This window comes from Dermacentor silvarum, chromosome 9, assembly GCF_013339745.2.
Source record: "Dermacentor silvarum isolate Dsil-2018 chromosome 9, BIME_Dsil_1.4, whole genome shotgun sequence".
NCBI lineage: Eukaryota > Metazoa > Arthropoda > Arachnida > Ixodida > Ixodidae > Dermacentor > Dermacentor silvarum.
In genome coordinates, this window is record NC_051162.1 from 117,973,702 (window position 1) to 118,102,516 (window position 128,815).

Sequence of the window (128,815 nt, forward strand, 5' to 3'; positions counted from 1 at the left end):
GGCCCTTTCCAACTCCCGTTTACCCTCCCATATAACTCCATGTGTACGCATACCGCTTACAGTGCAGCCGCGCGAGACGAAATACCGGTTGTAATGCGGCTTCTGCAGGAAAATCTCGCCAACAAGCGCGGCAGCGTGCATGCTTCTCAACAAGGTGCATGCTGCCGGCCGGCGTATGCATTATTCAATGCAATCAAACTCTGGTTAATTCGGACTTATTTGGCCGCACATTGGTTAATTTGGACTACTTTCGGAGCTCGGTGAGCGAGGAACGCCGCAAATGTGCGACGTAAAAGAGCAAGAACGGCGCTAGCGTCCAACCGAAACGAAGCGGCGAAGGCCGCATCACCACAGCCATCAGTTGAAATCGTACGTTAATGACAGCAACGCCGGAATGCTTGGAGCCTATTTGTGTCTTTAAAGCCTGTATTCTTGCATTTACCGCCGAGCATAACACCGCGTTTGCCACGGGCTTTCGTAACTGCGTAGTCGTCATCCACGATCGCGTCGATAGCGGCCGTGGTTTTCTCCGCAGCGGTTGCGGCGAACAGTAGTTTCGTTTTTACTCGGTATTCGCGTCGGCCGCGTGCCTAAAAAACTGCGTAGTCGCCATCGATGATCACATAGATAGCGACCGTGGTTTCGACTGCAGTTCTTGCAGCGAATGGTAGTTAATTCATCCAGACTCGGTGCGTGCGTCGGGTGCGTGCCTTCAGCACCGCAAAGTCTTCATTCATAATCGCGTCGATAGCGGTCACGGTTTTTTACACAGCGGTCGCGGCAAACAGTTGTTTCGTTTTGACTGCAAAGCTGTCAAGCTTGAAGAGCACCAGCTACATCGCGATTACGTTTTCGCCTGCTCACTGGCGAAAACGTAATCGTGATGTGCACGCGATAGTACAAAGCGTGTCTACATGCTTGGTCTACATGTTTTGCATACGTGCAGGGCTTGAAAATCGTTGTTTTGGTTAGTGCGCTACCGCTTATAGTGCAGATATTCGCGATTCCAGCGACTTACGTTATAAGCGGTCTACACTGTACTTGGCTTTAACGTTTTACAGGGGCATTTGAAAATAGTTTTCTTAATATGTATGATTATATCAAATCAAAAACAGTTCCCTGTGTATCATGAAAACATGTTTCCAGTGCTGCCAACTTAAGGGAAACGTCCCGAGATCTAGGTATTTTACCCATTTTAGGAAACAGGGAAATGTGTTCAAGTCTATAGAAATTTTGCGCCATGATGTCGAAACAGCGAAACTGCTAACTTGACGGCATGTTTTCATCTCAGTCACTTGCAAATTGCCTTTGTGTTAACATGTAAACTGACTTTTAATCATACAGCAGTGCAGTGAATGCATCTCGTCCATTATAACACTGTGTCTAGATGCCCTTGACCTGTAAACTATGCCTGTAAACTGTAAACTATGCCTATTGAAACATCTAAAGCAGAAAAAAAATTTATGCATCATGCGCAGCTCTGAAATTTACAACTAATTTGTGAGTAAGGTTTTTTTCCCTAAACCCTTGTAAACATTATAACAAATGTGTGCAAGCTGTAAATTTATAAATCACATTTATCCGCTGCAGGTACTCTAACTGATGCAGTTTGCAAGACTGGAATACTACCAGTATTTTGTGGCAGTTATATTTGTAAACTTAGTGCTTGTTATCTTTTTCTTAGATTTTTGTGAATTCTTATAAAAACTGAGGCTGTAGATCAAAATTCTGCTGGCTACAGACGGTTGAATTCAGCTCTCTCTCTTAAATGAGATAAATTTCATTAAAATCAGTTAAGGGATTGTTAAAGCCTCTTCTGAAAAAAAAGTGTACGCATACTGTCAAACTGCAGTAGTCTGTTTCCACCCGTCGGCATTTCCTAAAATACAGAGAAAGCATGCCTGCCAACCTTTTACAATGTTATTGTAAAATGCTGTATTTTTAGCACTCGTTTATCATTGTCGTTCTGAGAAATATTTTACGATTTTTCATTTGCATATAGCTAGGGCAAAAACAACTTTAAAAAAAAGACAAATACAGTCGCTGAATAATGTTTTAAAGTGAAATTTTTCAAAACTGCTGATTATATGGGCTATGCCCATATAATCAGTAGTGACAGTGACATCAACTGATAGGACCAATGTATAACAGCAACCGAATCTTTGGCACCTGTTACGTGAATATTGCATTAATAAACTTCATGAACATATTTGCTTGTCTGGGGCACAAATCAGTGTTGCTGCAGCTATATAGACCAGAGTACCTGTTCATAGTATTCCTACAGAACAAACAGTATGTGAATCTTCAAGAAACAGTAAACATATTGAATAATCAAGTCATTTTTAGTATTGTTGAACAAATTTTATATTTCTTGCCTTCCACTGTAGCGATTTTCGAATTGTGAGGTTGGCAGGTCTGCATTGGTACATTTTATTTCTGTGGCTCTTCAGATGAAAAAAAGAAGCACTACAAGCAATAACTTTTCGGGTGACCTTAGAGTCATATCTTTTCAAGGCCAGGGGGCCAAACAATGTTAAGATGCATTGTTCATATGTGCAGAAGGAAAAATATGTCCACCCAGGCATCGAGCTAAGCAGCTTCGCTTGCTGAAACAAACAGGAACACGCCCAGTATATCAGCTGCTTGTCACATCAATCCGTGAAGCTTAGAAATCCCTCTAAAGGCAATGTATTTATTACCGTCTCAAGATTCGTTCACGTTTGTGCAGGACGGTCTTCCACCTGATGTCGCTGGCTGTGCCGCATCTGATCTTCAGCAAAGGAAGCATTGTCAACGTGTCTAGTGTCACTGGTATCAGATCGGTATGGGCCAACTCTTTCCTTCATTATAATACTGACTTTCAAGCCGTCATTAAAAAGATCATTCAACAATCTATAAATGTAGAGATTTTTAGAGGGATTGAGTCAGTCTGTAACTTTGGATAGCCTTGTACAGACTTTCAAATGTTCGTTTGATGCCGTGAGGTGATTTGCAGAAAAAATATGCGTGGCTCTGCTATTGCAAACACCAGCGGAGCTGGGGAAAGCCTAGTAAAGTAGTGGCAAACCACACACTTAGTTTCCTGGTGCTCAGGATTTCTTCGCAATGTTCTGCGTGGTATCGCAATGAATTCAACCGGCCACGTTCACGAGCCTCCGGATCTTCATTTCTTCGCCTGTGTGAACTCTCGGCTTCCCTCACTCTAAACTTGGGATGTTCTCTTCTGCGACGCTTGGTTTCAGCTTCCCTAGCTCTTGCTTCAGTCTTTTGGAAGCGACGAGTGTCCACTTCTCTGGTTGAAACCTGCTGAGCAGCCGCCAGACACATCGGCTGCAGTCATGAACATCGGGCGTGTTTGGGCCAAACGCGGGGAAACGCAGTCGGCGTTGGCAGCAGCTCTACACATCCGCTACCACTTGCCTCGCTCCTCCTCTCCACCTCGCATCCGCTATGCTGCGCGATGCTATTTTTATACTTTGCTTTCACTCTCTCTCAGCTCTCTCTCCCCCAGCTTGGCAGAGCTTCGGACAATGGAATGATCATTATAGCGAGGTTCTAAGAGCTCTGCTGTAAAAATTGCAGCTGGAAAGGCCATGCAATTATGCACTTCTAATCACCCTTGACATGTAGGGTGATTTGTCAGAATCGTAATCTGCCTCTGCAGTCTTGTAAGTTATGCTCTTTCCTTCTCTATTGCTTCAGTGTAAGCACTGAGGGGACAATACAAAAATAAATTCCATAAAAAATTGGCCACCATTATTGTTCAGCAGGCACGAGTACTATTGTTCAGTGCACAGTCACTTTTGCCAATCCTTATAAAGATTATAATCATCCGTGCTCATCCACCTCAACTTAGTTTCACCGTCATAATCTCATGTGAATGATGTATATTTTTACCATTTTCAAGGACATAACACCGACTATGCGAAGCCAAAATGATCTGTCAAGTGATTAGGGAGTACCACAAATGTCTGCTTACAATAAGAACTTGCCTTCTAACATACTACTTCGTTGCAGCACGAAAAGACAGACTGAGATTAGAACACAAGATGAGCACTATCCAGCTTTCCTCTTAATTTTGCTTCAGGATCACTTTTTTTTTTTGCTGCACAATCTTACTTGTCCTGCAACAACTGAAGTATACAGTCAAACCCGGTTATACCAAACTTATGCGGTAAAAATAGTTCGATATGTCAAGTAATTTGATGTACTCAAACTTGCCTGTAGTGAACTTGAAGGAATGTTTGTCATGCATTTATTATACAGTCAACTTCAGATTTTTCGGGCCATAAAAACATCCGAAAAGTCGGGCATTCTGAAAAAACAAATGCGTGCCTTTAATTGCTCTCAAGGGCTTTAATTGCCACAGCCATGTTCCTAACAGCTTTAAAGGCCTGCCAGCACAATTACTAGGTGTCTCAGTGCTTGTACTGCAACAGGAGATGGTGGGTGCGCACATTTATAATTAAACACATTTTGTGTCTCGTGACAGTGGCCCCTTTTCACTCTTGGTATGCTTCACTGTAATACATTGTGTATGCTTGGCCGTGTAACATTGCTGTATTGCAGTGGAGCTGACTTTCGAGAACCGGCATTATGCAACGCTTTAGAAGCTTGCCATGCTTTCCACACTTCGACACCATCGACAAGAATGACAAAGGCAGAGTCTGTGCCATTACTGACAGGGGTGAATCGTTTAAATGAAAAACATTGCACCGAGCAGCTGTAAGCTTGATAGCGAACGTTGAAGCAGTAGGTCTGACGACAGCACAAGACGACAACTGTGGCTGCCAGTAAATCAGCGTGCTCTGGTTCGAAGCTGTGAGATAAATGGCAGTGGTGGAGACTTCAATTAAGGCCGATTTGGACCTGTGGTCACGGCAAAAAGTCTGAAAAACTGCACGGTGATATCTTCTCCTGTGTAAAAAAGAAGCTAGGACGGAATTCATTTATTGAAAACAAAACTATGCATAGTGGGCAGTAATTTCTAACAATGCCTTGAACTTTTTCGCAGCATCATTAGAAACATTGTTCTTGATGCGCGAGATTCTGTAGGGCCTGCTCCAGTTAACTCGAAAACAAAAACATACCCTGAACACAGCCTTTCGCAACATGAAAACGGCTTTATAGCGATGGCAGCCGACGGCCCGAGGTCAATATGTCCAATGTCTACTTTGTTATGAAGGAATTATTTTACGTCGGTATCAGTCAGTAAATTTTGCACCTTTGATGTAGAGCATGACTCACTTTATTAGAGTTTGTGATATTTCGGTTCGACTGTATGTATCTGCAGGCAAACATTGTGTTGCAGTAAATTATGCATTGACTGAAGCCCGAACATCAGACCAAGGCGCACATGCATCTGGCTACTCTATGTCTGCTTATGCGTTTCAAAATTTGTGTGCACCTGAGGGTGGAACGGGCGACTAACCTTACAAGGTGCGCACAATTTTACGATTCTTCCATGTAACACCGTGGCCTGTTGTCCAGCCATGGTTGAAAAAGCTATGCTCATGTGATCGTCATCAATTATAGTTTGAATGTGCCACAGTGTCGCTTACACTTCCACAGGAAATTTGCATGAACCAGTTTCAGCTACCTTTGATCCATGAACCTGTTGATCCATGATATATGTTGGGGCACACAGCCAGTCGCCTCAACTTGTGTGCCGATATCTGACATGAATAAATTGGTGTGGACGATGTTCCAGTGCAGTGTCCAATATTGGGACTGACTTTCCTCTCTGCATTTTGTCTCTTTTTCTTTGTTTTGTGAGGCACTAAGTCACTCTTATTTTTGTTATGACAGGCATATAAGTACTGGTTTTGAGAGACTTGAGTGTAAGGTCAGGTGCATGTGCAATGCTTCCTGTGAATTGAGCATAAGACAGAGATAGCAGTGTTCTTGTGCTATATCTGCATAACTATGCAAAACGTTGAAGTTTGCTGCGACAAGGGGCTTGCCAGTGCTTGCTTTGATGGGATGAAAAGTGAGCCTGAGCCTACTTATCATCTATGTCAGCTTATGCGTTTCAAAATCTGTATGCACCTAAGGGTGGAACGAGCGACTAACCTTACAAGGTTCACTGAACTTTAGGGCCTTTACAGAGGGGTGGCCCCACAAACTTTTATGGTAGGCAGAGGAGCTCCTGTCCAAAATTTGAGTACAACATTGAGTACAAATTAAGTCTTCCGCAAACACCCACAGAGTCATGCAATGTCTATTACAGTGTGCTTGGTTTTCTTTTTCCAGTTTCAAAACGTGTTGGCCTACTGCATGACCAAAAGTGCTGTTGATCAGCTAACCCATTGTTCGGCCCTAGGTAAGGTCCCATTGCTTTTCCCTACTAGGTTGAGCATTCCAACCGTATGATCACACAACCTCTTCACCTCGTACTGTCTGTTGTACTGAATGTTACGTCAATAGGAACGCCCAGTATGGCTGGCTCACCCAACCAAGCCGACAGCTCAGTTTTGCTCAGGTTGTGTACAGGGTAGCTCAAAGGTAATGTACAAAGTTAAAATTAAATCATTAGGCTGCAGCGCGATGCTGCCTTCACGGAAATGTACCAGAAAACATGGAATTTTAAATAAGAAAAAAAAAACGGAAGTCTAGCAGTTGCATGCTGTAACCGCCGCGTTTCGGACGCCGCTCCTGTCTGGAGGCACAGACTACTCTAGCTATAAGATGCTTGGTTTATCAAGAAAAAATGGATTTGCCTTCATCTGCACCCCTTAGGGTTACCACATCCTGCAACCCCCCCTCCTCCTGTCTCCCAGCAAGTAAATGAAACCATTCTCGAATGCCGTGCTTTGCCGTACTGCAGAAGCCAGAAGTGACCAGGCGATGCCATAGGAACCATGTTTCAGACACCACTTGTGCCAGGGTGTGCCAGAGTAGGCAAATTCTCATTAGTATTTTATTTCTTTGCAAACCGGGCTAGTGACAGTGGCAAGTGTTGCACTGAAAGATCAGGACCATAAAATGCAATCTGCGAAATATAAGCAAATGCAAAGCAGCAGCAAGTGCAAAATTTTTTGAAAGTTTATAAGATAAAAACTCGAGTTACTGTACTTTTCGAATGATTGAATCTTTACTTTTTATGGTTACCTGTGGATCACCCTGTATTTCTTGGCGCATTGCATCGAACGCTATGTCTGCATGCAGTAGTATACTTGCCTGTTTTGTCTGGAAGAAATTTAAAATGCTGCATGTTATTTGGGATGACGCCAGACAAACAAAAGTAATGTTCTCATCCATCGGAATTGCTGCTAAGCCCGAGGGCACGGGATCATATTCCGGCCACGGCAGCCGCATTTCAGTGGGGGCAAAATGTAAAAACACCTGTGTGCTGTGCATTGGTTGCTCGTTAAAAAGCCTCAGTGTGTCTGAACTGCGGAAGTGTCTCATAATCATATCATGGTTTTCGCACATAACACCGAAGAAATTAATTTTAATCTATCAGAATGGGGCTGGCCATCTAGTTTAAAAGGGCAAAGCATTCACTGTGGATAAAGTGCAATGAATGGCAGTAGTTCTGCCTTTCTTACAACAGTTTCTAGTGGCACTGAAATCTTCTCAAAGCTTTCCAGATGTACAGTCGCTCAACGATTATTTAAAAATGCTTGATTATTCATACAGCTTCACGGCACTGTCACACACCTAGCCAGTCATGTGTAGACAGCCATGCCAAAATCATAGGGCAAGTCAAGCCAATCTGCTAATTTTTCAATGCTGCATTCGCATTTGTCAGTGCGTGGTCAGCTTTGTCCCACTCCTGCTAAACCATTGTTTGTTCCTTTATGTGTTAAACAGGAACACTATCTCAGGCGACTTCGTCTTCTGCTGTTATGAATTTTTGTCTCAAAATCGTCAAGCAGGTTCAAATGGCACTAATTCCATTCTTGCTTTCTCGCCGACTAGAGCAGCAATAAAGCCAGGGCAGTGCCGGGTAGTGACTGTTGCCAAGGGACCCACAATCATTCGACTTTTGAAGTGGGGTCGACCTCTGTTAAGTTACCAGGGAATAGAGATTTGGTGCGTGCATCGACAGTCTGTTGCAGCAGAATGGCAATGGTTGAAATAGACTGACTAGTTTGCATGGAAGCTTATGGGTGTGAAGCAACACGTTGACAAACTTTTGCAGCAAATGGTGAATAAGTGCCTATTTTTTGAGCGAATCTGTTATTTTCGGGCTCCCTGTTATTCATACTTTTAGGCAATCCTCGCAGAGTCCAAATTATTGGCCAGAAATTGCATTTGGGGACGTTATTCTTAAGATCATGCGTGTCCTGAATGTATCATGGAATCGGGTGCATAGTAATTAAATTGAGGAAATCGGTCACTGAAGTCGGGCATGATTTTTCTTTAGTGAAGGCATACACAGAAGATGAAATGCAGTAAAACAGCTCGAGTCTCAACTTGAATGCCTTTGCAGAAAGCAGACAAAATAAAATAGAATTTCACTTGCACATTCTGGAAGGGCTAGAATATATCAAATGTGAAAGGTGTTCCGTCCTTCCACTGCACACTAAATGCCTGGCAACATTGGGATGCGGTGCTGCAGTACGTATACATTTAACAATGGCCTTCTTCGTTTCACAGAGCTGGCGAGCAAGCAAGTGAGGGTCAATGCCGTCAAGTGAGTTTTCCTGCGCTTTAGTCATTGTCGCATTTTATGTTGTTGCACATGGCTTTGCTATTGCCGTGAAAGGTGTGTGTGTATGCATGCACACGTGTGTTTGTGTGTATGGTTGTGATGCAGTCTAACAATGCCAGCAAATGCAAACGACTTATTCCTGTGATGCTCACGGCCCAGCTTAACTTTGCCTTGTATAATCTTCATTCCAGCCCCGGCGTAGTGGTCACCGAGCTGCAGAAGCGTGGAGGCATGTCGGACGAGTCCTATGCAACAGTGAGTTGAAGTTCGAGTTACCAGTTGCTGTACTATGGGACACATGCAACCATGGAATCGATTAGATTAGACGGAGGGATGATATGTGAAAATTTGCATGTGGTTGATGCAACACCAGGAATTTGAAGTGTTTTTGAGAGACCTTCATCCTGGAGTTTGCCAAAAATAGGCTGGCGGTACTGGTGATGATGATATTTTCAAGCACGACAGACAACCGATCTGACTGAAAAATATCCTTCTCATTGCCTTGTCATCATCGTCACCTCCTCTGTAGCTGTGCAAGTGCAGGAATAAAGCACATTTGCTTTTTTTTTCTTCGTTATTAGTTCCTGGAACACTCCAAGACAACTCATCCCCTGGGCCGAGTTGGGAACCCAGATGACGTGGCCAAAGCCATTGCGTTTCTGGCCTCAGACGCCGCTTCCTTCATCACTGGAGTCACACTACCAGTAGACGGCGGGCGGCACGCAACCTGTGCTCGATAACACTCAGCATTGTCAGCATGTTAGAGGCGGGTTTTCCCTCCCGGTGATTACTGTGGGAAACCCGCTGCAATTCCTATAAGGAGCTTCTGCAGACACATTTCCAAATCATTTGTTCTAGTTTGTTTTGCTGTTACGCTTATTTAAGTGCGCTGTTTAAATAAAAGGTATATGTGTACTTCACAAATGTTTGCTTTCAGTTCTTTGCTCGACAACTTGGACATTTTTGCGCATATAACCCGCACCAAAGTTTTAAAATTTGACAGTAAAGTCAGCGGGTTGCGGGCTATATGCAAATTTAGTTTTGAGGTGTGGCTTCACGGCAGTGTGCGCCATGCTGCCGTGAAGCCACATCACAAGGCAAGGTGCTCCGCTATGCAAAGTTTTGTTATCACCTAGGGAACACCGCCCTCTCCCGTCTCTTTCTTCATGGTCTCACATTCTTCTCCTATTTATGTGTCACCATTTTGCGTTTGGTAACTGAATAGTGCATGTGGCGCCAATGAATTCGTACGTCATTTGTTCCCTTGGTGCTGCCTCGGTCCGTGCGAAGCGCTCCACGATATGGAGGAGAGCCATTTCATCATTGGTATTTTCGGCTCGGTCACTGGCTGAAGATACGATGTGGAAAAGTCATTCATCCGCAAATGGAGACCGTTTTTGCAAAAATATTAGCTTTGTTGTACGCACTTGTTTTTGCGGGTTATACATGCGGAGTTGACTTTTATTTTTTCTCTCTCTCTCTCCCTTCAGTGTTGTAATTGGGGGTTTAGGTTATATGCGGAAATATGCTGTCTACTGTTTGTCAAAACTGTGCAGGCTTAGTTGCCTGTGAGTGCCAGGCTGACTGCAGGCAGCAGTAGGGAGCTCCTGTGGTTTGCCGGAAGTCGCAACTACCCTGGGGAGTGAAATGAATTTTCGCACTTGCCATCCGAAGATCTTAAGTGTCAAACGCCGTAAGAACTGCACCACACAGCTGAACGACCAGTGCTACCAAACCTAGACAAATTCCCCTAGATTGATGGATTTTGGGCCTTGTTTAGGAAAGACTTTTCATATCTTGGGAAAACTTGTGCCAACAAGTGGAGGAAAGAAAAGCTGACCGATACGTGGAACTGTTGACGTGGTGGGTGTGTTTTGATTTTAGTTGGGACAGATAACCTTCGCATTAGCATGCAAAGTATGACATGTGGTCGCATTGCGGTTCAATGAATGCCTCTCAAGTAAACGAGAAGGTGTGGATGTGCTGGGCTCGTTAATGGAGCACAGCTATGCTGTTGATTTATGCACCCTTTGAATGAAATATTCTTCCGTTACCGGCAAAACAAACATATGCTATAATACCAAACAAAGCATCAGATGCAAATCTCTGCATAAGTGGACTCGTATGCCTACTGCCAAACATGAGAAGGCATTTGCCGGGGCTCTGCATAGCTGACTATGCATGCAAATTTGCCTGTAACTCAATAGGCACAGAAACTTTCTAGTCGCATTGTAGATTCCTGGTGGTCACATGTATGGGTGAATTTTAGTATGAAGGAAGAAATAATTGGACGCCTATCTGCAAGCTCTACTGCTAGTGACTTGTAATTGCGTAAGCGTAGTGGTGCAACATCTGTACATCACGGCATGCAACAAAAATTTATTTCGCATACTTAATATTGGTGTTGTGAAGTCACGCACTGCTTTGACACTGCTACATTCTGCTATTTGTCACCCGGTGCAAGCTTCCTTACAATTCAAATAAGGTACCATGTCAATCTTGGCATTTTGCTGTTGTCCAGCTTTGTTTTGTATCTAGAGCAAAGTATAAACATGCAGACGTCTTCTTCTGTGAATATAGTTTCACGCAGGAGGCTGTGTTGTTAGCACAAAGAAGTGTGGTTAGCACAGCTTGCACTGCAACATTATTTCAGCTTGAGTCCAGTGGCCTCATTATTTAAATTTATAAATACGAGCTAGGAAATAAATTTAAACTATAAATTTGCTGTTTACTTGCATAACAAAGCAGGCTTATATTTACAAAAATGATCATATCATCAAACTGAACAACTGTATCTTACAAAATCTAGGGAATACCTTTGTATGATTTAGGGGAAAACTGGCTTTGGAGGTTGGCAGCACTGCGAACGACATAATGGTGAAGGATCAGAGTAGCCTTGTATACACAGTTGACAAAGGCTGTACGCTATAGGCCAAACTTGTGGCGGACATCGAGGTTAGCCTTTAAAGAAGACTGACTTCCACATTTCACCTGATTTATTTAGACAAAAAAAAAAGGTGGCCGGTACTGCAAGTTTAGGGTCTCCTATCAAAGTCCAATCTGTATACGCTGTGTGTAGGCACAGCGCATACAAAGGTAAGAGCCGTGTGGAGATCGCTTTCAAGATACGGTGAGTGCGACAGCCTGTAGCGGCGCGAAGTACGCAGTTGATGGCAGAGTAGAAGCCGCACCCCCTCCCTTCAGCGCTGCCTTCCCGCTTTCCTCCTTTCACGTAGGAGATTGAGTCGCCATGTTCCCCTTGCGACCGGCTGCAAGATACGCATTTGGTGCCGCAGCTGAACGTCTCCCTCCCATCCCCCCACGGTCTTTCGCACGACAGAAAGCATAGTGTTCGCTCTCCGCCGTGCGTCCACTCTCCGTGAAAGCACGCGTCTTTGGACTTTATACGGAACCTCACGGCAACGGCGAGGCCAACGGCAGAAGTTTGTTTGGAGTGTCCATATAATTGCTATCGCAATAAAATACCTGGAGCCCTCCACTACGCTGGAAAATAATCTGGAGCACTTCGTCATAATGTTCAGTTTTGGAACATTACACACCAGTTTTATTTAAATTTGTCAGCTGGAAAAGCCGTGCTTCTTTCCACTATTTTCGGTGCACATTACTCAAAACTGGGTCTAGACAGGGGAAACTTATAAATGAGCAATGCATGTACACTGATTAGCTTCGATTCTGCAATTACTATATGTGCCACTAAAGTTAATCGCGTTATTTCATTATTTCATCAATTACAGTTATGTGGTCCTTGGTGTCTACTCCACAAATGCTGTGCTGCCAAAAAAAAATGTGCTCTCACAGTCTCTACTGTGCTGTATTTGATGGTCACTCACCTCCCCCAATATCCCGTATACAGCCAATACAAACATCTCAGTATATCCTTGATTTACACTTCTAAATAAAACATGCAATGCTATTTGAGTTCATTGGGGCTTGCACACAGTTCTATTTTTTTTTATTTTTTTGCTTTACCCAACCATCCCTACGATCAGAAACGGTGCTTCTTTCTCAAATTTGCATGGTCGAGGCTGTCATATGCACCCGCTCTGTTGTCTTTCTTCATCGTCGTCACCATTGTCAGTCTCAGCAGCTTCTGCCCAGGACTGATGTAGCTGATGGCGTAGTGGTCGATCTCCGAGCTGCTCGCATCACATACATGGTGCCGGGCACAGATCATTGCACATTCCTTGGTGGTCATGTGGACGTGGCACACATAGCTAAAGGCTTCTGCGGACATTGCAGTCAGTCAAAGAACCTTATTTAAAGGCCCTGCGAGTTTGTGGGACGGGCAAATGGTCCCGCCTAGGTGACGGCCAGGAGCTCTTGAGTCCTGGTGGCTTTCTCGGCCCGCTGGACAGCCCAAAGTTGATCGTCAAGGGCAGAGCTGAGCAACACAGTTTCCCAGCGCATGCGGAGGCAATTGCAAGTCTAAATCTTTATTCACACACCAAATTGTGCCGTATTTATTAGCAATAACTGTTGAACAACTGACAAGTTCTTTTTTTTATTTTTGTGCATTAAGAGGACGCATATTGCTGATTATGAGGTAGGAAACACGTGACTTGAGAAGTTCGCTTGGGCACACACACACACCATGTCTCTCTAAACAGTTATGCTCAACCGTCCAACACCCAGAACATGCTTCTTTTTCGTAGGCTCTCGATTTGCTATCGGCGGCACCGGCTGTTCTCCCCATCTTCATCGTCGTCATCGTCAATCAGTCCCAGCAGCCTTTGCAAGTGCCTGATGTAGCTGATGGCATAGCGCAGAGTCTCCACCTTGCTCAGCCGACGGTCTTTGTCTCGTGGGGGAAGAGGCAGTCGACTACGCAGTCGCTCAAAGCCATCGTTCACGTGTCGAACCTGAAATTACACGCGCGGTCAGAAAAGTGTAGAGTGAAAAGTGGTTAGAAGGAGCTTGGTTACAGCCAACTATGACTTATGCCATACTGCCAGAATTGTATGAATGTCCGCTCGTGAAGCCACTAGAAGTCACCGATAACCCGTTGCGCATTTTCGGCACCCACTTGCGCATATTCTCACCTTGCTGCGTTTGTGCCAATGGCGATAGATTGCCTGAGGCACGGTCAGGGCACGGTAGCGCAGTCACCCAATCGTGACTACAACTGGGCGACCATGTTTCATTGGGCCCCAACATTAGGTAACAAGCTCGCGTATGATGAATTAAACCATCATAAAATCTTTTATTGTTGTACTCGTATAGAAATTACTTAGGTCGAATTATTTTTAGCGCATGAAGCAGTTCGTTAAAATTTGATTTAATTACAGTCTATATCCACTTCGTTATAAATCGACTGTTACCGTCCATGCACTTAACACCTTGGCGACTCTTCAGTTCTTACCCTCTGTCGCTCCCGCTCATTCCGGCGTCGGATGAAGGTGGGCTCGAGCCAGTAGTCGTACGGGGAGTACGGAACCGGTAGCGGGATCTTGCACTCGGGGGCGAACGGATCGGCCGCGCCTCCCTGCAGATGGATGCACACCGGTCGCCATACCGCAGTGGCAGACATGCAACTCCGAAAGAACACTCAAGGTAAACGAGCACTAAGATAAAGTGATGATGAGGTAAAATATGAAGTTAGAAGGACGCTAAAGAATTACAATAAATCGGTTTGTAACGGAGAAGTATTTTTGAGCGTCTGTTCCCGTTTTCTTAGCCTAAATGTGTTGGTTACTAGCTGAGAAAATGAAGGCTGTTTTCCCCTATTGAATTTCGCGCGCAAACGGCGTCACTGGTACGTCACGGACTTTAATGTGTTTCCGCGTGGTTGGGGTGTTTCTGCGCTGAGAAGGTTCTGAAGACTCGCTAGGTTTAGTCTACCTTTTGCATGCCATATGTAAACACTTTCGGTTACAAAAATGTTGATTAGTCCTTCACATGCAGACGCTGTCCATATCCGTGACGTCATGGGCAGATAGTGCGGGATCCGTCTTTTTGTTTTTGCCTTTCAACGCATTTATAAGACTGATGTTCCTGATGTCCGAGGAACGTTACTGAGTGAAACGGTGCATAATCTTGTTTGGGAAATTTGAAAATTGTGTGCAGTCGAACCTGGATATATCGAATCTGAAGGGGATCACAAGAAAGTTCGCTATATAAAATGAAGATTTTATACAATAATTTTCAAGGGCATTTTACTTCTGTTCGTTATATGTGGGTTTGATATATCCGGGTTCGACTGTAGCTATTGAGGAAGATTGTCAAAGCAAAGCTTATACAGTTTCGGGGCATAGTGTGATTGTATTTTCCCCCCTTGTATTGTTGAAGTATCGTCGTCTTAATTGTGCGGCTGTTTCACGGCTGCACGCCGCAGTTCAACACGGGCATGACAGCTAGACGCGCGGCTGTGCCGGAACTTCGTCGCGAACGTCTGTACCGCTATGTTATGTTATGTAAAACGCAGTACCGGGAGCGTCCTTTCTGCCGCCGACCTGAGCCGATCCCGAAGGTGGTGCATGCGCAGTGTCCCATAGCGTATCAAAGCGCTAGCTACCACAGGGAAGGATGGCGGAAACTGGCGCTCTCATAAGTAAAAAATTTGGAGGACGCTTAAGCTTCGCCTTTAAGAGTACAACGCGATAGCATTCAAAGATCCCTGACTGCTTCTCACACTTCCCGGCAACTGCGGCTTATCTAACCGTAATGTTTACCGGCAAACGCTGGCGGCGAACGCTATGCATGAAGACGAACGTTCGGATTCTTTTTTTTATTTTATTTTATTTTTTTTTTTCACGTGGATGCGCGGAGGCGAGTGCCATCTGGTGGTATTCAAGGAACCAAGCGCCGGTCTGCACGTGCGCTCTGTGCGCACGTGCCGGCTGGTCTGCCGGTGCGCGCAAACTTGGGACGCCATGGTTCAATTTTTGCCCATAAAGGGCGGACTGCGTTGCATTCTAGAGAACCTATATACTGAATTCAGGAAGTTTCGACCACATGTAACGGCTTAAATACGAGACAATTATTTGAAGTTCGTAACGTCACGCTGACATGCCGGCGCTTTGATTTTGCCGCGAAATTTAAAAAAAATGGAAGTTTGGCCCTCATTTGCTCTTCTATATATATATATATATATATATATATATATATATATATATATATATATAGCATTCAACCTCTTATCCCGAAATTGACGAACATTGAGTTCCGAAAGAATACTTGAGCTCGACGTCGCGGTTTCGATCCCGGCCTCATTCCGATAGGGGCTGAGTGCAAAAACACTGTACTGTGCGTTGGGTGCACGCTGAAGAACCACAGGTGGTCTAAATTAGTCCGGACCCCCCCCCTCCCCCACTATGGCGTGCATATCGTGGTTTCGGTGCCTAAAACACTAAAATTTAAAGAATGCTTTATCAGTCTGAAGTGATCGCGTTTCTCTGATAGCTCACGATGGCTCCGAGGTCCTTCTTCAATGGTCCTTTATGAATTTCATGTTCATATGTTGTTATTGAAGCTCGTCCTTCGATTCATGCCAAGGAACAATGGGAGAAGGGATTTACCTTCTCCGACGAAGAGTCGTCCGAGTCCGAGTTGACCGAGAAGTCGGGAGACGGAACGCCGCCCACGGCGGGTGGCAAGTCTTGTAGCTCGATCGACGTCGTCGACGTCGCCGTCATGTCCGGGACCGTGCCGCCGCAGAAGAAGGTCGGGAACACGGCCACAGTCGCCGGTTGCTGGTGGTGCGGGTACAGCGTCGGCTGCTCCAGGTGTTGATGTACGTGGTGCCCACCGGTGTAGGACATCGGTACCACCGGGGTCAGCGTGGCGTACTCGCTGACCATCGAGAGCTTGCCCGGGACGGGGCTCGGTGAAGCCGCGTCGTCCATGCTGCGTGACAAAAGAGTCAATTGCCAAATTGCCATATTAGAATTAATTTTAGAAGAGATAAAGAAAGCTCTTTATTGAAAAGCAGAGTGATAAGCCAGCGTGTTCTCGCCTACATGCTATTCTGCAGGGATTGGGACGAAGAAGAAGCAAGGCTCTAGGAGAAGGTGGGCAGAAAAGAAGAAGAAAAAAATGAAAGAAAGACTTGCGATTTTAGCGGCAGCAGAATAAATATCCAAGGTTAAGTCCCTATACTCGCGGACAACTTTCTGAGGCAATGAAGGGAAAGCTACGGGCGCGTGCATGCTGCACATGTGTTACCGCGCCAAGTAGTCCGTCGGCGTTTGACAGTGCTTTTGGCTGCTCGGAACAGACGCTGAATCGACGCAGCTTCCACGTGCGACGGTTTCGCGTTTGCCCAGACGCGGAAGGGAAAATCCGCTAAATAAGTAAACTTTTACACTCAGTGGTGTGTTCTGCCTTATTTAACTGTTGCCTAATAAGCTTTTATGTTTTCTCTTCCCCTACCTACTCTGACGTGGAGTAAAACGCGGGACTCTTTTCAGAAGCGCTCTCACTTGTGCGCTCTTTGCTTCCGTAGCTTCCCCTTCGTTGCCACGGAAAGTTGTCTTTTTTTTTTAGGCAGCGACATCTACCTGAATGAATAGGCTGATGACAACGATTAGATTAGATTTGCCACTAAAGATTACGTTTTACTCTCCAAAGGTTCGCACTTATTATGGGAAGCAAACAATCCGATTCTCAGCCATAAAAATTTGTGATCACTTTACCCGTCCTCGTTAAAGCTGCCCCATGCCAAGTTTCAAACTATTGCTAGAAGTACGTATCTTGTAATTCTTATTATTGGACTGGACTGGAAAAAAACGTTATTTAGGTCTGCAGGACGCGCTTAGGGTGTAGCGGGCGTCTCCCACGTAGGGACCGACAGGGAATTATAAATCGTTGTATTCTGGTCCGTTGACACTCTTCGCTCTTCCTGATGATTTTTTTTTTTTTTTCAGTTCTGAATCTCCAAGTGGCTTTGGACGCTTTGCTGATGAATTCGAGGTCGTGGGTTCGTCCTCGACCGCGGCGGTCGCATTTCGATGGGGGTGAAACGCAGAAAACGCTCCTGTATACTTGTATTTGGGTGCACACTAAACAACCCCGGGTGGTCAAAATAAATCCGGAGCCCGCCACTACAGCGCGCCTCATAATCACATTGCGGGTTTGGTACGTTGTGCCTGTGTCACCATGGCTCCGAGATTTGCGCGCGCCGACTGACAGTAAGAACCAGCCGGCGCGCGCCAATCTCTGAGGCCATGGTGTCACATTTCGTGAGCACGAGTGCGCGAAAGCGCATGTGCGCGAGCCATTTTCCTTTACGCCAATGAGACAGGATTGAAATGTGCAAACTTATAGCATTTGATTAATAGCTTCACAAAAATCTTCGCATATATTCCAAGTTGTGCCTTGGATCTGCATTTTTCTTTTTCAAGTGACTATGCAGCTAGGCTATTTGTCTACTACATACGTCGAATTCATTGTAGTCAATTTGTCATATACCATTCATTTTTCACGGGCGACGGTGTTGCCAAACTTTGTAGGGCACGGTAGACTCGTCAAAACTGTGGCTTTTTTTCCCCCCTCAGTTCCTATCCTGTACCTCTCTGCTGATCGTAGCGCAAGATGAAGATTCACTTCATTTTATTGGATTGGATCGCCTGCCCCTATATTTTAGGGTGCTGTCGAATGAAGCGGACTGAGGATGTCTTATTGACGAACTGTGACATTTGAACCGTAAAGAAATTATAGATTCCTTTTTTTCTTTTTGCCTATGTACACTGCAAATATTTATGTGTTATGTGTTTTAGTACATAATATATTGAAACTGCTATATTGTAGCGATTATCTTAATTGTTTTGATATCTTTAGTGTTAGGATACGGTGTGAACACATTTAGCATGAAAATGGTTGTCTAAGAGGAAGGAAGGAAGGAAAATAAGAGGTGAAAAGCACAGAGGTTAACCAGGTTAATGTCCGGTTGGCTACTTTGCACAGGGGGATGGGGTAAGGGCACAAAATATAAGAAAACGAGAAGATAAAAATTGGAGGACGCTTAAGCTTCGCTTTTAAGAGTGGAACGTGATAGCATTCAAAGATACCTGACTGCTTCTCACGCTTCCCGACAACTGTAGCTTAAGCAACCGTGATGGTTACCGCGAAACACTGGTGGCGAACGCTATGCGCGATGGCGAGCTTTCTGGTAGAAACGCGGCCTCTTGCGTGGAGCGATCCCGGAGATATTGCACAGTCGCGTCAAAACAAAATTGCATAATTTTCAGGTTTTCGTTTTTGTTTCGTACTTCTAATATTTCATTCTGAGAAGGTTTAACATAAAGTGCATGCGCTGTGGGTCTTTTGTTTCATGACATTTGTTTGTGGATTGTCATTCTCAAAATTCCGAGGAATAGCTTTGCCGAGAATGCAAGACTAGGTATGAGCAACATTAATCATAGAATGGTGTGGCAATATAGCCCGCATACACCGGCGCATGTCATATAAGAAGGCGTGGCATATACATGTACCTAAATATATTCGGAGGACCTGCGTGGTTGGGGATGATTTTCTCCGCCACTCGCCGACATCGCACGCCGACGCCGAATTTTCTGCGACACGGGGCCCTTAACGCTATCTCGTTAAAATAATAATAAAAAAGTAACGCGTCAATTCATAAATTCTATAGCTTTTCAATGAGTCCTGTTTCTTTTAAAAATCATACTAGCGCTTTTAAAGCAGCTCGTGCCGACATCGGCTGGGACCAGGGACCAATAATTCTGTTGCGCTGTGCTGGGAACTTTAGTACATGCGATCCGTGCTGTGTAATGTACACAACTATACGCAGTACGTGTACAGAATTCCCTGTCAGGTACTGTGTGCCATTAGCTATCCTGTACCTTTACTTCAAGTGTACCAAGGACATATAAATAAATCGAACCAAACCAAATAAGATACCCATAAGAACGGCATAGAAAGTGGCTCACCTGAGTGTCCTATGTGCCACTCTACGATCCCGCGTATCCCGGACTCCAGTTTGCCGGCCCGTCGTGAGCGTGCGACATCGACATCGTCTCCTCCTGCACCTGTCCGTTGAATAAACCGGAGCGCGCGTTCATTCGGCCCGGTCCCCGACCACCGTAACGCCTCCGAAGCGTAGCGGGCCGATGCGAAAAGAATAAATGAAACAAAAGGCATCAAACAACTCAAAATACGCCACGCACATTAAAAGAGAAAAGCGCCTCCGAAACTGAAACGAAAGTGTCTGCTCACCTGCAGCCTCTACCGGCTCGCCACTCACTGCCGGTTCCCCTATTGGCGGATGCGGGAAGGCGGAGCCGGTGACGTAATGAGTGCCAAGCAATGACGTCGCCATTTCGTGTTTGGTATTTAAACGCGCTCCTGATCACGCTTGCGTCGGAGGCGATCATTAATTTTCAGCTCTTGAAGCAGTACCTTCATCTCAAGTTTGTCATTCTCCGAGGAATATCACCATGGGCTATACAGGGTGTTTCAGCGAACACTTTCAAAAATTCTTAAAGGTTGCCTGTGGCAGATAGCACAATTTTAGTTCATGAGCTGGTCTACTCGAAGAGGCGGACATTACTTGCACAAGAAATCGAAATCCATAATTGAATACTTACCAATAATTCACTAATTAAGTTTTAACTAATTACCTGATGGCCCATATTGCAATTTATAAATTGTAGCCGTGGAGTTCGCAAGGCGGATCCACTTGGAACGAATTCTCGGGATGACACCAGTTTCGTGATATTAATTATCGAACTTTGCGGATAAATGCATTGGCGTTCCAGTTAGTATCTTAACAAAACGTCGCTTTATGCATTCAAGCACAAAGTTAACTGGAACGCCAATGCATTTCTCCGCAAAGTTTGGGAATTAATATCTCGAAACTGGTGTCATCCTGAGAATTAATTTCAAGTGGATCCGCCTTGCGAGCTCCACGGCTACAATTTGTAAATTGCAATATGGGCCATCAGGTAATTAGTTAAAAACTTAGGACTATATATTTGTGTTTATATATAGTGTATTGTTTATGTATAACCATGAATATTTTTCTGGCGATGCACACACCTAGCCAAGCTAATTTTCGAGGCTTTTTTTTGTCTGTGTGCCTGACATAGTGCAAATGTGTACGGGCGATGTCAAATTCATCACACTCCAACGGAAGTTTATTTTGACGGATGTTTGCTTCAAGTATAATGTTTTATATGTGTTATAGTGTGAGACATGTTGTAAGGCCTGTGTTGTGTGTGAATTAAAAAGTTATACCCAAATGGGTGGGAACTTGGGCGAGTTGTTATTCGTAGTAAACTTGCAAAACCGCGTTACAGACAGGAAACAGGCAAAGAAACAGGTATAAACAAACACAAACAGAGTGTTAGTTTTACCTGTTCCTTTACCCATATGGTCCTGTCTGTAACGCGCTTTTGCAAGTTTGCAAACTATACCCAATTTTAATCGCTTCTTGCACCGTCGAGACATGGATTGTCTATCACTATACCGTACATAGAACGATGTCGTAGTAGAGAGTATATTCTGTGGTATATTATTTCCTTGAAACGAAATGATACAGGACACATGCCACCCACTATAGGCCAGGTTTTTTATTAGTTTGCACATTTGCGCTGCCACGCTCACATACATAAACGTGGCAAGCCCTCTACATGGGACAAATACACAGTTTACTCAACTTGTGACAAAAACCTCGCTCGTCCACTCAACCGTTCTAGCACTTCGATTCTCGCAAATTCTCCGGTTCACAGAAAATGGCTTCGTCGGTCCGCCACTTTTCGCGCCTACGTCTATAGCCGTCGACGCAGCCCGCTCAATTATTCAGCGGGAAGCAGCCATGGTAACCCGGATCACATTCTGGCGCTGATCGGACACGGTGACAGGTTTATAAAGAGAGCAGCGCTCCGCGCTAATGCACTCGGTCATCGCGGATCCTGCACCTGCGTTATAGTGAACTACCGTGCAGCGTTGCGAAAAGCTACGAAGCCGGCGGAAGCCAAGCTGGGCTTGAAGCAGCACCGCTGCACCCTTTTATTCCTCCGCTAGTGCGAACGACTAGCAGACGACGCTGTGAAGCGCGGACCGTCAGGTCCGTGTGCGTTGTCCCAGTTTTAAGTGAGAAAAAGAACACGTACATATGCACATCTTAGCGCCAGCAGAGTCATACGCAGCGGACAATGGTACTGCCGCCCAATCCTGCGCAATCTCGTACAATTATGGCGAATTTGGTGCAAAACTTCCCTAATTTGTGCATTCTAATGCAGTTGTTTTTTAACGGCGGAGCTGTTTAAGCCGGCCGTAATTGTAGCGCGTTAACAGAAAAAAAAAAAAAAAAAGTGGGATGTGAGCCGATCCTGGCGGTAGGGCAGAAAGGGTCCTAAGCGCAATGGCACATGCCCCTGTGAACTAGCGAAGCTGAGCCTGGCTAAGTAGCTAAGCATGGTTGGGACAACTTAAGCTGAGTCAGTCATCGATAGCCAATCGCTAGCCAATCAAAAACTAATCGATAATCGACAAATAATAAATTCCGGGAAGTGCTAGGGATGACTTGGTAATGCTTAGGCTAACCCAAATACGTGGCCGATACCTTGCGATAGCCAATCGATAGCCAATCAATAGCTAATCGATAATCTACAAATAATCCTTAAATTCCGGGAGGTGCTGGGTATGACTTGGTAGTGCTTAGCCTAGCCCAGATGAGAAAAAGTAATCCAGCTCAATCGTAATCGATCAATAATCAATATATTTCAGAAATTGCTGGACATGACTTGGTAGTGCTTAGCCTAGCCCAAAGGTCAGGACTAGCTAGGTGCCCATCAGCTCCGCTGTCTCTTTAAATTGCGCCTCCAGTGCAAGCTACGCAATTTTTTTTTAATATTCATAGCAGAGTCGTTTCTTTTTTTTAATCGCCTGTGGCAGACTCTCATTCTATTGCTTCAGCTGGATTACTCGAGAAATCTAAATGAATAACTGACTAATTAACGCAAAGATTCACCTATTGACTTTTTCTCATAACTTTATGGCGCACATTGCAGTTTGAGCCGATGAGTCAGCTCACCGTCGCGATGTCCCGCGTCTGCACTGGACCCTAATAAAGTTGTACTCACTCACTCACTCACTCACTCCCACGTGACCACTTTCTGAGTCCCGACATCACGGCACAGCCACCCCATAGCAAACGAAACCGAAACTGGCGGTAGATAAACTGGTGTAATCAAATTATTTACGGCGCTCTGAGGCGGGGGAGTGTATTTTCTAGGGTTTCGGGGTCCCGGACCTTCCTTTAACGAGAAAAAAAATGAAGCGTCGAAAATATGTCAGTGACATACAAGTAAGCGAAACAACAGCGGATTTTGCCGCACGTTTGATTGCCTTTATCTCAATTCTGGTACCAGGGCCGTACTGTATAGGTGAGGAAATCTTTCCTTCGATTCAATTAATTTCGTACCATTGGTACCAGTGAGTGGCCGCGATGTTTGCGATAGTGAGAAATGAAAAGAATGGGAAATGAAATTACTCGTTACGTAATACGGGCCCCAGGTTCGAAATTCGTTTCCTCGTGAACTCGCCGGCTTCTGTTTCACGAAACTTGCAATACATATGCGCCCTAACGTGATCAGTTAAAACTTTAAAAAAACATGAAATTTCGCTATTTTGCGCCGTGTTTTTGAACCTTCTTTTTTTAATTTTTATTTGAACAGCTTGGTTAACGTTATAGCTGGAAAACCATATATGTGCGCTCGTTGAATTGAAAATTGAACTGTCCAATAATATGATTGGTTTTGAAATAAAATAGTTGTTTGATGCGAGCTTTGTTGTGTGTCTTCTTTTTCGTCCTCGTTTTCTAGGCACTGTTCAAGTCAGGTATATTCAAGCACCAATGAAGCCCAGTATATGGTAATCATGTTCACTGCCGCTAGGCTTCAATGAACTCGGCGATATTAGTAGGGCAAGCACAGAGGACCCGGAAATGATAAACTTTGGTATACACAGCTATTCGCTGTGTATACAAAAGAAAAGTGGTGAACACCAGTCAGCTGCTGAATCTTATATTTACGTGGCTGGTAGGGCACCGTTAGCAACGACGAATGCTCCGGATGAATTTTTACGCGGCGTTTTTTTTTTTTTTTTTTTTTCGTTTCGCCTCCATAGAAATGCGGCCACCGCGGCCGGGTTCGATCCCGCGACCTCGGGCTCAGCAGCGTAACGCCAATGACACTATACGCCACGTCGTACCATGGCGAGTGTGTTCTGTGTTCGTTTAAGTTTATTGCACTTGTGATTATTTATCATAAGAAAGCACGCATTTCGTATGGTGTGCAACTTCCGAATTATCGAATTCCGTGATAACTTGCTTAACGTCAACCCAGAAATACTGTTGACCTCGTAGAAAACTCCAACACAATTAATTCGCTCAAATCTCGCGTCGAAAAAAATATTTTTATTGCCGTAGCATAATTTTTTTTACGTGTGTTGTAATTGTGTGCGTTCGAATACATTCGTATATATACAATGTCTGAGCCTAATACGTTCACTCACTTTCTCCTCTTCCACTAGTGCAGAGTATAGTAGACTAGAGCTGCACCAGCTCAGGTCGACCTATCATGCATTTTCTGTAAAGAACATCACCCTTTCTTGGTGGTAATGTTTGATCATACATCTATAGTCTCGTACGGGGACTGCTCTCATTACCATAGAGTATGCATTACTTCCTAGCATGTGTAATCTACATTTTGATCTTTAACTTAACTTCATATGCAAGCGAAGTGCCTTGTTTTTTACAATTGCCGTATACATCCATTTATAAAACTAAATATGTGCTTGTAAACACGATACTTTCACCGCTGTTCCGATAATATTGCAACGTGACAGGATTACGGGCCACGCCGGGTTTACGGGCCAACATCCATTGGCGCCTTTTAGCTCGCCTACCTTGGCAGAGATGTTTGTGCATATATATGTATGTATGACTGTCTCTCAGCAAACGTTACCCAAGCTTTCAATGAATATATGTATATATATATATATATATATATATATATATATATATATATATATATATACAGGGTGTTTCAGCGAACACTTTCAAAATTTATTTAAGGTTGCCTGTAGCAGATAGCCCAATTCTAGTTAATGAGCTGGTCTACTCGAAGAGGCGGACGACATTACTTGCACACATAATTGAAATGAATAATCGACTTATTAACAAAAATCACTAATTAAGTTTTTAACTAATTACCTGATGGCCCATATTGCAATTTACAAATTGTAGCGGTGAAGTTCGCAAGGCGGATCCACTTAGTTTTTATTCTCAGGATGACACCAGATTCGAGATATTAATTCCCGAACTTTGCGGAGAAATGCATTGGCGTTCCAGTTAATTTTGTGCTTCAATGCATAAAGCGACGTTTTGTTAAGAACCTAACTGGAACGCCAATGCATTTCTCCGCAAAGTTCGGGAATCGATATCTCGAAACTGGTGTCATCCCGAGAATTCGTTCCAAGTGTATCCGCCTTGAGAACTTCACGGCTACAATTTGTAAATTGCAATATGGGCCATCAGGTAATTAGTTAGAAACTTAATTAGTGAAGTTTTGTTAATTATTCGATTATGCATTTCAATTTCTTATGCAAGTAATGTCCGCCTCTTCGAGTAGACCAGCTCATGAACTAGAATTGTGATATCTGCCACAGGCAACCTTTAAGAATTTTTGAAAGTGTTCGCTGAAACACCCTATATATATATATATATATATATATATATATAGGGTGTTAGGTCGTCAGACCTCTGACAACCGCACACAGTATAGGTTTTATATTTTTATTTCGCACCGCCTTTTTATTTTAAATCTGTTCTTTTTTCGTTCAACAGTTTGGCTAACGTTAGCTGGGGCACATGGTATACTGTATGGGCATATGCGTATGCATTCATGTTGTTCTACATTTTTGTACCGCCAAAATAACTACTACTACCACTACTGCCTAATCCTTGGCAAACATTTTCTAACTGCGCGCACAAACGACTACAGAGAGCATGAAACAAGGACATGTATAGGCGCAGGTCGTTTGTTCGCGCAGTTAGAAAATGTTTGTTAATATGAACCAAATTGGCCAACAACAAGTTCTGCCTAATCCTTATTAGCATTTTCACTTCATGTGTGTGCGAGTGTGAAGGGGGGAGGTCCATCCGTGTTTGTTCCCGTATCTGCTGTTTTTCGTTTCTTTTTTTTTTTTCTATCTTTTCCGTGTCGCTTTCGGGCATTTTGTTCATTTTCTTTAGTCCATTCGCGTGCGCAGTGCGCACATATATATCGGTGGAAATGGAGGAGGAAGGGGAGGAAGAGGGGGGCGTATTTTAGGCGGATGCGTGCGCGTGTCCGTGGTTGGTTCCGTTTGCCGCCCTCCAACGTTTTCCGCTCGTTCTCGGATTCGCGCATTCTCTTCGGTTTATATAGCGGTGGGAACGAGGTGCCGGATCTGCAGAGGACGACACGCACCATCGTGTTTACGCGCTCGGCGTATTCCACGTGTGTGTATCCTATAGTTGGTGTGCTACATGTATGACGACGACTTGGCCGTAAGCCTTCGGTATACCCCTTTAATATATATATATATATATATATATATATATATATATATATATATATATATAAACATCAACCATGGGCGCTATAACGTAAAATGATTCCAAACTGTTTTGATTCCAATTTCTGCAATCAGCCTCGACGATTGGTCAAAATATTTTCGGGCTACTCCCAACCTCGCCCGTCTGTCACGCGACCTCATCACGTCAAATGACGTGTACGGGAAAAAACGCATTAATATGCCGAACAAAAGTGAACAATTTTCTGAATAGCCACAGACTGCCCCGTTCCAGAAGGAATAAAAGATGGCTGCCCGCCGGTCGCTCAGGCCCTCGCTACTCGCACCTGCCGGTAAGCATGTATTTATTTGCGCATTACAAACCTTTCTGCGTGGCAGTAAAACGTTATCGAGCCCTTTCGGTAGAGTGTACTAGAACATGGACAATTCTAGGTCACTCTACTTTCGGCATGCATACGACATCGCTCTGCCAACTCTTCCTGGCTAAGGATCCGTTTTAGCGGCATTCTTATCCTTCCGTTGCACGCCGCCGCGATTTTCGACCAGCCACCGCAAGCTAAGTACGGCGAAGCGGACCAATCGGAGAAGCCGGCACCACCCTCTTCATGCGGTTATTTATTTTCACTGTGCTGGCTTGGCCCCATCGAAACCCTCTCCACTAGAGCGTGTTCCTCGCCTCTTGTCGGCCAATTAGATAAGAAAAACCGCTGAGTGTAGACAATGTTATTGGTTTTGAAAGCGAATAAGGGTGACCTCCTATAAACGAGGAGAGTGTTTCATTGGGTTGTTCAGACAACAACGCTGCGGGTCACCGCCCGATGCTTGCGTCGTTGGTTACGTAAATTTAACATCAGGAGTTTGGAATCAAAACAGTTTGGAATCATTTTACGTTATAGCGCCCCATCTTTGTGACTTTTATACCTTCCCGAGACCTGAAGGTAGCGGACATAATCGGTTTTATTTCAAGTAGGTTCTTATAACTGACTCGTATGTCACAAATGTGAAAAAAAGAAAAAATGGCGATGCGTCCATCCCTTAAATATTATTGGTGAATTTAATGCTACAAGCAATCTACATATTATAGTTCGTGGGTTGTCCGTTGATATGTTTTATATACACCTCGGTATACCAGCTAAGGCCTTCCGGATGTGTCAGAAGCACGCTTTTGGGGAACTGTCAACTGGAACACCGGTGTATTTCGTAGCACATATTCAGGTTGCGTATCTCGAAAGTGGAGCTATATAGTTCGAGAAAACAAGTATGGTTGATCCGTCTTCCATAGGAATTGGTAGAACGCGAAAGTGAAACGTGTCTTCACAGAAGCTGTCGCATGTTTGCTTCATGAACTCACGGTTAACTAGAACGTTGCAATGACAGTATCGGAGGAAGATGCCGCAGCAGGCAAAATAAATTTACGCGGTTTTAAAAACACCATACGTTGTTGAGATATTCGTCGGCGAAAATTCGCCGTTCGTTGCTTTGATACGGAAACTGGTATCAGACGGTGAAAAGGGGAAAACTTGGTGAAAAATGTCAAAACGAGAAAAAAAAATAAGCCTATGATATAAGCGTATACGATCGTCCAATAAAATTTAGTTGGACGAAAGCGCTGTGTACTCGTTATGTTCTTTTTTTTTATGCGAGCGCGTTAAATGGCTCAATGATAAAAAAAGCCGGCGTCCCGCGTCTGTAGCAGCGATACGTCACCTAAATTCTCATTGGCTGCGACGCCACGTCACAAAACGCCTCGACGGAGTTCCCAGTTCATATAAATGGAAGGACTGCTAGCGGCGTTCAATTGTACATTAATGCTTTCGCATTCACAACTCACAGGATGTGCTTAGGTGTCCTCGGACTTTTTTTTTTTTTTGTCCCTTGTTTTGCGTAGTGCACTGACCGCCATTATATGGTAGTCCTTGTCCCGGGAAGGCACGCATGTCCAAACCACGACGGCGAACAGGTCCGCTCAAACCTTCGAGATCGAGCGGGACGCTTTGGACACAGCTCGTTTCGTAAATTTTATTTCGTTGCGCATGGATGCGTCGATATACGTCATACAGCGCGTAGCGGGCGCGTCATTTGACGATGCTCCCGGCCCTTGAGCGAGACACGGAGTCGTGCTGCGAGCCCTTCCGTCGCACCACCATGGCGGGCGGGGGTCCCGGCAGCAGCACGGTCTGCACCATCCCTTCGCGGTTCACGTCGGTTCCCGCCGCGGGCTCCGCACTTCCGGCGATCTGCGCACGCAAAACCGCCGCGTTATTTTCGGAACGCGTCAAAAAAGACCTGGGGAGGTATTCTGTAAGAGTCCACCTATAGTGGACATTATCATTTCGTCTGCTGCTGAAGTTCCGATTGGCTGGGCTGGCGTGCGCTTTCGCACGCGCCAGAGCCAATCAGCACTTCAGCAGCAGACGAAATGAACATATTGTCCACTAGGTGTACTGGTCAGCGAGTTTCGCGTGTTTGATTTAGAGGGTAATTCGCTTTATCCGGGTTCGACTCACCGCGACGGGGTATTTGTTGTACATGATCTTGAAGACGACGCCGATGGCCAGAAGCATGAGCGAGATGACGAATAGCGCGATCAGGTACAGCGTGAAGTCCTGCTTGCCCGCGACTGCGAGGAAAGCAGTGCGGGAGGCTGAGCTGCTAATGTCAACAACGTAAACCATATATGTAGTCGTCGTCACGGTTAAAAACTGCGTTACAGATATAATCTCCATATTTTATAACACGCTGGAACTCGATTATGATGATGATGATGATCGTGATTGCTAAGGGAATATCCCCCGTGAATCGGGTCGGTGAAAAATAAGTATATTAAGGTTTTACTGTGTTTATTGCAATCTAATCAGGAATATGATAATAATGATGATGATTACTAATTGCGCGCACAACTTTTCTATCGGGTTGGCGACAAAATAACACTGTGATAATGAAATAGACCTAACAAATATATAAAAAACAAATAACAGATAACTATTAACAAACACAATAACAAATAGACAAAAACACGGTGGTATATGAAAACAAATTAAATAAAATCAGATTTATTTTTCAGGTATGCCGTATGGTCACGTTGGGCTGAAAGCTAAACAAGTGGCTCGACGTGTCCCGAAAGACCTCACATGACGACAGCAGTGGAAACAGTGTGTGCACAGTTAACCGTACAGGTAATAACTAAAAGCAAACGAATTCTGGAATTGCTGAAAATGTGACAGCAATTGAAAAACAAAATACGAGTAAGATAGTTCAGCATTGTTCTCCCCAAGAGAGGAGAGCAACAACGTAAAGTTATAAATACTTGGAACATCAAGCAAATTACACAGAACAGTAAAGGTAGGTTCGACATGTTGCGTATCTTGACAAAAGCCAGAAAGGAACGTCATCGATAATTAAAGTGAAATTGGCTACTGAGCGTACCTCCACGCACAGTCAACACAAGAGGGAGCGGGAGGCGCATCACGATTGAACGAATTCTGACCATAGCATGCTTTCGACTGCGGTGATCGACACCTTTCTATTTATTGAGATTAAAGGGGAGGTTGTGTGTGAGCATCGAGGCGCAAAGTTCGAAGTTCGTGGAAGCTATTCTGTATCCGTTCTCTAGCTTTTTTTTTTTTTCGAAAGAGGTGACGCGAATCCTCAGGTGAAAGCTTCGAATGGCAGAAAGTTGGGTATAGTTAGTAGGAATTTATGTTAGGATTCATGCTATACCGCCCGTGTGCGATCTTCCAATTTCATATTCGGTGTTCGTGCTGTCCATTTCCCTCTTCTTCTTGTGTCCACCGTCTGCACGCCTAACATATTTTTTTTTCTAACATGAATCTCGCGCAGAATCGACTCGGCTTGCCGGGTCGAGTGCGTCGAGTTGCGTCGAGTCGAGTCGGTCGAGTCGTCACGACTCGACAGCATTGTAGCGAGCGTCCGCACTCACAGCAGAGTCGCTCGTCGCTGAAGTCACCGCAGTTGTCCTTGCCGTCACACTTGAAGCCGCTCCAGACGCAGCGATCGTTGGAGCAGCGGGACATGCCCTTGCCACAGCCGCTGGACTCTGCATCGCGTGGAGAAACTGTGACCATCATGGACTTCCATAACAGTGAGTGACGTATTCGCGGGTCCAGCGATAGCGGCAATGTCTGAATACCTTCAACATATACCGTATATTTAATTATTGAAGGGTCACTCGAGTGGAACATCCGTGCGTCATATAGGCATGGTGCATCTTCACTTTCACTTTATTTCCTTAAGGGACCCATACTGGGAGCATTATACATTAACAGGTGGGAGTAACACAAAACTGTGTAATTCATGAGGGTGACCAGGTTGTAGAAAACGCGGTGACTGCGTCAGTAAAGGTTGATGGACTGGTGACAGTTGCGATGTTGCACGGAAGGCCATCTCATGTTGCATGTCAACAGTTAAAAATGCGCTGTTGGCATCTTATTTTATTGCTTTCGTCATATGAAATGCAAATTGCCTCGTGAAATACAAAAGGAGGTGCAATATTCAATAACAACTGCATATCTTAAGCATTTAGGCACATTCAAGCTGTTCGTCAACGGTTTTCACCTACAGAGGACCTCCCCGGCCTCTACGTGTCTATTTACTCGAGTCTAAAATTGTTTATCGGCAACCTGTATTGCAGGACTGCTTCGCACGGCAAACTACAGGCAGGACTACATTTAATTCTTAGGAATACCATTGACTCTCAACCAAGTAATTTTCTGAAACCCCTTCCTGCGTTAAAATGACTCCACTTCTAGAAAATTAGTCAGAATCGATCATATCATATTGATATAAGGCTATGAAGTTCTGGTGCGAAAATGAACAAAAGAAAAAAAAAGGAAAGTTGGCAAGACATTTTACCAGTTTCCCCCCTCAGTTGAACGGACATACAATTTTGGAGTAATCCTTTCAACATTTATTTAATTATTCACAGTACCTTAAAGGCTCCTCATTGGAGCATTGTATAAGGGGGGTTACACGATTAATGCATACGGTGGGTGGTTAATACATTAATAAAGTAGGATGCATATATATATATATATATATATATATATATATATATATATATATATATATATATATACAAGTCAATGCATTGCAACACGGTGATAATACAACGACAACACGAGCGACAGCCCTGCGTAATGTAAATAGGTTATTGTATACACAAAGCCCGCGCGGTCAAACAAGAACACCAATAAATACAATGGAACAAGGTAAAATTGTACATGAAATCAAATGCAACAAGGGGGAAAAAAGCATATTAAGTAAGTAAGTTCGGTGACCGACGGTATGCTGGAGAACAGTTGCACCATTATTCCGTCGTGAAATGCGTGAAATCTAGGCTAGTTCATTACTGCTCTTCAGTGCCTCCTTCATTTCAAACCAACCAACCGACTAGCCAGCCAATTGACTAAGCTGCAGAAGAATTTCTCTGCTGCGCAGTGAAGCTGACATCGGTGTTAATTCCGCAATGGGTCCCCATCAAACGCGATCGTGCCGGTATATCTCACCGGGCTGCTGGAATCCGGTGATTACGATCTCGAAGCCACCGAGACGCTTGAGAACCTCCCGGGCGGACACGGTCCAGCGCAGCGTAAGAGACGAGCTAGCCTTGACCATGCTCTTGGTGCCCGTGTAGTCCTTGCCGCAAAGCAAGTCTGTCGTTTCGGTGCTGGACACCAACTGCACCCGAGAACCACACGTGCTATGTGTGTAGTGTGAACGGCTGTATACGGTTTCGAGAGAGTGTTACGAGCCCGCGAGGCAGTGTGCCACATTTCACTTTGCAGTGTCCTCGATTTCACTGCATGCCTCGCATCATAGATGACATAACCTTTTGATGTGTAATACTATATACTTCATACTTAGCTACTAAGATATTAGATAAGAAGCAGTACTAGATAAGAAGCAGTTTTCAAGTTACATGATCATCATAATTGGCCTACGATGGAGGCCTCTGCCAGCGATCTCCCAATCACTGTTTTCTGGTTTCAAGTTACATGATCATCATAATTGGCCTACGATGGAAGCCTCGGTCAGCGATCTCCCAATCACCTTCTTCTGCTAGCCGACACCATCCTTTGCCAAGTTATACACGCTTGTTAGAACGTCAATGTTTTCGCCTTTTCTTCTAGCGCATTTTAACAGTCCCGTGTCTAGTGCCGTCGCCTTCACCTACTGATCACATAAGGTTTCATACAGCAGTAAAATGAGCTACAACGTCCGCAGTTGGGCAAGAAGTATTCAAGTTACGTTTAGAAAACGTCTACAATGAGAGGTGCTTAAGACAACTTAGTAAAGCTTTTTTTTTTTCGGAGGCACCCGTAGAACATTCGCTTCACAACGTCGAGACGGTGTTCCCTTCAAAACAATTGTCGGTTCTATTTTCTTCTCACTTTTAATTTTTCGTCGTTGTGCAACGAAGGTATACGCCCTCGAGCAATGCGACAGGGAACACTCAAATTGATTTCAAGAGACTGTAGCTGACTGAATGCGCACGTCCCACATAAAAGTGCTACATGATTATCGACGTTCGATGGGAGAGCTAGTTCTCGCATATTAAAGATCCCCTAAGTTTAGACCGATAAAATATTCCTCCAAGCTAGTTCTACTTTCGTCAGTATCACGGATCTAAATTGATTATTAGAATATAAGGTGTAGGTGAAAGTTTCATTCCCTGGCATTCGCGCCGAAACAACTGCGCCATTACGTCAGCGTGACATCATAGATTTCAACGTATATATATATATATATTATTGGATAAAGGTAATTTACTATTACAGGTGAAATTACTTTTCTCTATACAGTGTACCGATAAAAGTTATCAGATTTGAATTCATGCATCGCAAGTGTCTTTATGTAGTTGTTGAAAAAAAAACGAATTTGGGCGTTCCTTTTCATGTATTGCTCGCGCGTCTATTCTGTATTTCAGAGTCCGCGGGAAACTCGCCTCCAGGTACATGAAGCAGATGAAGGAGTCGGACACGGTGTCGAAGAACCGAAAGGAGAGCGTGAACTTGGCGGCGTTCTCCACCTGGAAAGGCAGCTGACAGACGCTCGAGCGCGGCGTCGAATTGCGCCGATGCGAGTAGAGCACGACGCCCGCCTGGTCGCTGTGCAGCTGAAGGTGCACGGGCAGCGCCTTCTGGCCCGCGTTGCAGTAGTCGTTCATGTAGTCTGCGCGTAGGACCAGGGCGTATACATTCGCTGTACTATACACGAACAATTTAAGCCGCCGTGCAAGCGCCGCCCTCCTGGCTTAATTACGCCCCTGCTATACCCTAAATTCCAACCCATCTCTGAACCTCCATACTTGGAACTCCGGCAGATATAGCGCACCTCTGGCAATCTTTTCTCGAAAACTCTATACAGTACGCTTCACGGAACGCGCACCTATGGCGCGCACATCAATATATAAATCCTCCTAAGACACCATGTACAATACATTGCACATTGCCTTCGACATTTCTTCGAAATTCACTCGGAAGTGATTACGCGGACTATACATTCTGGGTATGAAGTACGCGTACAGTGCATGTGTAACTGTAAAGAAGTGGTTTACTCATATTGTTGTCGGCCGCATTCGAGAAACTTGACACTAAGTGCATCTACTATACATCTGTATCGTCCCAGACAACCGAAAGCAAGCTTGATGCGTGTTTAGAAATCACTGAGATTACGTGAAAATACCGGACGCGGCAGCAACATGCCAATGTACCAGATGTATAGTTCCTTCTTCATCTCTGCGTTGAAGTAATGAAATGCAATTTTTGCCATGCGAAGATGAGATGATGAAGATAGTGGAGAAAAGGAGACGCCGCGTCTGGCATCTAACCGTGGTACTTAAATTTTTAAAATTGTTTTCTCAAGTTTATGACATAACAGTAGACAATGAAAACCACCCTGCAGAGCGATATTACATCCCATAGATGTGTTCGGGTCTCAGGAGGATATATACTCACACGCCCGGTAGCTACCGTCCAAGTCGGCAGGTTTGGTGCGCTTGATGGGCGACGAGGACTCCCCGGCGGCGTGGACCATCAGGCGCTCGAAGCTGCGCGGAGGGTCCCGGAAGCCTTCGTCGTCCAGGTCGTCCGAACGGTCGTCGAAGCTTCTCCGCGGATACCGGTAGGTTCCGTCGTCCAGGTCAGCGGGGTCGCGACGGCTGCCGTGGGACGACTTTCCGGCGGCCTCCATCAGGCGTTCGAAGCTGCCCTGCGGTTCGCCGGTCGCCGGAAGAGCCAGCGCCCAGGACAGCAGGATCAACAACGCTCCGAGGCCGCTGTTAATCCCGGCCTGCAGAGGCGTCGACACTGTTCTTCTCCGGGCGAGCGTCGACGCCGGTGTGTGCCAGGCGGTGCTTCGACGCATGGTGGCCTGGCGAGCGCGCCCGCGTCGTCCGCTTCGCGCGGAGGTTGGCGCGACGTGGGCTCCCGGACGTCGGCGCCGTGTCGCCTTCGGTCGTCGTCGTCTTCCTCCTCTTCTTCGCCCGCCCACGGCGTCGGTGCATGCCACGAAGCGATATCGGTGAAGCCTCGGGGTGGAGCGGCGCTTTGTCATGCCGGGAGTGGGAAAAGAAAATAAATTTCACGAAAGTTAAATCCACGGCGTAGGAGGAACCGAGTTGTCCGTAATGGCTCCTTCCTCCTTCGATCGTCCTCTTCTTCTTCTTCTTCGTCAGTTTGCGGTCCCAATATCGGCTGGAGGGTCTAGGGTGTATAGTCAAGGGCACATAACCAACGTTGACGAATCCTGCCGGAAGTGATATTCCGTTATTCGCCAGCTGGTCAGCTGTGACATTGGCTCGCAGGGCGGATACGCCCTCTTTCATTGGCTTAAAACGCGAGCATAGCAGATTCTGACAGCATGACGGAATCCGACAGAGTGCAGGGTCGGAATACCGTAGCGATTGTCTCCTATTAATGCGATTAGCATTCTTAGGGTAGTTCACGAATTTTCCATAGGCTATCTATCTATCTATCTATCTATCTATCTATCTATCTATCTATCTATCTATCTATCTATCTATCTATCTATGACTCTAACCGTTTTCCCCCAAACCTGCGTCGCTGGGTAGTCCATGGTCGAATAAATAACGCATCAGGTTGCTGTGCGGTGGGAACGGGGTTCGAAACGAACTGTCGTACCATGGGCATGTGTCACTCTGTACCTATATATGTGCCGCTTTTCAACGAGCCTCCATCCTTGACGCCAACATGGGCCCTTCAATGAATCTCTTTCAGGCTGACTTGGAGCACTGTGTATGGTGCCGCTCGGTCTGTGGTGCTCTTCACCGAACCTCTTTGATACCAACTCGGGTACGTGCCAGTAGGTGCGTGCCGCTCATCAATGAGTGAGTGTCTTTGGCTCCAGCTTCGGTAACAATTGGCATGCGAATGTGCCCGCTCTATAACGACAAAAAATCATCCTTTTAATTTTGCTGATGCTTGGCAGAATCGAACCCGCGCCGAGCGTGGACGTTACGGCGGCGCCAATAGATGGGGCAGCGTGTGCAGTTGGAAGCAGCGTGCAGTAGCAGCAGTGCAGTGAGAGAGAAACCCGAATGTATTTTGAGTGAAAGAACTTATTGGAGGTCCGGCGAGGACGCGAACTCGTCGCGCACCCGGCTAGTCCCACGTCGGGACACCGGCCCGGTCGCGGGCACGCCGGACAGCCAGGATTTGCTTGTCTAGAGCGGGGCTATACGCAGAACCGAGTGCCACTCCTCCTTGCTGAACTTGGGGTATCTCGACCCGCATTCCCAGAGCTTGTGTACTAGAGTGGAGGCACGTGCTACGGCCGCTGTGGAGGTCTGCCCGCAGGACGGGCAGGCGTCGTCGCGATATACGTCGGGGTAAACTTCGTGTAGAACGGCCAAACACGGATATGTGCCGGTCTGTAAAAGTCTAAGAGAAATGGCTTGCACCCTATTCAACTTGGGGTGAGGGGGTGGAAAGACCCTTCTAGACATGTAGAAGAATTTCGTAACCTCCTTGTGAGTAGCAGGAGCGTCCCTGTGGCCGTAGGGGGGAGGGGAGTCGGCGCTCCTTACAGAGGAAGCGCGGTCGGTGAAGTCGCGCGCAGCCTGGTGAGCAGACTCATTGAGGTTCGGCGGAGCACCCTCGACCGACCCTGCGTGAGGGGGAAACCAGTAAATTGAATGATGCGTGAGAGCATCCGGACTCCAGACGCTAAGAAGACGAGCAGCTAGCTCGGCGATGCGACCCTTCTGAAAAGCCCTAACTGCCGTTTTGGAATCGCTAAAGATCTCGGACCCATGACCGTCTAGCAGGGCTAGGGCGATGGCGACTTGCTCGGCGACTTCGGCGTCTGAAATGCGAATCGAAGCGCTATTGGAAATCTTGCCGCTGGAGTCGACCACGACCACGGCAAATGTCTTCCCATCGCTATTCACATCGGCATCGACGAAGCTTGCTCTGATGTCTTGTTGCTTGATCTGTTTGACAATCGCTACTGCTCTCGCCTTGTGTTTTCCCTCGTTGTGGACGGGATGGGCGTTTCGGGGCACGGGGACCACTTCAAACTTGTCTCGAATGCACCTAGGGACCGGGGTACTGACCCCCTATCCCGCAGGGGGGTAACCCAGCTCTTCGAGGATACGTTTACCTGCCGCTGTGGTGGTCAGGCGAGCGAGTTGCGCGCGTTCTTGGGCTTCGGCAATCTCCTCGGCGGTGTTGTGTACCCCCAGCTTGAGGAGATCCTCCGTATGGATCCTGATGGGTAGCCCGAGAGCCCTTTTGACTAATTTGCAGGTGAGAGCGTTGAGCTTGTCTCGCACCGCTCTGAGCCTGTTGTGCATAGCAATCGTGTACGTGAAGTGACATAGTACGAATGCGTTGATCAGGCTGAGGAGACTGGCTTCATTCATGCCTCGGTGCATGTCCGTTTGCGATTCTGCGAACGAGGCGGAAAGCGTTGTTCGTTTTCGCGATGATCTTGCAGAGAGACGTTCCGTTGAATTCAACAAACATACCCAGGACCCGAATAACGTCGACCCTGGGTATCACCCCCCCCCCCCCCCCGTCACAAGTGCGAAGACTGATGCTGCTTTCGGAAACTGGCTTCCAATCTTTGGGTCTGCCTCCTTCTCTTTTCTGTAAAGCAGAAGCTCCGACTTGGCGGGGGAGCGCCGAAGTCCGGTGGGGCGGAGATACTCCTCGATCACGTCGATCACCTCCTACATGACTTCTTCGACTCTGCCCTCGCTACCCCCGGCGCGCCAGATGCTAATGTCGTCGGCGTATAGATGGGGTGCTTGACGTCCTCGACGCGTGCCAACCTCTCGGAAAGACCAATCCTACAGATGTTAAACAGTGTGGGGGAGATTACGGCGCCCTGAGGAGTGCCCCGTCCTCCGAGGGGCACATCTTCGGAGCGGAAGTCTCCAATGCGAAGTTTGGAATTCCTGTCCGTTAGAAAAGAGCTGACGTAGCTGTGGAATCTGGAACCGAGACCCATGTCCGAAATGGTCTTGACGATGAAGGTGTGGAGCACGTTGTCGAAAGCCTTCTCGAGATCCAGACCGAGCAGAGCCTTGACGTCTCTGGAACGGCCGTCCACGACAATAGCGCACCCAGGATCTCTGCCAGGGGGGGGGGGGGGGGGGGGGGTGCAGTTTGCCAATACCATCTAAACAGCACTAATTCAATTTCTTCACGGGAAATTGTCAAAAAATTCGCTATTTGCGAGTGTGCAGACGATTGCGCGTCTTATATCTTAGTTGCAGTATTCAAATGCGCAAGGAAAGAAAAGAGGTTAAACAAAAAAAAGGGGGGGGGGGGTTAAGTCGGCCTCAAGGGGGGGGGGGGGGGGCGAGTTTCACCACTGGAAAAGCTGGCGCCACTGTCGGCGTGACGTGGTATGAGGGATCACGTGGACACAGCGGCCGCGTTATTGTCTGCTTTGGAAGCGCCGAAGTAAGCTGAAAAGGAAAGTTTAGTCCCACCTGCGCTACGGTTCTGACTATAAGTGGGAATGTTTTTCCCGCTTCGGATGTCTGCTTGGCAACACTTGAAAACACTATAATAGATAGTGGCTGCCTTTGAAGGCGTCCGACATGGTAGGCTATTGCTCGGTACTGCAGTGCCGGACGCGTACACAACGAAGCCTGGTGTCAACCTTCTCACCTTCACACGTACCCGCAGGCCAAGAAGCTGCGTGTAGCTGGGATTGCGAAACTTAGAACCGGCAAGCTGACATCGGCTACAACTCGGGTGTGTAGCAAGCACTTTCGCGAGGAAGATTTCTGCTACGGCGTTGAGCTGCGATGTTCGGTGAGTAGCAGAAATCGCGCACTGAGAAACTCGCCCGCGCGCGCTGCCCGGTTAATGTCATGAAGATTTGGTCTATGAACTTGTTGATGCTAGATACCGGCAAGTTCACCAGAATGGAAAGGGAACTGTAAGAAGCACATTCAAAAAAGACATGACATGAGCTGCATGTTTGTGTTAGCACTAAACAATGAATGTACTGGATTGACAAAAAGAAGCAGCGAGAAATTCCTCGCTGGGAAGACCGATAAACATACAGTGCGAGACAATTAACTTGAGAAATAACGATATTGAAACGTCCAAGAATTTAGAAGAAAGAAAAATTATTCAATCGTCGCGATGGCACATCACGATCGAGTCGCCGTATTGCATCGAAGTCGCTAGTTATAACGAAATTAATTTTAAACAGCTCTGAAAGCGTCCACGCAACAAGGTTGCTTGTGTACTGTCAAATGTTCATATACTGCGGCCTAAAGCTCACGGCAAGAGTCGAAAACGCGCTCGCATGCAGACGCGCAGTCGATCGCTGCGAAACCGTGCAATCGCTGCATTGAGGCTTCATTCTGTTATGCTCCATTTGGACAGCACACTATAAGAACATATTTCACATAGTCAGCTCTCAGCGATTGCCTACAATTCACGCAAGAAGCTGGTTCGGGGGACTCCATCGCGGCCACCGCGCGCGATGGGCGTTCACTGTACGTATTCGATAAAGAGATATAGCGCCTGTAAACTATGTTTTGCTTGCCCAAGATTATTATTTTGATAGTAAGAAACTTCCCTCGTTTGGAGACTGCTTACAGAAATGGCCAGGAGGGCTCCCGCGTGGCGTTTTTATTGAGCGCCGACAACCTAACATGTAGGAGGAGCACGCCGCGTTATCCCTCATTCTACGCAAGCGAGGCACTTCCGACAGATGGCGACTCTGTAAGTCCTCACCTAGGGTGCCTCGATGCCAGCGCTGGCATCGAGGCACCCTATCCTCACCCCCAATAACGCCTTAATGCTAAGCGCATTACCGCCGACCGTCATCGTGAGGTGGCTGCTACTGAGAGCGTTAGCTCTACTACTCCAGCTACAAACCCAGAAAACGCCTGGATCCGTAAATCTGGTGACCTTCAAGCTCAGCCAAGGTCAAACTGGGACTCAGCTTGCCTAATGCGGTATGGAGTGAAAACGAACAGCGACCTAAGGTCAGTCTTTCGTGCCGCCACCGCCAGAGCCACTGGCTGCGTCCGAGTTCACGACGGGATCCACCCAGCGAGAACCGTAGGTAACGTGCAACTCCCAGAAGCGCTTGGGTTTAAAGTGGAAGGAAACATCAACAGATCAGCCGTAGAGATAAGTAAGAGATGATTAGAGTACTGGTGGAAAAAAAGCACGGAAAAGGTGGATACGACCTGATCTCTTAAAATCATAGGTAGCGGTACAAGGTGAATTTTTGAAAAAAAAGAGAAAAATAATAATGAGAGATAAACAAAAATGCTAGATAAAGAACATGTATAGTATACCTGATTAAAGCAAGCAAGCAGGCTAGGTGACTATTTGTCGCCGCCCCGTTTCAAAGGGGATGGGAATAAATCATCATCATCATCATTCACTGCGCGTTCTAAAGCCCCTGAAAAATTTTCCAGGGGCTTTAGCGCGTTCGCGCCAATGGCGCCGAGCAGCGTCTGTGTGTTGTCTTATGGTGCAATTGTAGATGCGGTAGTTGCTGCTACAAAAAAAAAAAAGTTAAATCTCTGCAAACCAATGGGCTCGTCCTTTCCCAAAGCAAACACAAATGAGCTATCGCTCGACAAATTTGGTTTAATCGCGTTCAACCACGGCATCTCAGCTAACCAGGCGGCTAGCAGATGACAGGACGAAGTCGATATTTTTTTGTTTTTTTCAGTTTCGCTATGCGTTATCGCATCAGTAGTTCAAGCAGCACTCCGGCCACTTTATCACCTGTATTGGCCGGCCGCGAACGGTGAATGATAAGAAAGGAATGGGAATCGAGCGAAAAGAATTCTTTGACATGTAGCACCCCTGGATGCGCTACTGCTAGAGTTCAAGTTTATTGTGAAGTTCTCAATCTTACAAATTAATGACAAAGCATCATCACTAGGCGTGACAAGCATTTTATTGCCGGTTGCTCTGCAACATGCTGATACCGGAATGCATTAAAAACCACGCTGACGCCTGGTGGCACGTCTCCTCCATCACGACTACCAACGTCGATGACCATGAGCAACCGTCGTGCATATGGAAGCTGCACTACGCTGCACACGCTAGCACAACGCGAAAGACGAAGCACGTAACTGACACACTAATACAACGCGCAAGACAAAGCACGTAACTGAATCGTCACCGAGTCAAATCAGCGCGTACAGCGCGTCGTAATTGCAGCCTCCGCGATCAACTTCAGAAACATTTTCAGAGCTAATTGCGGAGGCCACGCTCCGCTGTGATGAGTACGGTGAACGCTGTGCTGAGTACGGTGAACGCCACCTAGGTGGCGTTCACCGTACTCAGCACAGCGGAGCGTGGCCAGCGTCCCAGCGTTCTTGATGCCAGCGTCCCTTCGAATGCTGGCATCGAGGCGTCGTAGTGGTGAGACCACCGAAGCGTTCACTGTCGGTGCGCGTTAGTGTCATAATGCAGTACTTCTCTTTTCTGCTCGTAGGCGGCGGCACCGCCCCGACCAAGAGCGCGGGTACACGGAGGAGTGTTAGATAATAAGGCGCGTCTGTGTAGCTCTCTGCAAATGCGTTTGTGGCGCAATGGGTTAAACGCTCGGCGATCTATCGTCGCGGACCGAGAGGTCGTGGGTTCGATTTCCAAATTTTGCATGTTTGTGAAACTTTTTCTTTGGTTTCTTTCTTTGTATTATGTTCTATGACGTATTTCCGTGACGGAAATACGTCAGTGAAGTCTTGGTGGACCCCGGCATAAAACACTTTCGTGTTAAAAAATTGTCTTGCTGGAGAAGATTTTGTGATATGTATTTTAATACCACGCACATTCCAAACGTACGGCGACTACACATTGCCACTTATTGCTAACCTGTTTTTATTTCCTTATTGTTACGTCAGGTGCCACTATTGCAGTACTACCACATTTGTACTACTTCGCAGGGAAGCGAAATATCGGTGCAGCATTTTTGTCTCATGTAAGCGACTTATACCGGTGTAACACGGTCACTTTTTTTTCGATCCGGATCCAGACAATCGCTATCCTAGTCTGACTAAAGTCACTAGATATTTTTTTTTTTTGCTTAAAAAAAAAAAGATTAAGTCTGACGACCGCGTAGTTCTGAGTGTTACAACAAGGAGGTTATAAAGTATATAACCTCCTTGGTTATATACAGTCAGCAAACGATAATATCCGTAACCCCAACGACAAACGAATGAATATTTCCTTAAATGAAGAATGAGTTTTATATTACAATTTTATACAAATTTGATAAGTGCTTTCCACCAACTAACGACAACTGGCGCGCTTGATCTCACCCAAACCACGCATAGACTGCTCGGATCGTACGACCGTGTAGAAGCGATCATTGTCCATCGCCATCAAGAAATTCGATCCGGATCGGACGCAATCGCTATCGAAAGTGACCGCGTAACACCGTGTAGCACACGACAAAGCCGTTCGAACGAATTTCCACTTCATGTTTATCCATTGTGCCGAAGCGCTCGGTCGTACGTGATAATCCCCGATAAAGCCGTCGCCTACTCCCACGCACGAGGCTAACCGCACGTAGCACTTCAAAATATAAAGTTCGAATTAGTGGGTGAACTTGCGCGCTCTAGTAACAATAGCAAGAACTACACTACACTTTGCATGGCCTTCAAGATTTGTAAAGATTGGAGATTAAATCTCGGAGGTCATTTATGTTGAGAGTAGGTGGCGCAGTGATCGATCGTCTTTCTCGAATTTTCCTTCGAGCAAGCGTGTGCTTGTTCAAGCCAACAGGAGAACCTTTGAATTGCAAGTTGAAAGCCGGCCGAAGCACGCAGAGTGAAGTCACCGACCGGCGCTTCCAGAGAGTTCTGCGGTTCTGCAGGCATGGCTGGTGACAGGCGTGACGAGGTAAGCACCCGTCTGGCTTGGTAGTCTAAAGCCGCCGTTGTTTCCCTACATATCGTTTAGAAGAATGCGGTAAACGTTTGAAGGACGCGAGTTAAGTAACTTGTTCGAAACGGCGATCTCGTGGGACGCTCTGGCGTGAGTGCCGGCGTCGGTTTTTTCATCGCGTAGCTAATAATAATCAAGGCACCGTTGCTAATGGTCACTTGGTGCAGGCGTTAGCTTCCGAGATAGTTGAGGTTGACTTCAATCGATGTCTACCAACCTTAGAACTTTTTTTTTTTCCTCTGCGCAAGCTGAGCTTACTTGCACGAGGGCTCTCAGATGTTAGGCTTATAGTTGTGTGCGCGGCTCCGACGCTTTTGTGCCGGCGCTGTTCGTATTTAATTTGTTGCCATTGGTAACGAGTCGTTGTCACTGTCTTGCGCGGTCCCGCGGATTATGTCGCCTGCGCTAGCCTATTTGCATAAGCCGGCATCTCGCTTAGGGTAGCCTGTAAGCAGTCTATGCGTGGTAGCGATGCTTCACCTGTGTCTGAGCTCGTGAGAGAGTTTTTGTTACGTTCCGGTCCCGTAGTCGGCTTCTGTGAGTACTTGTTTGTGGTTGGTGAGTCTAAACGTTTCAAGGTCGTACGTGTGATGTCATAGTGGACTTCATAGTAGGATAAACGAGCACTGAGGTGGCAAAACCTCCGCTTTTGTACCGCCCTGTGAAGAGGTGTGTTTGCATAACGTCTCTTCTACGCGTGCTGCGTTCTATTGCCCTTCACTCGAAAAAAAAAAAAACTGCTGAATGCGCTGTTAACGTGCCGTCGGCATGGACGTGTTTATTAGCGTGCTAGCCGCGAGGTATCGGGGTTTCAGACGCCCACAACTTCCCGTAGTTATCGTTCTTTGATCAGACACGGATTTGGCCTTTGTGTTCTGAGATATCGGAGTCTGCTTTGCCGTAGAGATGGCGCTTGGCGGCTGTTGTGCGTTGAAGGTACTGTCATTTACGCATTCCCTTCGAGTGATGCGGGCTGGCCATAGACTAATGGAATTCGCGATACAGCTGTGCCGGCTTGCCCGCATTTCCGTCTGATTACCTGCCGAGCGTCGTGCGAGAAAACGATTACTAGGCTCGCTAGATCACGTGGCCACACATCTAGGCCGCGTACCAACACAGGAATGAATTACTCGCAAAAATCGAGAAAAAATCGCCAACAAACCGACAGAAGTACATTTCTCTCCCGCGCCGAACAGATTTTAACTAGACGCCCATACTCTGTTTCACGTAAAGCAGGTAACGGTATGAAGGCTAGAGAGACTGTCTGTAGCTGCTTGCATCCGCGACCAACAAATAGTGTGTCGCATGAAACAATGATATAGGTGTGTGTCGTGTAATTCGATGCAACGTTAAGTCTCATACTCTTACGTTGCCAACTTTGACTTAATTATTACATAAAATGCATGACAGATCTAAACCTATTTGCCGCTGAATGGGCAGAGTGACATGTTTCTGCAGCTAGTGGCCACAGTGCATCGCTTGCGCTGGTGACTAGACATAGCACAAGGGTGCACAAATAGTACGCGATTTAATGTAACCTTACGCCCACAAGTTGTATTGGTAATGTATGAAGTGATTGTTCCTTAGGAAGCATCCTCGGGTTAAAAATAAACTGCACTGCAAAATGTGTGGATGGAGAATTCTATGACAAGCCTGTCGATAAAGACAGACTTGGATTTTAAAGGAACACCAAAGAGAAAGATAAGTGTGAGCTGTACATTAGTAAATTGCCACTTGACAATGCCAAAAGATTAAAAAAACGTAAGACAGTTGGCGATGCAACCTCGAAGTTCCCGCACCAACTCGCTGTGACTGTCATCGGTTTTGAGTGTCTCTTGGGACCTGGTGAATTTTTTGTCCGTAAAGATAGATTGTATTGAATTCCAACAGAGCCAGAGACTAAACCAAGCAAGTTTTAAAAATTTTACCAAGCCTTAATGGCCGGAACATTATGAAGCGCATTGAAATCCATAATGTCACGCTGACATAGGGGCGTAGTGGTTTTCGCGTGAAATTTAACATGTTCAAGGCAATTCAATGTCTAGTTCAAGTCTATGGAAAACTTCTGTCCTCCTGGCCAACTTGGGAATGTCAGTGGGGGTATGATACATATGCCTTACTGAGAGCCGCGCGAAAGCAACAATGTTTGATTGACGTCAACTAGAGGTTGAACCACTTTCAAACATTCTTTTTGAGTGCATGCATAGCCACTTTTGGTACCCTCTGCACGTTTCTTCTTTCGCTCTTTCAACATCCGCTTCTGTCGGCAATTTGTTCAGATGCGGGCGAGTGGCGGTCTCTTTCCATGCCTCTCCTTTAATGTGCTGAAATTTCCCCGGTCTGAGAGCAACGTAGCGGTCTTCCACATGCTGAAGACCGAGTCACTGCTTTCGGCACTTTATTGCGTCGCTCCTCACGTGAAGGGCATAGGAAAAGGGTCGAACTTTAGATTGCACCACCTTCGGGACCGGCCCACATTTTTAGGCTGCACTATCTCCAAGATCGGCTCAGGAATGAAGCTAGAAGTTAGAAACAGGCATACCTGATACATAAAAGGAGTAGTACCTCACCGAGGAAGACATTGTCTTGAAAAAAAGAAAGAATAGCACAGTGACCTTCATTTTCTCTTCCAGCAACCAACCGATTATTGCGAAGTTAACGAAAAGAGTTTCAAGGGCTAATTTATCAGTCTAAACTAATGTAGTGTTTCTATTTAATGACCCCTTACGGCAATCAAGTGCTTTCGTTATTTGTGCTTCAGGCGCTCGCAGCCAAGGAAGCCGGGAATGTGGCATACCGCAAGCGAAACTTCGAGGCTGCACACCAGCACTATGACAAGGCCATCGAGCTGGACCCGACGGACATGTCATTTAGGACCAACAAAGCTGGTGCGTTGATGGATTGCCAGGAAACAATGCTGCGCAATTTTTGCGGAGACATTCCGTTCTCGTTGTCTGCCTTCCAAGGCATAAAATTTCATGCAGGAGGCCATGTGATGTGTATTCTAGTGGCTGGTGAATGCAGTTATTGTTAGAATTTATCGATGTCGGTTTCTGTTTGGGCTGTCGTTTGTACCTCCCGCTTGCTTCAGGTGCCAGGCAGTAATGGTTGCGCGAAGCACTGTGTATACCAGCTGTTTCAGTTTATAAATAGAAGTAGTTGTCAGCTAAAGCAGTACTGACATTTAGTTTTGAAGTACAATCTCTACCACATGCCTTTTGCATGTAAAAGGATTGCGCCTGGCAGGTATGGGCATTGAGGAAATTACAGAATGATGTTGCTCGTAAAACATAGATGCATGGTGCATGTTTTTTCTGGCTGCACTTATGTGACGTTTCAGTGATAGAAACAAAGTTAGCCAGCATATTGACATTTGACGCATCTACCTCCCAGTTACGAAAACTTGTTCATAGAATTAAGTATGAAATTGAACAGTGATAGATATGGTGCAGGGTGCTCGAGTGCTTGCTGGTATTTTTTCTGGAATGTAGGGGGCATTAACCTTCAATAAATGCAAACAAAAGTGACAGTTGAAAAACTTGTGTTGGTACCCCTTTAAAAACTTGGAACACTCTATTGACGCCTTTGTGCAACTATCTCCTGAATGCAGTCATTGCTGAAATTTGGCTATTTCTTTTTGTGCTACTTACAGAGTGAATGTTTATCACATCGTGTAACCTGCACCAGGCAGTAACGGTTGTGCCAACCAATGTGTATAGCATATCTCAAAAACAGTGATACACTATTCACGCCTGTGGACAGGAGAACCTTTATCATCTTGTACCTTCCAACTCTCCCAAATTTCTCGTAAAGGTCACGAACTTTGTCCTCGTTCTTTGATTCTATCAACAATGCATTATGGTTTACGAAAAATAGATCCCGTTCGCAAAAAAATGGTTTAAAGCCCTTGGGTGCCGGGGCAATGCAAGAATGCAAAAGAATGCGTGCGAGAAAGTGATTGTACCTGCGCCACCCTTCTGTGGCAGGCAAGGTGCCATATAAGTTATAGAGTACTTGCCTCAACCAAGTTTATACCTGAAAAAGGTAAAATTGGCACCAGCGGAGTTGTTGAAAGAGTCAGTTTTATTTCTGAAAATTCACAAACCAGCTTGGTGCTTGCTTCCACAGTCAACCACAAAATTTTACGGAACACGAGATCTGAGAAAAAGCTGAATATCTGTGCAGCCTCACCAACGCAGCTTGGTATTCGCATTTACAGCCTCTACCAGTATATGCGAACAACATTGTGATGTTCACTTTTACCCACTACTGTTACAAGCTGCTCAGAAATTGAACATTTTCTTAGATCCCGTGGTCTATAAACTTTTGTGGTTGAATGTACAACGCACAGATTCTCCTAGCAGGTGAATCTAAATGATGGCTGTGATAACTGTGGAATGGCCCAGGAGTTCATTCCTTTTTGAGACTGTACATTATTCTGCTGGGTAATGTAGTTAAGGTGCTGATTGTTGTCGCCTTTCTTATTCGGCAGCCGTTTATTTCGAGCAGAAGGATTACCAGAAGTGCATTGCGGAGTGCAATAAAGCCATTGAAGTTGGCCGGGAAAACAGGGCAGACTTCAAGCTCATGGCAAAGTGAGTGTTGTGTGCAACTTCTGTTATGTGTTCCTTAATCGTCTTTTAGTGGTGACCATTTTGCATGATATGCTTTTCACAGCTTCATTTCCACGACTTTAATATTTTGCATGTTCAAACTGGCCTTTTTGTTTGCAATAAATTGCGAGTGCTTGAGTTTAGGAAATTTCGCGACTCAAGGTGGTGTATCGTGACACGAGTGTTAATTGATGTACAGAACCGATGTCTTGTGAAGTGTTGGCTATTTGTGAAAATCTCAAAAATCATGTAGCTTGCAGTATTTGTTATGTGAGTTACATCTGCTAGGTCTACAGGAGCAATACTGTCATTAACAATGCATGTAAGACAAACTTCAAGTCGCCCTGAAACAATTTTTGAACATACTAAGAAAATGTTGCCGATGTGTAGAAGAGGCTCCTGTGAACATGTGAGCCAAATATTATTGCACTGCATGCAGCAAGGAAAATTTATAATCTCATGTTTAAAATGTAAAAAATTGCTTGCTCCTGCCCCTGCAATGTTGTCATGCAGCATCATCGCAGGCAGCAATGCCCACCAACAGCTATTGGGCGATTTCGTGATCGTGAGAATGTTCTCAGTAACACTGTTATTGCTAATTTTGAGTAAATAAATGAGAACTATGTGTCTTTGAATCTCAAAGACAAATCGTTTCATCTTTGCGCTGCTGGTCTGCACATGACATTTAGCTGAGTAGCGTAGTCTGGCGAGACTGCCACGGGTGCCGCGACAAGCCCTCTTGGTATTGTGAACTGTTGGCTGTGGCTTTGCCCGTTAGCTTTTCCCCTGTGTAACTTGTAGTGCACTAGCAGAGATGAAAGGAGAAAGCCACTCATTGATATGATCATCATCCACCTATATTTATGTCCACTGCAGGATCAATGCCTCTCCCTGCAATCTACAATTACCCCGGTCTTGCGCTAGCTGATTCCAACCTGTGCCTGCAAGTTTCCAGACTTCATCACCCCACCTAGTTTTCTGCCGTCCTCGACTGCGCTTCCCTTCTCTTGGTATCCATTCTGTAACTAATGGTGCACCGGTCATCCATCCTACGCATTACATGGCCTGCCCAGCTTCATTTCTTCCTCCTAATGTCAACTAGAATATCGGCTATCCCCATTTGCTCTCTGATCCACGCCATTCTCTTCCTGTCATTGGTATGATAACAACATGCAACTTTGCTTATACTTGAATGATTTGAACATGATTCGGCGAGAGTTTTGCGAGGTGACCTCCTTAAATTTGAATGAGGTCATTCTATGATTAGTTAGAAAATGTTTCAAACCCCCTTACCAATTTTCTTGGTGTAACCAGAATGGACAGAAAGCTGTAGCTGTTTCCTAAAATGCAAATTGCACCAACAAAGACGCTCGCACATTTGCTGCCACGCTGCAACACATCAAGTACAATTTGATATGTACTGCGTTCTTGGCCTTTCCGTCGACAATGTGAAGTGCTTCCTCTGGCCGCACAGATCTGTCCACGTATGAGATAAGGCACATTGTAGCCTGGCCAACTGCATCGATCGGCTAGGATTGAGGGCATGCCTTATTTACACGAGGTAGTGGGATTCACACTTATAGGGTAGCGGGTACAACAGCATCAATTTCTTCCCACTTTTCTACTGAGCTAGTTTGAATGTTTGCAGAGCATCTTATGCTAGCAGAGTGGCCAGCTGTGAGCACTCTTGTGCTCCTTCCCAACGCAGCCGATCGATGTTCAGGTGCCAGCTGCACGCTAGGTAGTTACGGTGCAGTCGGCAGGCTATCCTCTTTTCCTCTGTTGAGCTAGAATTCTCAAGTTTTTACGTCTTATGCAGTCTCTGGATCAAATGGCATTCAACTTTTTTTCAAGTTTTGATTGTTACCAATTTCCCAATCCCCTGCGGTGACTCAGTCGCTGTGGCCTTCTGCTGTTAAGTGCTAGGGCATGGGTTTGACTCTCACACTGGGGGCCATGTGGCGATGTGCAGAATGCAAAAATACTTGTGTACGTTGATTTAGGTGAATGTTACCCTGCCGCCTTAGCTTGATTCTTAAGACTGTTCAGTCATAGCCCCATCGGGCACCAATTCTGTCCATTGAAAGATTAGTTTTAAATGCAAGCAATATGGTTATATTGATTGCATGTTCAGAATCATGAAAAGTGCACTGCTTCTGAATGGACAAAGAATTGTGAGTTCTTCAGTGAGTTTTGTCGTGTGTACAGCATAATCAGCTCTATGGGAGAGAACTATTTAAAGAAATATCAGGTATCAGAACGTCAACATTTTCGTGTCTTGCACAGCTTTGGCCGTCCTTCTATACATTACGTCTGTGGAGCGAGTGACAGTACCGGTAAGTTGCCCATATAACCAAAAAAGCACCCAACCAGCCACTTTAAAAGGATGCCTGATGTGAAGCATTGTGAAAAACAAAAGCGAGCCCACTATAGGATGTCGCACTGTGACACCCAGAGCAAATACTCGGCCATCTACCTCTCAACTTGTTTTACTGAAACACTTTACACGTGTTCGAGTTCGCAGTGCAGGTCCAATCAGAAGTGTTTCACGATGAATGCGATACATTTTAAATATTTTTATCGGTGCATTTGCTTTGGTGCAGCAATGTGGCGTGCTCACTTGCACACACATGGCCTGAACGGTCTAATTCAATTTTCCAGTTACATTTGAAATGCAGAAGGCATTGTAGTGTTTGAAAACTTCTATGAATGTCTATTAAGCTAGAATACTCACAATTGCATCTTATCGCACAGTAGCTAGATCAGACCAAGCTACACTTTTGTTCAAAGTTGAAGCTGTTGCCCGCAGCCATGATGAAAACCATGCGCGTCATCTGACTGGCCTTCCAACTGCCACGTTATCCTTGCTTCCTTACGTTCCTCGGTTCTCGAGTGATGAAAGATTCTGCGAGGATGTCTGGTGCGGAAGGCTCAAGATGCTGTCTTTTTCTGAGCTCGCTGGGCACAAACATGTTTATTTATTTACCTATTTATTTAAACACGCCTCACATGAAGAATGCAGAACTTGAAATTATTTGCAGGACCAGTGTTTTCTGAAGTGTCGACTGTTTATAAAAAACATGTCAAGAATGAAGTAGTTGGTTTAGCAGTCGCTGAGGGATAACATGGACTTGGCGGGAATCGCCTATATCAAGAATTCAAATTATTGGGTTTGCCAGAGAGTGTCTTGATTCCATGAAAGGCCAATAGAGCTTGTCAATTCTTGATTGTCAATGACGGGTTGCAATGCTTGCTTGCACCCCGTCTGGTCTGTATTTCAACCATTTTCGGGTTGTAGCAACTGACATACAAAAGCACAGTTGGTGCATGCACCAAATCTGTTTCCTGTCAGCTAGGAACAGAGCTCAACTCCACAACGAAGCCTAATAAAATGTACAAGGGTTTCTTCGCAACAATGGTGTGGCACTTACCTCCCTCGTTGCTCTGTTGATGCAGGCATCTCGCGGAAAAATTAGTGATATTTGAACGATTCTAAGCCTCAAAATTTGTAACAGTAACAAAAGCCATTAATTACTTGGCGCAAGGAGCATGCACAAAAACCCACTAATTCAGCCTTAAAAGCATAGCGGCATGGCTTGGCTCATCCCATGGCTTGGGTGCTGTCAACGACTGCTGGATCAATTAGACTTCCGTTTTTGATGAAGCGCTGGTGATGTAACAGAACAGAAGCGTCATACTTTCAGCTAATTTCGGTGGCCCATTTAGTTTCTAGTCATGCAGGCAGAGTCAGAAACGTTGAATGGTGCTGTGCGAGGTGTCCAAAGCTTTCACCGTCCTTCTGTACATTAAGTCTGTGGAGCGAGTGACAGTGCCAGTAAGTTGTCCATATAATCACGCATATCCAAATTATTGGTCGGTGACTAATACCCCTGTCAAGCGGGCAAGTTAAGTGCACTTACGGGGAGTGCACTTCGGGACCTTGTGACATTTTAGGCTACGCGGTTCTAAACGGGAAAGCAGAGCGCACTCGCAGTAAAAAAAAAAAAAAATATCCGATAGACTGCGCACGCGTTTTGTGAAGATGTAGATTAAAAAGAAAAGTACTTCTAAAAAGTGATTGTCTTGCGTTATATTATTAATTAAAACAAACTTAATCTATGTTTTTTCAACAAAAAACGAAAAGATTTTTAGAGTGTGGCAAGGTCAATGCTGGCCAAGAAAAATGCCTAGCCAATCCAGAACGACATAGCGGCGTGCGACAAGGCGATATTTGATCCTGCTAGAACAGAATATGGATGCGTTTTAGGCAATTTGTGCTCAAGAGCTGTTCAACCACTAAAATGAACTTCTGTGTCGTTTTTCTATGCATTACATTTTGTACCATTAAAACCGCTGGCGACGAGGCTACGCACTCGGCCAGCAAAGTGCGTTCCGTGAACGCACTTCGACTCGCATTAGAGTACACTCTAATGCGAGTGACACTCCACTTGCGACGTTTAGATTTGGCAAAGTGCACCTAAACCAAGTGACTCTCCGTAAGTGCACTTAACTTTCCCGCTCAGGGGTATAATTGTAATAAGTCGCGACTGTTAATGATGGACCTACAGGAGCAGCCCTGTCATATGCCATGCTAGGAGACAAACTTCTACTCATATCTGCATGACACGGAACTCATTGACATGTGGTAGAGATTCCTGAAGAGTAAAAGTAGTAAATACCTTAACCAGCCAACCAACTAAACTTAAAGTTAGGTAGATTTTTGATAATCAGTTGTACAAGGCACGCTGAAACTGAATAGGTTAGCTGCTTTCGATAACTTCGCACGAAATGTCTGTTAAGCTAGAATGCTCAAGTTTGTCTTATTCCCCGTCATGTGACAGGACCGTTCCACCTTGGCGTTAATGAAGAACTTGCCCTCAGCCATGATGAAAACCATGCGCGTCATCTGACTGGCTTTTCAGCTGTCAGGTCATCCTTGCCTCCTTGCGTCCCTCGGTTCTCGGGTGACGAAAGACTCTGCGAGGAAATCTGGCGTGGAAAGCTCGAGATGCTGGCTTTTTCTGAGCTCGCAGGGCACAAACTCCACCTGCACGCAGAATGCCCCCACTGTAATGTAAAAAAGTTCATGTGCACAAACGTGGAACGTAGAACCAGCTATTATTGAGTAGAAAAACCAATAAAATTAGGCAAAGTGCTGTTCCTTGTGTGTTTGCACATTGTATGCGTGGACCCACATTCGATGCATACCAGTCTAGTCTGGTCAGCAGCTTTGTGCAAAGGGGCCACCTCACCTTTGACAGTAGGTGTTGGTTTGCTTGCTAGGTACGTTATGGTATGTTGCGAGATGGCCGAGAACGAGAATTCTTGATTGTCAATCAGCCTCCAAAATTTGTGCAAGTGTATGTTTCTCTAGGTGAATTAGTCTTGGGGGACCCGGATCACTAGAAGGAAATTTGCCGGGGAAAAAAAAAAGCGGGCAAGTTTGCACTCTGTCGTGCAAAGCTTAGGCACATCGAAAGTGTCAATCCTCAAGTCTTACTGGCTGCTACTGCTAGTTATTAACTTGGTTGCTGCTAGGTCTTAACTTGGTTTAACTTAACTACGCATGTAGGGAAGGTATAGCGATCATTTTCGGAAGTACCTTCCCTTTCGCAACATTTCACGTGACTAGCGCTGGATGCGTCGGCGCTTACAAGCGACAGCATTCCTGGCATGCCACAAACGCAGGCAGGCAGGAGCCGTGTCTGTGTCGGGCAAAGCAAGCGCGCGCCTGCGCCGGCAGTTGCTAGGCAACGCGAGGTGACGTCATCGCTACTGCTTCAGCGCAAGCGTGGCTAGACAAGTTGGGCGGAGTTGGCAGCAGCTCTGCGAGTTGCCTTGTTGGTGCTGCTACAATTTGTTTCTCTCTCTCGCTCTCCTTTTCTCTTTCTCCCAATCATTGCGCGCGCCGCGCGCATGCTTTCCTTCCCTCTCCTTAACGTCCCACGTCCCAGCTAGATCAGACCAAGTTACTTTTGTTCAAAGTTGAAGCTGTTGCCCACAGCCATGATGAAAACCATGCGCGTCATCTGACTGGCCTTCCAACTGTCGGATCATCCTTGTCTCCTTGCGTCCCTTGGTTCTCGGGGTGACGGAAAGATTTTTGCTAGGAGGTCTGGCGTGGAAAGCTCGAGATGCTGACTTTTTCTGAGCTTGCGGGGCACAATATGAATCTTCTTGCAGGGCATCCTCACAATCACTTCCCCACTTCACCTCATAATAGCTTTATCGTGGCAAAGCTGACTAAAGGAACCAGCAATTACGCAATGCATATAAGACCCTTGCCACCCCCAAAATAAATGTGGGCATGCACTCAGCGGACTTGGCCCAGCATGCATTGTTCCCCATAGATTTTAACCCATGCACAACTCTTTGGGTGCTTCGCCAGCTGCTCTGTGTGCGTGCTGTCTCTCAATGTGCTTGTCTGGCTTGTGCCACTTTGGTCGCTTCTTGCAACGCACCGATCGCTTAAACGTTTCACTTTATACATTTATCGATTTCGTAAAACATGCGAAAGCAAATTTCTCTCCACGCCACTAAATTTACATGATCACCACGTTCGAACGCAACGTACGCAGCAGGAACCTTGCGGAATGGCGACATATCAAATGGGAACATAATACATGGGAGTCAATGGGATGCAGGTCGGGACCACTGAAACGCAATATAGCAGCGGGGAAAATGCAACAGCGAGGAACATATCAACGGGGTTCCACTGTGGGAAGGTGTTTACACTTTATATGGACGTGTGGACCCGAATTTGATGCAGACCATCCAGGCTAGCTGGCAATTTTGCTCAAGGGAGCTAGGCACCTTTTAGTTTTAAGTTTGGCATTGGTTCGAAGCCTCCTTGTGTGCCTTTGCCGGGCTCTTGGTTCCTTTAAATTTGGTGACCTGCTGTGTATTGTGACTAAAGGAGATTTTTTGCCAAAGCAACATTTTCTAAAGTGTGGGCTCCTTGCAGTAAATTTCATAAATTAAATACATTGCAGTAGTCATAACAAGAGCTATGGCTGCTAGGTAGGAATAGGATCTCCAAGAGCAGTACTGTCAATAACTAGGCTAAAGGGACGAACCTAAGGTTGGGCTGTTTTTTATTGTTGCCAATTTTTCCTGCGCCAGCCAGAATAGGGAACAAGTTGATAGAATATCTGTTGCACTAAAATGCTTTAGTTTGCCTTATTCCTCGTCACTTGATTGGACTGTTCTGACTTCAAGTTGAAGCGGTTGCCCGCAGCCATGATGAAAACCATGCGCGTCATCTGACTGGCCTTCCAACTGTCGGATCATCCTTGTCTCCTTTGGTCCCTCGGTTCTCGGGGTGACAAAAGATTTTTGCAAGGAGGTCTGGCGTGGAAAGCTCGAGATGCTGGCTTTTTCTGAGCTTGAAGGGCACAAACTACATCTTCATGCAGATCACCCCACTGGCGTGCAAAAAAAAAAACAGGGTGGATACAAAACTTGGAACACAGCATGAGCTATTATTGAGGAGAAAAGCCAATAAATTTGGACAGTCTGCTTTAGCATGCGTGTGTTTGTATTTTCTATTGAAACACGTAGACCCAATATGAATGCATACCAGTTGAGTCTGGTTGGCATTGGTTTGCTAGCTAAGTGTGTGTGTGTCACGAGATTGTCAATTGCAAAAATTTGTGATTTTCAATCAGCGTCAAGCATATGCAAGATTGTTTATTAAGCCAATTAGTCTCACGGTCGCTTGTCACGGGAAGGAAATCTACAGGAAAATAGAAGGTGGTTGGTGCGGATACAGCAGACATTGCAAAGTCACGACCGGCAGCTTACCACAATCCTTAAAAAGAAAAGGGTACGATTATTGCATTACACCTGTACTAACAACAAACGTTACACCTGTTTGCAACAAATGTTGTTAAAGGACAATCTTTCGTGTTGAAACCTGGTTCTTTTTTTTTTTTTTTTTCCCCTTCTGTAAAGCTGATGTCATCGCTGCAAAAATGTTCAATGCCATCAGTGAAATTTTAGAGACGCATCGTATTGCCATTGCCTTGATAAATCCTTTTAAGCCATTACAAAGGCATCATCTTTTACCGAAATCACTGTGGTGTTTTCCTTTTTGGAAATTCTGTTGAAAGCTCTTTGGCTGCCTTCACCACGTTCTGATTTCTTGCAATGTCCCGCTCTCCCACAGGGCCTACGCACGAATGGCTGGAGCATACGTCAAGTTAGAGGACTTCCCGAATGCTAGGACCTACTACCAAAAGTCTCTGACCGAGCACCGGATACCAGACACGTTGTCCAAGCTCAGTGAGGTGTGCAGTTGTGACCATTGTATGATTTAAAGGGACACTAAAGAGAGAATGGTTTCAGCTGTGTTAGTAAATTACCCTTTTACAATACAAAAAAGCTGTTTCCTTGAGCAGATGCTTGATAAGCCAGAAAGAGCGCAGAAACTGAACACTTGTGGCAATGCCGCCCCGACGTTCTCGCACCAGCAGTTTGCTATGACGTCATGGATTTTGACCGCATCCGCTCTGGCCTAGTTAATGGCATTATTGGTGAAAATAGACTACGTTGTATTCTAAAACAGCCACAGTCTGAACTTAAAAAATATTAAGAACACTTACCGATCCGCAATGGCCCAAGTAAAAAAAGTACGTTGAAATAGGTGACTTCGCAAGCCTGGGGTTCCCGGGGGAAATTCAAAAATGAAGCTGCAACCATCATTCTTTTCTTCGCTTAATCAACCTATTACCACGAAATCTGCAAAGTAGAGCTCTTCCAAGGATACTTTGTCTAATCTAGTGCAATGTCTTTTTAGTGTACCTTAAAAAAAAAAAGAAAGCATGAACTAATAGAAAGGCTGTTCAATTTTCTAATTGAAGTTTTGAACATTCTTGTTTCAAACATGTGAGTAGTTGTGCAGGGTATGGTCCGTCACCTTTTTTTGATTCAAATTTTATTACTAGATTGAGAAACTTTGTTTTGTGCATCTAAATTACAGAAGACGGGCTCAAATAATTTTTTTTAATTCACTGCCGTTTTTGGCAGCATATCAAAGGCTTTTTTAATGAATTTCCAAACAAATCAAGGTGTTGGAGGCTGTGTGTGGTTCTTCGAACTCTTTTAATCAATCATAACAGTGTGGAGTGCGGCCACAAAACGTTTCAAGACCGTTTTTACGCCGCCCGAGGCAAGTGATATAGCATGATCGGAGCACATAGGAAGCGATTTGAGCATGCTAGCTTCTTAGGCAGCATGCTCCAAAGATACTGAGCAGAGGCTTAGCGTCAGTATGATACTACTTGTGGACGTTTGCAAAATATAGGGGAGAACCACATGTGTCTGTGGCACCAAATTGACAAGTGATTTAATTAAAATTTCTGGCGCTCTGATTTCTTAACATTAGTTTCGTATTCTTTCTGTCAGATATTTCTTGTAGATTCCTACTTTCTGGTCATTGGACCAGAAAGGATTAAAAGAGCATTGGCACATTTTCTACTTTTTATATACCGTATTTACTCGCGTAATGAACGTACCCCCAACTTTGCTGCAGTGCGATGCCACGATCGAACGGCCGTGCTTTTTTTTTCGGAGAGACTAGGATCTTTTACTCTCGCACATGTGTTTAAAGCAAGCTCATTTAATCACTATGCCCGTACGGGCATGGCCAATCCATGGCGAGAGAACACTGGCGGGAAGCATGCGGTAAGAAAAGGCTGCGCATTATCGCGGTCGCTTGGGACCCGACGGAAGCAGCGACCGCGATAACGCTCAGCCAGATCTTACCGCCCGCGCAGGCTCGAGAGAGATAGAAAAACTGCAACTGACTCTCCGCAACAGTACTTAATTCAGTTTACGGACTCTACTCTGACTTAAAAGGAGAGCATGCGCGGCAGGTCGCGGCGCTTGATGAAGTCCAAGTGAAGAAGGGGCATCCGGCACATGATCGGCGTAGTCCGTTGCTCTGACGTGCCGATGAGCAAGTCGGTCGAGCAAAGAGATGCACACAGCATGCTTGTCAAAACAGTTGCCGAAAAGCGGTGCTTCCATGTGATGCTTCCGATAGCGGCTGGGAGCGGCTGCGAGGACGAACTGTTGAGGGAAACCACAATGTGGATGAAGCGCCCAGCGACCTGGACGACAGGTCTGGTGGTTTCGATGCGCGGTGAAGGGCAATAAAAATGCTGTTATGGTTTGCAAATAGCTTGCATCTATTTTTACTGCAAAGATAAGTTATCTAATGCATTTTCCAAATAATTAGTCTGTTTTCAATTTTTGATGTTTCGAAAAAGTTCCCATAAAATTCACCCCGCATAATAAATTCGCCCCCCAACTGTTCTTCGATTTTTGGGGGGAAGAAGTGCATTCATTATGCGAGTATATACGGTATATAAATTAACTTAAAGGCTGCTAAGTGTGGATTTTTTATTTATGGGCACATTTGGTTCAAACTTTCGTCACTTATGCATTTTGACACGCTGATTTAACATATGCAGTGTATTTTCCTGTGCAACAGGCAATTTGTAAAATATTAAGAAACATTTGGCTTCTGACTTGGCTAGTTCGGAGGTGAGCTCTCTATGAAACGCTGGTTGTTATTAATTTACGACGAGTTACTAGAGGATTTGGCCACTGTTATGGGGGGCTCGGAGAGCATAGTACCTGTTTTGAGCTGATGAGCCCGCATCTTTCTTCGCAGGTCGAGAAAATCATCAAGGAGCAGGAGAGAAAAGCGTATATCAACCCAGAAATATCGCTAGAAGAAAAGAACCAGGGCAACACGTGCTTCCAAAAAGGCAAGTCTGTCCACTTCTCTGTCTGTTGTGGTAGGTGGAAGGGGAGACACCAAAGAGAACAAAAAAATAAATATATATATATATATATATATATATATATATATAAAATTGGGCAATATTAGTAAATTGCCCTTCTACAATGCCAGGAAAGCCACTCTTACTGTGAGGAGAGGCATAGTAAATCTGAACAGGCCCAAAAACGAAAGACAGGGTGGCAATGACTCCTACGCCTTGGGAGTTCTCATACCTGTTTGCCGCAACATCGCGAATTTTGACAGCGTCTGCTTGGGCCTAGTTGATTTTGTAATGGTAAAGATGAACTACATTGCATTCCCACTGAGCCAAGACTGAACCTAGCAAGTTTCGGGAACTTTACCAAGTATTGGTAACCCTCTAAGTGCCGGCCAGAAATCTGACCAGAAAATTATTCCTTTTTAATGCAAATCATGGCAGCGTGTTTTGCAGATTTGAAATATATGTGACATGAGGGTAGTAAATTCACGTGTGTCTTAAAATACTCAAATTGAGGCGCTGGTGGAAGATTCTGTTTATTTAACTTCGCTAATAGCCGCGCCGTATCGGAACTATGGTCATAGTCAGCGACATGAGTCGCTGTCGAAGCTTTCATGCAGAAGCAAGTCATCTAAGGAGCTTGATGGCTCAATCAAATGAAAACCACGCTTTCAGGACTAGCACGGCAATGCTTGAGTGGCAGCCGCAATTCTAAAAATTTCTACCGGATGCGCCTAGACGAAAGGAGCCTGTAAGCCCTCTAGTGGCCAAAGTGGGAACTCATCAGAACTTCAAATAAGATTGGACCACCCAGCTCGTTATCAGCGCTTGGAAATAGTGCCCTCATGTGTGGACAAGACAGACTTGTCCTTGGCACTAATTGAAAAAAACAAAAAATGTAACTAATTGTAACCAGTAATGCTATAAGTAGGCTTGACTGTTTCTTCCATGCAAACAGGTTATAACAGTGACCTTTTCTTGGTGCTTGAATATTGTGAAAGGGGTTCAACTGTACTGACCATTTCCGCTTTAATTTTAATAGCCAACGAACTTGCCAAGCGTAGCTGTGATGAAAACCATGCGCGTCATCTGACTGGCTTTTCTACCTGCCGTCCCATCCTCGCTTTTCTGTGCCTTTCGGTTCTCGAGGGCACAGGTACATAGCGGAAGGGTCTGGTTTTGGAAAGCTCAAGATGCTGGCTTTATTCTGAGCGCCTTGGCAAAAGCATTGTTCTAGGCTAGAAAAGCATTAACAAAGGCGTATTGATCAAGTGTTTTTCTTAGACTGTACAGAAGAGCATTAGCATATTAGCAAATTACCCTTCTACAATACCAATAAAGCCACTCTTGCCATAAGTGGCCTGGTTAGTCAGAAAACGCAAACACGAAAGGCTGGTGTAGGAACAAAACTGCAGTGAATGTAGATAATGTGATGATGCTGACTGCTCACTCAACCAATTTAATTTAACTAACGTAAAATTTTGTTGCAATTAGCCTTTTATCATTTCTCTTTAGTTACCCTTTAAATGTGCATGCGTGCAGGCGACTACCCCTCGGCTGTGCGACACTACACAGAGGCAATCAAGCGCAACCCAGACGATGCTCGACTGTACAGCAACCGGGCCGCCTGTTATCAGAAGCTGGCCGAGTTCCATCTGGCCCTCAAGGATTGTGAGGAGTGTATACGCCTGGACCCCGAATTTCGTACGTTTCGAGCAGTTTTTCCTTTTTGTGGTACAGTTATGTTTGGGTGGAGTTCATTGTGGCACGTTCCACAACCAGAGGCCGTAGTGCATAACAATTCTCTCCGACTTTCACCATAACCGGTTGGTCACGTTGCAGGTAGCGCGTCTGCATTAAAGGTGTTCACGCAGATGGCCTTGATTCTCCAGAATAAGAGAGAAAAAAAAGGGGGCGCGAGGATTCTCGTTTGAAATTTCAGGCTGTTTCACATCACTGCAGCAGTTTGATACTTGTTGTCTATGCCCTGCATTTGTCCATTTCGCAATGCCCAAAGTGGAGGGCTGCGTTTTTTCACCAAGCTCGAGGGGTGGTTCAGGAATTCAGTCAATAGGAATAGCTAAACACTAAATGGTGTTCGATGTGTGTGGCATGCCTGTGCCCAAGTACATGTGGAAACTGACGCCGCCGCTTTGTCGTCATCGCCTTTGGAGCCAACGCATAAAAACCTTTTCTTCCTCCATCACTTTTATAGGCACTTCCATTTTCAACCTCGCCATTCGTCACTCTTCTGATTGGCGTTTTCCGTTTCCCTCTTCTTGTGTCTGCGTCTGCATGCTGATTTCTAACGTGAATCCCCACCAACTGGTTCAACTTTGTCATTCGGAAGGGCATACCACTGTTCCAGCCCATGCCGCTTCCAGATAAAACTGCATGGCCAGAGCTGTGATGAAAACCATGCGCGTCATCTGACTGGCTCTCCGGCTGCCAGGTCCTCCTTGCTTTCTGGTGTTTCTCGGTTCTCGGGGAACACAGATCTGGCACGGTGGTCTCTGGCTTGGAGAGCTCAAGATGCCTGCTTTTTTTCTGAGCTTATTGGCACAAACCACAGCTCTACATCAACTGCCACGGAGAAGAAAAAATATTGGCGGATCTCACGCATACGTGTGAATCGGGGATGAGTGAAGCTTTTTTTTTTTTTTTGCGTTTACTCTAATGTCTTCTTTTCACTGATATGTAGGTCAGTGCCCCTAGTCCAATGCACGCTCTGATCGCATTTTGTCTGCTTCTTTCTCCACACTCTGCTGCCTCTGTTGTCGACTTCGCATCTCTATAGCCAACTTCACTTCTTGCCTCTTGTTCTGCTTGTCTATTTTGGTGCATACACAGCGGCACATACCTACTCTTTGGATGGGCCAAAAATGTTCACTTACTGTATTTACTCGAATCTAATGCGTTTTTTTTTTTTTTTTGATAACACAGGTTCAAAAGTTGCGTGCGCATTAGAATCGAGTACGACCCTAAATCTGTGTTACCTTATAGACTAAAATTCAGAGCCGTTCTCGGCGCAGCTATTTTCTCGCGACAGTGGCGATGCGAGCATTGGCTGTGGACTGCGGGCACCACGAATCGCTGCATTGGCGGAAACGGGAGCGGTGGCAAGGAATTGTTCAAGCGGACCGTTGACGCTTAAAATTGCTAAGTGCGTGCTAATTTCACTTCATGACGAACGCAGTAGAACACGCGTCGGATCAAGTGCACACTTGGCTTTTCTAAAGTTTTGCAGTATCATGGTCGCGAAACTTTAGAAAAGTCAAGTGTGCCCTCGATCCGACGCGTGTTCTACTGCGTTCGTCATGCGTACATAATGCATGACTTCGCTCCAAGGCGCGAGGTCTCGCTTTCCGCGACCATAGAGAACTCCCCGGCTGGCCTGCAGTGGTGGAGAACGGAGATCAACCGACAACATATAACAAAATTACGCAGCACTTTTATTTCGGCAGGAGAGATTTTCCCCTTCCTCACAAGAAGTTAAATAGAGCGCAGGCATTGACCATGATTATTGCAAACAGGCTCGTATCCCAGCCCAGCTTTATTACACAAGCTTTATCCAGACACTTATGCCAGTAGTTCTTGCAGGCACTGCACTGACTTCGCTAGCCTAGACCATATGCTCTGGCGTTGCCCCTTGTTGCGAGGCATGGAACAAATCAATGAGGACAAGTGGCTCTCCGCTATCAAGAGCCCCGATGCCGGGACGCAACTGTGGGCTGTCCAGAGGGCCCACGATGCCGCGGTCGGGCATGGCCTGACTGTCCCAACGTGGGAGCGGCCCGCTCCCACGTTGGGACAAGCAAGTGACACCGTGCTTGTTGATTTATTTAGTAAGCGAATGTTCGCAAGTTGATACGGCTAATAAAACTGCTAACCTTACTTCGTATAGCGGTCTACTAATTTGCTATTGCAATCGATGCTTCGCCTTTCGGGCGAAACTGCAACGTTTTTTATTCATCGCAATTTTAGTGCATCAGGAGTAAATCTTTGTTTTTGCAAATGAGAGAAAGTTGTATTTCTGTATGAAAGCATATGGTGCATGGTACTGTAAACTTTTTTTTGTCACTGAAAACGGGTGCACGTTACAATCGAGTAAATGCGGTATAACACAGAGGCCCTAGTTGTATACTCGGCAAGACAACAGCCAGAAACGTGCATGCGCAAAGTGAGAAGAGGCAATGAAAGTTTCACTTTTAATAGATGTTACCCGCTGCGGTGACTCGGCGTCTGTGGTGACTCGGTGACTCGTGGTGGTTACATAAATTGATATTGCGGCTAAAATATTGATCCATGACGCGGGAAACTTGGTCAGAACGTGCGGCAGAGTTTGTATATTATGAAAATACCACTTTCAACAAACCCATTTTTTTCGAGATTTTTTGGTCTCTAAGACCTGTGTCCCCCCAAGTGGGTGGTTCTGTGGTGGCTGTTGTAGCGAGACTGCTGGTTGATCCGGGACTCAGAAAATCGAATGCGAGCAACTTCACGTGCATGGTCGGCATGGGTAAGTCTCTCGAGCATATTCAGTGGGTGGGCACTTAGAAGAAGGCCCCAGGTAATGTAGGATTGCGACCGTATAAGACAAAAAACGAATAACCAGCAGTCTCATGCCTGGAAGTGTTGTACGCGAATGTCACAAAGGGTAATGTAGCCTCCCAATCCTGGTGGTCGTCAGACACATACATGGCTAACATGTCGCTTAGTGTTCGGTTCAGGCGTTCTGTCAAGCCGTTCGTCTGTGCATGGTAGGCCGTAGTTAATTTATGTTGCGTCGCGCAGGATTTGAGAATGTCATTGATCACCCTCGATAGGAATTGCCTGCCCCGGTCAGCAGTTGCCGAGGAGCCCCGTGCTGGAGTATGAAGTTATGCAGCAAGAAGTCTGCAGCGTCGGTGGCTAAGCTAGTGGGAAGTGCATGTGTAATGGCAAACCGCGTCGCATAATCTGTGGCAACGGCAACCCACTTGTTTCCAGAGGCGGATAGGGGAAACGGACTAAGTAAATCGATGCCGACGCGGTGAAATGGCTCGTACGGAATGTCCAGAGGCTGAACCTGGCCTGCAGGTGGCAAAGTGGACTTTTTGCGGTGCTGACAAAGGTCGCACGAGCCCACATAATGGTGCACTGAGCAGGACATCCCAGGCCAATAGAAACGGCAACATTCTCAATAGCAATCGGCGGCATTCTCAATAGCAATCGGCGACCTCGTTCTCGGCTGTGCAAGGCCACAGATGCTGAGTCACCGCAGTGGGTAGCATTAAAAGCGAAACTTTCATTGCCTCTTCTCACTTTGCGCATGCACGTTTCTGGCTGTTGTCTTGCCGAGTATACAACTAGGGTTATACCGTATTTACTAGATTGTAACGCGCCTTCGATTGTAACGTGCACCCGTTTTCCGTGACAAAAAAAAAAGTTCTTTACAGTACCACGCACCATATGCTTTCATACAGAAATACAGCTTCCTCTCATTTACAACGTTTAGCACTAATGAGAGTTCCGATACAAGTCAAGCTACGCTGCAGTGCATGGCTACTGACGGCGGACAGCGAACCGCGGCTCAGCCATGCTCGCATCGCAGCTGGTGGCACCGCAAATATCAGCATCTTTTCGTCAGCGCGTGAAATTATTGCGAGGAGAGGGTAAAGTGGCAACGACGGTAACAAAACATTGCTGCTTGGGAGGATTGGCGGTTCGTTCTGAAGCGCCGTCTGCTACACTCTGCGCCGTCTGCCCGAAACGGTGCGGAAATTTGAAATTAGCAGTGAAGTTAGGGAGGGGCTCTTGCACGGGTTGGGGCGCTTGCTCGGAATTTTACAGTAGTGTAGATAAACCCCCTTTTCTGTAAGATCTCCCCATAACAATATTCTCACTTTTGTGTTTATTTGCTATGATGTCAGATTTGCGACTTGAAAATTTAGAATATTGGGTTTCTGTGTGCTCCTTCGGGAAGAAGCTTTGTTGATTGCTCTGCTTCCTTTGTTGCAGTGAAGGGATACGTTAGGAAGGGAATGGCTCTCATGGCGATGAAGGAGCACTCTAAGGCACTCACTGCATTCCAGAAAGCTTTGGAAATTGACCCAAACAATCAGGTAAGCCTGCAGAGCTCTGCCGTGCAGTTAAATAAACACTAGGGATGACCATAGTCCCCCTTGTGCTCATTCGTTAGACCGCAGACAGGGACAAGGGTCGTAGAGAAGGCATGACTGCAGTCTTCTCTCGCCTTATGCACTGCGATTCACCTATTATGCAAGACCAACTAGCCCAACTTTCCGTTTTTAGTGAAGTATGGAGCCTGATTCACACAGCAGTCACCATTGTGGCACTGGCCTCCGCCATGACACCGTTTTCTCGCTGCTTGTTCCTCAAAAACTCGACACTAGCAACGTTCAGAGCATGGGCCAACGTTCCTGGCATCCTGTTTTTGAGAAGCCGGCGAGGTAATGCTCCCTCCTGCTGGACGCCGGGGTGGTGATGTGGCGCATGACGGCTGTGTCAATAGGCCTAACTCTGCTGAGCACGCAGTAGGAAGTGGTCCATAAAAAGGGATCGCCGCCTTTTGCTATCTTTCTTTAGCATATTCTACACTTCCTCGATGTTCAAGTGCGTAAGAGGCTGTGCGGTGTTTCTGTTGTCAATGTGGACTAAATTTTTTTTTACAACAGGAGGCAGTACAGTATGTCTGCGGTTTTAGGAGCAGTGATCTTGAAAAAACGATTTCAGGTTCAATGTCAAATAAAGAAAAAATCTACTAATGGGCAGAGAAAGAATTAAAAAATTGAACTTGGCTGTGCCAAAGTCAAATTAGCACTGCTTTTAAACCTGGATTCATATGAGGAGTGAATTTCGATTTGAGCTTGCAGATTGTGCATCACGGGTTTTTAAACCACCCATTCCAGCTGTACTTGCATGGTCTGCATGAAATGATTGATAATATGGCCGAAAGACAAAATCACCATAAGGATTTTTGATTTTAGGACTTTGGTGATTTTGGCCAAGAAACGCTCGAGGAACGCCTTAGTCTGGCAGCAATCATCTTCGATCCAATCCAAGTCTTTCTCCAGTGAACTGAAATGAGTGCAACAAATGTGTGGGGTTGCACTGTTAGCTTGATGGCCACAAGTGAATGCACGAATAGGGCACTACACAGGGAATGTGCGTCGTGTTCTTGCAATTTGCTTTGTTGCAACATTTCATGGTTGGTTTGTGTCGCCGCTTTCTGGTTGGCAGGACGCACTAGATGGATACAAGCGGTGCCTGATGGCTTCGGACGCGGACCCTGAGGAAGTCCGCAAGCGGGCCATGATGGATCCAGAGGTGCAGAAGATCCTGGGGGACCCCGCCATGCGCATCATCCTAGAGCAGATGCAGAGTGACCCCAAGGCATTGCAGGAGTGAGTATGACACACTACCACGAACAACAGAATATACATACTTCTTTTTATTAATCTTGCAAATGCACGAACTTTGCGAACTCTGCAAGCCTCATAATTGGATCGTAGTTTTTGCACACACTGCCTCGATATTCAAATTTAGATGTGCCAACTGGCTAGTGCGTTTAATCTTCTTTGCAGATATAGGTACAGTCAAACCTCATACCTAAACCGGATGTAATGAATTATCTAATATAACGAAGTAAATATAACTTTCTCACAGATATCAGTGCGTACCGAATGTATGCTTATAATGAATTTCGGATGTAACGAAGATATTTTCGTGTCGGATACGACTTCGTTATAACGAGGTTAATCTGTAGTCCTAACCGCCTGTGCACTTTTTTTTTTTTTTTCTTCCAAAATGCAGGCATCTGAAGAATCCCGACATTGCCGCCAAGATCCAGAAACTCTTGGAATCCGGACTCATTGCCATCCGTTGAGGAGACAATTCGGAGCGACTGAAACAAGACTGCCTCGCCACTTTTGCCACCGGATGGGAAGTGACGGGAGGATGCTGCCCGTTTCTTGGGACAATGTAACATCCCCAGACTTGCTCCCTTGAGGCCACTTTTGCTTATATATAATGTCAAGTGTCTTCTTTGCTTGTTTCTCTTTTTTTTTTTAATTGGTTACCTTTTGTGTACAATTTGCAGAGGGCACTTTGTATTTCAGTCTTGTGTTTTTTTGACACATTAAAAGAAACTCTGTTGCATTGCTTTGTGTCGTGTCCACTTCTCAAGTGACTTTCATTAGTGTGTTTTAGTTGAGCGTCTTTACGGTCCGCTCTGCTCCGAGTTGCCCCACTAAGCCACAGCAGAACGGCAGGAGATTTTTCACGTTTCAGTTATGCGTCGAGCAGAGCAGACCTTCCGTAGTTGCAGCGCCCTCTGGCCAAATTCAGCGTAGTGAAACAAAGTAAAAAAACCACTGGCAACATTTTTGTTCACTGTGCTGTTCACTTTATTTCCTTAAAGAACCAGTTGAAGGTGTGTTACACAAGTTATTCGCGCGACTAGTGCCTCGACGCACACGCGAGAGGGCGTGTGCATCGACCACCCTCGCTAGTGAAAGACGGCAGCAACGCTCTGCTTAGGCAGCTTGTAAGCAGACCGTGTTTCTCGTTCCGCTAGCCCGCCTGCGGCTAAGCAGAGGGCGCATGCGCATTCATACTTCCGCTCCGCTCGGCAGCTAAGCTTAGCGTAAAAACGCTAAACTAAAACTGCCTATTGCAAATCCTCCCGGAGTTTGTTGAACGTGGCTAATGGATGCTGCCGTATCGCCTACTAGTTTGCGCACAGGAAATAAATTGCATGTCCACTTGCGAGTTCAAACCTTGGGTCTACCAGGGCACCAACCCAATGCTCTAACCATTCGGCTACAGTCGCATGCCTACTTCAATTGTGCCAACGTGAAGTAGCTCTTCGATGCGACTTTCATGTGCGTCGCTTAGTGTAGTACCTGTGCACAAGAGAATACTTCGTGAAAACTTCTCTTAGGTGGATTCCAACGTGTGTTGGAGCAGCACAATTTTCGCCGAAATATAAGGTAGTTGTAGATTTACCTGCCTCGGTGTTGCAGTGGCTACAGTGTTGGGCGGGTTCGATTCCCTGACTGCAACGGCTGCATCCCAATGTATCGGGAGATGGAAAGGCCCAACCGATTGAAAGCCGAAGCCTTCCACTGCAGTGTTGAAATGTAATGCACTGCAGTGTTTTCTGACAAGCCCCATAATTTAGATTGTATATGTTAATCATAAATACCTTAAGCAATACTGCTTGGATTGGGGGAGACGAACATATTTGTCATAATATTGCCAAACATAATCATGGATTTATATTTGTAAAGCATGTTCATATTTGTAATAAAAGCAATAATTTTTTTTATTTTTGTGTTCTGGTGACAATAAATGCTCAGAGATATGAATCAGTTGCCAACGGTATTTGTGAACTATTTTTGGGAACTGCTCGATTTTCAGGCTTCGCAGCACTGCCATCCGCTTGATAGAACCAATGTATACTGACAGCTGACATTTCGGCCACCATTACATTAATATTTGAAGCATAAACATTAGTCTACTTGGTGGCACAGATCATCGAAGCTGTGACAATGAAGCAGTGTCTGTTCATAGTATTCCTACAGAACAGGGTCTGCAAATCTTACTAAGTCAACATCTTTATTAATAAAACGATCAGCATTGAACACAAAATTTAAATACTTTGACTGTAGTAGTTTGTATATAATGTGCCAGATAAGGCTCAATAGCCATTGCAATTTCTTGCCACCATGTTCTGTGTTTGCGTATGTGCACTTTGTCACTAATGCACTATTATGTGGCCCAATTGTGTTCACACATTATGCTGTGTAGCGACACCAGGCCTGCAGTAGCAGCTGGTAACTTGGCAACAAGATTAATCTTTAACCTGCAGTAGGCTGCCCATGTTTTATTGGGCCCTTGGCTAGAATCTTGTCGCCATGTTGCACGAGAGCCGTCTGCATTTGCTCCCACACCGCCATCTTCACCCTCATCATCAACACCTCTCACCCTCTCTCTTCCTTCCCTAATGCCGAGTTGCAGGTCAGCACGTTAATTCAGGCTCTCAGCTTTTCTGCTAAAATAAATATATATCTCTCTGCAGGCTTCCAACCTAGTGGTTTAGGTATCTCATTAATTTGGTTGTGAAAATTTAAATTTTGCAGTGCTACAAAATGCTGCTTCAACATCTGACCTCTAGGCTGTTTTAATGATGTCTCAAACAAAGGTGGGTGCTCATGAGTACGTGTTATTCTGATATGTTCGACTAATATGTAGTGCAACTTTGTTTCCCACCATGGGTTGCTTTTATACGTCAATATTTCGACAGCGTATGTGCAAATGATTACGAGCAATCCTTCCTGTCATGTGCAGTTTTCACTCGCACAAGATCACATGGTCAATTTCAGACCGACGTTCGACCGAAGCTTCACGATAGCAGTCTTTTAACAGTCTTGCATCTCTCACATTTCAACACTGCATGTGGAAGTGCCCTTATTCATTGCTGTAGAATATTGCTCAACACTCTACATTACTGTACAAGAACAGAACAAACCACGTACATGGAGGCTCCAACACTAGTTGAACGCACACTAGACTACCTTGCTTTCACAGAAAAGCTGAGCGATCGCAAAAATCAAGTATAAGGAAATTCTGCATGCTCCTTGACAAGCATTGCTTCGCGAACCGCAAGAATGCAGTAAAAAATGAACCAGGTGCCTTCTGCAGTGAATAAAGCAAATGCTCTTGAGTAATATAGAAACCTACCCATTAGTGTAACTACTGCTTTTCCGCATAGCATGGGCGTCATCACTATAGATAAATTCCCCCCCCCCCCCCCCCCCTTCATTTGACTTACAAAAGCTGGGAACTAGAGCCGGGTGCATATTTCGTATATTTAACTTTTTTTTTTACTCTCATTATACTAAAAATAGCTAAATATTGCTTTCGTGTTACATGAGGTGCTTCTTACATTTCACATAGAATTCTCAAAAAATATCTGCAGTTATTACTGTTTTACATCCATTCAAAACACCAGTGACCAGGCTGTAATTCTTATCGCGGTATACGTTGCGACTAGTATACGTCTTGAAATAAAACGCTAAAAAATAAAAACACCGACAATGAGCACATTTATAGGGGTAACGAAAGTTAAATTGAAATGGTATGCTTTTACGTGCCAGAAACATGCCATAGTGCCGGAAGCTCCCGTTAAACAACCAGGGGTTCTTAACGTGTGCCCAATGCAAGGGCGTATTTGCATTTCGCCCACATGAAAATGCGGCCGGGATGTTGCTGCGGCGGCTGGCGTTGGGTCCCATCAACCGTAAACCTATTAAGTTGCAATACAGCTTAATCAAGCTTTAAGTCGAAGAGCGAGTTCTGATATTTCGATTTGTTTAAAATATTTCACCCGGCCACTCAGACTGGATCTCCGCCCTCCCACCGGCCAATTAAGGCCGGAGGAACGGTCATCAATGGCTGGAACCCGGGTCGAAACCCGGATATCCAAGCCGGCTTCGCGCTCAGGCGGAGACCCTCGACTCGTCATCGTGGTCGAGTGTGTTCCGAGATCGCGGATGCGTCTCGACAATCGTACTATAGAAATGATCCTATGAAGCACGATCTTAACTTCAAGCAGTGCGACGATCCTACCCAACTTATAGTGGCCATGTCACAAGTACACGTTGGTTGAAACACTTATTGCAAATTTATTGCTTATAATCGCAGTAATTTCCAAATAAATTAGAATGGAAGAGCTGTATGCAGTGCGCGCATCAACCTTTTATGTTAAAATTGTAGTTATTAATGTTTCAAATGCAAAAAACAGAGTTACAGCATAAGAACTTTGCAAACTGTGTATAAGCGCACGTTGAACGTCAGAGCACAGACCACAATAGACGCAGCCCTTTAGAGCTTCACATTCGTGCCAGCCTCCGTGGCGCAATCGGCTAGCGCGTTCGGCTGTTAACCGAAAGGTTGGAGGTTCGAGCCCTCCCGGGGGCGGCTGATTTTTTTTTTCCCCCATTTTTTTTTGTTTTTATTTTTACTATTGTTTATTATTGCTAGTTGCACGTTTATTTTATATATGTACCTTTATTAAACACCGACATGATTGCGAGCCTTATCGAGGGGCCGCTGCTAACGCTCAAGCTGTACGAAGGCTCAGTGCCTCTTGTCGTAGTTCAACGCAGTTCCTAAACGTTTATCCTATCTTATAAAGCAACTTCAGAAAAGTATAATCCAAAACATTCTACTTGGCATATGTTAGTTTTACTGCACAGCCAAACACACCACAGCACGAGAAGTTCAGCGGAGTTTTAAAACGTCATATATCGACCGAGTAGAAGCTCGCGCTGGGAGCGTAGGTAGTCAGAATAAATGGAAAGAGTCACGGTGAATCCGAGCTTGAGTGAGTCGGGCTGTAGTGGACATGAGGACTGAGGGGTACGTCACAGTAAATCTGAGTTAGTGAGAGTCTGTGAATTCACTTAGTAATCCCTGACTCAAATGTGATATGTGTTTCTGAGTCTGCTAGAAGTATACATGCAACGATGACTGCACATTCGCCTGAATTAAAGAACCATCATGCCCACGACATGCTAATATAAGGCTAAAACAGCAGCTAGACTAACTAAAATTTTGAAAGCCTATTTGCGTTAACTATATTGACTTGCATACCAGGTGTTTCACGTAACTTGATCATCTGCCTGAACCGACTGCAAAAAAAAATATCGAAGTAGTCCATCAATTATAGGCGATTGAACAGGGGCGGCGCCATGATTTCTTTATTGGGGGGGGGGGGGGGGGGGACTTACGCGTTGTGCTTTGACTATGTTTAACTCCCTTCCACTTTCCTCTTATTTTATAAATGTTCCAATCAATCAATCGGAAGTCCGAGATAAATCTTGTTACGTGGCACCTACGCTTCGTTCAGTCACTCAAGACTCCAATAAACATACACGGTGTTTAGATAAGTGCAACGTAGTAAATATCCAGGCTGCGCATGTTCAAAAGATGTCAATCATTGCTCAGCCCAACGCTTCGATGTGCATTGCAATTTCTCCCACTATATTCTGAACGTGTTTATTTTCTTATATTTTTTTTAATTGAACTATCTGAACTTTGTAGTTATTCGGCGTGCTTTCTTTGCGTCATTTAAGAATAAAAGCAGGGCCGCTATTTTGTAGCAATGCCTTTAAAGTAATAATGCCTTTTCAAGCTTATCGCGCTTTGTCAGTGGTCAGAGCAAACGTTGGTCAGAGCGACGGTCCGCTCACTCACGATATCAACGTTGATAACGCGAGCGGACCGTCGCTCTGACCACTGACAAAGCGCGATAAGCGCGAAAAGGCATTATGACATTAAAGGCATCGCTACAAAATACCGGCCCAGGTGAAAAAAAAAAAAAAAAAAGAAGCGAAAATTTATTTAGGTATGTTCGACACACTCGTCCGAGAGCACAACAGGGTTGCGATGCGGATACAAATTGCTCGATGTCTAAATTTAATCATTTAACAACAGCTTGAATGGACTGAAGGCCGTTCTGAATACATCAGTCTTAATAAGCTATTCCAGCAACGCAGTAGGATATAAATTAAAAATTAGCACATTTACACAGCAGTGCTCTTGCTAAGAAAATGAAAATTTGTATAATACAATCGTACAGCACACACATAAAAAACAGTAATAAGTAATGAAAAAAAAAAAAAAAACAGGTACCCAGCAGCAACAAAATAACATCAGTTATCTAGATCACAATATAGCTTCAAAACAGTAATTTCACAGCAGGAGAGAGAACACCACTGTTTCCGTTCCCATACTGCCACTCCCTCTGTGAAGGCGCTGATGGCACTAGCCGACTGCCAATGTGCATATATCAATTCCAACTTTGGTAAAGACGCGCTATATTACAAGAAAAAAATTTAACACCCTTGTGGCGCCGGCTCGTGATTCCAAACGCTGGAAATAAGAAAATAATAACAAGGAGATCTACGGGAAATAAGAAAAGCAAATAGAAGAGAGTAGAGAATTGCAAAAATTTTGACACTACAGCATGGTTTCACAAACGCAAATATTAGCACTGTTCACTACACTAGCTATGGCGCAGACGTCGCCTCGGACAGCACCCTATGGAGTGTCTTTCATAGCGATGATGGGGACAGATGAAGTGCTCGAAGGTTTCGGCATCGGCACAACCACGTAGTGCCTGCGCTGTGACAGTAAAAGACAAAACATAGCCGAGACAAACATAGACAAACATAGCTTATTCGATGGTGAAGCGGGTGTTCTGATATCGGTATATGTTTGGGTCCTACGCCCGTGCCTGCACAATTTTCCCGTGAAAGCGCCGCAGAGATACGATGGGGTATCATTATACCGGCATATTAGTGCAGACGTACGTATACGTCGATTACTGTGCGCAGCATCAAACATATGTCGAGAACACGCTGAATATATATCTTATGGCAAGAGATAGTTCGACCGCAAGCCCAGCTAGGTCGCTCTGACGGTTATTCGTCATCTTGCTGCGGAGATAAAGTCTTCAATCTTCGAAGGCACCAAAACGTGCGCTCGCAAGATGATGACGATTACGGTATCGTCACGGCGAAAACACCTATAGCTTGTGCAGTTCGTGGAACGCTAGTTTATGCACTTTAGCGATGTGACTGGGATCTCCGCATGGTCAAGTAGCACAGCGGAGTTCGCATAAAAAAGAGGTATTGAAACTGTCTCCATATGTGCACATCTATGGTTTCGAGCCGACACTGTTTGCTGTGCTTGTGTTCTGCCGCTTATGCGCCGCATAAAGACGACACATGTATCCCGCGTGGTATACGTGCGCTGCCTTCGGTTGCACAGCACTCGCGGTTATGCGACCTCAGCAGGGCGAAGCTTATTCTCAGCTGCCGAAGAGAGCTGTGAGCGGAAGGCGCCTGTAAAAGAGCGTATTGCATCCGAGGCACGAACTTGCCGGTTCACGCAAGCAGACCGAACAACGAAGAAGGGTAGCCTATTTTTAAATCTATTTAGAACCGTCGGAACAATCTTTATCTTATTGCGGCAGTTCGCACTGTATTTCAATCGCCTATTCTATCACAAGCGAGAGGGCAATTACTTAATTGTGATCAGAAATTTTGTATAATAAATTGTTATGCCTAAACAAGGTCGTCCTTTGTGAGAAGCGCTGCTCTCATGCATCTGCCTCCAAGCTGTAAGACATCAAAAGTGACATTTTGTCTCATACCGCCTACCTTATATATATTGAATCAACTTTTCGGCGCTCTTGGGGGGGGGGGGGGGGGGGGGCAGGCGAGAATTCAAGCGCCCCGTGCCCGCCGCTGGCGCCGCCTCTGCGTCACGTCGTATAGCGATGGTTTGCGGAGCATGGCGTTTCGGTGAAAAGGGTTTTTTTCCTTTAGTGGCATTCCTAGTCTGATTAACAATGTTTGAATAAATCGTCAGGGGGGGATGTCAGTGAATAAGCATGTCTCAATCTACACGTCGTAGAGTGGCGTCAACACGTGGTGCACACGTTCTAGATCACCTAAACGCGTTGTGAAGTGCTTCTTCAAAACGCACTGATCGCAGGAGTCGCAGCTTTTTAATGCGATACTTTTATGTTTGCCTCTTATCAGGCACTTGTATTCTTGCGTTCGGCAAGGCAGGCCCTGCCCCGCATTTGGGATCGACCTCTGCACCAAGATGTGTCCAGTGATGAGATTAGAGCCAGGGTCCCTCAGCGCTAAAGTCAGATGATCCAGCCGTTAGGCCACGGACGAAAAGATGGAGAGAGAATATAGTTTACGGAATACCGGAACAGTGCAGACATCGACGGCAGTGTATCAGCAGCAGCGCGGGCAGCGCCATGTTCGCAGAAAAAGAACTTCACAACAAAGAAGTCCGTGATGCTTTTCTGCTGCGAAATTATCACTTAAGACTTCATTCTGCAAGGAAGAAAGAAAACAGACAAAAAAAGTTCGTTATATCGATTTACAGGTAATTTTCACTTCGCTCAAACGATATTGCCGCGACGTCGTAAACTCTAAAGGCCATATATGTGATGCGTGGCCACATATGGGGAATTTCAAAGGGAATTACGATTACTTCGTTATATCCATTAGTTCGTTATAATCTGCTTGGTTTCAACCAGGGGCGGATCCACGGGAGCCTCCATGAGGGCGCCCTTATCAAAATATGCAGACAAAAAGGGGAAAGGAAGCTTACTGCGTGCTTATATAGTGCTGTGAGTGTTAAAGTGCCAGCATTCTGCACTCCCCCCTCCCCCCTAGATCCGTCAGTGGTTACGAGGTTTGACTGTTTAGTTCTACGTGCGCTACTTGACGTCGACTTCACAAGATGGCGCCACCAGTACTGTTGCCGCGTTTCTGCCCATTCCTGTCCTTTGAGCGCAGGACTGGTTTTGCGGCCGCATTTGACCTCCAACAATCTTTACGAGCAAGCTTAAAAAAAAAAAAAACTGCGCTCTAAAAAAAAAAAAAACAGTTTGGTCATTCTGTTGTCAACACCCTATGTCTCCATACTGTCTGTCCCTGGAGACAGCCGTGATCGTATAGTGGTTAGTACCTTGCGTTGTGGCCGCAATAACCCAGGTTCGAATCCTGGTCACGGCATATTTTTTCCCGTTTATTTTTTTATTTTGTGTGTTCCGCGCCTTGCTACAACCAGTCTCGTGACTGTTTTTCTGCTCCTGCTGATTAATGGTTTCTTCGTTTGTCGATGTCTATGAAACAACCCACGGCTACAACTTCTGCATCTTTCTTTCTCTCTACGGTATGCTTCAACTGTGTGACATATTTTATGTAATCTTTTGAAAAAAAATATATAAATCTGTAACCTTCAATGTTGCTTCTTGAGGCGCTGAGCCGTTCCCATAAAGGTTCCTTGCTACAAGCTTAAAAAAAAAAGAAGAAAAAAAAAGTGAAAAAGAAACAGCTTTGTCATTCTGCTGGCTACTCCCTATGTCTCCCCACCACCCGTCCGTGGAGACAGCCGTGATCGTATAGTGGTTAGTACCTTGCGTTGTGGCCGCAATAACCCAGGTTCGAATCCTGGTCACGGCAATTTTTTTTATTTCGTTTTTTTTTATTATTGAAAATTGACTTTCACCATTGTTTAACGAAACGCTTTGCTCCGACCAGTTTTGTGGCAATTTTGCTCCTTCCGCTGAATGTCTATTACATTTCTTGTCCTTGCGCATATATGTTGCCATATCCCATCTATATCCTTCAGCACATTGAACGAACTAACTCAGCAACAACTTCGATCCCCTTCTACCGTATATGGTTCCCCTGTAATGCGCAGCGCAATGTTTCTAAAATAATTAGTTAACTAATTTTTGGCGCATTACAGGCCAAAACCACGATCTGATTATGAGGCACGTCGTATATTGGATAACTCCTGATCAATTTTGACCATCTGGGTTTTCTTAACGTGCACCCAATGTGCGGTACACGAGCGCATTTGCATTCCTTCCCTTCGGCATGCGTCTGCCGCGGCCGGAGTCGATCCCGCGACCACGTGCTAACTGAGATGCCGCAGCGGGTGTGTTTAATATAAATTTTAAGAAATATTAAAACTTGAATCAGTCTTTCCTTTTCGTTAGTTTCCTTCTTCTAATTATCTTTTTCTCTTCAGTTTTTTTTTTTTTTTTTTTTTTTACCTTTCGACCCCTTTGACCTAACAGTGCCGGTGTGCCCGGGCCAGGGTGGCAAACTCTCTCGAGGAAGCTCACAAGCAAACTCTACAAGCAAATAATTGATATGTTTGTTTTTTGCCTTGTCGCTCTGTTGAAGACATGTAAATAGTTATCCTTTATTCTATCTTCTTAGCTGGCCTCGGAAGCGGCGGGGCAGGATGGGCTTCAGCCTACCCGGTCGAAACGGAGGGAGGTCAGGCCTTCTCTTTCCCAATCTTCAGCTTCCATTATCCTTACACAGGGCAGGCTTTATCCACACCAGCCAGCTGTACGGTCATATTCGTATTTTCAGTTAGCGTGAAACACACGGACGAAGGAAAGGACACGAGTGCAAAACGTCTATTTTTGCGCTCGTTTCGTCTCGTTCCGCCTGCAGTTTTTACTTTGGCACCCCTTCTTGTATACAACTGTTTCTGTACTAATTTACTTATCAATAAAATTGAATTGATTGATTGATCGATTGGTTAAATCCTTTTCTTCGTCGGTGTGTTTGTTTCACGTGTAAGCCGAAGTATGAACATGAACAGGGAGACCACCTACGAACTCACCCAGCTTCCAGTTCTTCAACTGTGTCATCGCTGCGCAAAGGAATATCGCCCGCTGAAACCGAGCGCATGCAAGAATCCGCGCAGTAACCCTATTTAATTGCCTACTTTGCTAGACGCCTGCAGCGTGTCAGCCATGAAACGCGCGGAACCACCACACGTCGCGAGGAGGAGGAGGAGGAGAGAGAGAGAAGGCAGGGATGTTAACCAGAAATGCGTCTGGTTGGCTACGCGCGAGACTCCACTCGAGACTCCACGTAAACAAGGGCGACACTCCTCAGCTTCCGTCACAATTCCACCTGCAAAGTTGGATATGGCGGTCTTTAATTCGCTGATTATGGTGGTAAATCCGGCCGCTGCAGCGAGGCCAATGGCCGTCCTCTTCTGCCTCCGCCGATTTGAGGGCACGGACAGAACCAGCCGTCCTTATTGATGTTGCTCGGGCGCAGATTGGTTGGTGTCGTTGTTGTTGTTGTTTATCTCGGAAAGGGTAATTACGCTGATTGCGTATGTGTTATTTAGCAAGGAATATTGAGCAGCATCGGCGTATGTTGCTTCGGAGTTAGACCCGTGGGTTTTGTGCAGGGCTTGAGCTCTTGCTTTTCGTCTGTCGTCGTGATGACCTGCCAGCATGTTCTTTGGCAGCGGCTTAATGAGTACAAACAAGTACGCGGACCTGGCTGCGCTGTTATTGTAATGGGCTACACAGACGGTGGCGTGGAGCAGAGGTAGAACACTGGGCCTCTAATCTGAAGGTCGTAAGTTCGAATCCTCCTCCAGTCCATTACATTTTCAGGCATGAAGTGGCGCCTGACACTGACAAAAATATAATGCCGAGAGCTATAGTAGGGCTATACTAGTCCAGCTAGGTGCAACCAAATTAGGAAGGCCCACTAACCTTCAACAAGTCACTCCCTCACCAGAACATGAATTGGCCTCCACGGTGCAGTATTCGGCCACTACCTCCCTCATGACTCCTACAATTAATTGGGCTCCGTTATATTGGAGCCGTCTACATGCTAACATCTTTGCATGTTCCAGCGTTTACATCTCCGAGCGTCCACATGGTCGAGCGTCCCTCACAACACTCGGGACCGCTGTTTTATCCCTTTCGTTTCCCTCTTTCACTCGACGAGGAAACGCACTTTAGTTCTTTTAGGCCAATCACAATCTTCGATCAGTTTGTAATCTCCCGCCCATAATGTGGCATCGTTTCCCACCGGGCTCCGCCTCCAATCTTGCCTGATCGCCTCCGCACACAGGCAACGGTTGACACCTTAGGAACCAAACGTTGATGTCATTCCCACGGGAATGCTTGACGCTGGCTCCTTGCAAGAATTAGCCACCTCTCCATGGCGGTCAGTTCGCGGAAGCCACCATTTCCAGGGAGGGTGGTGGCTGTTGTCTCGGAAGGGGGCTCCAGGTTGGCGCGTCACAGTCGGCGCCGGGCCTCGTCGTAGTTCGGGCGGGCGCTGGTGCTTCACGAAACACAACATGAGCGACGTTGCTGTTTTAGCTACGCACGAGGCCGATGACCCATTGCAATCTGGGGACAACCATCACTCCCAGGTTACTGACGGTGACACTTCCCGGCCGCGAGAAACGACAAGCGTGAAGAGCACTTGATATGTTCACGTCTGTCGATGAGGCCTCCTTTGTCCCGAAGGACCGCCAACACAACACTATCAAGAAAGTGGTCAGACAAGGAGACACAATCTCTCCAATGCTATTCACTGCGTGCTTAGAAGAAAATATTCAAGCTCTTAGACTAGGAAGGCTTAGGAGTGAGGATCAACTGCGAATATCTCAGCAACATTCGGTTTGCAGATGACATTGTCCTATTCAGCAACAATGGGGACGAATTACAACAAATGATTAACGAACTTGACCGAGAAAGTATAAGAGTGAGGTTGAAGATGAATATGCATGCAGAAGACAAAGATAATGTTCAATAGCCTGGCAAGGGAACAAGAATTCAGAATCGCCAGCCAGCCTCTAGAGCCCGTAAAGGATTGCGTTTATCTAGGTCAATTATTCACATGGGACCCTGGTCATGAGAAGGAAATTTACAGAAGAATAAAATTGGGCTGGAGTTCATACGGCAGGCATTGGCAAATCCTGACTGGGAGCTCACCACTGTCGTTGAAAATAAAAGTGTACAATCATCGCATTATACTAGTGCCAAGCTTCATTTTTTTTCTTAATGTTCATTATAATATCGGTCCCCGTTCGCTCTCTGATCCACAACGCTCGCTTCCTGTCTCTTAACGTTAGGCCTAAAATGTTTCGTTTTTGTTAACCTCCATATGTTAGCACCGGTAGAATGCAATGATTCTGCACTTTTCTTTTCAACGACAGTGGCAAGCCCCCAGTCAGGATTTGGCAATGCCAGCCGTATATACTCCAACACATTTTTATTCTTCTGTAAATTTATTCTCACGATCAGGGTCCCCCCTGTGAGTAAGTGACCTAGATAAACGTACTCCTTTACAGACTCTAGAGGCTGACTGGCGATGCTGAATTCTTGTCAGGCAACTGAACATTATCTTTGTCTTCTGAATATTAATCTTCCACCCCACTATTACACGTTCTCGAACTATTCAAATGCTCCCAAATGCGCGCGCAAAAGGCAATGTGGCGCCATCTGCTCAATGGCATCGCAAGGCCTGTTGCTCGGATCACGGAGGCTATGGATAGCAGGAGGAGAAGGGCGATGTCTCCAACTTTCCTCCGTGGGCGGGGCGGTGTACGCGCGCCCTCCACGACGAGCGCTCTCGCGACGGCCCGCGACCATGCCCGCGACCTTGTTCAGTGTCACGTGACCTTCCAGATAACTGCGCGTTGCCGCAACACGCGCGAGTACGTTCGCCCTGTACGCTTCTGGCATGTAGTGCGCGAGGAAGCAGCTAGCGAGGCCGGCGTCATCTGCCTTGGGAACGAGTGAGTGCCCACTAATATCTAGCTACGATTTTCGCTTGTGGCGATAGGTATGAACCGACTATTAAGATTGTTTCTCGCTTGGAGCGGGTATTATACACAGATATTCGGGAACAGAATCTTCGCGAGCGGCGAGGGCATTTCGTCTCGCAGCTTGGCGATAAGTGGCTGCGGCGCCAGTTGGCAGGCAGCGTGCTGCTGCAAAACGCGATCGTCTGGCACGTTCCCGAACCACGTAGCTTTCCGACGACGCAAGGGGGCGCGCTCACGGAAAGCCTCACGGTAAGCTTGGGGGCGCAGCCCACTACCCCGTTTCAAAGGGGACGCTCATAGCATCCATCCATCGGAGCGCCCACTCGACTTCCAGAACCATGACTGTCCCCCTTCCACAAGCGTTGTGATTCATAAGATGGTGGAAGGGTCAACTGGTCGGCCACCGAGATAAGTGTAAGAGATGAATAGAGTACTGGTGGGGAAATATAGATAGAACCGGAGTCATTATAGATAATGGTGCAATATCGTGAGAGAGGTTTTATATACGAAAGTTAATATCGATATATGTCAGATTGGCAAAAGGCTGGATAACGATAGATGTAGTAAAACCTGAACGAATCGAGCAGGCTAGGCGACTGTTTGTTCCCGCCCCGTTTCAAAGGCGATTCCAATAAACATAATCATCATTATCATGACGTCATCGAGAAATGGTACCCGTAATGTACATCACGGGAGGGCGGCCTGCAGTGCAACAGAGTGATCCTATAAATGAGGCAGCTCCGATGGCGCTCGTCTTGAACGGGAAATTACTTTGTTAGTACCGTTAGCCCGACCGATAACTGACTGAATGTTGACCACGTTGGTAAAGATTCACGGTACTAAAGCAGGCGTGCAAACATGAACACAAGGGGGAACGAAATGCACGCTTCGTTTGTGTTATCATTTTCATCGTGTTCGTGCCTGCCTTTTAGTACGATATCTAAAGCTCATTAGTCAAATTGAAATACAGTGTTGCAGCGTTAAGACGGATGAACTATACATAACCACGAGCACTGGCGATGAAGCGCTTCAGCGTTCGCCTGTGCTCACACGTCTATGTAGTAGGTCGGTCTTAACTCTACAGCGCTGTAAAGTTAAGCCCCCCCTCCCCTACGCTATGCTCCTTATAGGAGCCTGTATAAGGTATGCTGAATAAACAAACAAATAAAAATGCGCACTGTATATGCTTACTGTGTTCCATTGTTCTCACGTTTGTGGTCGCAGAAACCTTGGTATTTTTTCAAGTGTCTCTCATTCATGAGCTATAGGCTTGATTGCTATTTACAATATAACGCTATGTAGGCTCTCCAAGTTCTTGCGCGTACTATACAGCGCTGCACAGCCGCCTCGATTGCTTTATCTTTTCCTTCCTCGAGTGCCTGCATCTATCTCGGAATGCAGTTTGGTCTACAGAAGAGTGCAGCACGCACGTCGCATGCTGTCTTGACTGCCAAAGGTAACAATATGCGACGTTTCCGAAAAGTCGACAGGTCGTTAACAGAAACCGAGAACATTTTGCCTTGAAATCGATGGACTATATGGATGACATCTCTTCTTGTAGGGGTACAAATTCAGGAATGAAGAACAGACCACCGACTTAACCTGTGCGCACATGATTAGAGTGCTTAGATGACGTTTCGGCTGCTACATGGGTATCTTGTATGGCTCGAGATTTCGCGGGCTTATGTTAGCTTCAGTAATCTCGTTGGGCCTCTTGAGTGTCAGGCAGGTGGCCAATTACCCTCACTTCGGTTCAGCCTCTTATAATTATCTGTTCAAGAAAGGGAAAAATTGATATCCACCCGACAATTGTAGCACGAAGCAATAGGAAAAAAAAAAAAAAAAAAGCTGGCGAGTTCGATTCCCGGACCAGAATTTTTTTTTTTTTAAGCGAACCTTTCTTTGCCTCTTTTGCCATTTTGGCGCTGCTGCTATTGTCTTGCACGTCGCGTCGGGGGGTGGTTGAGAGCGTGGCCACGGCCGCTCGATGAAACGCACGAGGTGCGACCTGCCACGTCGCCCGAAACCGGTGTGAGGCGCCTAGTTCTCCGTGCCACCGCAGCGGCGCCACTGCTCCGGGACAGGCGCGCGGGTGGGAGCGTTTCTTTGGCGCCGTCCACATGCTTCGCGAAGCGGCCGCGCTTCTTGTTTACATTTTATTGACGCGAGAGTTGTGCTTTTTTGTTTTCAAAATATAAAATAAAATATCAACGCTGCCTGCAACGGTATCAATATACCCTGGAGTCGGTATTGGGCCGCCAATAGGCTCACATAGGCCAGGACGGCGCACTTCTGCCGCTGGTTTCGAGACTTATGACCATCGTTCAAGAGAACTGGCGAGTTCTTTATCGAGAGGCAGTACTGATACAGTGGGCGCTTTTGTTGAGTGTTCTTATTTACTTGCCTCGCTTGACGTGCTTGTTTGCTGGTTAAAAAAACAACATTAAATGAAGCTTCTTACAAGTGCGTGCATAATGACATAGGTTTGTTTAACTATTTATGCTAGATTTCTTTAGTTTCACCTTTCTAGAAAAATGGGGTAGGTAGCAGTTTATAACGGATCGTAACGGATCCCACCAGCTCAGCAGTCCCGCAGCAGTAGCGCCACCCCTAAAAAAGTGGTGGCAAATGTCAACTTTCGCTTCACAGTTCCGCCCATACTTCGCCTCGCGACGTGACAGGCCGCACCTGTGTGTGTTTCATCGAGCGGCTGTGGCGTGGCAGAGAGGAAAGTCGACTGGAGATGCTCGTTTGGACCTTTCCATCGCGTGGCTTGTGCACAATACCCTCTGGAGCTCACTGGGCGTCGCCACAGTATCCCCTTTAAAGCTTTAGTTATTAGTGACCCCCATCAAAAGCATTGCAGAAACTGCAGCACTTACCTTTCTGCTAACGTAAGAGTCCAAAGGGGACGTGGATCGAACTGTAGAGAGGAATGGGGAGAGGAGGCAGAGAATGGGTAGAACCGACTCAGTCGCGAAACGAGTGAATAGAGTGAATAGCCTTGTCACTCTCGCAGAGCCCATACAGGGGGAGAGTGCGGGAGACGGAAAAGATGACGTGAGAAGGGCAAGGAAACAGCGGTTGCGGGCAAACTGAAGGTACGGTGTCAATTAGAACATCTGCTATCCCCATTTGCTCTCTGATGCATACCGCTCTTTGTGCTGTCCTTAACTTTCTCTCGTGCTTTTTTGTTAACTTCCAAGTTTCTGCCCGTATGTTAGCACCGGTAGAATGGAAAGATTGTACACTTTTCTTTTCAACAACAGTGGTAAGCTCCCAGTCAGGATTTCGCAATATCTGCCGTATGCACTCCAACCCAATTTTATTCTTATTATGATCAGGGTCCCCTGTGAGCAATTGACTTAGTTAAACGTACTCTTTTGCAGACTCTAGAGGCTGACTGGCGATCCTGAATTCTTGTTTTCTTGCTAGGCTATTGAACATTATCTTTGTCTTCTGCATTTTAATCTTCAACACCACTCTTACACTTTCTCGGTTAAGGTCCTCAATCATTTGTTGTAATTCGTCCCCATTGTTGCTGAATAGGACAATGTCATCTGCAAACCAGAGGTTGCTGATATATTCGCCGTTGAGAGCTTGAATGCTTCTAAGCAAGCAGTGAATAGCACTGGAGAGATTGTGTCTCCTTGCCTGACCCCTTTCTTGATCTTTCTTGATAGGTAACTTTCTACTTTTCTTGTGGAGAACCAAGGTAGCTGTGGAATCTTTGTAGATATTTGCCAAGATATTCACGTATGCCTCCTGCACTCATTGATTACGCAATGCCTCTATGGCTGCTAGTATCTCTACTGAATCAAATGCCTTTTCATAATCTACGAAAGCCGTATAGAGAGGTTGATTGTACTCCGCAGATACAGCCCCATAATTCAATTAAAGTTTAACACTTCTATCACCATGCGATGTGCTATGTGAGGCAATGATAATGCTCAACCCTCTCAGCAATTATGAACAATGGCGCACAACAACGCCTCACGCATAATCCGCGATTCCGCGCTATGGACACAACTTTCGGAATTTTTTTCTTTCATAAAAGTAGACGTGGCTACCTACTACGACTACTACTACTACTACTACTACTACTACTACTACTACTACTACTACTACTACTACTACTACTACTACTACTACTACTACTACTACATACTACAGAGGAGGGACAGACCCACACCCTAAGGAGCTTCGCCCCTAAAATCTCAACCCAGCAGATCACTTGGCTGATCAAAAGGATATAGCCACAAAACATTGAGGTATGACCCCTCGCTTCCGAACGCGCGGCGCTAACCACTACGCCACGAAGCGCACATGGACACACGCACCACGATGACAATAAATACCCAACATTAACGAAAGACTGCGCGTTTCTAACGCGTTTGTGCTAGCGCGTTACGGCCCGTGTAAGAAGCTGGTGTAAGACGCTGTGGCCTCTCCGCCTTACCCCCGTATTATTGCGATAGCAATTATATGGACACTCAAAAGCAGATTTCTGCCGTCGGCGTCGCCGTCGCCGTTGCCGTCGCCGTGAGGTTCCGTATGACGTCAATCGAGATGAAATCGTCGCCGCCGCCGAACGCTGTATGTGCGAGTGAAAGGGCGCGAGGGACGCGCTCTTTCACGGCGAGTGAACGCACGGCGGAGAACAAACGCGCGTTCTGCGCCGTGCTTCCTTAAGGGCTGCAGAAGTAGGCGTCTCTTTCCTCCTTTACAATCATCATATATGTAGAGCAAACGCGCCTTCTTTCGACGCGCGAGAGGCCGTGGGGGAGGGGGGGGAGGGGGAGGGAAGGGAGACGACGTTTAGCTGCGGCACCAAATGCCTATTTATATCAGAGGCTCCGGTAACAGTCACCAACGCCGCACGCATTTTTGAACGAACGCGGGCAAAACGCCGACGGCGTCGACAACAGTTCTGCGCGTTGCCGGTGCTGCTGCATGTCCAAATTTATACAGCTGATAAAGCTAATATCATTACTCCGTATAGCTCTCTACAAATTTGCTATCGCAATTGATGCTTCGCCTTTCAGGTGAAACTGCGACAACTTTTTCATAAACGCTCCTCGACTTGAACTTGACTTGCCACCGCCTTGGGCAGCGCGTTCGAAACGGGTTGAAGGCGGTGGCAAGTCAAGTTCAAGTCGAGGAGCGTTTATGAATACGGGGGTTATACTCTCTCAGCAGTCATGTGATGGCGTCGGCAAACGCGGTGCACGTTCCGGCATGTGTAAACGGCTGCGTAAGACGCTGTGGCCTCTCCCCCTTACTAGAGAGTACTGCACGTTTCTAACGCGTTTGTGCTAGCGTCCCCTTAAGCGGGAGATGGTGCAATTATAATGAAGGGCGCTGTTATAAAATAGGAATGACGTCACATATGGCGCGTGTCATTGGTGGAACTCAATCGTTCAAATTAGTGCGGCGAGACTGGGCAAATTACACGGAAGATTCACGGTTTACCGATGATTCCCTCCGGAGCTTCGCCCACTCATCATCATTCACCCCGTGGATATGCGGTGTTTTTTTTTTTTTTTTTTTTTTTTTTTTTTTTTTTTTTTAGCCGGGCAATGGTCTCCTTGTTCTGCGTGTTGTGTTGGACTAGCATGCCGAGCACACGAATCGTTAAGACCGGTTGAACTGGGTTGCCGTTCATACGCTCTGTTATGTGGACATCAGTCCTATCGTCACGAGGCTTGTTCGACTTATCTCTGATAATCAGTAGCTCAGATTTCTGCGCCGAGCAAGTTAGCCGGTTATGCTGGACGTAGGTTTGCACCGTGTCCGCCGCTTCCTGCAATGTGGAGCATATGTCTCCATCCGAACCACTGTCGGTCCAGATGGTAACATCATTCGCATATACGGAGTGCTTAATATGGGGGATTTTGTTGAGTAGCGGCGGAAGCTTCCTCATAGTCCCGTTAAAGAGAAGGAGGCGAGAGGACAGCGCCCTAGGGTGTGCCTCTGGTGACTAGGCCAAAACGGGCGCTCCTAAGTCCCCCTAAATGGATCTTCGCTGTTCTGTCGCTAAGAAAACTGCAGCGATGTAGTTGTACGAGTTGACGCCGACAGCAGCGCGGCGGCAACGTGACCATCGTCTTCTTTCATAGCTGGCTCGTTGGCGCCCCTAGGCGCAAACGCGCTCGTGCCACTGTTCCTCGTCGTCGTCGTCTTCCGTAGCTGCTTCCTTTGTTGCTCATCATTCCAGCGTAGAATTTCACTTCTCTTCTGTCGTCGTAATGGGGAGGCCGCGTTTACGTTGGTGTGAGCCATTGCTTAAGGGGTTATGAGTCATTCATTGTCTTACGTGACGGACAGATTTAGTAACAGAGGTGATACGCAAATGTGTGTGCGTACCTATCGTCACGATCACCACCAATAAGGACAATAAATATCTTCGTACCTTTGTTCAAAATTCTGTGTCACCTCTGTGTTGTGCACTAAACAGCTTCGCTGGTCATCCACCTTGCACAGAGTGGAATGGCTCATGATCTTTTTCTTCTTTTAGAGCGAAAGCTCTACTACGCCATGCCTCGCAAGGTCATTCATCGCGTGGCAATGACTTTGAGCCTCCGGAGCGCAAGTGAAGTGTGATCCGAATCATGAAGTGTGACAGGTGTGACGTCACATCACGTGATCCGCTGCGGAGAGGCGTCGCAGCTGCGCTCGCTCGAACACCACCACCTAGATAGCACAAGGCCTACGCACTCCAATCATGACGTCATGCTACCTGGCCCGACTGCCATAGAATCTAATGGGGATGCTCCCGCGTAAGCAACAGTGATTTTGACGTCACCGCTTTCGTCACGCCAGCCTTGGCAATGGAAATTTCGGGCCAGCTAGCATGACGTCATAGATCGGAGTGCGTAGGCCTGTGCTATCGAGGTGGTGTTGGATCGAAGCCTCGCCGCTGCGGTACCACGTGACTAGGCGAGGGTTTAGCGGTGAGGGTTTAACGGCTGCTTCGCTGGCGCTTGATCGCTCAGTCCCGCCATGGATGGTGCGCCGGCTGGGCCGTGTGTGCTTCCGCTTCAGCGCAAGCGACATGCTGAATCTAATCATCCGGCAGATTTAATTAGACGGCAGGCTGCGAAATCTCAAGCAAAGGCAAATTTGGCTGCTGAAACACCGGAACAAAGGAAGGACTGATTAGCACGTTATAGAGAAGCTTACCAAGCGCGGAAGCGAGCATTAATGAAACACTGAGTGCATAGTCTTTGCAAAACCAAGCCAAACAAACCTTTCGCTCGTGATAACTAGGTTTACAAGAGTTAAACCTCAGCCATTTTTTTTTCTTTTTTTGAAGTCGCCCTTCACCACACTTCAAAAATGTTTATACTACAATTTTTTAAACAGCCAAGCTGTTCAAGCCAGCCGTAATTTGTGGTGCGTGCCAAGAAACTGCCGCGCTACGGTGGGCAGAAGGGGGCCGCGCCGTAGCCACAGCAACCCGGAGGAGGAGGTTAGACCGCGTGCGCATGCACGCAGTCTCCTTCTCGCCAGCTCCCTGCCTTCCCGACCGCCACCTCTCCTCTCCGCTGCGCGCTGAGCCAGGAGAATAAAATGCGAAAGCTTACACTATATAAGCCGCGCAAAGCTCAAGACACAGCGTAGCTGGCCGATTGATATCGAGCGGCTAGCCTCCAACGCGTTCGGCGTCGGCAAGCAGCAGCGTTCTTGGCACTGTGCCAACCTTGGTTAGCCTGCCTGCGTTTGTGGCATGCCAGGAGCGCTGTCACTCGTAGGCGCCGACGCGTCCAGCGCTAGTCACGCGAAATTTCGTGAAAGGGAAAGTACCTCCGAAAATGATCGCTCGAGAATACCTTCCTACATGCGTAGTTAAGTTAAACCAAGTTAAGACCTAGCAGCAACCACGTTAATACCTAGCAGTAGCAGCCAGTAAGTTTCGCTGTGCTATAAGCTTTGCGCGACCGAGTTTGCACTCGGTCGCGCAATCTCTCGTTGGCTCTTAATCGGCTCTTAATCTCTCCTTCTTTGATAATTTGAATTCAGTTAGTTGACAGTTACCGGCACTTGTCTTGACCCGCCGCGGCGGCTCAGTTGCTATGGCGTTACGCTGCCGAGCACGAGGTGGCGGGTTCGATTCCAGACCGCGATGGCCGTGTTCCAACAGGTGATTATTGCAATTATCGGGTACAGACCCCGTCAAGCCTTTTTTGGCTTTTAGTCTGTGCCCCCAGCATTTTGTACATGTTATAATGTACCATAATGCCGAAATAAAATGAATGAATGAATGATGTCCAAATCCACGCACAAGCGACGGATTTATAGGGTAACAGAAGCTAATCTCGAAGGCAACGCTTCGGCTAAGTGCATGTGCCGGAAGCGATTGCCGGAAATACGTCATAGACGCCATGTTTTGAACACCACTTACGGTGGACGGAACGCAAAAACGCTCGCGTACCGTGCTTTTTTGGGTGCACATTAAAGCCCCCGGAGCCTTCCAGGTTAATCCAAATTAATCCGGAGCCTTCCACTATACACGTCATAAGTCATTACCCCTCTGAACAGCTTCGCGAAGTGTTAAACCCCGAAATTTGAGACACGAGTCAATTGTTTGTTCTTTAAAAAGGCGAATCGCATTCTTGGTCTTATCAGGCCTGTTTTTCTTCCGGCTATCTATATAGCTATCCATCTATACCATCAAAAGTATGGGCCGATCCTGAAGGTAGTCCAGTTTAAGAAATGTGGTCCGATCCCAAGGATAGTCAATAAAATGTGCGCCGATCCCAAAGACAGGTATGGTATGGTATGATAAACTTTATTCAGGTCCTGAAGATCAGCCCTTAGGATGACACAGGCGGCTCCCACGTCGGGACAGTAAGGTTTAACCTTACCGCCGTGGCCGGGGCAGTATCAAAATGTGGGCCGTTCGCGTGGATTATGTGCCACAGGGTATGTGCCGCGCTCTTCAGTGAACCACGCATTCTGCAGGACGCCAATGATGAGCACGTGCCACTGCGTGTTTGCAATTCTTTGACGCCAGCTTGTTACCCACCGCGGTGGCTCGCAATGCACACAGACGGTCGCGCCGTGGAGTGGCCAGTGAGAAAAATGCTTCAAGGATTATCCGCACAGCGTCTCCGTATGGCTCCGCTTGTGCGTGCGCGCGTGTCATGTGTTGGCAGCTTCTATTTACGCCGTGAAAAAAAAAAGACATTTAAAAGCAACAGGATACGTTGCGCGCCTGAGCGCACCAATCGAGCGTGTGACGGTGACAAGTGAAGGTTTGTATCGTGCACTTTGTTGGGGGCCAGAGACTTCTTCTGGAGCGGCATCGGTAAGCAAAATGGCTAACTTGTCGACATCGATCACGAAAGCATAAGCATTTTACGACGTTGTGGCCTGTGAACGGGACGTTCAAGGCGCGGCACGAAAACACAAGCTAACGAGTCCGCGCCTATTGCCCTACGACGTTATAAGGCTATCGGAACGCCACCGCAACAGTTATTTGCGAGGCAGCTGTGTATGGTTTTCGAGTGCCAGCGGTAAATGAATGGCGCGTTAATTTTGAGAGGCGGTCGATAGTTTTAAAGGGATACGGACAGAAAAATTGGCGGGTGGTTTTTTTTTTTTTTTTTTTTTTTTTGCGTCGGAACAAAAGTTGAACTGTTGAAAATGACGAATACAACAAGCTGCTTTTAAAAAAAAGAACGGGAAACATCTTATTTTTGCGATTTTCTAGGGTGCCTCGATGCCCAGCGCCGCCGTCCAGGGTGGAGACAACCCCGCTGGCGCCGCCATATTGTGTCACACGAGCTGAGACTCGGCTACACTTGCGTTCATAAAGCGTTACTCGCGGCGCGCTTCCAAGTGCTTTGCCTTGATGAGGATTTTTTTTATCGGTGTCCCATCTGCATATCTTTATAACCAATAGCCGTTAACTCGTCGAAGGTCGAAGACGTAAATGTAAGACGCCGGGAACATGCCCCAAGTTGCCTAATTCAATCACATTTAATATGCCGTGTGTATGTTTAAAATACGCACTATTTTTTTTTTTTTGCGCTTCGATGCTTGGTATATAAGGTTTGCGACCCCCTGTGTGTGGAAGTTTTTCTTTTTCGCTGTTGTATTTTGGTTTACACATCACGCCTCCTTTACCGTAGCCAGCCGCTCGCGCACGGCGGTTAGTTTCCCTTGCGTTGCGCGTGCTCTTCGCGTTCGTTGCAATTATTTGACGATATCTACGCGCAATTTTTGCTTTTTTTTGCCCACAAAACTGTGTGCTGACAGGATTAAGCTGGTGTAAAAAATAACTGCGATGTGAAAATAAGGTTTAGTTAGTGCTGTAGAGAAAAATGTAACGTAACTTGTCTGTGTCAATCTTGCGTAGTACACACAAGAAATCAAACGATGCACAAAATACATTTACTTATAATGTCTAGTACAATCAATCATGAAAGAGACATGTACATGAAAAATTATATGTACTGTGTGGCGCCTGAAGGTTATGTTGAAGGACGAGATAAAAAAATTAATTCGCAAGGTAGGCTCGACACACAATTCGGTATAGTGAGAGTTTTTTTTTTTTAATTTATTCATTACATGGGGGGCGGGTTCAAGTGAGTACATCAACCTTATTACACACAATATAAATCGAAAACAAGAATGCAAACAAGAAAACGCAACCGCGGGTAATATCAATCAAGATATCCAGCCAGAATACATCAGCTACCATCGAATACGTCGCATCAGCCAAACACATCGATGGCGAGTACAGAACATTTCATAAATAACCATTAGAACACTGATAACTGCATTGAAAAAATAAACAACACTGCATACATATCACGTACAAAAACCGTAAATGAAACTAAGACAGTCAAATACAGAATAGCAATGTTTTTCACTTCGAAAATATAGTCCATGATGATGTAGGGCTGTTGACTTTAACAGACGGCGCCCATCCTGTCGATTTCCCTCGTACTGGTCCTCTTCAAAGTGTTTCTAAGTACAGGTAAAACAACAAAAGTGATTATTGATATGAAAAGTTGCCTTGTAAATACAGAGAACCCATTACAGTGCTTAAAAATAAATTTTAGCAGAAGCAATGCTGTATTACCTCGCTTCACACGTTTCGAAGAAATGCACAGGCTACAACAGACACCATGCCAGAAAGCGCCGAAATATTTTGTCCCATGATGCCCCTTAACTCTACTACACCTGGGCATATCGTGCACAGGCATTTAAAGACCGTCACAGTACCCACTACGATCGGGAATGAGCACGAATGACCATCGGCTTACGATCACCACGCTACAAATATGTACAAGTCTAAAAAATCAACTATGTAACGTAACACCCTGAGGTCCGCAAGATATCTCCTGAGAAATCAGAGAAAATCACAATGTTTCGCTTACCACGTACAAAACAGCCGCTCTCCCCAGACGAAGCACTGCGTTCTTTAGTCCCAAATAACCAGTACCGAAATAAGAAGAAAAAAAAAAAAAAAAAAGAAACAAGAGACACACACGATGTGTGCTTCCCGTGAAAAAAGAAAATAGGTGGCTTACGTGACGATTCGTAGCTAATGTAAGACTATTTCGCGGCTAAGCATCTTCGTCAGTCCTTAAAATAAGGGTACAGACTGCGCCCATCAAAACGAAAAAAGCCTATGCGACGCGCGCTCGCAAACCATACGCTACTCAGACAGCATCGGTGCAGTGCTTGCTTAGTTCCTGAGCGAACGTAGGTACGTGAGCGAGGATCAGAGAATACTTTTTTCTTTAAATGAAAAACACGGTGCGGCAGTCTAAACATTCTTGACACTTACCTCGCAAATGCAGGAGTTATCCGTTGCCTTCCAGTGATCGCGCTTTACTTGGGCTTCCCATCTCTTCCGTCGCTCTGGGTCCCGGGGGAAGCGAAAACAACGCAGTCCTTTACGCGTCGATCCGGCGCACTTGGGAACACAACAGCCCGTCATGTCGACACGATGCACTTGATAGCTTGTCAGTCATGCGGCTGAACACTGTCTATAGAAGCGTCCGCGAAGCATCCGCGCGCACTGTGCCTCGAACTCAGCACCGGCACCAAGCAATCGCAACGGCTCGCTGTGACACAATATGGCGTCGCAGCGAGAAAGCGGCGGCGCGGGGGCGGTCAAAGGTTGGCACTAGTTGGCACCACCCTGAACGGCGGCGCTGGCATCGAGGCACCCTACGATTTTCTGTTGCACCTTGCCTCCAAGCGGCCGCCGGCAGAAGCTGAAATTTGACGTCAAAACACCCACCCGCGCGCGCGGCCAAGGTCGGCCACAGCCGTCGCAGTGTTTCCGGGGGTACAGTTCTAACCACTGTACCGGGTGTGTCGGTCCCGCAGCGTTTGTTTAACCCCTTTCGGGGATTTTCGCGCGTGGTCCGTCTGAAACATTATCCCCGTCGGCGCTCCACGCAGGTGGTGCGTCTTACATGCGCCTTCCTGCGGTCGTCGCTGGTTACTGACGCGTTCGTCGCGGCGGAAGGAAATGCTCAGACGTTGCTGTTATAACAGCATCGTCGGTCGTGACACGCCATCGCACACGTTTCCCAGAGACGAGAAGGGACGTAAACATTGGATACTTGCCTGTCAGCCATCACGCACAGCCTGGAGACCTCTAAAAAATGACTTAATTAGCGCGGACCACTTCATCGACGACGATTATGTGACCAGCCCGGCTGTGCTGAAAAGCCTCGGCATGCCGCTCAAGAGGCAACGCCTAAAGCCTGACGCTGTGCCATCGGTCTTCTCACGAAAACGGTGGTAAGTGGTTCTTGAGGGAAAGGGAAAGGTTGGCGCTATCTTCTGCAGCCCTTGACAGAAATGATCAGCGGCGCGTTGGAAGAGAGGAGGCGAAAAGATGTCGGTAATGTTTTCGTTCACTTGCAGCCTTCTTATGCAGCGAGGGCGAGGCTGGGGCGAGATGGCCCGAGGCTGGGCACGAAGGCAGTAATGTCTTTAAAAATGTTGGCAAAGCATAGCAAAACAATACACAAAGTGACTACTTCTTTTCGGTGTAATCACACACTGAGGATTCATTTTCAGCATTTTCGTAAAATGTTCAGATTTCGTGTCCGTATCCTTTAAATGCGACGCATGCGTACGTTCGCGGGACTGCATGTGTTTTGAAGTATCCTTCTGGTCTTAGTTTTTAGCGCGCTAGTTTAAGACGGGTTTTTGGCGTTCTAATCTATTGTGCTTGAAGAACTATGCAGCACCACGCCTTATTAGAGCAAAAGAAGTAATAACGTTTTTGATCCTGGCCACGCCGGCCGCATTTCGATGGGGGCAAAGTGCAAAAACGCCCGTGTACTGTGCAAGCAAGCGCGATGCTGAATATGTATAAGATAGTAATTTATACTTACGCGGGGCCTGAATTGGTTACATTCAAGAATGCCATTTCTGTATTTACGTGGGGCGCGCAATGCGTGCTGACAGCGCGACTGAAAAATGCTACAGAAAGATCATGCATATTGATACGACTGCCTTCGTCAAAAATAAACTCGAATTCCTATGAGACTTGCCTCGATCGTGCAACATCTGTACAAGCAGCCCTTGAATAGTATAACACCTTCAGCGCTGCATGCCTTGACGGACGCCGCGACAAGTGAGATAGCCGGCGTGAAGAAATTCCTTGGCTTCTATTAGCCACGGGCTCCTTTTTTTTTTTTTTTTTTTCTTTACAGATTTGAAGGTGATCCATTATATCTGCTGAAGACACCTGCTTTGCAAAAAGGTAGCGTCATAGCTACTTTTTTTTTTTCCGTAGCTGACGAGAATATGATGATGATAAGCTCGGCGAGCTACGACACGTTCGGATGCGCACTCGGCGTGCTTTGGGTGTCCCGTGCACCAGGGGCATGTTAAAGATCCCCTGGTGGTCAAAATTAATCCGAAGTCCCCCACATACGACGTGCCTCGTAACCAAATCGTGCTTTTGGCTCGTAAAACCCCAGAATTCGATTCGATTCACCAGCTTGTTTAGAGGGAAGCGCGAGAGAGGAGCCCGGCGCGCTTCATACACAATGATGCGTTTCACTGTGATACGCCCTCTTCGATAGTCATCGTATACGAGTTCTGCCCGAATTTCTTGCATTTATTCGCAGTACTTTATGGGTTCCTTTCGTTCTACCGCCTTGGTTCATCATCTGTTACGGGTACGCACCACAGTTTGAACATACATATCATCATCGTCGTCATCTGGACGCTGGTATAAATCTCGTCTAGCTATTTCGCCACCGTGTCGCTTTTGTAATGAATTAGAATAAATCAATAAATACTTGCCGTTGAATGTCGTCGTTTCTCCTACCTAAGGAAAATGGCTGTGCAAATCCTACTGCGACAGCTTGGCCTGCCCGTGAAATCTTATTGGTATTTACGTCTGCTACCCTTCTTTCCTTTCACGTAATTTGTTATCTTTTAATCAGGCTGACCGCTCAATCAAACGGTATATCTGTGCTCTCCTTGATTTCTTATATGCATCAATAATAGTATTGTCACTTTTGAATTAATCCCTCTAATACATTTACCAAAGCCGCTCGTACAAAAAAGAAAAAAGAAGACCCTTCAGAGGGGTAGGTGCCACTGCCCAACGTATCATTTATGTTACGCTGAGTTTTGCATGTCGAAATTCTTATTTAAGCAGGAGAAACTTGACTCATATACTTTTTGATAAGCTGGAACAAAGTTTCAGTTGTGGATAGTATATAGAAAACCCAATTGCTAATTACTACACCAATTAAACATTTACTCAAATAATATTTCATTGCTTTTGTCCATATTTTCTCTCTGTGGCCAGAAATAAAGCGGAAAAAGTTATTTTATACTTCGTCCGTGTGGAACTGTGTTTAGGTATTGCGGGGCTGATATCACCATCATCGTGACCATCGTCATCATCTCGATGCCGGCTCGTGGTTCCCCGTTCGAACGGCGCCATTTTCTCTGCAGAGAAACTGCAATCGACGGCGCGTCACCAAAGGGTGCGCGCTGCAACACACAACCATGTCCCGGAAAGGCGAAGCGGGCGTCCGGGGTTCTGCTCGGCCCAAGTTCATCAACACGCCGGAGTCGTGCGTCGCCGACAGCCTGGCGGGCTTCGCGGCCGTCAACACGGCCGTCCGCGTACTCCGCGGATGCGGCGCCCTGGTGCGATACGACTACGAGCAGCTGGCCGACAAGGGGAAAGTGGCGCTGCTGTCCGGAGGCGGCTCCGGCCACGAGCCAGGATTCAGCGGTGAGTCTGAGTCGAGTGCGCTCAGATGACGTTTTCGAATTTTAACACGATAGCGTTCAAGACCCTGAGTCGCAGAAAAACCGGTGTCGGCGTCCGTTAGAGAAAAACCATCCCGAATCGAACACGCAGGCACGTATACTGAATTAATTGAATTTCTCAAAAGTAAAATGCGTCAAAAAATCGTAAAGTACGACTTGCGCACAACCTACAGACATGCTAGCGTCGGATTATAATTTGAATATAAGAGAAAACATACTTCTGTTACGCGGAAACTCAAACACAAACTTTTTGCAACTGCCGTTTGAGGTCATCACTCTAAAAACAGTTGCACCCTTTGGGGTGCATTTTTGCCACACAAAAATAATCGTCATCTGTCTTGCTTGCGTTTCCTATCTTGAAAACTCTGCACTTGATACTTTCCTGTCGAGAACACTGGGTCACGCTGATAACGCTCTTGTCGTTCGTGACCGAGAAGTGCCGGGCGCACAGCGTTAAAGAAAGGAAAGCCACGCAAGTCAGATGACGATTATTCTTCTGTGGCAAAAATACGCCCCAAAGGGTGCAACTGTTTTTAGAGTGAAGAACAGTTGCACCCTTTGGGGTGCATTTTTGCCACACAACAATAATCGTCATCTGTCTTGCTTGCGTTTCCTATCTTGAAAACTCTGCACTTGCTACTTTCCTGTCGAGAACGCTGTGTCACGCTGATAACGCTCTTGTCGTTCGTGACCGAGAAGTGCCGGGCGCACAGCGTTAAAGAAAGGAAAGCCACGCAAGTCAGATGACGATTATTGTTCTGTGGCAAAAATACGCCCCAAAGGGTGCAACTTTTTTTAGAGTGTTAGTGGGAGCGGCGCGCCCCGCTCGGTTCCTTGCAACACCATCCAGATGGCGCCGTAACTCTACGCACAGTATAGGGAGCCTACATGGAAGCGCTGTCTAACGCACAGCCTAAGCCCACACAGCCGCGGCAGCGGCGGTGCCCGCTGTGCGGGAGAAAGAAAAAAAAAATCCAGAAAGTTCGCCTTTGTGCACAGCGTTCGCCGGTAAACACTACGGTTACACAGGCTGCAGTTGCCGGGAAGCGCAAGAAGCAGTCAGGGATCTTAGAATGCTATCGCGTTCCACGCTTAAAGGGATACGGACACAACATCTAAAAATTTTACGAAAATGCTGAAAATGAATCCTCAGTGTGTGATTACACCGAAAAGAAGTAGTCACTTAGCTCATTTTTGAGCCGTTGGCTTTATTTTTGGCGTTTTTGTGAGCGCTCGCCTCGCCGCCCGACCCGCGGGAGTTGGAAGGCGTGACGTCACGACACCCTCGTCGGATAGCCAGCCGGCCGGCCGCGGTCATTCTAAGCGCGCCGACGCCGCCATCGCGAGCATGGATTCGAGTTCTGGTCCGTCTACCAGCGATGAGTACACGTCTGAAGACGAGGACCATTCCAACTTGGCAAGAAATATTACCGCTTACTGGTTACGAGCCTTCCGCGTCAAGCGACGAAGAAGAGCAGGCACTTGTGGAAGTGCTGGTCAGGTTTTCGCGAACCGTAGCGCGAACGTTTCGCTCTGCACCAGACACTTATGCAAGAATTATTGGTCATTTCCTGGTGTAAATTTTCGGCAGTGGCGTAATCGTGTTGCTGTTGAAGATTTACACCAGCAGCGAAGTAGAATACACTTGGTTACAGCAACATTAGCTGTTTTTGTCCGTTTGAGCTCTGCGCCACCAGGTGGCCGCACCATACAGGCCGCTCACGTTTACGGTTCCGCCCGAACGCCCGCATTTACCCGATTACCGGACAAGCTAAAACTCTCTAATATGCAGGTATCCAAAGTTTACGCACCTGCTCGGCTTTGGGAAACGTGTGCGACGGCGTGTCACGACCGACGATGCTGTTATAACAGCAATGTCTGGGCATTTCCTTCCGCCGCGGCGAACGCGTCACGACCGCGGTACAACCGCGGGAAGCCTCATGTAAAACGCACCACTTGCGTGGAGCGCCGACGGGGATAGTGTTTCAGACGGACCACGTGTGAAGATCGCCGAAAGGGGTTAAACAGACACTGCAAGGGACCGACACCCCTGGAAACACTGCGACAGCTGTGGCCGACCTTGGCCGCGGGTGGGTGTTATGACGTCAAATTTCAGCTTCTGCCGGCGGCCGCTTGGAGGCAAGGTGCAACAGGAAATCGCAAAAAAAAAGATGTTTCTTCTTTTTTTTTTTCAAAGCAGCTTGTATTCATCATTTTCAACAGTTCAACCTTTGTTCCGATGCAAAAAACCACCCGCCAACTTTTGTGTCCGTATCTCTTTAAAGGCGAAGCTTAAGCGTCTTTCAATTTTTCTTTTCTTTTGCGTTAGATGAAAGTTTGAAAACTCCCAATCATCTTGGGTATCAGCTGCTTATGAAAACTATACTGCTTATGTCAACCCATTCCTTTCTGCATAGGGTTAATACAAAGCCTCTCTCTCTCGCCACCTTTCATCATAATATCTACAAAGCTCTTGTAGACGTCTCGTACCACTGAAGCGAGATAGTCTTCGGTCGCCTCAGTGAAGACGAGGTAGTCGTCGACGTACCTGAATACTTTGTTGGCGTGGACCGTTGGGAGGTTCCTTTCGATGTCACGGTCGTAGCGGGCTAGCAACAATTCACTCAGTACAGGTGCAAGGCATGAGCCAATGCACACTCCTTCGTTTTAGAGGAACATCTTTCCTGCAAACTGGACTACCATGGAGTGCAGATACAGCACTAACAAGTCGAGGAACCTGTCTACCAGAACAAGTGTAGACGAGAATAGTTGTAGTGTTCTAGTTCTAGTACACTTGAAGTGCTGTTACTGGAGTTCCACCATCTTGGTGATAGATGGCCAAAAGCATATGGGAAAGTCTGCTTTACTTTGTGCAAAATCACTTTCAGTGATATCTGCAAATTTGAGATCTCGTCTTTCTTTCTCGACCTGTTCGTAGAGTTTATGAATGGGTAGTGCCACCGCAAGTGATATAGATACGGAAGTTGCGTCGCCGAAATTTTTGTGGACTCTTCTGGATGCTAATGGTGCTGTTTAGGCGTCACTTGCTTTACGAAAGTACGCTTGTGCAGGCTTCATCGGACAGGGCTTGTTGACGGCTGTGGTAGTGGGACCCGTCTACACGTCTCCGTTCTCAGATCACATCCTGAGCGCAATTAGGACAGTGGGAACCAAGAACAAAGGTGAGATATGCACGGAAAACGTGGATGAAGAGCTGATATAGATTGAAAGGCTGTTTGATTCGTCATATAACTGATCGACTTTAACGCATGCGAAGTTGCACCTGCTTTTTCTTATAATTTGCTCTTGTGGTGCAAACAATCAACTGTATCTCATTTCGTGTTCGTATGAAATGGCTCCTCAATAGTGTAAAAGAGTGCTGAATTGGGCTGCTTGGTACATGTTGTAACCGCGCATGGTACAGGACAAACGGTTAATCAATGAGAGTGCGTACGAAACGCTAGTTAATGTTCCTCTCATTTTTACGTGAAATGCCGACGAATGAGGTATTCCTTAATCGTTTCTTCAAAAATATACCTAAACAAAACGGTGCTTTTCTCAATATTGCTCACGGGTATGCAACATATTTAACAGAAAGTTCTTATAACATTACTGAATGTATTGGGAAGAGTGTCAATGAACATTTTATTAACTTAGCGCTTGTTGCGAGGATGCCAGTCGTGCCGCTTATTGCTCTTTTTTTAAGTAGGTATACAGTCGTGAACAATATGAGACAGAACATTCTTTCCGTTTTTAAGTAGTGATTACTCGCGACTTGTGTATCTGAACCTAAGAAATGCTGAATGTTAATTGGGCTAGATAGCTGGTCTTGCATTTTAAATTGAAGAAATCGCAAAAACACATTCAAGACGAACACAAAAATAAGAGAAAAATGACAGATTCTAACTGTTTGATAACAGGAGACCAACCACCGATACTATGTTACTTGGAGTGCGCGGCCTCCGCATCTACGTGTCAATGCGCAATACGAATCGCGACGCGGCAAAAATCACGCAAGTCATTTGAACCGCATTTGTGAATGTGCACGAAGCAGCGTTATCGCTTAATATTTCTGTCTCGCGAGAGACCGTTATGTGAGCCATAGATTAAAAGCGTTATCACATACTAAAAGGAATGCTGGATGTCATTAGACAGCGGCAGTAGCAGTGCCGGTAGCGCCGTCTTGCGAGCGCGCAGCTAGCACCCTCGCACCGTGGATCCGCCCCTGCCTCTTGTAGGTGGCATTACTTTCACTGTGCACATAAAATAACAATTGATAATTAATTTTACTCATACGCAACAATACATTACCTTGACGTGCGAGGTGCGTTATATTATTAGTCTGCAGTGAAGCCCCGCCCACGCCCTCATAACCGCCAGCCACTGTTCTTCCACGAGGCTGCAAATAGTTCGTACTTCAAACTTTCCCTGTTACTTAAATAAGGCGGTAACCACAAAAATGAAATTATAAAGCGTAACTTTATACTCGTATATTATAGTGGAACGTATAAACACGACAAGTACAGTCGTACGTATAAAGTACGACACCATTTTGAAAAGGTCGCATGACGCAGATGTTGTTTGCTTCTGTGATTGGCTGGCGGAGCAACACACTCCCGTGCAGTCCGTGTGCCTTAGTTGCCAACTGCTGTTTCTTTCTTTAAGCTGTGTCCTACATATACAAACATTAAGAACACTTAATAACAGCGACTACAGGCCATAAGAAAACTTTTTGTGGCAAACTGAAGTGCTGTGAACGCACCACGGGAAGCTTTCTGGGGTCACAAAACAGGTACTGCTGCCACAGATCATGGATGTTTGTCGCTGGGTGGTAAATAAAGCAGCTTCCACTATATATATTTCCCCTTCGCACACTGTGCAGGCGGCGTGCTGGTGTTCGTGTGCAACTATACGGGCGACCGGCTGACCTTCGGCATCGCCCTGGAGAAGGCCGTAGCGGAGGGAATCCGCGCCGAGATGGTGCTCATCGCCGAGGACACCGCGCTCGCGCACACCTTCCCGTCCACCGGCCGGCGAGGCCTATGCGGCTCGGTTTTCATGATGAAGGCAAGAAGAACCGTTCTAAGCCTATAGTTTTTTCACAATTATGGGACGCGAAACGCTCCTGTGAGTGACGTCGCGCTGAGATGCCGCGTGAGAGTTTTTAACTTTTTGTTTCACGTGTTACGCCTGCTTCGAGCTATGGCCTCGGAGATCCAGAGCCACGTGCTGGCCGCGCGCAGCACAGTCTCGGAGGTCATTCGAGCGTGCGCGTGCTGCCGCTGACACGTCAGCACGTGCCCACGCATCACACGACCCTGCCGCCGCGCTTTTATTTGCAAGCAGCATCGCTGCGAAAATTTCCAACGTTTAAGTCCGAATTCTGGCGCAGATGCCGCGATAAAACAGGTGCTTGCGACCGGAATCGGCATGCGAAATGGGCTCCGATCTCTTCCAGCACGTCTCTAAAACCCTCGCCGTTCAACTATTGTGGGAAGCTTTAATTACCGTGCCTTCTGCCCGCCTTAGTACAGCCACTTCATTCTGCCTCTTCATCCAGCTATGCTTGGAGAACGGGAAAGGATTGTCATCATTTTACGTACGCATCCTAATCATATCACCACACCATCATTAAAGGGACACTAAAGCAAAACAATAAATCAACTTCGATTGATAAAGTATTCTTTGAAAACTCTGCTGTCGTTAATTACACTGCAATAGGTCAGTTATTAGAAGAGATAATGAAGTTTAAACATAAATGTTTAATTTTTTTTTATTTCACGCGCCAACCCCAACGTCAGCACTTCAGTGTGACGTCACGAGTTCTGAAGTAATTTTTCGTATTTGGGCCACATTGGCTCAGTAAAAGTTTGCGAAACTTGCCACAGTCAGTCTTGGGCTCCTTTAGAACACAATGTTGTCAATCTTTACCGCTATAGAATTAACTGGGACCTAGAAGACGCTGTCAAAATCCATGACGTCACGGTGAGCTGGTGCGGAAACTTCAAGGTGACGTCGCCACTCGCCTTCTGTGTTTTATGTTTTTTTTTTCTGGCTTACTAAGCAGCTTCTTACGGTAAGAGTGGCGTTTTTGGTATCGTGGTAGGGTAATCTACTGATACAGAAATCATTTTTCTCTTTAGTGTCCCTTTAACCATCATCAATCGCCATCAGTCCATTTTATGTCCATTGCAGGACGAAGGCCTCTCCTAACGATCTTCAAAAACCCCTCTCATGTGTCAACCGATTCCCATCTGTATGCCTACAAATTTTCTAATCCTATCACATCCACCTGATCTCCCGTCTGGTTTTCTCTTCCCTTGGATCTGATTCTGTTGTTCTAAAAGACCACCGCTTACCTGCATATTCAGAAATGCATCTTAACTTGAAGCTCATGCTTGACTTTATGTGATGCCTGGCATGTATGTGCTCAAGACAGTCATTGTGTTTCCTATGGTGCATTCACAACAGGTGTCATTTAAATCAAGTCAAGCAAGGGCTTCAAGTTAAGATACATTTATGAATACGGGGATTATTTTGCTCTTCTGCAGAACCTGCCCAACTCCATTTCTTCCTCTTGATCAAAACCAGAATGTTGGTTATCCTTCTCTGTTCTCTCATCCACGCCGCTCTCTTCCTGTGTCTTAACGTTACGCTTATCATCTTTCGTTCCATATCGCTCGCTGCGCGGTCCTTAACCTTCAAGTTTCCGTCCAATATGTTAATATTGGTGGAGTGCAATCGCTGAATACCCTTCAAGAAAAGCGGCAAGTTGCCGCCGGTCATGACTTGGTAGAGCCTGCCTTATGCGCTCCAGTCCATTTTTATTCTTCTGTAAATTTCCTTCTCATTAGGTTTTCTTCTCTTCTCGGTGGCTTGACGTAGTAAACCAATCGTAGGCTTAAATGTAAGTCAGTAAAGACATGACATCCTTAGTCTGCTGCGAAAATGGTGAAAAGAGTACTATACAGAGAAGCACCTGCAGTGGCAATATGTAAAAATGCGCAAATGGCGAGGCCATTCACTGCTCTTCTGTCGACTGTCGTTCCTCCATCGGAAGCTCCCCATAAAGAACCACGAGTGAAGCTTCCTTATAGGCTTCTCAACCCAAAGAAAAGTAAGGGAAAGAAAGATAGAAAGAAAAAGAAAGTTGAAGGAAATCAGTTTCAAGTACCGCTCATATAGTGATCCCCAAGCGCACAAACTGATCCCACAGTGCCGATATGTTCAGTTAGGTCTGTGAAGACTGTATTACTTTATGCAGTGTACAATAATGTATACACTAATGGCGTCAAAATTTTACAGGCGCGCGGGGTCTGAGAAAATATCAAAGCACTGATCCTCACACCCGATTTCCAGCCTGTATACTTTGCAGGGTTTTATCTTTAGAGCTAACAGAAGTTTTAAATATCGCCAGTGGCAAGCAGCAGAATTCTGCTCCTCGAGTTGGGCTACTCTAAGAGGTAGACGACACTTTCACAAGGAAATCAAATATGTATAGTTGACTAATTAACAGAATTTCACTAATAAACCCTTAAATTAATAATTTGAGGGCACATATTGCAATTTACTGATCCGCCGGTGCGTTTGCAAGGCATATTCCTTTGGAACAATTTCTGGGGACACCGGTTTCGAGAGGAACATTTCAAAAATGTCTGAAAAAATGCATTGGCGTTCCATGTATTTTGTCCTTCAACACATAAAATGTCGTTTTGCTGAAAAGTGAGGTGATTATCGTTGCTTGACAAGGAGGTTTTCTTTCTGGATGACAAGAGATTACAATCAGTCTGCAGCTTCATTATATTTTTCCCCCCCCAGTACTATTTATCTTAGTTTTCCTCTGTATAATGCCTTTCCACAGCAATAACTTGTGCGCTAAAATACAAATGTGCACCCTATAGTGTTTGATGTGTTTCTTAACCTTTTATACAACTAAAACATTCAATTGATAGTCGGAGCTCGTGTCATGCGATTCTGTCTTTAGTCTTTCTGTAGTTCTTTTTTTTTTCGTGCTGAAAGCTAATAAGTGCACCAACACTCCACTTTCACCGCATATTTGACGTCTCTTATCTCAAAACTCGCGCTATAGTTTCAAGCATTCGTACCATGTGGATGTGCTTCGAGAACTCACTGGCTTCAATCTGTAAATTATAATATGTGCCTTAAAGTAATTGATTTGAAAAGTGGATTAGTGATATGAATAAATTTTGTCTTACGATTGCACTGGTATGTCTCTACTATGTGCTAAGGCTCTATAATAGTGTCAGCTAATATCGACCCCAGCACCTCGCCTGCCTCTTATCCTTATCTGGCATTGCAGATTGCGGGCGCTATGGCCGAAGATCAGAAGGGCCTCGATGAGATCAAGGCGTTCATTGAAGCCAAGAAGCAAAACATGGGTGAGTGCATCATCGTGATAAGCCTGATTATTTCGCGGCAGCACAAAAGCCTCTTTCAGGGATTTTCACGTGTACTGTTGTCCTGCGTCAACCGAATCTACCATGTACCAGCAAATTTATTTCTTCGTTATTTGAATTTTATTTTGTTTCATTTCCTTTCAAAGAAACAGGAAGCCGATACTTTAGCCAAGACTAAAGGCTAAATGAAAGAAGTGCCACAGAACTAGTCACGTGGCACTTTGTCGTAGTTCACGGGTTTTTGTTTCAAGCTTGATAAAGCTTTTATGTAGCACATATCGAGCAACATAAAGCTGAATCAGAAATTTTTCGGGATGGTCTACAATTTTCTCATTGCTACTTTTGCTTTGCATATAATATTTGAGCAGTTGATTAATTAATAACTAATTATGTAATTAAGTGAACTACAAGCTCCAAGAAACAGCAAACAACATTTCCTTGGTTCTGCCCTGCTGCGTGGCACCTGCATATTTTAAAATTTTGAATCAAGCTGTACGTGGGACACCCAGTATATACCATAAAGTGCTCGAAGGACAGGACACCATATATTCAGTAACAGCCCCAGATTTAAGTACAAGCTCCGCCCAAAAAAGCACAGTGCATCTGCCCTCTGGAACTCCACGCTCCAAAACGTAGTTCCTGAGAGACCCTCATATTGAAAGAAGCACGCCTACGCAATGACGTCACAGGAATGAGCGAATGGAACTGGATGGCGCAACTGTGTAAATTTTCTTTAAATTGCACAGCAGTTTTAATTAATTAATTTAATTATGGGGTTTTACGTGCCAAAACCACGATCTGATTGTGAGGCACGCCGTAGTGGGGGACTCCGGAAATTTGGTCTACCTGGGGTTCTTTAACGTGCACCTAAATCTAAGTACACGGGTGTTTTCGCATTTTGCCCCCATTGAAATGCGGCCGCCGTGACCGGCATTTGATCCCGCGACCTCGTGCTCAGCAGCCCAACACCATAGCCACTGAGCAACCACGGCGGGTGCACAGCGGTGTAAAGATGCCGTCAGACTTAGCCTGAAGAATCAAGAGACATCTACAATGGCTGGATTTTAGAACGGCTGTAAAAGAAGCACGCATCTAATGCTTTGGAACCATTCCAGGCACCCCAGCCAGGAATTGGACTGAGTATGACTGTCATTGTCGGAGTCATGAGGGAGGTAGTGGCCGAATACTGCACCAGGGGAGGACAATTCCTGTTCTGATGAGGGAGTGACTTTGATGAAGCTTAGTGGGCCTGCCCCTAGTTTGGTTGCACCGGAACTAGTATAGCCCCACTAGCTCTCGGCGATATATTTTTTTTTCTGCCGGTGTCAGGCACCACTCCATGCCTGAAAATGTAGTGGACTGGAGCAGGATTCGAACTTACGACCTTCAGATTTGAAGTCGGGTGTTCTACTTCTGCTCCACGCCACCACACAGAGAGAGATTGCAGGGAGAGGCCTTCGTCCTGCAGTGGACATAAAATATAGGCTGATGATGATGATAACTGTCATTGCAGCTGATTGAATACTTAGGTCGTCATCATTTTTGGGCAAATGGCATAAGCGGTATCTTGCCACCTGCCTTTTCTATCAATCAAGTCAGCCGCGCTTTTGTATATAAATAATAATGACACGTGTCAGTTAAGGTTCCCTGAGGTGGCATGGGGACCCCAGGCCCTTCAGCAGGTCCATGGCTAACATATTCATTGCAAAGATGGGCTTCAATGGCCCTCCAAATATTTCTAGAAGCGAGCGATGTGCTCGGAAACTATATAGACTATATAGAGTATTTATCTGCGATAAGCTCACTCTGCGTGCTTAATTTGGCCTGCATTCAGCCCATGCAGTGCCTGGATTCATGTGCCTTCGTGTGTGTTCTCTTACGTGCCCTGACTTTAGTGTAGTTATGTGACTGGACTTTGTGTTGCTGTGTTTCTGAGTAGACTTTCAGTTTTAGTGCATTTACGCAATTTCCTTTTCATGTCTATGGACTTTAGGTATTAGCCTATCCCTATGCGAAAGAGGAGTAGTCGATGCCAATTAAAGGTGCCAACATCTCTGAAGCATCATATAATAATAAAAAAAACTTTTTTTCCCCCTTTAAAATGCAGGTACGATAACAGTGGCGCTCACGCCTTGCAGCCTTCCTGGTAAGGACGAGCTGCTGTTCAACTTGCCAGCGGACAAGATGGAGCTTGGCATGGGTACGCAACGTGCGAGATTTCAAGCTTTCGACTATGCTTTACCACAGCCTCCGAAATCAGGATGTGCTCCAATCTCGGAGGCCTGGTTCAGGATTTAATTTTTGACTAACTGGCACGTTTTTAAAGGGCACTAACGCACCAAACCCACTGAAACATTCCGTATACAGTATACAGCAAGTACATATGCTTATAATACAAATTATTTCATTAAATTACGTGTAATTTATACAGGGTGTTTCATTTTAGCTGCACCAAATTTTAAAAAATTGCCTGTGGCAGATAGCACAATTATAATCCTTGATCTAAACTACTCTATGAGGTGGCCATTACTTCCACGAGAAATTAAAATGCCTAATTGAATAATTAACATAATTATGCAAATTAACATTTGAATTAATTATTTTACAGCACATCCTTCAATCTACGAATTATAGCCGCTGAGTTCGCAAGGCGTATCCACTTGGAACGAATTCTCAGGACTGAACCAGTTTCGAGATATTAATTTTCAAAGTGTCCGACAAAATGCATGGGTGTTCCAGTTAACATTTTGAGGAAAACGCTGTTTTATGCATTGAAGCACAAAAGTACTGGAACACCCATGCATTTCGTCGGACACTGAAAATTATCTCGAAACTGGTTCAGTCCTGAGAATTCAAACAAAGTAGCTCGAGAACAAGTTACGGACTGCACAAAGAGCGATGGAATGAAATTTCTTGATAATTGACGATATACGCGAACATCCGTAACCACGCTTTCCCACAGATGCAACTTGCCCTAACTAATATGGCCATGTGTTTGTGCTATATTCGCGGACAGCTTTCTGTGGCAATGAAGGGAAAGCTACGGGGTCGAAGCTCCTGCACACATGCATGTCACTGCACCGGGTAGTCCAGCAGCGTTTGACAGCGCTTTTGGTTTCTTGGAACAAATACTGGTTTCAGCGTAGCTTCCACGTGCCGCAATTTCGCATTTGCCCAGACACAAGGAAAGCAGAAAAAAAAATTGTCATATTAGACACTCCGTGGGTTTTATTTTGTATGACTTTGCTGTTGTAAATAAAGCGTTTACATTTTCTCTTCCCCAGCTTGAACTAACGCGGTTGAAAATTTGTGACTTCTTTCAGAAGCGCTCTTCTGAGCACTTTGCCTCCATAGTTTCCCCTACGTTGCCACAGAAAGTTGAGTCGTCCATCAGTATAGTTGCATTGTTAAATCGGAGACACGTATTGAAAGCTTGGACGGGGTGCGGGGAATGGAAGGCAAAGCAGGATTGATGAAACCGGCCCGTATAGATAGCTCAGATATGATTCCAGGCAGAGGTCCACCATCTTTGTTAGGTCAAACACGTGAAACACGTGAAACGTGTTAGGTCAACACATTGTTACGTCAACACAGAATCAAACTTGCAGGTGGTCTATGTCTTACCGCGATCCTGTTAGACATTTACGATACTGTTGGCCATAAGGCCGTTACAGGGTGGATTTTAAGGCATCACAAATCTGGGTGTTACAACAGTAAATTACATCAATGAAGTGTCAGTACATAGAAAGCGGGTGAACTCATAATTTGAACAGTAGTTATCAAAACATACAGTGGGTGTTACAACAATAAATTACATGAACGAAGTGTCAGTGATGGAAAACAGCTAGAATAATAATTTGTACAGTAGTCTAACACTTCAGCAATAATTTTTCTAACCTCTAATTCATGAAAACACTCAAATTCATAAAACAGACCATACATGGTTACGGTACCATTTGATAACAAAAAAAAAGCATGTGTAATATGTACAAAAACTGGAAGCAAGCAAACATTCAGGTTTGTAGTGACTGTCATTATGTACTTTTCGAACGCTTCAACTGACGTGCACTGCATAACTGATGATGGCAGGGCATTCCAGTCTTTTATGGTTCAAGGTAGGAATGAATTTGCATATGCGTCGATATGCAGCTCTGGCACAATGAACATTGAGTCATGTAGTTTGCTTTTTTGTGGGAGCTAAGTAATCTGCAATATCGATGTTGAAAAGGTGTTTAGAAAGCAAAAATAGGAATTAATTATGATCTCGATAGTCAGAAAGGAAACGCAGTGGAATTTGATATATTTTTGCTTTTATGTGATCTTTTTTTTTTAACCTCGTTGTTTCAGGTGTCCACGGGGAGGCTGGGGCCCTGCGAGTTCCTGTGAGTCTATTTTCCGGAATTTCTTAATGTTACGTTTATTCCTATACAGCAGACACTTTTCTTTCCTGTGACACTATAAAAATTTTCACACCATCATTCCTCGAAATTGGGCATGCGGGAAAGTACGACCCTAATACTGGATGAAGCTAGACATGTTCGTCCAGCTAGATCGTGTGACATCGATAATAGTCTTTTGTCACATGCATTAACCAAGGGCTTTAGCCTTTCCTATGTGCTACAAGTAACCACGGCCAATGAGAATTCAGTGACCCATTGTGGCAGTATGTAGCATTTCACTTTATTAAATTATGATTGTTTTTCTTCAATTTGTTAGGCACTGGTCGAAGGTAACACTCACCTGTTGTAGGTTTCTGCTTTATTATTTTTTATACTGTTATCTTCCTCCACTTTGTAGTTCAGATGTACAGTTTTTGCTATATAAAAGTGAACTAATTAGCTCTATGCACGCAGTTACAATTGCTTAAATATTGTGGTTGCGAATTTCTGCCATTTAGTTTCCCCAATGAACAGTGGGGCCGGGGAACCGCCAAACCTTTGACATTGATTTAAAGTGAGACGTGCCTCTCTAAAGCATGTGGTTCCATGCCATATTACACGGCACAACACCATGTCGTGGCAGGGCAATTCGTGGTATTTTACACAACCAACTAGAATGCTACAAGAAAAAGTGAGAGCCCTTCACACAGCTTGAACAGTTAGCCTGAGCAATACCACCAGCACCTACAGATACGAGCTGGAAGGCTTTAGCATAGCATTACAGTAATCTTTCGATGACCCGACCCCCCCCCCCCTTCCCCGAATCTAACATTCAGGTACCACTTGAGCGTGCAGCCGGTGTACATGGCAGGCGCAATACGAAATGGAACAGATTAATTCCGTTCTTGTCCTTGCCAGACAGCAAAAGTACCACGTGACCACTCCTTTAAAGACGAGGACTATAAGGATCACAAGTACGCCAGTTCTGTGTGGTCGCCGTTTTAACAGCAGCGGATACAAATGTCCTAAATAATTTTCTTTGCATTCGCAGATACTTTCCGCTGCGAAAACTGCCAAACTCATGATCAACCACCTGCGCAACGAGCAGTCAAAAAATTCGCTGCACATCAAGGAAGGTATATACACCTACATTTTTCACCAATTCCCTTGCAATGCACTCAAAGCTATGGATCACGCTAGACAATTTAGCAGGACTTTAGCGAACTTTAGCAAACCAGCAGGACTTATCCACTGTCCAACGTTAATCTTTCCGTGTGCGAGGCCACGCATGGGCCGAAGGATCACGGGTGGTACAGCAGTTAACAGTGGACATAAAGGGACGAGCGTTTTTCCTTGTTTTCCTTCTATATATATATAACATGAATGTAATAAGAAAACCTCTACTGATAATGAATTTGCCATCACCAAATTACATATGCACCATCACTTGAATGCTAATCGCATTAACACAGATAATCATCCCCAAAGGGTGCGTTCTGCTTGAATTTTTTTAACCGCCTGCTGCCCGTAGTGAAGTTCTGCCTCTTGAGGAGTATTACCAGAAGAGGTGGACGTCACTTGGGAGACAAATTTCAATGCCGAGGTGGCTATTTAATGATATTCACTAATTAGCTTTCGCATTATGTTCCAACTGCAAAAATGAAGCCTCATAGTAGCATTGTGATGTCTGCTTAGCGGATATTCTAAGGCTATAACACCAGTATTGAGATGTCTGTCTCCAAAATCTGTTGAAAAAATTGACTCGCCGTCCCGACCCTGCGAAAGTGAATGTCTAGTCAAGCCGTTGCAAAACCACTACACCTGCTGATGGGTGTATGAAACGTTTCATTACTTTTACAGCAATGGTAGTGATAATCGCTTTATGGTCACTGTGGTAGACCGTGATGGGTTCCACGACAATTTTCCGCTACATTCTTCCATCCATCCATGCTAGAGTTATACTGTATATGGCTCTATTTAGGAAATAGGTAGCGTATACAGCAACTCTAGCTGCTGCCATCTGTCTCCATTGTTTTGGCATTCCGTAAAATAAAATACGGATGCAAACTAAAGCTCTTAGATAGATAACGGTGTCCCTAATACTAAAATAAAAATGATGAGCTGATTGAATGTCTCTTTACCTTGCTGCATCAATTCTCCTCTCCGTGTCGTGATGCAGGCGACACCGTGGCCCTGATGCTGAACAACCTTGGCGGCCTCACTACGATGGAGATGAACATCCTCGCCAAGGAGGTCATCGCATACGTTGGTCAGTTTACAATGTGTTCCGTGTAAAGGATGGTTAACACATCGCATACATTGGTCAAATTACAATGTGTTCCCTGTAAAGGTTGGTTAACAACTGAACGGGGAATAATATAAGCAAAACGTATTCGGTGAAATGGTGAATGAGCTGTCAAACACTTAGAATGAAGTGTGCCTTGCCCTGGCTGGGGTACACCTTTATGTGAACTCCATGGAATCACGTTGACGTCTTAGATGATGTTGTTCAGACACATAACTTTGAAGTAGGAGTTCGGCCTTAATTGTTTTGCCTAATAATCAATTTTTTCCCCTTGCAAGAAATTAAAATTAGGTTTTGAATGCTTTAGTTTCGCTTTAAGCAAGTTTTCGCTGTATCTTTCTCTCTCTCTCTCTCTACATTCTGCGGCGCAGAGAGCCTTGATGTCCACGTGGTGCGCGCTTACATGGGCCTCTACATGACGTCACTGGAGAGCGCTGGCATCTCGGTCTGCCTGCTCAAGGTAGACGAGCAGGTGCTCCACTACCTCGGTGGGTGTGTATTGTAACTCTCGGAGAACACCACATCGATATATTTTACTCATGTAAAATCGCGACTTCTTCCATCGCGCGAAAGGCCGTGGGGGGACAGGAGGCGACGTTTAGCTGTGGCACCAAATGCATATTTATATAAAAATTAAGGTTGCATGGCGAGAAGGTGGTAAAGACTTCCAATGCTGCTCGACGGGTGTCCCGTTCTGATCTCGTCGAAAACCTCCGAGCAGCTGCCATAGGCACTGGCAACAGTCACCAACACCGCGCGCATTCGGTGCGAACGCGGGCAAACCGCTGATGGCGTCGACACAGTTCTGCACGTTGCTGGTTCTGCTACATGTCCCAGTTTATACAGCTGACAAAACTACTATGCTTACTCCATATAGCCCTCTACTAATTTGCTATCGCAATTGATGCTTCGCCTTTCGGGTGAAACTGCAACATTTTTTTTTTTTCGTTAACCAGTGGCGTCAGTTGCCTCCAGAAGTATCCATCTATGCAATGTCACGGGCCTTGTTTGCATGCTACGTGGTACTTATGGAAAATCAGTTCTCTAGAAATCCATGAAGTGAAGGAAGTTTTACGAAAGCAAAAATAGCCATACACTTACACGTAGCACAAAGCAACATAAATCTCCGGACAGCAGGAATTTCTCTTCCACTGCAAAGTTTTCTTTCTGATAAACCTTCATTGAGTTTCCTTTGTAGCTTTGTGCTATACACTCGGGTGGTTAATAAATATTATCATTTGTATATGCCAAATTGGAATTTTTAGGGCAATATACGGGACACTCGCGCACTTTAAGAGGCATCCAACTGTTTCCTTTCGTGCATTTAGAGGAGACGGAAGATATGAAACGTGTGCTTTCGCTGGCACTCTCATGGGATGCAAAGGGTTTGCAATTATCATCACTTTGTGCCACGTCTCTAAGATAATGTATGGCACATGCTGCCAACCAGTTCCAATTGATAACCTTCCCGTCTAGACGCGTAACTGCTGGGGCAGCTCTAAAGGGGCGGCAATGGGAGGGGGGGCGCACCTTAGCCCTCCAACATTTTCTCCTACCCAATCATTGCTACTACCCCCTTCAATCCCTTACCACAGAGCGATGCCAAGTGGCAGAGTGCCTTGCTGCACCCACAATGAAAATTGAGAATCATGCTCTGCTTCACACGTCTGCGCAGATGCGCCCACGACTGCCCCGGCCTGGACAAAACCGTACTGCACGGGGCTACCTCGATATTGCACGGCGCTACCTCGATCCGCGTCGATCGAGCTAGAGCATCTGGCACTCAAGCACCGCCATGACGATGGGCAAGTCTTGGCCGAAGACAAGGTCTACGTGCTGAACGCTGGTGAGAAGTTGCATTCGTTGAAGTAATTAAACGCGCGATCTGTGGTTGAAGCGCTTTAATGACGCTCCTCGGTGATTTCTTCGTTACACTTTAATTCGCAGCCGTGTTCTCAGCGATAAGGCGTCAGAGCGGAGGCATGTTTCTCAATTGACTCTACATCTAAGGAGCATTACTGAAGCGCGGTGCCTGTACTTCAGTCAATAAGTATTTGATGAAATACCAGGCATGTCCATTTCAGCTGAGTGCGAGGTGTTCCGGACGTGCCTGCAAGCAGCCTGCGATGCCCTGCTTTCCCGCGAGAAAGAGCTGGACAAGCTGGACTCTGAGAGCGGCGACGGGGACTGTGGTGCCACCCTGGCTGCCGGAGCGAACGGTAGGCAGCAATACACCCAAGCTGTGCTTTCCTCCTGCATGCAATACGGGATGTCACAGGTGTATGCTTTCAACACCTTGCAGCACCTTTCAACACACTTTAACCTTTCTTGCAAACAGAGTTTCAAACAGAGATTCACCATTGCTGACGGAACCTCGAACATACCGTCGAACAGCAAAGCAGTCATGTTTAGCAATACTTCTGCACTCTGAAATGAGCTGGAGTAACATTGCAGTAGACATAAGCAGCGGGGTCAATGGGCCCGCAGTGCAGTTTCTATGGTATTTATTGCGATAGCAATTATACGGACACTCCAAGCCCATTTTTGTTGTCATCGTCACCATGGTGTTCCGCATAAAGTCCAAGGGCGATAACATCGTCACCGCGCGCCGTATGCTGCATGTGCCGATGATGGTGGTTCAACCTCCCAGCAGGGAGGAAGCACACCGTCTTCCGTCACGCGTAAGGAACCGGGGGAGGGCTGTTCTACTCGGTTCTACTTCGGTATGGTGCGACCGCCCGGGCCATATCTTTAAAGCGATCTGTGATGGGGACAAAATGGGCCGAGAGCTTTGTGTGTGCTGTGTTCTCGCCGCTTAGTTCGCATTGAAGCGAGAGGCATCATGAAGGTCAATTCACTCGCTGCTGCTGCCGCGCTTCCTCACTCCAGCATTTTGACAGAAAGTGTGCGAGGTCATCGAGTGAGATGTGTTCATGTTTGCTAGTGCACACGTGACACCGTGCTTGTTAATTTAGTTAGTAAGCCAATGTTTAGATGTTTATACAGCCAATAAAACTACTATCCTTACTTCGTATAGGTGTCTACTAATTTGCTGTCGCAACCGATACTTCGCCTTTCTAGCGAAACTGCGACTTTTTACAGCGAAGCTGTATGTATGCCTAGGCTGAAACACTCGTGGTCCGACCACAGAAACCCTCCGGCTGAAATAAACCTATCGAACACTCGCGTCTTGTTCACTTGTTATATACCAAAATTGGCATGGAAGGGTACGAATGTATGACAAACATTTGTACCCTGAATGTAACATGACTGATAAGTCATGTTAGTCATACAATGATAACCGCATTGGATATGCGGGTATGAGCCAGGGACAAGAAAGAAAGAAACAAACAAACAAAGAAGGAAGGAAAGTAAGAAATCACATGTGGCTCATACCGGGGTCGCACATTTCAGCTTCGCTGGTTTACCATCTGTACGAGGTGCATGGACGGTGAATTTTTTTCTTCCTTGGCCCACAACTGCACAGACTTGGCAAAAATAATTCGTCTCCACAAATGGAGACACCGTGATTGAAGAGTCTAGGGTCCACAACTTGTTTTATCGAGGGACCTTTACAGCTGCTCCCAGATAAGACCTCCTGTCCTCCCCTCACGTCTGCACATCTCTACATCTCTTCTCCGGTATGCTAAAGCTCTCTAAAATTGGTGCCACGTGGGCACTTTTAACTGCGATAGATTCCGATCAGGCTCAAACGTGATTGAATGTTCATGCGCAACTGGGACATACATTCGAACGACAATATAGCTAACATGGATATAAAGAATTATCGGATATAACGATGCATATGTTAATTTTATCGCCGATTTCAGCATGCCACGAATATGTGATTACAACGAATGTCGGATATCATGACAGCATCTTTACATCGTATGTGAATTGGGATAGCAATTTGGTGAGTTGGTGAAAGTTCATGGCATAAATGCAGCGCAAAGCACCGAAGTGCGGGAATATGGGTGTGTGGTTAGACGAGAGAGGTACAAGCACAAGCGCTGACTACCAATGGAATTCTAATGGTCAAAGACCGCACATATACGAACAAAGAAGGTGAGATGGTTATTGAACACAATATCGCAGGCACGTGGCAATATCATAACAGCAGGTACAAGAAACGGCAGCCGTAGTATAAAAACAAGTGCATGGCAAATAGAAGTAATAGTCCAAAAGAAGTTAAGCGGTACACAGCTTCAACAGAGCAAATTCTTTTTCGTGTAAACTCACCGAGGGTTGACTTACGCTGGTGTCACCATATCTTTTATATATATAGAAATACGTACGTATTTTATACAGAACCCACGCACACCTATCTTATTCCTGCACTTAGGATGCGACTTCGTTACATGGTTCAACTGTACTATGAATGAGATTACAAAAATCTTGCGAAATAGAAGTCATTCACTGCGCCTGATGTTCTCTTCTGTGACACAGGCGTGCTGACATACCTCAACTCAAAGCCCCCGCTACAGCATCCGAGCGTGGTGTTCCGACAGCTGTCCACCACCGTCAGCTGCAGCATGGGCGGCGCCTCGGGCGCCCTCTACAGCTTGCTGCTGCTGGGTGCCTCGCGAGGTTTCCAACTCGCAAGCGGCTTCAGTGCCTGGGTGACCGCGCTTGATCTAGGCATGAAGCTGGTCAGCAAGTACGGCATGGCGCAGGTCGGAGACCGCACCATGGTGTGTATGACTAACAAAACATTCTAATTTGTATTTTAAAGTGAAGCTTGCTTTGCAAACCCTACCAGACTTTGCTGACAGTGGCTGCTGTTGATGTCTTGCCAAGTAGAGCATGTGCTCGCAAAAGTACACGCGCGTGCGCCACTGGCGAATTCAGAGGTGGGCCTTGGACCCCGCACTCCCCAAGACGTACTGGCTGACACTACTGAGTGTACAGCAAGTCCCTGCGCATTGTCTGTATCCTTTTATGAGGGCCTTGTAACATAATAGCCACCGGAACACCGGATGTGTTGATGTTATATCACTAACAGATTGCATATGCGGCGTGTTACGTCATCACTAAGTTGCTATAAAAGATGAGTGCGTAGGAAATAAAGGGCAGTGTTTTTCCACGGTATCAAGCGTGCTGTTTTCGCTTCGGCTGCTCCCCGCGAGTTGGCTATGACAGTGGCGACGAGGATGAAAGTGTGATCTGCTGGTGCTGCCTGGAAATTCCCCTGTTGAGGCTGTGTTCTCTACCGTATATCAGTTGAGAATGCCTGGAGTCGGCAAGCTTGAGCCGTTCGACGTGGGAACAACCAGCTGGGATGAGTATCAAGAGCAGGTAGAACAATTTTTCATAGCCAACGACGTCGAAGATGAAAAAAAGCGAGCAGTACTTCTCACCTGTTTGGGACCTGCCACATATTCATTACTGCGGAACCTGCTGTCACCGTCGAAGCCATCAGAAACAAGCCTTTCAACGATCCTTGACGAACTGAAGAAGCTTTTTTTGCCAAGACCATCGGAAGTGGTTGCAACGTTCAAGTTTAATTCAAGAATACGTCATTCTGGTGAAATGGCTGGGGATTTTTTCGCTAGCCTGAACAAACTTGCTGACGATTGTGCTTTCGGCACATTCCGAGACAGAATGCTTCGTGACCGCATTGTGGCAGGGATCAACGACGAGGCAACGCAGCGACGACTGTTGGAGTCACCAGATTTCACCCTTGATACCGCAAAGAAGACAGTTATCGTGATGGAAGCGGCGAACAAAGATTCTCGCGCACTGTCAACAGCCATGCCAATGACTGTTGCGCCGACGAATGCCGTGTCACGTGATACAGGAAAGCAGAAGCATAAACCTGTTTCATGTTTCCGCTGCGGAGGCGAGCATCTGGCGACACAGTGTCGACATGCAAGTAGCGTCTGTCACAAGTGTCGAAGCAAGGGGCACCTGGCGTGAGTATGCAAGGGCAAGGCAGTTACAGTTACGAGAGCAAGCGGTTCAGCGTTTTTGTCCCGGAAGCATCAGTGAATCCATACCATAGACGACGAAGAAAGCCGCTCTGAGACACCGGCACTACGGTGGCTAGATGGGTAGGTGTGCCGACCGAGCGTAGTTCACCACTTCTCCGCATCATGACGCAAAATTGGCGCTGCGGACAGTAGAACGGTTTAGCGGCGCGCAACGGCGGCTGCGCTGTGTAGACGAGCTGCGTGTCTGATAGTATCGCTTGCCTCTGATTGTATCTTTGAAGTGCGCGTTATAATACCGTTCTGAGCAGTGTAGGCCAAGCCAGAATGAGGAACTTGTTGTTGTCGTCTAGTCGGAAAAAACGAAATGCTGAAGTAAATTTTCTAGCTTGGCAATCGGTCACATTTATTGATATAAACGCGGCGCTCCAGCCCATTGCATTAAAGACGTAAATGCATTTTTTTCCATGCATAAAACAATACTGCATTGGTTTTATACGGTATGTGGAACCATGTTCACGTGATATTTAGCGAGTTCTAATGTTTCAATTTCGAGAAATCCAGCTATTGTTTTATTGCTGCGTCAGTTACGGTATCTAAATTGGTGCGAGAAGAATTGTGTTGGTAAGTGCATATGGTTCACTGTTTCATTGTAATAAAATAGAGTAATACATCTTGGGCTAAATTCGTGAATATATTTAAAATACAAGAAACGCGCTCGTAACTTGAGTCAGCAAACGCACCAACATAAATAGCCTAGCGCCAGCAAGGCCGCAACGTTGGTCCACCACATCATAACATTATTCACAGCACATGCCTCCACTTCAGGTGATTCTTCTTCTCCCTGTTGCTTTCGCGCGCCATGTTATTGCCCTTGACAAGAAAGTAAACGCGTATAATTGAATAGAACTTCACAACATCGTTTGTGAGCTCTTTCTTGTGCCGCTTACAGCCGATAAATTCGGGGGATTCAGCTGCAGAAAGGATGCAAAGTCGGCGATACACTGTTCCTTCGTAACTCATTTAAACTGAAGCACAGCTTGAAGGCATCTTCGAGCGATGCTACCAGTTTTTTTAGTGCTTCAGAAGGGAGCAACAGCCCTGACCTACTCATTCTGTTGAATTTAGTAATGTCCCTGAGCAATCGGAGCACTTGGTTCTTTGCAGGAACTTCCTTGCTTCATAGCCTGCTATATAGAATATCAGCCTAGAATCACTTTTCTTTTCTCTGTAGCAGCGCAGCGGTGCTCGATGTCGCAGACGCTGAGCACCTCATGTGCGGCTTGAAAATTTCCAACGTCGAGGAGCTCATGGACCTACGCTTTTCGGTGTACCGCTTGCTCATTAACGTCGCCGATACAATCTAGCCACTGTACCGATACTGAGCAAGCTACTGAGCAGCTCGGGGTGAACATTTCCGCTGTCAGACAGTGGAACAATTCCGCTGTCTTTGTCACAAATTTAGAGCCCGACTTGCAGTTCGGAGCGAAGCAGTAGGTCTCCTTGGTGGGCTTGATTGGTGGAGCAATGCCGCCGCTAATCTCACCGGTCATTTTTCCGACCTGGAACATTCCACATCGTTTAGGAACTTACAAACAGTACGAGAGATGCGGAGCTCTTCACCTTTGAAACTGACACGAACAGACGACATACAACTATTCCAGTACGGGCTTTATTTTTTTTTTTGCTCGCCGCCGGTCCGCCAGCCCTCTGTAGCAGACGACGCGCGCTGCGGAACCGTTCTACTGACCGCAGCGCCAATTTTGCGTCATGACACGGAGAAGCGGTGAACTACGCTCCAGAGGCGCCGGTCGGCACACCTACCCATCTAGCCACCGTACCAGCACCGCAAGTCTATGAAATGTGGCAAGTGCGCGCACCGGCTCACGACGGTAGCCCGTACCGGGTTGAGGTCTCCGTGAATGGAACTTCACTCATTATGGAACTCGACACAGGAGCAAGTGTGTCTGTCGTGTCAGAAGAAACCTTTCACCGCACATTTACGTCATGTCGTCTGGAAGCGTCATGCTGAAAGGTTACACCGGTGAGCTGTCCCCGGTGCAAGGCAGCCTGCCTGCCACTGTACGACTAGGAAACCATGAGTGCCGGGACGTGTTGTACGTCGTCCCAGGACACTGCCCATCCCTGATGGGACGTGGCTGGATGAAAGGCCTCGGAATTGAACTGCGCAATGTGATGGACGTTAAGGCTATCACGTCGGTTGAGGGACTCGTCACTGCGTATGCGAGTGTTTTCGACGACGCCTTGGGCACATTCAAGGGAGTGTCCGCGAAAATAACAATCGAGGAACACGTGAAGCCGAGGTTCTTCAAGGCTCGTCCTGTTCCGTTCGCAATGATCGACCGCGTCAGCGAGGAACTGATGTGCATGGAACGAGTTGGAGCGCTGCGTCCAGTTAAGACTTCGAAATGGGCTGCGCCTATCGTGCCTATCTTGAAGCAAAGTGGCAAGATTCGGATATGTGGCGACTTCAAGGTCACTGTTAATCCCGTGACAGTGCCTGAAAAGTACCCGATACCATGCGTTGAAGACCTGTTTAGCCGTCTTAGCGGTGGCGAGAAGTTCAGCAAGTTGGACTTAAAGGATGCGTATTTGCAAGTTCAACTGGACGAGGCATCCCGCAAGCTGGTGACAATCAGCACACCAAAAGGACTGTACCAACGCACGCATTTGCCTTTTGGCGTCACATCTGCTCCTTCAATTTTCCAGCAGGAGATGGAAAACTTGCTACAAGGGCTCAGACACATTGTGGTGTATTTCGACGACGTTCTTGTGACTGGACGCGACGACCAGGACCATCTAACAAACCTCGGGCCTAGTCCTAAGCCGACTGAAGCAAGCTGGGCTCAAATTTAAGCTTGATAAGTGTACCTTCCTGGAACGGCAAGATCAATACCTGGGTCACGTTGTCATGGCTGCGGGGTTTCAACCCAACCCTGAAAAGGTAGAGGCTGTGCTGAAGGCCCCTAGACCCAAAGATGTCAAGGCATTACAGAGTTACCTAGGCCTAGTCAACATTTACCGCAGGTTTCTGCCGGGGCTGTCTAGTGTGTTGCATCCCTTGAACGAGCTGCTTGTGGCCAAGGTGCCTTGGGAGTGGCGTGAGGATCACGAACGTGCTTTCCAAAGGAGCAAGGAGCTACTTGTTTCAGCAGCAGTGCTGGCGCATTATGACCCCAAGAAACCCATGGTTCTCGTATGCGATGCATCACTGTACGGCGTTGGCGCCGTTCTGGCCCATAGGGAAGACTCGGGAGGCTGAATGACCAATCGCATTTGCATCACGAAGTCTCGCGCCAGCCGAGCGGAACTACAGTCATCTCGACAAGGGGGCTCTTGCGCTCATGTTTGGCGTAACCAAGTTCCGACAATACCTCTGGGGACGCGAGTTCGAGGCTATTACGGACCATAAACCATTACTGGGCTTGCTCGCTCCGGACAAGCGCGTGCCTGAGATGTGTTCACTGCGTATCATAAGTTGGGCGCTGATGCTTGGAGCATATAACTACAAGCTCATGTACCGGCCGGGAGCAAGCATGGCCAACGCGGATGGTTTGAGTCGCCTACCACTACCAGTGTTTTTCCACGGTATCAAGTGTGCTGTTTCGCTTCGGCTGCTCTCCGCGAGTTGGCTATGACAGTCACGTAGCTCAGCTCCAGACCATAAGGCATCTCGTAGCTTCGCCAAGGTTGAGTCCTTGGACGTAGCTTCCGCGACTGCAGTCGACCGCAGTACTCGAGGATAAGCAGCCTGCGGCATGAAAACTTCCGCTGGCCTGTCCACAGGTTGAGCATATACTGGTAGATACACACGGAATTTCCATTCATGGCCAACCTGGATGCCAGCAAGAGTGACTGACAGAGCCACCGATAACATCGCTGATGCCGTTTTGTCAGACGGTAGGTGTTGGTGGCGCCATCAAGAACACCTGCAACCGAACTTCGCCCCATTTAGTGCGCCTCCTGGACTGCCGCCTGCACGACAGACTTCTTCACCGCCGCCAGGGTTACCACCTGTTCAACAAGCTTCGTCAACCACGGAGTGCATGTCAGAACGGGCGGGTGTGCAACCGGCTGTGCAACTAGTTCCACTACCCAGCAAGTGTGAGTCGGAGCAACCGAATCCCGTTGCTGAGCCGTGTCTTGAAACATGCAGCGAAAGTGGAACAGTAACACGCGATCTGGTTGTGCCTACTACCCATGACAGTACGCCAATGCTGCGAAGAAGCACGAGGACAAAAAAACCAGCTGTGCATTTCTGACCACGAAGGCCGCTAAACTATCGTTGTTGTTTTTTTTTTTTTGGTGGGGAGGAGTGTAACATAATAGCCACCAGAACACGCGCTGATGTGTTGATGTTATATCACTAACAGATTGCATATGCGGCGTGTTACGTCATCACTAGGTTGCTGTAAAAGATAAGTGCGTAGCAAATAAAGGGCAGTGTTTTTCCATGGCATCAAGCGTGCTGTTTCGCTTCGGCTGCTCCCTGCGAGTTGGCTATGACAGGCCCATTCCTGGAGGCTACCCTGGATCCAGCTTTGGCACATGCCAGTTTCTGTAAGGCGAAAGACGCAGGAATAAAACAGGCAAATAACAGCGCTCTTCATTTGCACGGCACTTGCAGAGCCACACTTGGGTCGTAAAAGAAGTGGTCGCACTTGAAGTGCGCCTTCATACTACGAATGACAATACTTATAGTCTGGCATCAGCAAGTCATCAAATTAGTCCCTGCAAACGTACTTTGCACTGGGGGTCCGTTCGCCAACTTTGCTACACTTGAAACACTTTCCTATGCCTGAATAGTGCAAAAAAGCTTCATGCCCCTTGCAGGCAAATTATGCGTCCGTTTAATCTGACGTCTCTCTTCAAACGGGTGAATTGTGGTCGTCGCTACCTATTTTCTCCGCAGCTGGATCCCTTGGACGCAGCGCTGACCGTGCTGAGCAGCAACGCAGCCAGCTACCGACCCGAGAACCTTCCGGCAGGTGCTGCACGAGATTCTAGGTGCCCTGTCGGCCTCCACGGCTGCCACGAGGTCCATGCGAGCCAAGGCCGGCCGCGCATCCTACGTGAACCCGGAGATGCTCAAGAACCCAGACCCGGGGGCACGCGCCGTCGAGATCTGGATGTCGCACGTCATTCACGTACTGCTCGGCGACGGAAATGTCAGCGGCAGCAAAGGCAGTGGAGGATCGACGTTGCCGGCCGCCGTAGTCCAATTGATTGGCGGTGTTCCTGTTCGTGGCCACATTTTGCATATAGTAAACGTCCTCTTTTCATATGTGCGAGTTCTTAATGCGAGCGAATCATTATTTGCCTCATTCTAGGCACTTCGCAATAGGTCGGTAGGTATAGTCTCTGTGTCACCTCATTTTAATAAAAAGAAAATAATGTGTGTGGCCCATGGCGGAATTGAACCTCTGCCGCCGAGCACAGCATTCCGGTACTCTAACCATTATGCATTGATCGCTTTTTTTTTAAATTGTACAACTGGTGTTGGGCAGTTTCAGACAACACCAGCTGGGCTTGAGTGTTGTCAAGGGCCCTACTGTTGATAGCTACTCAGGAACATGCTCTTGCAGTCTTTGCATGTCTACAAAAAGTGTCACATACTCAGCGCAACAACCAGACAGAATGCACGCCCGAGTCACAGTTAAGCCCCGCCATGCAGGCATGCCATAGACAGTGCACGCCAGACAGCATTATCAAGTTGTATGGTACTCTGCTAATGTTCAGAAACCTTATACCATAGGGATCTAGTGGAAAGTCCTCCTTTAGAGTTCACTGAAGTACGTCCCAAAAAGGTACTCCCTCTCAACGGCGAAGAAAAAAAATGATAGTCTCCTGCTTTTTACAGACAAAACAGTGTGAGCCCTGCGATAGAAAAAGAACCTCTTACAGATAAGAGAGCCCCACAGTACAAAAAAACCCATCCTTATAAAAATGTTCTTTCTTCTTAGACAATGTGTTAATATGCAGTTCAAAGAAAAAAATATTTTGCTCCTGAGCTAATTTGCTTTCTTTTCAGTTGTGCTAACACATCCATGCCCTCATCTGCATTGCCAGTGGCCTTGTACATAAGGACAGCAATACTAGATCACATACATCCCGATACAGCTTCTATTTAGTAGTACTAAACAAATATTTGTTCCAAAAGCTTGGCAGCCGAAAACCGTACGCTTGTTACTTCTTTTAAATAACCATGAAGTGGGTCCCGCATGACATCGATAACAGCTACAAACTTGGGTAATGCACATTTGAGCCTCACCTGAATCGCAGTTCGCTGAAAAGAGTTGGCTACATCTCGAAAAAAAAAAAAAAACGGTTTACCACTTGTTACAAAAACAGGTGTCAAATCCACACCCTGCGAAATAAATTTGTGCAACTACAGCACTCCCAGGTTGAAGCCCACACAAATCTGGCCAAGACAGGATGCATCTTCTGCACTTAACCAGAGAGCAGTGCCTCACTTGCATTGTGTACCAAAACTTCGACAAAAAGAATAGGTTACATACAGTAGCCCTGGAAAATATAGAGAGAGAGATGTCCCGGCATCCACCTAGCTGCTTTTTCTTTAACTGCTCGTTTCCTTTTGCCAATATTCTTCATTTTCTTTGCAAGTCTTGGGAGGGACACCCAGATATTTAACAGGGGTTCTGACCCACTTGAGGTTGGCGAAAGTGTCGGGGGCGATTCGTCATGCCAGAAGGCATTTCCCCCAGTTTACATAGCTGCCCGCAACCTCACCAAAGCTTTTCACAATACTGATCGTTGTCTGGGTGCTCTCTGTCTGTGCAACATACAGCCGCATCGTCTGCATACACAAGAAGCTTTACTTCAGTGGCTTGTACATGAAGCCCATGAATAGATTGATATTTGATAATAGCCTTACACAATGTTTTGATATACACGTATAAACTGAGCAATAATGTGCTTAGAGGACATCCCTGGAGCACAGAACGCTTTAATAGGGGCCCCCAATGCCTCATTGACTATTATTCTTGTACTGCTGTTACTATAGACCATGATTGACATGACATGATTGACCATGATTGACATGACATGATTCAACACTTTGAACAAAATCCCATGGTCTACACAACCAAAGGTCTTTTCTAGATATACTTGAAGGACAGCGACTCCAGCTTGCATGGCCTCTTGTACAACTTATAAACATGCACCACATTTTGGGTATGTGCGTGAAAATGGAGTAATTATGTTTGTCGCTGGTCTGATGTGGCCCAACTACATCTTTTATGACCTTCTGAGGGTGTCACACCAGAACTTTCATTAAAAAATTTTAATAGCAGTTTGTTAGAGATACTGGCCTGTAAGATGACATTGATGTGTTTCTCTGTGTCTTCCTCTTGGAGTCAAAACTGCATCAGGGTTCGTAGCAGTTTTGAAGGTAAAAATTCTAGTGTTTTCAAGGACTTTCAAGGCCCCTACAGTAATTTCAAGTACCTCAAGCAATGTGTTTAGTAGCTTCGACAGAAAATAACTTCAACAACGAAATCGCTCATTTTATTGTAAAGAAAAAAAATGGCATACACCGACTTCAAACACTTGTAATTTGCCTTCAATCACACATCACCATAATCACACACCAACTCGCACACACAAGGTAGTATCTCAAGAAAGCGTTTGAAGTTTTTCAGCAATAGCACAATCAGTTACTTGAACCTTCTGCATTTTTTCTTTCGCAGTTTTTTGAAGACCGAATTCACAATGTGTATGTGATTTCATTTGCTGCCCGAGTTTTTTCGGCGTAATTGTCAGCAGTTGCCATCAGGTCAGCAATCGTCTTTTCTAGTTTCCTTTTCTTGTGTCTGTTGCTCTCGATTTCCTCTTCAATAAGGCTTCTCTTCGAATGCCTCAACTATTGAGCTTCCTGCTTCTTTCCTCCAAGCACACTTGGTACCAGTTCCATGCGGCTAAAACTGATGTGCGCAGATCCTTTGTAATTGCATCTTTAAGGATGTCGCCCGCCTTCTTTATAGCATCACAGACAATTCTCCGTTACCCAGGAGAGTTACCTATGAGAAAACATGAATGCCTTCACGTTTTCAAGAGATATTTGGTGATTAACGCTAAATCTCCTTTCAACACTAGCTTGTCCATGGCTTAAAACAAGGAGAACTTTGACGACACAGAGGTCTGAGCATGAAGTAGGGAACTTTAAAAGATTGCAAAAAAATGCATCCAAAATGTTGGAATGCCTCTCGAGCAATCGAAGGCAGTGTTTTTCTTCCTGGAGCAGCTCTGTGTACTCAGCGAGCACTGAATCTCGTTGATGCTCGTTCAACCGGTTAGCTCAAATGAGGGCATTTAAAACTTTTCTAAAGCCTGTAAGGCACTCATTGGGCTTTGAGCACATCTGACGGGGATCCAGAGAAGAGAGGGCCTTGACAAGAGGGTATCTTAATGGGCTTTTATCCCAGATCTTCATTGCACTAATCAAACTTTTTGCATTCCATTTTAAATGTGAACACGTCCTTTGCACGTATCTAAGCAGCCTTCACAGGTTGCTGTGCTGCATCACCGATGTCTACTTTTTCAAGCAGAGCATGGTTTTTTTTGGATCGTCAATGTTAATCTTCAAGAGGCTCACAATTCCAGCAGATGGAGATAGCACAGAGCACTTCAGAAATCTCGTCATTAGCTTCCTCACAAGACATTCAAGGTCCTTTGCTAAAAATAACATCAGCGGCTTGTCAACTTCAGTCAAAATAGCTTGAATATCATTGCAATTCCAAGAGCAAAGTGAAGCTTTGCTAGTGGCACTGGATCACGGCAGGCATCAGACACACGTTGGAAGGTCACTCGGGCAAACTGACTTGCTTCATTCTGGCAGACTGCACATACTTTGCCATGTCGGGCCACGGCAGAATGGCCCGTTCAATGACAGGTACACTCTCAACCCAACGGTGGGAGACAAAGCCGAGAGGGTACATTAACTGGCCAGTAAAACAGGCAAAGTCATCTCTCCATGCTGGCGTATCATGCAAGAGGAAACTGAGGCTTGAAAGGAGTGTATCAAGGCACCACATGCTGGCGGCAACACCTGCCCTGTAGGCGTTATGCACTGTATGAAGACCACAGGTCCTTAACTCTACGCATTGAACTTACTATGTTCTGCAGGTGACTTTGCAAGCACTTCTAAGAATTTCAAATTTACATTGAGCCCATCTATAGACAGGTGAATCATTTTGCAAGTGGCAAACACTCGAGGGCCCCCAAAAGCTTTTTCTGGATATCTTCTGCAGTGCTGTGTCCCAAGAAGACAGATGTATGGTACCTGGTACTTACATGTTCTGAAATGGCATCCCAGTATTGCATGTGAATATCCATCTGCTTTCTTTGCAGGTACTCATTCAAGGGATCATCAAAGAGGATGGCATAACAGCCAACTGTTCTATTTCGCGCTGCAAACAAGGGAGAAAATACGGCCGCAGTCGTGGCACATGACTTATGCGCACTTATTTTCGATGCAGGAGAAGGCTTTCGCTATTTCACTATCGGGAAACATCTTCTGAAACAGTTCCCCTGTATGAGACAACGAATTGTACGAATAGTAGGAAGATGCCATTTCAAAGTCGACAGTACCTCGACATCTGTCACAAGTTAATTCACTGTGCAGCCATGGCATAAGTCCGATGACGTTGACGGCATGAAACTTTCCTGTCGCTCACTAACAGTGCCCGTCGTGTAGTTTCTAATCGAGCTGCTTTGTGCAGCACTTTTCACATTTGCTAAGTGCTTCACACTTTTCATGTGACTTCCGAGTGCCGACTCACCGATTAGCGGACACGTCACAAGCCTTTGCCTTAAGGCCTACACTTGCCGCAATGAGAGTCCACAAGGTCCGGAGCAACCCACTACTTAAAACTGTCATGGTCCAGTCAGGACCGCTGAAAACTGCACTTTCATGGCATAGCAGACAACTCGAAGCTTCTTCACAACCAGTGAAGCGTGCTGATCACCGCACAGTCGGGGCATGGCAAGAGTTAGCGAGTGGACTGTAGTGGCCAACAAAGCCACAAGCGAAAAGAATGCACACAGGATTGCATTGGCTTGGATTTAAACATCAGCCATTCAATGTGGCCTAGCCGAGTACACAAATTCAAGGACTTTCCAGGACCTTTAAAAATTCAAGGGTTTTCAAGGACCACTACAAACACTGTGTATGTTTCACCAAGCAATGGGGGTAATGCCTCTAAATCATACGGCTCATGAAATGCTGCTGCCAGAACTCGGGCTATGCTTATTTTGTTTTATATAATACAGCACTTGGGCCACCTAGACCTGGAGACTCGATATGGAAGTTTTCTATTGACTCTTTCACTTTTCTCCTTCATGTTCGGTTTTCAGAAAGCTTCCACTCAAAGCCGCAGCCTTGCTATAAAAAACCAATCTATAAACTCTTTCACAGTTGACAGGCTTACAGGCAAAAAGCATATCGTAGTGTCGAGTGAACGCACATCTAATGTCCCCGTTTTCTGCGATTACGACTCCGCCTCTAGAGTCTGTAAAGGAGTACGTTTATCTAGGTCAATTACTCACAGGGAACCCTGATCATGAGAGATTTACAGAAGAATAAAGTTGGGTTGGAGAGTCATACATGATAATTTCAATGTTCTTCCAAAGAGCATGCATTCGCTCGAGACTTGGAACCGTATTAGTGGGCGTCTCTCCACCTGCCAAAGCTTCTGGTCTTGCACTCCCCAGTGCACCTCAAAAACGTCCTTCTTTGTAGAGTTTCAAGCATCTGCTTTATCCAAGCGTATCTTCACCATAAACCCCCTGCTTCTTCTTCTAGTGCAGTAAACTTTCTAAGCATTGTTTTGAGCAGTGTTTCCTCACTTCTTTTTTCATACACTAAAATACTACATTTTTCTATAGCTTTCATATTTATCATCGATTTAAAATGCTCGCATTGCTCCATTAGCAACTAATTTAACATCGTTTAAGCTATAAATAACTATTTCTTGGAATGTAGGGTCCTGCAGCAAAGTTGAGTTACTTTTCTAAAGCTCACATGAGAAGGCACCGCGCTTTTCCTGGGGGCGTACGCAACAAGTTACCAGGCAGTGATCAGAAAAAGAAACAGTAGTTGCTGAGTAACTGTTACATTTATCCGTCAGTTCAACAGACAAATAGGTTCGATCTAAACACATATGACTCTGCCCATGAGAATGTGTAAATTTTATCCCTCGTGACACACGTAAACGTTCAGCGACATCTCTAAGTAACACTGTGATATCGATCGCTCGCTCACATACTTCTCTTAGTCGAAAGCCAGCCAGCTCTTGGAAACACTCCACGCGCGTGCGCCTCGTGCCACTTCCTCTTATTTTCTTGTGACGGCTCTCGCTTTGAGGCGCCGTGTCAAGAGTGCAGTATCTCTGGGACCGGCCCAGTATTTTCATTGTATCAGTTTACGCTACGTACGTCGCACAAGTTAATTTGGTATCCACAGTGCGTGGGATCTGCACAATTTTCTTCTGTATTTGTGTGTAATTTGGGAGTGCTGGCCCTAAAAAGACTGACAAGCTTCTGACATTGTGACATTCGGCTGTTGCAACAGCGTGGCATGCCACCATCTTAATTGAAAAGAACGATCTTGTTCTGTTTCTGTGTTACAGCTCGTGCGCAGCATGTAAAAGCACGAGCTTCGAAATGGTGGCGTGCCAGGTTGTTACAAATGCAGAACGCTACAATTTCAAAGCTCATGCTTTTAGCACAATACAACGTTGCCACTTTTTCTCAGACAACCACTATGCGCTCCGCATGAGTTGGAACATGGAAAAAGCCGAGATCGGTCTTATGAATCGAAATTAGAGCATCAAAAGCATACAGCAGAGAGACACTGCTGAATCATTCAGTGGCTGTGCAAGATTGGTAGTGTTCCCATCGCACGTCTCGCCAAACAACATCACGGATTCATCAGAGACTTCAGAGTTGCGTCCAGTGCACACAGATTTGGGATCTGAGATTTTCCTTCAGTTCAACACCACGTTACATGCATATCCTACAGGCTGCATGCACCTAAACGCAATGTATTTACTGTCGAGCCAGTGTGTGACTTAGCAAGTCCTAATTAGGGGACCATTTCAAGTTTTAGCAGAGAGAAGAGCAAAGGCGCCGTACTTCTGTGTGTGCAGCTCTCGAACTGTACTTTGTGTTAGCTTATAGTGAATTTGGTAGTGACGCAAATGTGCAACCTTCTTTGATAATCTCGCTGACGCTCAACAAACAACCTTGTTTGTAAAACCTGAAATCCTGTAGGTTGGCGACCCGTCTTCATCTTTTTTTCAATGTTGTGTCACAATTGGCCCCGATTCTGTGTACAGCCAGAGCCAACCTAGAAATAGCGGATCATTTCTAGTGCTCTGCTTTTCATAAACATCCCATGACAAAAAAAAATTAAAAAATCCGCATGTTTCACATTTACAGTGATAGTCATCGTACGCTTCATTAAGTGAAACGAGGCATTCACTTCGCAATAGGTTTGTGAAGGCACTTGACAGCATTTGGAGAGTGAATATTTCAGATGGAACCACACTACAACTACCGCCTGGTAGTAGCTGTCAGAATTATGTGACACAGACTTTTCAAAAAAAGAAAATTACTTCTAATGTGTCGTTCATACATACGAGAAAGGCCAGTCAAGAGCGGTTGACATCGAAGAAAAGAAACTTGGGCGTGTACCATGTGGTTTTATAGTTTCGACTTCACTACCTTTGAGATTGGCCCACATTATTAGACTGCTGCACTATCTCTGGGATTTTCACAATCCACGACTGTCATGCAGTTTTCGTCTAACCTTGGATTACATATCTCCAGATCAGCCCATATCTTTGGTTGAGTAAAGCCGCACTTCCGGTTCTGGATTTATGCCTGTGCAATTCAAACCAGTGCATCTGGGTCTAATTTAGGCCTTCTTGCGCCAATTATGCACTGTTCCGTAAGCAGCTCTATACTAACTCAGTGCATCATTTTAGTTCCAAAATTCAATTGGAAGCCTTTTTAGTTGTCGTACCTGCACTAAAAGGCCTCAAGTTGTCTCATTTTGACGAAAGTGGCGGCCAGATACTCGGATCCCACGAACCCCAAACGATCTGAAGTCGCCAAAGAAGATCTTGTCCTTAAAAAGGGAAACCTAAATTCATTCAGTGCAAACAAGCAAATATACAATATACCACCACACTTCTAATAATTAATGTATT

At 46.0% G+C, this 128,815-nt stretch overlaps 6 protein-coding genes and 5 non-coding genes across 11 annotated transcripts in view; 7 read left to right on the forward strand and 4 right to left on the reverse strand.

Moving 5' to 3' along the window:
* The window catches only part of LOC119464140 (3-oxoacyl-[acyl-carrier-protein] reductase FabG), a 21,484-nt gene extending 11,901 nt beyond the window's left edge, over positions 1 to 9,583 (forward strand). Inside the window, exons 6-10 of the mRNA XM_037724977.2 lie at positions 2,729 to 2,822; positions 6,253 to 6,322; positions 8,605 to 8,641; positions 8,851 to 8,914; positions 9,241 to 9,583. Coding sequence (XP_037580905.1) covers positions 2,729 to 2,822; positions 6,253 to 6,322; positions 8,605 to 8,641; positions 8,851 to 8,914; positions 9,241 to 9,399 — 424 coding nt within the window. The 3' untranslated portion in view covers positions 9,400 to 9,583. The remainder of the gene's footprint in view (positions 1 to 2,728; positions 2,823 to 6,252; positions 6,323 to 8,604; positions 8,642 to 8,850; positions 8,915 to 9,240) is intronic.
* Positions 9,584 to 13,120: 3,537 nt separating this feature from the next.
* On the reverse strand, positions 13,121 to 17,045 carry LOC119464142 (achaete-scute homolog 1a). Its single transcript, XM_037724980.2, has 4 exons — positions 16,636 to 17,045; positions 16,195 to 16,522; positions 14,040 to 14,162; positions 13,121 to 13,539 (listed from the first exon to the last, which is right to left on the reverse strand). The coding sequence occupies exons 2-4, from the start codon at positions 16,519 to 16,521 to the stop codon at positions 13,345 to 13,347; spliced, it is 645 nt and encodes a 214-aa protein (XP_037580908.2). The 5' UTR covers position 16,522; positions 16,636 to 17,045; the 3' UTR covers positions 13,121 to 13,344.
* Positions 17,046 to 27,795: 10,750 nt separating this feature from the next.
* LOC119464141 (uncharacterized) lies at positions 27,796 to 32,075 on the reverse strand. The gene is made up of 4 exons (XM_037724978.2): positions 31,741 to 32,075; positions 30,156 to 30,272; positions 28,723 to 28,835; positions 27,796 to 28,452 (listed from the first exon to the last, which is right to left on the reverse strand). Exons 1-4 carry the CDS (start codon positions 31,847 to 31,849, stop codon positions 28,291 to 28,293), a joined length of 501 nt encoding a protein of 166 aa, XP_037580906.2. The 5' UTR covers positions 31,850 to 32,075; the 3' UTR covers positions 27,796 to 28,290.
* A 990-nt stretch (positions 32,076 to 33,065) lies between these two features.
* LOC125939893 (uncharacterized) lies at positions 33,066 to 35,218 on the reverse strand. The gene is made up of 2 exons (XM_049655408.1): positions 34,192 to 35,218; positions 33,066 to 33,406 (listed from the first exon to the last, which is right to left on the reverse strand). Exons 1-2 carry the CDS (start codon positions 34,787 to 34,789, stop codon positions 33,066 to 33,068), a joined length of 939 nt encoding a protein of 312 aa, XP_049511365.1. The 5' UTR covers positions 34,790 to 35,218.
* Positions 35,219 to 42,440: 7,222 nt separating this feature from the next.
* LOC119464143 (stress-induced-phosphoprotein 1) lies at positions 42,441 to 66,202 on the forward strand. Its single transcript, XM_037724981.2, has 9 exons — positions 42,441 to 42,597; positions 45,404 to 45,530; positions 47,135 to 47,237; positions 55,423 to 55,543; positions 57,934 to 58,030; positions 59,585 to 59,746; positions 64,043 to 64,146; positions 65,285 to 65,448; positions 65,858 to 66,202. Exons 1-9 carry the CDS (start codon positions 42,574 to 42,576, stop codon positions 65,928 to 65,930), a joined length of 975 nt encoding a protein of 324 aa, XP_037580909.1. The 5' UTR covers positions 42,441 to 42,573; the 3' UTR covers positions 65,931 to 66,202.
* LOC119465429 (small nucleolar RNA SNORD10) lies at positions 59,104 to 59,238 on the forward strand. Its single transcript, XR_005194865.1, has one exon. It is a non-coding gene; the product is annotated as a small nucleolar RNA SNORD10 (small nucleolar RNA).
* Positions 66,203 to 69,437: 3,235 nt separating the features above from the next.
* Positions 69,438 to 69,650, reverse strand: LOC119465414 (small nucleolar RNA U3). Its single transcript, XR_005194853.1, has one exon. It is a non-coding gene; the product is annotated as a small nucleolar RNA U3 (small nucleolar RNA).
* A 303-nt stretch (positions 69,651 to 69,953) lies between these two features.
* On the forward strand, positions 69,954 to 70,027 carry Trnan-guu (transfer RNA asparagine (anticodon GUU)). Its single transcript has one exon. It is a non-coding gene; the product is annotated as a tRNA-Asn (tRNA).
* A 4,556-nt stretch (positions 70,028 to 74,583) lies between these two features.
* Trnah-gug (transfer RNA histidin (anticodon GUG)) lies at positions 74,584 to 74,655 on the forward strand. Its single transcript has one exon. It is a non-coding gene; the product is annotated as a tRNA-His (tRNA).
* A 378-nt stretch (positions 74,656 to 75,033) lies between these two features.
* On the forward strand, positions 75,034 to 75,105 carry Trnah-gug (transfer RNA histidin (anticodon GUG)). The gene has a single exon. It is a non-coding gene; the product is annotated as a tRNA-His (tRNA).
* Positions 75,106 to 88,456: 13,351 nt separating this feature from the next.
* On the forward strand, positions 88,457 to 120,951 carry LOC119464144 (triokinase/FMN cyclase-like). The gene is given in 15 exon segments (XM_049656225.1): positions 88,457 to 88,565; positions 94,211 to 94,496; positions 97,606 to 97,716; positions 99,417 to 99,601; positions 102,855 to 102,933; positions 105,059 to 105,151; positions 107,299 to 107,333; positions 108,382 to 108,466; positions 109,510 to 109,599; positions 110,007 to 110,123; positions 111,311 to 111,481; positions 111,720 to 111,854; positions 114,082 to 114,326; positions 120,496 to 120,543; positions 120,545 to 120,951. Coding segments are annotated over 14 exon segments (1,995 nt in total). The 5' UTR covers positions 88,457 to 88,565; positions 94,211 to 94,264; the 3' UTR covers positions 120,914 to 120,951.
* The last annotated feature ends 7,864 nt before the right edge of the window (positions 120,952 to 128,815 follow it).

Excerpts from the sequence above, each read along its gene's own strand:
- LOC119464142 (XM_037724980.2), bottom strand. The coding sequence starts at position 16,521 with ATGGACGACGCGGCTTCACCGAGCCCCGTCCCGGGCAAGCTCTCGATG. Across the intron at positions 14,163-16,194 it reads ACGACTCTTCGTCGGAGAAG|GGAGGCGCGGCCGATCCGTT; the intron begins GTAAATCCCTTC and ends ATCCATCTGCAG. Across the intron at positions 13,540-14,039 it reads ATGAGCGGGAGCGACAGAGG|GTTCGACACGTGAACGATGG; the intron begins GTAAGAACTGAA and ends GTGTAATTTCAG.
- LOC119464141 (XM_037724978.2), bottom strand. The coding sequence starts at position 31,849 with ATGGTCAAGGCTAGCTCGTCTCTTACGCTGCGCTGGACCGTGTCCGCC. Across the intron at positions 28,836-30,155 it reads CAGCGACGAGCGACTCTGCT|TCGCGGGCAAGCAGGACTTC; the intron begins GTGAGTGCGGAC and ends CTTTCCTCGCAG. Across the intron at positions 28,453-28,722 it reads ACAACAAATACCCCGTCGCG|ATCGCCGGAAGTGCGGAGCC; the intron begins GTGAGTCGAACC and ends TTGCGTGCGCAG.
- LOC125939893 (XM_049655408.1), bottom strand. The coding sequence starts at position 34,789 with ATGACAAAGCGCCGCTCCACCCCGAGGCTTCACCGATATCGCTTCGTG. Across the intron at positions 33,407-34,191 it reads GGACGGTAGCTACCGGGCGT|ACTACATGAACGACTACTGC; the intron begins GTGAGTATATAT and ends TCCTACGCGCAG.
- LOC119464143 (XM_037724981.2), top strand. The coding sequence starts at position 42,574 with ATGGCTGGTGACAGGCGTGACGAG. Across the intron at positions 55,544-57,933 it reads CGTTGTCCAAGCTCAGTGAG|GTCGAGAAAATCATCAAGGA; the intron begins GTGTGCAGTTGT and ends CTTTCTTCGCAG. Across the intron at positions 64,147-65,284 it reads AAATTGACCCAAACAATCAG|GACGCACTAGATGGATACAA; the intron begins GTAAGCCTGCAG and ends TCTGGTTGGCAG.